The sequence below is a fragment of the Vanellus vanellus genome, assembly GCF_965231255.1.
Source record: "Vanellus vanellus genome assembly, chromosome: 2".
NCBI lineage: Eukaryota > Metazoa > Chordata > Aves > Charadriiformes > Charadriidae > Vanellus > Vanellus vanellus.
Window position 1 is genome coordinate 73,668,059 of NC_138906.1, and position 144,179 is coordinate 73,812,237.

The 144,179-nt window shown below is 43.0% G+C and overlaps 2 protein-coding genes across 2 annotated transcripts; one reads left to right on the forward strand and one right to left on the reverse strand.

Moving 5' to 3' along the window:
• The first annotated feature begins 49,827 nt into the window (after nt 1–49,827).
• On the forward strand, nt 49,828–89,332 carry NEDD9 (neural precursor cell expressed, developmentally down-regulated 9). The gene is made up of 7 exons (XM_082499653.1): nt 49,828–49,856; nt 67,500–67,940; nt 84,232–84,333; nt 85,503–85,604; nt 86,051–87,274; nt 87,618–87,707; nt 88,783–89,332. Exons 1-7 carry the CDS (start codon nt 49,845–49,847, stop codon nt 89,290–89,292), a joined length of 2,481 nt encoding a protein of 826 aa, XP_082355779.1. The 5' UTR covers nt 49,828–49,844; the 3' UTR covers nt 89,293–89,332.
• A 17,935-nt stretch (nt 89,333–107,267) lies between these two features.
• SMIM13 (small integral membrane protein 13) lies at nt 107,268–116,548 on the reverse strand. The gene is made up of 2 exons (XM_082479917.1): nt 116,427–116,548; nt 107,268–107,500 (listed from the first exon to the last, which is right to left on the reverse strand). Exons 1-2 carry the CDS (start codon nt 116,500–116,502, stop codon nt 107,307–107,309), a joined length of 270 nt encoding a protein of 89 aa, XP_082336043.1. The 5' UTR covers nt 116,503–116,548; the 3' UTR covers nt 107,268–107,306.
• Nucleotides 116,549–144,179: the final 27,631 nt, after the last annotated feature.

Consider the following 144,179-nt stretch of genomic DNA (forward strand, 5'->3'; position numbering starts at 1 on the left):
AAACAAAGTAGAATTTTGTTTTGTTACAAAAATGATCGGAAGAAAAACATTCCCAAACAACTTATCTCTAACACGGCTGTCAAATGCCTTGTGTTCGTGTCCCAGGGAAACTGTTTTGTAAACTGAAACTCGCTGCTATTGCAAAAGCAGGAAGAGACTCCTCTGACCTCCACAGCTCCGTGCTCAGAAAAGTGCCACCCAAAAAAATGACCTGTTGTAATACTCCTTTGACTGCACAATCTCCTCCTCTGTCATCTGTGCAATAAAAAATGCGTATGCGCAACTGTGAGTTCGTCACTGGTGGCAAACTGAAGCAGACATACTGCAACTGCTTTCTGATTGTCCCTGCACACATCTCGGACCACTTCAGAAGGTTACAGATCCCAACCTTACCCAGTGTTAATCACTTCGCACATTTGGAAAATGTGCCATCAGATGAACTGCAAATTCTTGCCCTCTCTCCCAAGGTTTGAATCCACTTCCAGGTTTGACAGAGCTGGCAAAAGCCATGGGATTCATTCCTCCTAAGGCAGGTAGTTCCTATAGAACCAGGGGACCAATTCAGGGAAATATTGGGAAGCAGCGTTTTAGGCCAGCTTCCCATTTGTTGCATATAAGAGCAATCACACATTTATACTGGTGCAGCCAGGGCAGCCGAGACAAGCCAGCAGCTTGCCACCTTTTCTTTTCATTTGCTACCAACATTTTTTCCTTTGAAACCAGCCTCAGCTGCAACTGAACACATGGTTTCCAGAGGCATATGTCTGGAGGAGGGAAACCACAACTCTCTGAGGTGCTCCGATAGGTGACTTTTTCCTCCACTGAACTATTTGCAACCAAGACATGACACCCTGTCCTACGTTCTGCCCAAATTAGCTCTCCGCAACTATACTGCAATGAACTGATCAGTTACCAGATTTACCTGTAGCCATGAACCGCGATGCATGAAATAACTCTTCCACACACAAATTACTGTTCAAATTGAGTCTGAATCACCCAGAGATCAGAGCAACAGATACAGCAGCTCTTATTCCTGCTCTTGAAATAACATGGCTGTGCGTCGTCCTAAACACACCAGGTGAAAGGGTCGGTCCTTCCCCACAAGAGAAGCAGAAGACATCCAGCTCCTGGGTCAGAGCGATGTGCCATACCACTGGACTGTGCCCTTAAGACCAGGTTCTGCCATGCATCAGCGTAAACGTGAAGCGGGCTTACTGACCTGGCAAGGGAAATAGCCTGGTTTGATTATCAGGCTGAGTGAACACAGGTTCACACTGCTGTGGGGGAGAGCAGTGCCGGCCTCACGCTGCACCGTGGCCATGGCTTTCATCAGCTGAATTCCCCTGGAGCAGGCCCAAGTCAAGGTCGGGTGTTAGTTCCTCATACCATCTCCTAGAGGTGGTACACTCTGCAGCGGAGCTGCTGGAGCATGAACGTCTCAAGAGTTGCTTTTGTACGTGAGAAAAACTGTGAATTACCAGGGTTATTTGCCCAGACCACTCAGCCTCCCCACACATCAGGTTTCCTTTCGGCACGGGCAGCCCCGCTTGCCTGCTGGTGGGCATTCAGCCCCCATCCCACCTCCCGCTCACCTCCCCATCTTCGCTGTGAGCTCAGCCGACCCCCGAGCCAACAAATTCCAGGCGAGCCTCCCGTAGAGCTGCACAGACCTCGCTACAAACAAGTGTTTTTCATTATTGGTGGAGTTTAAGGAAAATGGTTTCCAGAACTTGGGGAAAAAAAAAAAAAAAAGAACAAAACCAAAAACAACCAACCCCCTTTATATATATAAAAATTTATGTCAGAGGCTTGCTGAACTATGAGAAGCACTTGCTGCCAAGTGGTATGCCCTTCTTTTTGTCAGCACACCCAATGTACACATTTGGGCTTGGATGACCATCTAACTGGTATGCTAGTGAAATGTTTATCTAGGGATGTAACTCGCTGTGATTGGGGGAAGAAAAAACCCACAAAAACACAAAACAAAAATGAACGGCTTAAAATGTCACAAGTAGTGTTTTCATATTTATCCCAATGCTGAAAACAATTACCCCTTGGCAAATTTTCAAATTCTGGTTATTTGTGATAGTGCTGCAAGTAAGCCAGGGGAAAATAAGCATGAAAGGGAATGAACTGATATTCCTGAAACAGAACTGGATTAGCACTGAGAGTGGATTAGCACTGAGAGGAAAGCACATCCAAGATAACCTCCTGCACTTGGGTCACAACAACCCCATGCAGCGCTACAGGCTTGGGGAAGAGTGGCTGGAAAGGTGCCCAGCAGAAAAGGACCTGGGGGTGTTGGTGTACAGCCAGCTGAATATGAGCCAGCAGTGTGCCCAGGTGGCCAAAAAGGCCAACGGCATCCTGGCCTGTATCAGGAATAGTGTGGTGAGCAGGACTAGGGAAGCGATCATCCCCCTGTACTCGGCACTGGTGAGGCCACACCTCAAGTACTGTGTTCAGTTTTGGGCCCCTCACTACAAGAAGGACATTAAGGTGTTGGAGCATGCCCAGAGAAGGGCTACAAAGCTGGTGAGGGGTCTGGAGGACAAGTCTTATGAGGAACGACTGAGGGAACTGGGGTTGTTTAGTCTGGAGAAGAGGAGGCTGAGGAGAGACCTTATCACTCTCTACCACTACCTGAAAGGAGGTTGTAGAGAGGTGGGGGCTGACCTCTTCTCCCTGGTGACAAGTGATAGGATGAGAGGAAATGGGTTCAGGTTATGTCAGATGAGGTTTAGATTAGATATTAGGAAAAATTTTTTCACTGAAAGGGTTATTAAACATTGGAATGGGCTGCCCAGGGAGGTGGTGGATTCACCATCCCTGGAGGTGTTTAAAAAAAAAAGGGTACATGTGGTACTTGAGGACGTGGTTTAGAAGTGATTTTGTCAGGGCAGGTTAATGGTTGGACTTGATGATCTTAAAGGTCCCTTCCAACCTCAGCAATTCTACGATCCTATCATACGCACATCTCATAACACAAAAATGGATGAGGTACTATTTATAGGGCTTCAAATGAGTAGTTGACAACTGACACTTGACTATGCACATTTAAATATGTGTCTTTTTTAGGTAACTCCCACTTTTCCCATAAACACATTTTGTTTCAATAAAAAGGTACGTTTAGGATTTTTTATTTATTTTTTTTTAAACACATGAGAATCCAAACTAGTCCTTTTTTCTGCAATTACTATCCTGACAGCTCAACCCATTATTTACTTCAGTAGCAGTCATTCATCTCATGAGACATGTCACTACAACTCATCACCTTGGATGCAACCCCCTTCCACTAATATTATGGTTCTTTCAGTAGCCCAGGAAGTCACTTAACCTCATATGAAAAATCATTCACAGCAGCAGAGGGAACCAGAATACTTCTGCCAGCCAGTGGGTATAGGATCATACGGTCAACGGCAGCTACTCCACTGTAACATACAGTGGTTGGAAGATGGACTTTGCTGGCCAAGACCCCTGCCCACCTTGCATAACACTCTGTCACCATGGCAGGCATTTCTGTGCCAAGCAGGGGTGGCAAACATTATGGCCAACAAAGTTAGAGCTGAACAACCAGCTGGAGCTGGCTTGCTCAAGTTCAGATTTAGAGGGGATCCACAGACTAAGACTTCATTTGCCTACTTTGTCCAAGAGGCCCAGTTTAGTAAAGAACTAGAGCCATTACTCACAGGTTTGCATAAAACAAAACTGGAGGAGGTTGTGGTTCTCCTCGTACCCTATAGTGAAGCTGAGATGCAGGGAAACCAATGTTTAATTCTGTTCCTCTGCCTCACTTGATCACCCATGCCTCAACTCTTGTGAACACACTTAAACCACCTAGTTGTAAAGTCTTGCAGGAAAAGGAGGAGGAAGTACTCTTTTGGTCTGCTTTCAGCTCTTCAATATTAACTGGCTGTATGTCCAGCCTCTTGACCCAACACTGCCCTAGCGCTCAGGCCAGAGTCACACAACAAGTCATCACTGACACAGTGCAAAACCAGGAGCACCGTGCTGAGGTTCCCAGTTCACCTCACATGGTGAAGGGAACATTGACACCAAATCTAAAAACTGCCAATTAGCCAAGTGATAAGATTAATTATCCTGCCGTCTATGCCAGTTTCTACATCACTCTGTAATTCTGATTTCATGCTTCACCCCTAGAAAGCCCATATTAGACCAGACCACTACCCACCCCAACACCTTACAACCAAACTATTTAACTAGATTATTCATCCCCCCCCATCAAGTCCAAGTGACATTCACAACTGCTAATTCAATGAGCTGATGCATCACTGCTGAAAAAGAAATACAAGATGTAATGAGCTCTCAATAGCAATTGTAAAAATAGTTCTTGAAGCAATGCAATTGCTAATTACTCATCCAAAGCCACGATAAATTTTAAACTTGGATGCTCTGCTATGGTTTTGCTCATTTTTCTTATATGCTTTGTTTAGAGTATGAACTTAGGCAGCCAAGAAATAGGAGAAAACAAATCAAAACAGGAACTGGGAAGATGCAAAGTCATAATATGGGAAGTAAACTCCTGTGGACTTTCTGGTCCATTTAAGAATATAAAGCTTTTAAGGCAGGATGAGGGACTGTATCTCAGTGATACCCCCTAAGATATGACTTCTGAGCAGGGGTGACAAAGTGAGTACCTCAGAGCTGTGGAAGAGGTCCACATAGCAATTGTTTTATCTGCCATAATACAAAACTGGTGAGGTAAACCAGGCAAGGTCACAAGCAATTTGCAATCCCTATGGACTAAAAGCTTCTTCCCGACTTGCCAAGGGCTGGGTAAACTTCATCTACTACTGCCACAACAGAAATACTTGAAGCATGGCTCTCAGCCGCACACATCAGAGCACAGCATCCCCCCTCACACCAGCCCTGACCTCAGCTGGTACTTGTGTCTGAGGTTGCACACTGCCTTGGGGAGAGGGCAGCACGCTGCTTCTCTTGTCATCTCTTCCACAGTGGCAGCAGCTTCTGCTGGGCAAAAGGGGTCGGGCACACCAGAATGGGTGGTAAAATCATCAGCTGCTGTTGCCACTAGACCTAAGAGGAATCGCAAGCCATGTCTCAAACTTGGGAGGAGGGTGTGTGTAAACTTAAATGTTTGATGTTTGTTTTGCCTTACCTCAGAATGGCTTATTCATAATGGTTAACTCAAAGAGGGGAGGCGGGGGTGCGAAAAGTGACTTCTTTCTAGCATCAGCTTTGAAGCGAAGCAGAGCTACTGACCTGTAACCTTCTCTCTTGCCTTTGTGGTAGCATAGAGCAAGTGTGTGCTAGCGTAGGGTCAGGCGGAAGATCTGCAGTTCTGGGTTACGGTCACAGAGGCAATAGCAGTTTGTGAAAGGACTTCATAGAATCATGGAATGGTTTATATTGGAAGGAACCTTAAAGATCATCTAGTTCCAACACCCCCAACATGGACAGGGACACCTCCCACGAGACCAGGTTGCTCAAAGCCCCAACCAGCCTGGCTTTGAACACTTCCAGGGATGGGGCATCCACAGCTTCCCTGGGCAACCTGTTCCAGTGTCTCACTGTGCTCGGAGTAAAGAATTTCTTCCTCATACCTAATCTAAATCTACTGTCTTCCAGTTTAAAACCATTAACCCTCATCCTATCACATCACTCCCTGATAAAAAGTCCTTCCCCAGCTTTCCTGTAGGCCCCCTTTAGGTACAGGAAGGCTGCTATAAGGTCTCCCCAGAGCCTTCTCTTTTCCAGGCTGAACAACTCCAACTCTCAGCCTCTCCCCATAGGAGAGGTGCTCCAGCCCTCTGATCATCTTTGTGGCCCTCCTCTGGACTTGCTCCAGCAGGTCCTGCTTATGTTGGGGACTCCAGAGCTGGAGGCAATACTCCAGGTGAGGTCTCACAAGAGCGGAGTAGAGGGGCAGAATCACCTCCCTCAACCTGCTGGCCACGCTTCTTTTGATGCAGCCCAGGATATGGTTGGCCTTCTGGGCTGTGAGCACATATTGCCGGTTCATATTGAGCTTCTCATCAACCAACAGCCCCAAGTTCTTCTTCTCAATGTTCCTGTCCATATGCCACAGATGCCAGTCAGAGCGTTCCCATCCCCCTCAAATGCGTGGGCTCACACAGGGTAGAACACCATCCTCCTAACAGCTGCCCAGGCAGAAATCCGAGTGCCTGCAGCTCCTCTCTGCTGCCACATCAACCTTTATTGCTCAGGACCAAGCTGGTCCCTGAAAAATGGAGTTTGTGAGCCATAGACTGCAGAAGGATACAGGGTGATGTTTGTTTGCCCACCAGCGGACACCAGAGGGGCTCCTGGCGCACTCATGGGAAGAGCTGATCTCTGGAAGGCAGCGATGGGCATTGTTGCACCTTCCTGAGGATCTGCTGTGCTGCCTGTGATTAATTCTTCACTTAAATTAGAACATGGGGACTCCTGCTGATACACCCACTTCCAACAGGACAGCCAAAGCTCTATCTTCATTTAGCTTTTAACTACACTCCTTACTCTGCTTTTTCATGAACTCATGTCTGCTTCGGCTGTTGTTCATTAGGCTCTTTATTACCTTCTGTTTCCTATGACTTACCTCCTCCTACCCCCGTGCACAGTTAAAGCCTTGGTGGGTGGCAAACATGATGCTTACAGTGCTGTGGAGGGGGTAACGTGAGCCTGTAGACTTGCCCAGGAGCAAGTACACATATAAGTGCAATAATCTTCCCTCGAGGACGGGTTTGAAGCCTAGCGACGAGGCTTGCCTCCTGCTTGCCCACTACCAGGTTGTACCTCCCCAAAGCAATGTGCCCGAACAGAGAAAATGGCACGGCCCAATGCACACCGAGCACTTACTGGTGCAGTACTTGATCCCTCTCAATCTCTTTAACGTTGCTTGCTATTTGCAAATATTTTGGGGGGGAGGGCGAAGCAATCCAAAAGTTCAGGAAACAGTGAAGTACAGAAAGTGTACTTCAAGAGCTTTGCACCCATCTGTTGCAATGCCCGTGCTCAAACACCTACAGCTCTGTGACAGGAAGGAAACAAGCTGCCAAATTATCCCGAGACTTAGCCCAGCTGTGGTTTGTTTGTTTGTTTGTTTGTTTTGTTTCGGGTTTTTGTTTGTTTGTTTTCTCTTTTCTGAGCACAGAACTAGCATTACTTAACAACAGGTCTGGCACGGTTTGCTCAGGGAGCCGACAGCGCTCAGCCCGGGAGCCACAGGGCACGCTGTTTGCGGAGTGGGGGCAGCATCTGCTGTGCCACAGGGTGGACGGAGCCAGGCTGCAACGTCCACGGTCACCTGGCATGGAAACGCAAACAAATGTCACCCACCTCCAGGAGCAAAAGGCTAGAAAAATTAATCTTTGGGGTTATTTTCTTCCTCTTGCTCGCCTCAGGCAAGGCAGTTACCATCCTAAGTGCAACCTGTCACCAGAAATGAGTGCCTTGCATCGGCAGTCTACATGCTGCCTGCTGGGGATTTTTTTGTGAATTAATGAGGATAAATGACACAGGGAGAGACCAAAACTGCTGTTGTCCCTTGTCTGAGTAACAAAGGAAGTCCTATTGCTGCCACATGCTGCTGTCCAGAGGAGGGCCACAAAGACGACCAGAGGGCTGGAACACCGATGAGGACAGGCTTAGAGTTGGCGTTGTTCAGCCTGGAGAGGACTCCAGGGAGACCTTATAGTGGCCTCCCAGTACTTAAAGGGGGTCTACAGAAAAGCTGGGGAGGGACTCTTTATCAGGGAGTGTAGCGATAGGATGAGGGGTAATGGTTGTAAACTGGAAGAGGGTAGATTTAGATTAGCTATGAGGAAGAAATTCTTTACTGTCAGGGTGGTAAGGCACTGGAACAGGTTGCTCAGAGAAGCTGTGGATGCCCCATCCCTGGAGGTGTTGAAGGCCAGGCTGGATGGAGCTTTGAGCAGTCTGGTCTAGTGGGAGGTGTCCCTGCCTGTGGCAGGGGTTTGGAACTCAATGATCTTTAAGGTCCCTTCCAAGTCTAACCGTTCTATGATTCCATGATCATCTGTGCCACACACAGCCGGTACCTCCGAGAAAGACTGAGAAGGTCCAGGTCCCCGCCCCCTCTATTCTCTCCACATAGACAGAACACAGGCTGGAAGAACAATGGAGCATGGGTGTTTAGACCAATATATTATGTTTTAAATACACACACATATATATATATGCACACACATACTCCAAACTCCCCTGCCACATCTCAGTCCAGCTCTTCTACCATCAAAAATGATTACACATTAAAAGAATAGTATCACTACAAAGTCAAGTACTCTGGATCAAGACTGCACAAACAGCCCTTACACCTGTACTTTTTAGCTTTAATATTCACCCGTACGCATTTTATCACATACTATTTTTCCATAAATCCCCTGCCTCATTCACTGTCTATACTTTAAGTGTTAGTCAGGGGCTGTGCTCTAGTAAGTATCCTGTGTAGAAGGTTCCTGCTTTATTTACTGTAAAGTCATAATGTGCTGCTGAAGTAGTGAACACAGTTTGTTGAAAGAAAAGCCATGGTCTCCTGTACAAAAAAAAGTTTCCAAAGGCTCAGATTGCATCCATAACAGTTGCGCAGTCCCTACAAAATGCCTATTACCTTATTTAACCCCAGACTTTGAAAATAGATCCTTCGTATTCGGCTACTTCCAATTAATTACACTGAAACATTTTTGGCCTGCTTTGCTGGAATGGTAAGCATGCACAACAGCAACCAAAAGCAGAGGGCTATACTTAAATCAATCAAGTAGTATAAGAAAAATGTTATGTACAAGTAAGAAGGGCTTGGATTTTTTCCTCTCGATTTCACAGTTCGTTTTGACCTGAAAACAAATCTAGTTTTCAGTTAACTGGGCCTGTGAGCAAAGTTGGGTCAAAGTCAGAAAACAGTTGTCAGCAAGTATTATCAGAAATTCAAACATGCGGCTTTACTATGTTCCAAAACAAAACTGTTTAAGGACATGGGTATCTAAAGATTAATATAAAAAGCTTTTTTTAAATGGAAAAAAAAAGCAATAGTTTGGACCATGTATTTGCCCTGCCCCTCCAAATAATTATGAAAGAAGTAGACTTCAGCTGAAAAAATATTTTAGAAATGTCTTTCCCCGTCCATTGAGAAGAGGCTCAGATGAGATGCCTGATGGCAGGTACGGCACATCCTGCCCTGGATGATGCCGAATTAGCTTTCTGTGCTTCCCTGCTCTGTCCTGAACATCACCAGGCAGACAAAGACTGTATGGAGACCTCCAATAGCAGCACTACCTGACCCCTGAATGTAAAAATAACTATGTAGTTCAGGGCTGAGGAGGGCATACAGTATATACCAGATAACATGTGGGGCCATGCAGCATATAACAGAAACAAAAAGGGAGTCGCTACACTGAGTGATGAGAAGAGTTTTATGATTTAAGCAACTTAACCTCAAGTAAAGGTCATACAGGTGACCTTGACTTTGGTATTGATTCATTTTTTAAAGTACCATTAGTATAATCTAAAAAACCCAATCAAACAGCCTTAATTTAGGTAGATTTAGATTAGACGTTAGGAAGAAATTACTTCCTAACCTGGTCTAGTGGGAGGTGTCCCTGCCCATGGCAGGGGGGTTGGAACTAGATGATCTTTAAGGTCCCTTCCAACCTAAACCATTCCATGATTCTATGATAATCATATGCTTCTAACATCACTTTCCTAAAATTTTACATGAAATATACTTTTGAAATGGCTTTTGTGAGCAACATTTGCACTTCTTCATTAGACCTACTGCAATAATCTGCCATGATTCACTTTACGGTCCCCCTCCCAGAAGGCGAGACAGACAGCTACCAGCACATTTGCAGCCTCTTGGAGAGAAAGGAAATGCAGCCTAGACCTCTGCTCCACGGCCTGAAGGAGAATGACCTCTGGGCTAACGCCCTTCAACCATTTACCCTCCAGCTTGCTTAAGCAATTGAGAGGCATTTATGGTTTAAGTGTGGGGGTTAAAGTTGCAGTTGAGTAGCAGCCATCAGGTGAGGCCCATCCCATGCAGCCATGGCAGGAGCAGCTCATGGTTCAGGAACTGGGGCTGATTACAGGATCGGTGTCTGTGGTTTGACCCCAAAGCCACCAATCCCAAAGCCTGGCAGACACGCGAACACCTTCAGGCAGAATATTCCACTTGAGAAGCATCAGGCGATTCTCAATGCAGGTTGCTCAGGTACATTCCCTGTAGTTTAAATTAAAATGCACCTCTGCAATCTCTCAGCTCCTATGCACCTTCTGAACAGCAAAACCAAACACCCATTAATCAAGGTTTATGCCTCAGCCATCAATCCCTGCTTTTCGCCCAGCTCTCTTCAGCCCTACTTACTAACACTTTCCTCTCTGTTTCTGCATCTAGACAGAAGAACCCTTCTGACCAGTTCCCCCATGAGCAGAGCAGGTTAGATGGTTATTTCCAGCTACAATAGAGACTGCTTTCTGGGGTCCTGAAAATCCTACTATCCAGAGTTGTTGATGTTTCTGCATCACCTCCTGTGATGCAGGAAACGTGGACTCTGTTCCTCATGCCACCACGGATCTTCTGCCCGGCTCCGGTACAAGTCCCTTCCGGTCCTCATACCAGTCCTTTGCCCCCTCACTGTTACCTACTCAGGTTGCAAGGACTGCCTGCATAGCCTGTCCCTCAGGCCGTTCGCCTAAGTAGAAACTAATAACTTCCTGTAGCACTTCATTCAGCACAGAGAGGCATTTTTTCAGTTCTAGAAGAGCAGATAACTTTCAAAATACACTGGTGAAAATCATGTAGCAAATAAAAGGGGAATTCAGTGTCAGGCAATAAATAATCTGTTTGTGAAGCAAAGGCACAGAGCATTTGTTCATTATGGAGCAAGGCAGGAGGGAAAAACCTTATGGCAGATCTGGAAGGCATGTGGGTTGTACCTTATTTTCTTTCCTCAGTGCTATGAAAGGGTACAAAGTAAAATTATGCAGTACATAGAGCAGCAGTCAGCCCTTTCAGTACAATGTTGTCCTTCTTTAGAGGAGGGGGGGGCTTAAGATTTTATGTTTGCCTTTCTTCCTTAAACACAGCTGACAAGGATTTCTGTAGTGTTCTTATTTAAAAAAGGATTTTAATTGGATTTGTGTTTCCATTGTTTTTTAGTACTATGATTTACCCTGGTGAACCACATGGATCATAGAAGGGTAATTTTGCTCTTGGTACCATTTGGCAAAACAAATGTTTTCTGTATGCCTCAGACTGCACTACAGGAATGAATATATTAACTAAAATGTAAAGGTAATAATCGCAAAGCATTCATTTGAGAACCACGGTTTTACTCCTAGAGTGCTATTTGGTTGCCTAAGCCATGAAGTCGAGTGCTGGCTGAAAGCTCAAGTATCCTGCAGTCTTTGGTTCATGGGATTTAGCACGAGGTTATCGCTGCTGAACATGAAAGCAAGTAATTCAACCCCCTTCAAGATTCTCTTAAGTAAGCAAGAGGGATGAATGCTGTAGGCACTTCATAGGCAGGTTTCATGCCTCACTCTTGGGCAGTGGAGAAAAAAAAAAAAAAAAAAACATACCAAGAGATGAAATAACATGCCAGCAGACTTCAGACTCTTACTTGATGCCCTTCACAAAAGGCCATCCTGCTTTACTCTGCTGCATGGATCCCTCAGGTAGCAGCTCCCTCCATCTACATTGTCCTTCCTGGGCTGAGTACTCACCAGCAGGTCAGTAATGCATCTCGGTAAAGCAGGGGCATTGCTTGGATCAAATACCTTGCATGTCCTGATGTACTCAAGAGTTATCGCTTCAGAAATAGCTCAAACTGCCTGAACTACACTCTTGATCCACAAGCAAAGGAACTGACAGTGGCATTACAGCAATGGCATAACTGCACCCTACGGCTATGCCTGTACGATCCCCCACACCTAAACAAACCCAAACAGAGCATCAGCACACCTCCCAGGTCACAGGAGAGATGCATGTTCAGCAGCAACAAGAAATCCTGCACGAGCTGTTTGACCCCATTGTTCCTCTGACGGGAGACAAGGCAGGCACAGGCTGCCCCTCCTCAAGGTCACACCTTGCAGAAGAAAAGTTGGCCTGGTGGTAAGACAGAGAGGGAAATAACGTTCCTTCCCTCTGCTCTGAGAGGAAGGACCAGAAGCAGTGTGTGCGGCTCACACCACAGGGGCTGGAGAGGAGAAAGAGGAGACCAAAAGTGATTGCTAAAGCTTCTATAAAACAGAGTCCAGAGAAATGAACTAAGTAAGGCCAACACCAGTGGTCCTGCAGCGAGGCAGCACATACTGCTTTCATGAAGAGTCCCCCTGAAGTTGTCTCCCACCTGGCCAAACTCTTTGGCTCAACATCTGATCGCAGTTCCGGATGTATATTGAGCTGATATGCTGGGCTTTGTGCAACAGGTCGCCTCTGGCCCCTTCATCCCTCAGGACACTTCTGTATCTGACATATGGGGAAGTTTTTGATCCTTTTCTTTAAAGCCTGTGGAGGTCGGATGAGTGGTGAGAAATTGGGTTCAACATGTCGAACACATTTTAGAAGTCGGGGGGAATAAACAACAAAAACCACAACCAGCAGCTGGCTGTTATTTGCACACAAACGTATAATTTCTTTTTCTTCCCTGGGAAGCACTGCTTCTGTGCTTAAGACCCAGACAGACAGGAAAAGTCCTTGCCAGGACATCAGTTTTCCTCATTTGTTGGGAGCAGAGAAAGGAGACTGCTGCGCAACCTTTACCAGCAGTCTCGCTGTCAGCTGAAGGACCCTACAGCTTTCTCAGTGCCTTTGTTATAAATCTGTTTTGGTTGGGAGCAGGGGCAGGTGTTTGTGCCATGATGTGAGCATATTTTAAGGCAGCAGTCATTTCTGCCTCATTTTGTGCAGTTGTGTCCTTCATAACTTTTGGACGAGGCATTAGTGTCGCCTAGAAGAATTTGGGGGCAGGGTGGTAGCCACACCTCCTGGGCTCCCTGCATGCTAGCTAGGACAGTGAAAGCATTTTGAAGTTCAGGAACCACTGTCATCCCCCTGACAAGTCAAGAGAAACAAACTCATTTGTGACAACTACTTTTCTGGACTTGGAAGTACAAATAGTGAAAGTTACTGAGCTCTTCAAAAAAAAAAAAGCAAGTGTGCTCTGTTTCCAAGGTTTCCTTCAGATTGACTCTCCTGGCAAACGGAAGAGATCCCAAAGCCAAATAACTCCACTCAACCTCTAGCTCATCCTGCACGTTGCATGCTAGAAGGATTACGTTATGGCTCACTGCAGCCGTACCCTGAGCCCATCTAAAACTTCACACCCTCCATGCGTGGCATAAACTCTTTGCATATTCCTTTAACTCACAGTTTTCTCACAAGCTTGCTCAGCTATTTCCTGACAACTCCCATGGGTTGGTTTGGCTGTTTTGGGTTTTTTTTTTTTTTTCCCCATGCAGTTCAGGTCTTTGAAACATGAAGTGTCTCAGAAAATTCACACAGAGGAACTGGTTATCACCAGACAGTCATCTATATACCTGAATGCTCAGGAGGCAAATTCCATGCAGGATTGCAGTTTTTGTGTCCCATATCAGAATAAGGGCAGGGCCTCAGCAACATTATGTTTGGGTTACTCAAGACAACAAGCAGGTTTGAAAAACAAACCAAAATGACCTCTGAAAGCACGACTGGCCATTTTAAGGCTAGATTAATGATCTCCAGTATAGAGATCAACCCTTTCTTTTACGTTTGCATGATCCATATGGTGGTCTGGCTCTAGGCACTGTCCCAGCATGAAAAGCAACAAAAATATTTTTTAAAAGGCTAAGCTATTCAAACTCATAAAATATTATCTTTTCAATCCACAATTCTGGATTGGATGTGCTTTGGTTTACTGACTGCATTTCTCTCAAAGCTTGTCCAGTGAAGCCCACAAAGTAACTGATTTTACCCTGGATGAGGTCTGTTTGACCTTTTGGTTCTCCATCACAAAGCTGCAACATTAGGCTGCAGATTTGCAAGTGAAGGAACTGCTGGAATAAGCATTCCAGAGCTATAGAACAACTCTGGATATCAGCCTTCCTGATAAATGCACAGGGAGCAGTAAAGTAAGGCCATGCAGCATGTATCAGTTTACGACACCTGCCAAAATTCCTTAGCCCTTAACAGCGATATAAAAAAAGGTCATGCCGCTGATTAAAAAACATGTCGCTGACAGTGGCAATGTTATTTAATCATATTTTAGAGAGAATCGGAGTTTTTCCCTGAGGTTGGTCTTGTGCATCATCTGGAGAGGCGTGCAGGGAAAGCCTGCACAGCGCAGAACTGTTTGAATTGGCAGGACAGTAAGTAAATGGAAAGACATTTTCCTCCTCTGTTCATCTCTGTTTCATTGACCTTTTCTTGCAGAGGAGGGAAAAAAAAAAAGCACTTGGTCTATGAAGAAATATTTGGAACAAGGAAATCCTGCAAGTGAAGTCCTACAACTGGGAAAGGCAAAAAACCAGCCGGTGTAACCACAATGCTGGATTTCCTATGGAGATAACCATCGTTGATGCACAAAGCTCCTGTGTTACTTCGATTAACATACCACAGGTGGAAGCCCAAAACACTGGATAATGGTAAGTTTCACTTTCTACAAAGTCAAAAGACATTTTAATAGAAGCGTAACTGCCTTTCTTTTCATGAAGTTGAGCAAGAAAACATGCTCTTTCTCAGAGGCTGACCGAACACCCACATTATTCAGAGGTCAGGCAGAATGCTCCTTCTTAGGCTTGGTTGCAACCCGTCTTCATGCAAAAGCTAGCAAGAGCTGGTAACCTGGGTAGGGATAATGCTGCAAGTCTTGGTGGTAAATGCATCTTTGCTGACCACATCGCCAGGGGGATTTTCTCTGGTGAAGAAGGGTGAGGCTTGTCTCTAGTAAACGATGGCTCGGGAGAATTGTACAGCCCGTTGGGGTACAGCATTTAAGTATGAAGACATGAGCAACTTCATCCATCTGTCCATTAGAGGTGACCTTTGAAGACAGCGCTGATAGCTTCCCATATTTAAGGGAAATTTGTAGATGTCAAAAGGAAGAACTCAGCATCTCCTATGGACAGTTTAAGACATTTTAGGAGGACTTCTACCCCACCACTCTGAAGCCTTCACAAGTTTCTGACTTCACATTCCCCATTTGCTGGTCCACAGCACCATAGCAGCCAAGTTCCCGTGCAGAGGACAACAGCACAGGTAAGGCAAATAGGCTGAGACAGTGAAAGACAAGAAAATAAGAATGCTGCTGACCTACCTATTTATGAAGTATTATCTCCCTCAGCCTGACTAATACGCAAATATATAGGCATGTCCTTGCGTTACCACACACCTACTCTCCATCATTTGAAGTCTAGATGGCCCTTGAGGCAAGAGTCACGTCATGCAGAACAAAGCACATGTCAACACTAACTCCATGCCATAATAAACATTTTTTCAGTAATGAGACCAAATTGGAGCTCAACAACAAGCTTAGCTTTGCTCCTTAGCTTTCACCCCCTAAAGAACAGGCTTAGAAGCTACATCCTTACAAAGGTGATAGAAAAAGATAAGAAGCACGTTTATGATGTAATTAAGTAAATCATGCCAGCCTCCCAGTAATGAACCCATTTCTAATTATCCTGGAGTCTTCTTATCTTCCATGCGCTGCTTGAACACATGTTTAAGGTGCTGCCAGGATGCCTGTCATCAGTAGGACAGGGCTGCCAGTAGAAACCTGAAGACAGGCTTGCATACCTGTCTCTTGGTCGTTAGCACCATGTTCACCCTTGAGAAAACTATTAAAAAAAAAAAAAAAAAACCACACACAAACCACAGCACAATTTTGAAAGGGGTCTGGATGAAACAAATCAAACAATAACTTAGAACCTATGATTTCATAAGCAACATAAAAAAATATTTCTTCACTTGTTACTGCTTCGAGAAAATAAATTTTTTCCAGCTTTAAACATCAAACAGCCTCAACTTGAGGCTGTTTTCTGGCTTGCTTTATTAGGAGACAGGAGGAATCTCAAAGTTTTTCTTAGGACCCCTAAAGATACCAAACTCAACCTGCATCTCTTCATATTTTTCAGTGATTCTCTTAACAGGGGTCCTTTTCCAGAAGCCACACTATCTTAAGGTTTACTCCTTGTCCTTCATCACATTTATTTTCCTCACCCTTTACTGTTCCCACTGTAAATGAAAGTCATGGGTCTTTAGACCCCTTTTAAAGAAGATAAGTGCATAAATAACCACCAAAAATGTGCCTTGCGTAAGTCGTGTCAGTTATACAATTAAACATTTTTCTCCTTCTCATGATGTGTTTTATTGAGGTATAAATCAGGACTAAAAGGCAATTTAGCACAGACAGGAATTTAAGGGGGGGGTGCAGATCCCCTGGGCTCATCTGGAAAATGAGAAACATACTTGTAGATGATGCATCTCGCCGGGTGCAAGATTCACAGGAGCTAGAGAGCACTCCGTCTAGACTGAGATTTAACTTTCTCATTTAAATCAAGTGAAATAGGGCTGTGCTGGATGCAATTGCATAAAACTTTTCTGTGTTGGATTAAGGAGGTTTTTGCAAAGCCCAGTCACACTGAAGAAATTGTGTGGGCAGAATGGAGCGCTGCCAAATCACAGGGAGTAAGCAGGAGCTGAAAGATGGTAGCAAGTGACTCCCTACATTTAGCGAGGTTTTAGCTGCATTCACTTTCTCCCTCCCATTAAGCAGAAACTTTCCTTTCTTTCCTGTTATTAGGGCAAGTAAGTAGATGCTTGTGGCAGATTTCGCTTTCTTCCAGTCAGGACTCTCAGCTGCAGACTCTCCTCACAGAATCATAGAATTGTTGAGGTTGGAAGGGACCTTTAAGATCATCAAGTCCAACCATAAACCTACCCTGACAAAACCACTCCTAAACCATGTCCCCAAGTACTACATCTACCCTTCTTTTTAAACACCTCCAGGGATGGCAAATCCACCACCTCCCTGTGCAGCCTATTCCAATGTTTAATAACCTTTTCAGTGAAAAAATTTTTCCTAATATCCAGTCTAAACCTCAGCTGGCATAACTTGAGCCCATTTCCTCTCATCCTATCACTTGTCACCAGGGAGAAGAGGTCAGCCCCCACTTCTCTACAACCTCCTTTCAGGTACTTGTAGAGAGTGATAAGGTCTCACCTCAGCCTCCTTTTCTCCTCATTTCTCTCTAGGAGAGTATAAATTGGGGTCAAATAAGAAACCTATGCTTGTCTACAATTGGAGCGTGCCTGGGAAGAGATGGCAGGATTCAGATACAGCTTTTTTACCTCTCGGGAGCCAACCAAAATCCAAACACAAAACAACGTCCTGCACTTTGCCCAAACTGCCCAGCTAGAAGAGTGAAGGGCAGTCTCTGTCTTGAAGCACAGCCCAGCAGAGGTGAAGCACATGTCCCACAGCCCACCAAAGAGAGGAACAGGATCACTCCAGCCCCACTTAGTCAATGGAAAGAGGGTAATCACATTTGTCCTAGTGTCTGCCCACGCAGACATCCCCAACGCCATATTTGGGATTTCAAGAAGGAAGCAGAGGTCTTTGGCTATCTTGCTAACAACACAGTGTTTTATTTCTCCATCCAGTCCCGCACACAAAGACCTGGGGTGTTAGCATCCACCTCACCTAACAAAGACAACTAGCCTAGGTTGTTCTCCCCAGGGTCAATAGAAACTGGTATTAGACTGAATAGGGCCTGGAGACGCTGAGCTCTCAGTACCTCAGTTAGATAGGATAAATTTGAGCCTTCCTGCCCCGAGAAATATAATTAGTTAGTTAGCGTACCTAATACTAGCACCTTCCGAACAACAGCCAGCTAAGCTCTCCCCACACATCTTGATGCTTGCATGGTGATGGGGCGAGGGCAACATTTTGCCCTCTATACACAACCCAACCCATTTGGCAAAGCCATGCCCACACCTAGATTCAGGGACGCTGCATAACTAAATTAAATTGCCCTTTTCACTGCTCATTTGGAGGTAGATGGCAGAAACGAGGCACAGCAGTTAGTAACAAGCTGAAACAAGTCTGCAGGCTCAGGTGGCCCACAAGCAAGTTATATCTGAATCAAGTAGCTCCTTCTCAAGGTACACACAGCGTTAATATTTTGTCCTTATGAGCCTTCCACTGTCCAGCACTGCCAGCTCACAGTACATCTTCTGGGACATAAGGCTCAGAATACGTGCTGCTTTCTACAGTGCCCTGCCAGTTCCCAGATTTTGCAAGAATTCCAGCATTCCATTATTTTTTTTAACTCAGCCTTCAGTGCTTTATCTGCTTCTGCAGTTCAGGCAACAAAGCCGACCCACCTGGTTCGTGCAGGCAGCTGCAGCACGACATGCCCTTCCTGAGGACGTCCTCCGTCCTCTCCCGAGGTATCATCAGGGATTTTCACTGCATGTCCCCTGATGCGTTGCACTACGTTAAACTGAGCTGCTCGGTGACACTTGTCCAGCAAGTCATCCCCACCCCCTGACCTCCTGCACAAGACTGTTGGCTTCCAGCTACACATACACACCCTGCCTAATTGTCAGGGCTTCCAAACAATAGCTAATAGCAGGTTTGGCATCATCAACAGGTTCTGAATCAGGCTTCAGTAGTATTGCCTGACCAAAGCCTGGCAAGGGAAAGGCCCCTTGCCAAACGGGCAGGGAAACCGGGATTAATAACCGTTTTAAAACCCACAAAGAAAGACTGGGAGGGCTGGAAGACATCCACATAAAGAGGGTGAGAGCTGACAAGAGAGCACAGTACCTTTCAACCATCTGTTTTGTTTTGTACTTTAAAGGTGCAGTAAAATGTATTTATACCCGATTCCTTAGTTTACAAGGAAAGCAAGTTGCCTTATATGTTTTAAAAGTGGCCTCAGCTGAGCAGCAGTTATTCCAGCCTGGATTTTGGGGATTGCATCTCACTCCATGAATAATACTTTCATTCATGGAGTCATAGTTTTCCATCTATAACCTCTAGCTCCAGTTGACATTGATTGTTTATTTTCCTCTCCACTGAAATACAGGACAGTGAAGGCCTGAAGTAGCAACTGCCTGAAATACACCCAATTACAGACATGTTGTGCACAGAGCTTTAGGTCGTTAAAAATTACCATGGAGAAATTTGGGCTTAGTGTCCAGTGAAGCAGTAAGAAAAACAGAGTACCTCATAATGGATCTTGAAGAAAAACACCAAGTGCTTGGATTTTTATTTTTTTTAAGAAAAAAAAAAAAAAAAGCTTCAGACTGGATTAGAAGCAGAGGCAGAAAACATACAAACTTCTAATGTGGCTAGAGCATTTTGTATGCTTTCCATTTTTTCCCCCCATCTGCTATGCACGTAGTTCATCAACACACATCGGCCACTGTTTACCTAAAGGAATCCTTCAAGGAAGCCCGGCCTGGGGAGCAGCTCCTGCATTTAGGAGGAGGGCATATAGGAGGGCTGGGGAAGGACTTTTTACAAGGGAGTGTAGTGATGGGACAAGGGCAAATGGCTTCAAACTGGAAGAAGGTAGATTTCGATTAGATACGAGGAAGACATTTTTCACTTTGAGGGTGGTGAGGCATTGGAACAGGTTGCCCAGAGAAGCTGTGGCTGCCCCATCCCTGGAGGTGTTTAAGGCCAGACTGGATCAGGCTTTGAGCAACATGGTCTGGTGGGAGGTGTCCCTGCCCATGGCAGGGAGGTTGGATCTCCATGATCTTCAAGGTCCCCTCCAACCTAAACCATTCTATGATTTGCTGCTCTTAAATGCAGGAGTAAGGCCTCAGGTAAAACTCGTAAGTGGAAAGTCCATCCCCTGACAATCATCACACCAAGGACATGCTGGCAGACAAAACAAAGTGTGGAAAAAAGCCTAAGCGCCCTCTGTTTTACGCCTGCATCCAACCCAGTAACTCCTAGACTCCAGCCAGGTACAAGTTTAAAGCCAGCTTCATCTTCTCTCCTTTCCAAGTGTGACAAAGTTCAAGTGAGGTACATCTCAAGCTCTACCCTACTGGAGAGTAACAAGAACCAGAGATACAGCTGAAGAAGACAATGATCTGAAGTTTGGATTATGGATTAATGCATCCTCGAACACACAGAGAGGGTATCACTGAGTTACAAGGGTGACTGCAGAAGGGAGTGCCCAGGGACCCAGATGCCACATTCCTCAGCTGTTGAGTAACCAGGTGTTTAAAGGCTGAGCTGTTCCAGCTTCCTTGACTCCTCATGCAAGGGTTTAACATTACCTTGTCCAGTTAAAGACAGCCTCTAGCTGTAATGTTTCACTGTTGTGTAAGGTTACCACAGTGTGTATGAGGATCACTAGGATTCACCTAAGCAGCAGTTACATGTTAGAAGCAGCCAAAGTAAACACTCTTTATAGCTACACGTAGCCTTCTTTGGATGGCCATTTTACATAAACCACTACTGAAATGCATTATCGCTGTTACTATTCCGTTGGAGAAGGGGGGACCCAGAAGGGCAAGCTAAACACGGATCTATACAAAAAGGTTGAAAGAGATCAGTGCCAATATTTAATGCTCAGAACCAACTTTTTCGGTGCCAGCAGCAGTCAGACACTGGAAGGAATTCAGGGAGAAATCCCTTTTGCTTTTCCTTGATTTTAATCTGGCTGACGCCATTAGCACTGAATATCACAAAGGGAAAACCGGAACAGTTCCTCGAACCTAATCCGAGCCAGAAACACTCAGATTTTTCACCAGAAAAACCCATCTACAACACACCCAGCAAAGACAGAAGCTAAGCTGGGCGCAGCGAGGAGGGCCACCCTGAAAGCCGCCTGCGTGTGAGAGCAGGCCCATGCAGGTTAATAGGGCCAGCCACAACACCTGCAGGCTAGGCTCAGACTCAGGGGAAACATTCGCCTTTCAAAACAAAAACAAATGAAAGGCTTTGGGTTGCCCCAAATGAACATAAATATTTACCTCTAGGAATTCTGTTTTGGTTTTGTTTTATTTTTTTTTTTTTAAACTAACAAAGAGCAGGCTAGAAGTGAAGGGGCTCTCTGAAAATATCTTAAAGCTTTATTTGCTTTAATCCTAAAGCAATAGGATCTAGCATCTACTTCAGTCCAGTGAATACATGCATTTCTTACCAGCAGCATTAAAATGCCATTAAAGAACCTAGATTCACCAGTCTGCCTACAAATGATGATGTCTTTACTTGCTCATAATGTCTGCTTATTTCCCAGAATAATTTTAAGGAGCCTTATTTCATTTTATTCTTTTTCTCCCTTCTCTCATTCATGACATTTCCTTATGCTCATGATTATTTATTTGGCATGGCATTTTGTTGCATGAGAACAGCCAAGCCCTGTGTGCATACATAGCACAGAATTTCCACTTTAAGAAAACGGGGTTTTGTAATTTATAGATGGCATAAAAGAAAAACTAACTTAAAGAGTAAATAACCTTGAGCCTAGACGAGTTGAGAGATGTTGTCTGCGTACGACTTTTGGTCAGTCAAATCAAAATCATATCATCACCTTCAGCTTTTGACAGCTGTTGCACTGGACCCCGACCCCAACCCCAACATTATATCTTGAACCTCCGTTATTGAGCTTGAAAAAAACACCTTGGCTATATGCAGCTGACCCGCTTGAGGGGACTGCGATACCACCAGCAGCTGCACCCCAAGCCTGCTCAAGGCAGGATAGGAAACACATAAGGTGGTTGGTCTCAGGCTCTCTGCTTGAGAACTTAGAGCTAGCCCCAGCGCCGTAATTTTTCCCCAGACACTCAGAACTTCTCCCAGACCCTGGTTGACACCAAAGCCACTTGCAATTAGCAGAAAGACTTACTCTTCTCACTGGGTTGCAGATCTTGCCTCGCCATTAGGAGCACACCGTAGTCATCCAGGCCACACAGCAGAAGTGCTCTTCCCCTCCCTCACACAAGCAAAGGGTGATGGTAGCAACATGGGCCATTCCTGCCTGCCTATAGCTAGGCAAACCTGAGCTGCTTCCAGCACCTGGAAAAGGAACTGGTGGCTGCTCCCCTCCCAGTTAATGAAACATTTGAGCTACAGCCATTGTTTATTCAAGGACCTAATAAGAGCTATCTGTGGCTATTTTCTACTTAACATCATTAGCTAAACAGAAATTGATTGCAGATGGAGAACAGCCATTGTGGTTTATTACCAATTATTTGTTTCCTGGCCTTTAAGGGCAGATCCAGGTTAGCAAGTCTGTTCCCTCGGGCTGTAGGCCCGGCAAGGTGTGGCCACACTCTGTGTTTACAAGCTATTATCGCAGCTCATCCTTGGCTTTTTCAACTCCAGGCATGTCAGCAAGACTTAAGGCTCTGTTCGAGAGAACATGAGAGGAGTTTGGTTTGTCTGCTATCAGCCAAAGACTGCTGACATGCTTTAACTATCTCTTAATAGAAAAGCTATCCACCACAGGCAATCATTACTTGCTTTCAACAGAAGAGCTCAGCAGCCTTTAACAGAGATAAGCAAAAAGGAGCCTAAATGGCCTTCATACATTTTAAACCTTTCAAGTGAAACTCAAAAGACAGCCCCAACCCACAAAGTTTAATTCATCTGGGTCGACCTATGCTGTGCCAGACTAGGGCTGTGGAACTATGCCTGCAATAACCGGGATGCAAGCTCGAATCCAGTCAGGCCCATCTTTCTGCACTAATGCTGAAATGCATGCAAGATCCCACTCAAAAATTTCATCTGGTGCCTATTAAAAATGAGACCAAGCTAATTAAAACAAGCAGTGGGTGTTCTATCAAGCAAATATCTTCAGAAATCTTTACTGGCTCCCAGAACATAGTGGGAAACAGTGCAAAATACCACTGCTGAAAGTCTTCTCTGAAGCCTGTCTCGGATTTCTTTGCCATCAGATTTCCCTGTTCTCTGGCTTTTCTCCTTTGCTACTCGAATGACAGGTGCCCCGGGCTCCCATTCTTCAAGGCTCGGTGTTCCCTCTGCTTACAAGGACTTCAGTAAACGACGACACTGGTAGGGTCTTGTAGGACCCGATTCTCAGCATTTAACTATACGGTGTATATGCAGTTATTGCAAGAAGTTACTGGCAGATCTCTTTTCCAGTGTGCTTTCGCCATCTGACAGAGCTTCCTTACTCAGCCTGACAGCTGGAGTGAGTACACAGGAACCACCATATTTGATAAAAGCAATTGTCCATCTAATCAATGTGCTGATTTTGATGTAAAACCCGCTGCCTTGCTAAGCCACAAATAACCCAGCAGTTTCCCCAAAGGGGAAGCGTCTACCTAACCTGCATCAGTTACAGGTCAGGTCATACCTCAAGTCTGAAAATTTATAGCCCTTCCAGTGGCTTCTAACCCACGCCTACCAGAAAGCCACCAAACACCTGCTGGTCCCCAGGTTACCACTGGGACAGGCAAACTTGACTGTGGCAGACTGACAGATCCTCCTTCCAGACTCCCCATGGTTGACGTGACCAATGGCTACCCTGAACCTCCCCATCCTTGTTCTCCATGACCATCCATAAAGTCACACCTTCATAAAGCCCAGAGATGGCAAAAGTGCACTTATCTATTACCTTTTTTTCCTCAAACAGAAAGCTTCAGGGAAAATGTTTTCAGAGAGCTACTGAGTCCAGTTGCAAAAGGCTTCCCGTAGTGCCATATATAGCAGCTGATGTAGTTAATGCTTTGCTCATATTGTAATATTTTAAATACAAAGCTCAATGTTCTCCTGACCCTCCCTAATGTTATGTTACGTTTCAGTATACAGCTGATTCACGACCCAAATTCAGATGAAATTTGCAGCGGGTGATACACAGGACATGTTTTCCAGCAAATCTATTTAGCCCAAATAGATCCCCCAGACTTTTCTTTCAACGTGGCTATTTTCTATCCAGTACAATGGTGAATATCAAGTGCCACAATGGCAGCTTCTTCTCACGTGAACCATTTTGCATTATTTCTCAGTAATAAGCAGCATAAATAAATCCTTATTTCTCAAGACTAAAAAGTATATCTGATGTCACAATCTACACAATTTGGTACCATTAATGAATGTGCTAGCACTGCCTCCTGCGTGAGCTTGTACAACGGTATGCAATTTGTTAGCTTGTTCAATAGCATTATAATCAACTTGTAAATTCAGATTTCATGAGAGACAGTTTTTGTTCTTAAGCAGCAGGGCTGCTGGCAGCATTGTGTATGTTGTTATGTGCAATTGTGTGTGGTGTTTTGTGCAAATTCATCTGCAAGATTTTATTTTAGAACATCCCCCCTCCGCCCTCCCCAAAATGTGACTAGACTCTCTAAGGGTGAGAATGGATTTTACAGTAGATGATTGTGACCTAAAACTTCATGAGGCCTCAAAATAAAATTCCATCTGTACAGAAAGAACAAAGAATCAGCTGCAAATACAGTACAATTAATGTATTAATCATCTGCTGGCATGGCACACTCTGGGAAAGAGGCTAATTAAAAGGGATTTGGGGAAGGTCATCTAGGATTGTCTTCTACTAAGAGCAGTGGCAAGACATCTGGGTTAGCAGTAATTTTTGAAAGTTCTAATTAAGGTTCTAGAAAACAGAAATTGTACCAAGAAACTGAGTCCTCCAACTTCATCTACACTAGAAATATGCTCCTCCTGCAAGCATTTATGGCTTTAGGAAACTTGGAGGAGCAAAGACTGGGGTCCTATTCTCTCTGTAACCTAAATCCTCTTCCCATAAACTATTGGTGTAATGAATTCCATTTACATCAGTGACAGGTGGAACATGGCCTGATGAGGGAAGGTAGTAAAGTCCTGCTGATACTACTAGCTGAAGCATGTGTAGACAGGACTTGTTTCCCAGCAAATTAAACTATGAACGAAAATTCGTCCCTGCCCTTTTGATGGCAGCAGTTATGAATTTTGCCCAAAACACATGGTCTCAATTTTTTCAAAAGAAAACTAGAGAATGAGTCTGAGGGCACCTCCTTGTCCATCTCTTGTCCATTTGGAGCCACGGCTGTGCACTTCAGAAGCAGGTGGTTCATACGCCTGATTTTACCTGCTACCAAGAAAAGCGAGCTCTTTCCTTGCATGCAGGGAAGGAAAGAGTGCGCTTACAAAACATCTCTACACATGATCAAAATTGCATCTAACAACAACGAGAGACAGATGCCGATACACGTGTTTTCAAAAGTAGGTGTCCTTCAGAGTGCCATTTGTAAGAAGAGATACAGACTGGGTCACTGAGGGGGAAGCCTCCCGTGAAAAGAGCTCGGGTGCTGCCTCGAGCCAGTCTCAGTCAATCACAAGTGACAGCGTCCACGCAGGAAAGCTGTGTTCCCACACTTCGGACCATCACTGCACCTCCCGCCTTGGCTTCAGAGCAAAAGAAGCTGCATTGTCAGGGCCACCCCAGCCCACATTCCAGCTGAGGAGCTGTGAGTACAGAAGAGTAAATTCAGCAGCTAAGCCTTACAAATACCACCAACAGTCACGATAGAGCCTCCTGTTTGGAACTGGAAGTGTCTTACATCCCCGAGCCAGAAAGAGTAGAAAACCTTCCTTACAGGAGCAGCAAGAAACAAGACAAAGAACCCTTTTTCTTTGCTCAGTAACAGCCCGGAGGAGAGATGCTTCATGGTTTTGCAATGCCCGGAGAGAGCAAAAGTCGCTTCATGCACAGATGTGGTTTGGTGGGATGAATGATGATGTGTAGTTAATTTATATTTTTGATTACTGAAGGATGATGACTAGAGAGAGTCATAAGCCATGAAATTCAGATCCAGGTCTGAAACAGCTCCAAGCATTTCAGAGCACAGGGTCATGGGCATAGGGCTTGGGTTTTGCTTCAGGTCATTGGAGAGAAAAAGGTCAGCTGCACAATTTAGCTCTGGAATCATCCCTGAATTTGTCTAGATTCATGGCCTTGGCTTGGACCTATTAGTGGTAACAACTGTGAGAGAAAGCGCAAGGGAGGAAGAAAAGATAAAATAACAGCATAAATTCCAGTAGCTCCTGGAAAAAATACATTTGACCTTTATTATCTACTAGCTTCTAACTCTGACACTTAGCTCTGGTTTTTGCTTTTAAAATATTGTCCCTGGCAGAATGGAGTCCGAAGAGAAAACAGACTTTGGAAAAAGTGTAAGACTCTGGGGAGACAGTTATTTACTGGCAGTTTCACAACCACCCCTGCACTTCTAATGAAATTTCATTTGTCAAATTCAGTGCAACTTGGTGACAAGCCAAGCTTATTCTGCCTGCCTTTTAGCTTAGAAAAATCCTTTTGGTCTCCTGCTCCCAAGCAGTGCCTTTATTTCACTCGAGAAAAAGAAAGAGTTGCAGCTTGTAGTTAAAATGCCAGTCTCAAGCTCTCATGGACACAATTTCTTATTTTAATATGAAAAAAAGAGTTAAAATTTTGAACTGGTGTTAACACCATGTGTAATAAAACACGCTCCTCACCAACAGTACTTCAAAGGGAAATATATTCAGCTTTGGCAGAAAAAAAAACTCTCCACAAGTGGTTGTGATTTTATATGGATTCCCACTGTCTGGGATGAGGCCACCTAACAGGAGTCTGGACTCAGCATCCTTCCAATGTAGGATGAAATCCGTAGCTCCAAAAGGAGAGAATGGATCTTACTTCTTATTGATGTTTTTTAATATGCGAGGCCTGGTTTGTGTACATAGCTTGCATTACATTCCAGTGGTGGGTAAAACAGCTAAGCTATTTTGACTTCTCGTGGTTAAAATACTACTTTAAGCCCGTGGAAAGTTTTTGCATGTTTAGGTCTTAGGATAGAGTTGTCAGCACAAACGGTCACAGGTTTTGTTTGGTTTTATGGAAAAGGAGAGTTAAAAAAAAAAAAAAAGTGTTAGCACAAACAAACTGATCACACTTGGACCTATTGTTCAGGATTAAAAAAAAAAAAAAACCAAGAAAAAAAAGACAGTGATTTATTTTAGACAGCCTGAATAGCTGGAGACAGAGAGCTGAAATATGGCAAGGAAATTGCCACCCTAAACAAGTTCCTTTGAGCAACTTGATGATTTTTTTTTCTTTCTGCCTGAGTTATGAGTCCTTGGAATGCACATACCATTGATTCGCTTGGTAATTTGCACAAACAGCTCTCCCTGAGGTCCTACAGCCACTGTACATCCCAGAGTGGAAATATTAACACGATACAGAGAAACAGAGTCTGATTGCTTGCCAGAGTCAGGCTACCCAACCTTGCGTAGCCACCCTGCGACTAAAATACACGTGCTGTCACACACACAGCAAGGAACATGAGGATATATGCGCCCACCTGCCCTTTGCTGAAGCTTGAAACTTCTGTTCTACACTGCCCAAATTCTCATGGAAGCATCGTCGCTGTGGTATCGAACACCTCCTGGTGGCACAGCAGGTGGTGTGACCATCCTCTGTCACTTGGGGCCCCTTCTTCCTGACAGAAATGTTGTTTGTGCAGTGTGCTATCTTCTTTCGGTAAGGAAGTTTGTTTGCATTTCCCGCTAAAATATAAATATAAACAATATAAACAAACATAAATAGGCAAACACCACAGTTTGATGGGATGAGATTTGGGCGGGTGGTCTAGGTGCCTAATTGCCATGTTCTGCACAAAGCCTGTGGTTCGCACCCTGAGAACTCAGACCTCAGCCTGGAGACACTGAACTCCATCTTCTCTTTCATTCCGCTCCAAACTGCTTTGTGCCTAATGCATGTTAAATACTGGTCCTACAGCAGGCTTGTTCATGACAACCACCCAAAACCCATAGGAGGCTATGAGGACTACGCCCGTCTGTAATCAAGAGCCCCATTGGCTAAAAATGATTTCTGGGACACCAGAAGCAAGAGCTCAAACCTTTCTTTGCCTGACGTCAAACAGGTGCTTGACACTGGTTTCCCAAACTCAGGCTGCCTTAGCCACTATGTTACACATTATCCTGGAGTGGTCCTCCCACTGTCTCACTAGATCGACTTACTTCACTCTGCTCCCACATGTAATTTGGGATGGAGATAATGCAAAGCAGAAAGTGAAAGGGTAGATTGGTGACCCGGCAAGTTGGATGCTCACCTGGGATGTGGAAGCTGGGCACCAAGCTGCCTTCCAGCAAACATTCAATTACATCAGAGGTGCCCACCAAGTCCCAGCAGGGATTCAGAGGCCCAAACTTTAGGACCCCTCTTTTTTCAGCCAGTTCTTTGTCTTTCCTAGGAAGAGTGGGCAAACTCCCTTCAAACTCTTCCTCAGATACCTTGCCAGGGCAGTGACCCACTGTGGCTGCTGTTGCTCACAGCCTCCATCCTGGGGACGTACCACCAGTGTCCTCTCTTCTCCAGGTCTACCTCCTCCTACAGCAGCGCAGCTCTCAAACACTGGGTCTGCTCTTGACTTTTGGGGCACACGGTGGGCACCCTGATTTCTAGCAGTAGTGAATCAAGTTCAGTGACTCGCACAGCTCAGCCTCCTGTCTAACTGAATTTAATCTTAGAAAACTAGGGATGAAAGAGACCTCATGAGATCACCTAATACCATTTTTTTCCCAGAGGCAGGGTCAGCTATTCCTAGGCTAACCCCAGTACATGTTTACATAACACGGTCTGGAAAGCGTTCAAGAAAGGAGAGCCCATAACCTCATTCAGATACGTGCTTCAGTATTTTACACTTCCAGAATTTAACTTTCTTGTCTTATAGTCAACTAATTAATCTTTGCTCCAAATTTGCTTTCTTCCTCTTTCACCATGCATGAAAGAAAATATTAACTTTTCTAGAAATACTGAAATCGAATTTCAAAGTTAAATCTTCCCATTGAAACCAGTAGTTAGTAGACAATTTTGCAAAGCAAAATAAAAGGCAATTGCTAAAAAAAACCTCACTTTTTAATGCTGTGCCACTGTGTATGGGGCCTCCTTTTGGAGCTTTACTGTGGATGTGGCAGCTCTTTGTTTATTTTGAAGGGATAAGTTAGGCAGTCAATCAAGGATGGGTAGGAAAAGCCTGAGGCCGGAGATTACCATGTAGCCTTCTAATTAGGTTGGAATGAAAATAGGTCTAAATCCATTGAGTATACAAAATATGTTTACATACTTAGTAATTGATAATAATTATGGTTCCCTAAAACAAGGTAAATGCCTAGTTGCTATTTGGTAACCTAGGGCAAAGGAGTAGGGTATTTGTTTTACTTAAGCTGACAAAACTTGTAAAAGAGGCCACCACAATGACATTCCGGAGCACAGGAAGAGCTGTCATTTTATCCGCTGGCTGGTAAAAAAAAGTGTATGATTTCATAATGTTATCCTACTGAATAGTTGAGGAACTGCACATACCACTTGCTAGAAGGATCCAAGGAACTAAACATTAGCTGAACAGTCTAACTCAGTCCCACCTCAGCGCAGTATAGACAGTCACATACAACAGCAGCAACTGAAGAACGAGCTTATTCTTAAAAAAACGATGGAAAAGTCTGACCCTCGTTTCCTTACACAGAAGAAATCACATAAAAGCAATCAAGCTGAGGTTCAAAATACTTGAATACAGACACAAACTATACGATGAACACGCGTTACCCGTCAGCCAAAAAGTACCTAAAAATCCATCCTAGTTATCTAGGGAGGGAATAGGAAACAACATGTGGACACTTTATATAATGGATGATTGTTAAATGTTGACCTTTTTCATTGGGTTCCGATTTTAATGTTCAGAACTTGATTATGCAGGAAGAGGAGAGATTTTCAGCTACATGAATAGAAGTTATGCAAAAGTGCTACCAAACCCACAAGTCTGGTTAACGTGTAAAGAAGTAGAGATTTGCAATAACACATATGTTGAAAGCATGACAGCAACCACACGTATCCCCTTGTGTTTAGTTCCGAAAGTCAGCTACCAATACAGCCTATGTAAATGTGCAACAGGAGGAAATAGCGCTTCAGGGACCAGTACAGTTTTACAGTTTGGTAAATTCGTCAAACTGATTTTTAAATCGATGTACAAAATATCTACCTGTATGTGCATGCACCTGTGTGTGTGAGGGGTGTGTGTGCCTGGTTTCCTAAGGAAATGAAAGCTTAAGGGATAAGACTCTGTGCCTGTGCATGTAATGTATTTCTTAGAAAACTTCACCATGTACACGGGTTGATCATTTATCTGAACTTAAGAAACGCACGACTCTTGACTTCCAGGGAGCCAAGGCTGGTAGCTCATCCACAGTATCGCCCAGTGGGATGAAATTACAAATTACCTGTGAAGTCCTTGATGTACACAGAGCAATATCACCAAGAAAACCATCTCTTTGCAATGCAGAAATCCTCTTTGCAACAGTTATGCAGCTGCAAGTTGGTTTTGCGTATTGAAAATGTTGGGGATTTGTCGGGGACTTTGCAAAACGACATGATCTATCTGCACAGAGGAGCACCTCTGCACACTTTATGAGCCAGCTTCTCTCTGCAGTTTTTGTATTTGGGATTAAACTTTGGCAACAGATGTGGTTTGCAGGTCTGGGAGATATTTAATTTATGGGCATTCTCAAAGCGAACTGCTCAGATTTCCAAAGATTTGGAAGATTTGTATGTATTTAAAAACACTTTATTGCATTTCTGTGGATGAGTTCCAGGTATTATGGTGTCCTGCAAATGCTTCTAGCTACCTCCTTTATGGCAGCCTGGATTTTAGATGAGGTCTTATTCACAGCAGGCATAGGTCCTTCACAGCACTACCTGAGAGAGCGAGAACTGTTCTGGTAGGTAGTGGGACAGAGCCTTAATCTTGTTTTGCTAATGTGAATTAATAAACTGCTTCAGCTGTAAGCAAAGCTATGATGAGTAATAAACATGAAGTGTTTAGTCTTCTAGTGGATGGTGTTTATAGTGATGGACACTCAAAAAGATTGGCCTAGAGGAACGAGAGGTGCTAGCAGTCCAAGCGCTCCCTGGAAGAAGTAGAAGTAGATCAAGAGCTTACATTTCTTTACATGTTGTTTTTGGTTTTTTTTTTGGTTTTGTTTTTTAAAAAAAGAGGAAAAACCCCAGTTACTATAGAGGTTTTATTCTCTGTCATTTTATGTGTTTAAATCTTAGAAGACAAAGGGAATAAAACATTCGCACAACATCTGTACTCTTTTCACAACTGGAAATGGGGTACTTTCTCAGACTTAGAAACCCCACGGTTTCACCCTCCTTTTATGCATGAGAGAAAAATGAGAGGAATCAGGTAGAAATACCCGAAAACACAAGCATGTTGTTTGTCTTCCCTGAAACTAAATAATTACATTGAAATAAAGGTCATCTGGCTTTGTTTTAAAATCTCTGCCTGCAAAACTTAAACAATTTCATGTAGAAAAACATGGGCTTTTTTTTCAGTCTACCTCAGTATCATTACCTGCAGTATACAGATCATTTTGAATACACAGAGTGTACTTGCCATTGTGTCACTACCTTCAGGACACCACGTTCATTTGATTTCATATACCAAAAATCTGATTCACTGCAGTCACTAGCCAGGCTCTCATAAGGAGCTATGCGAATGCTATTTCCCACTCCATCTGCCTGCCTTTTCAATATAAGGGCACAACATTAGTAGGAAATACAATATTCATAGATATAGCATTGAGCAGAAGGAAAAAAGGAAATATCTTTCTCCATTGTCTTAAAGGCTTCCTTCACTAGTGAAGTAGGAAATAGGTAATTTCTATAAGGTTCATTTAGCTCATAGAAAAATATCTTAAGATACACAAGAGTAAACAATTTTGTGTCCTAAAGTAGCAACTATTTATAAATCTGCATAGAGGAACAACACAATATAGATATATTCCCAAAACTATGTAGAAGTTGTATATGAATGGCTCATATTCCAGGAGAAATGAAGGCTTGCCATTCTAAAAACATCTGGAGAGGCAAGGGGAAATTCCCAAGTTCCTTAAAACGCATTTTTTGCTGGGTGAATTGCAATTCTAAAACACTTTTTGAAGAGCATGAGAAGGTGGGGAACAATGAATTTCAGTAAAAAAATCCTTAGCTTTAAAGAAAACCTACAGAGGAAAATTGGCGACCATCTTGACGTTTCCACATCTTCCTTTGTTCTATCACCCAGAAGGGGATGAGGTTAAATTTCTCCACATCCATTTACTGCTTTTTAAATGCTGAACTAGAATGATGGAAAGATTCAACTTTTGGAAAAGGGGCAAGGGGGACAATTTTTTCTCAGGAGCCACCCAGAAGCCCATTCCATCAAGGGCTAGAGACAGCTTCCGACCAGAAACAGCTGTGTAAACTCCATCTGATTTTTGTCCTTTTGCAGAGGACTAGCAACAACTGCAGAGGTCAAGGACCTAAATGGAAGCAGAAGGGAAAAGAAAAAGACCTTTTTTGCTTGAATCTCTAAGTAGAGGCAATTGAAAGGGGGGAGTAGCATGTACTAGGGGTCTGGTATCTATTGCAATCTAGTAGAAAGTCACTGGACCTAAATCCAGTTCAAACAACCAGAAGAGTCAGTTATGGATGCTGTGGAAGTAGAGGCCATTTCACACGGCCATTTCTACAGCCAGATCCTTGGTTACTGAAGATATGTGTCTATTCATTCCAATCAGCGGAACTAAGATGATTTGCACTGAGCCAAAGGACAAGCCTCAAATTTTGATGCTCACCCTTCAGTCTGCACTTGACATGAAGTGGGGCTTTATTTATATTTTGTATAAATCAAGTTTTAGGACTTGTTGTTGAAAAAAAACCCAAGAATTTGTAGCCATTTTGTTTCCTTACTCAGGAGGATACCTTTCAAGTTGGAATCTCCAACTCAGTCTTTCAATAATCAATGTAATATGGTATAAAATAGGAATTAAATGGGTCAAATTTATTTCACATTCCTTTTTCTTTGAGACGCTTGCTGCAAAATTACATACCATATTAATCAACACAGGTGCTTGAGTCAGACTTGGTTACTCTTTCTCAACCAGAATATTTACTTCTCAGTTGGACTTATAAAAGAAGACAGATAATTTAAGATGAATGATGATTACCCAACATAAGCAAAGAAAGGAAATACCAGTGCTTTGAATGAAGCATGCAGTCAGCACTTACTGACCGTGTTGAGGTACATTTATTGTATTTAAAGAGCAAGGGGATGTTTTAGTGTATTAGTTGTAAACAAGATAAACTGTAAAATTAGTATCTTTACATGTGGATATACTTTGCACACATGCAGACATATTAATATTCATTATCAATTAGAAATTAAATTACCAAAAGCAGGAAACGTTTTTAGAAGGTACAGAATTCAATATTTCGTTACTCTGATTGAAAACACCTCACCTGATGAGTAGCATCACTGAAATCAGCTATGATACTTCACAAATAACGTAGAATCTCCCTCCAGAGAGAGTTTTAATAATCTGGCCTATGGACTTCCGCAAGACTTCTATCAGAGCTGTTGCACTCATCACCACTTAAATATTTACATGCCATGACTGGCATGTAAAGTACATGACCACCAGATATTTACATGACTGGTAGGAACAATTTAAAATGTAAAAAATATTCAGAAACAAGAATGACCTTGGAGCAGATCCTGGGAGTGCTGTTCAAGCAGAAGAGCATCCAGTTCCCCTGGCAGCCTTTGTTCCACATGAAATTAATCACGCTATTAGCAGAACAAAGCAACTAAACGAATGTAGAATCAGGTGGGCTTCAAACTGTTAGAACCACTCACTAGAGCACAAAGATGGAACAACGCTGCTGGCTTAGTGGAAAGGTCAGAGCCATTTTCATCTGTGTTTGGTATTATTTGAACTCAGAGAATGGTATTAGAGAGAAAAGAGATGCTTGCGTGCTAGCGCATCTAACTGCTTTGCTGTTAAACTGAGGACCTGGCACATTAACCACAAGACCCACCCATGACTGGGAGCCCCTTTGAAACTCTTTCACTGTTCCAGGAAGAAGCCGCACAGTTGCAGAATGGGGCTGCAAATATTAGATTAGATATAAACACTGCATACAGCCATGGGTAGTTTTGGAATATGCACTGTGAAAATTCAACAAATGCAAGATTTTAGATAGCGTCCATTGTTGAATGTTATGAATGATTCAGCATTGCTGAGGCTATATTTGAATAAAAAAAGGGTGGGAGAATCTATCTAGTTCCCATGGGTTAGTGCAAACACACCTTGAGCTAGCCCTTTGCTTCTGCAGTTGCCACACCACCATGTCTGTCTTGACTCAACTTGGATTTTTTTCAGTATGGGCTGAAATTTTGCAGTAGCATCTGTAGGTAAAATGTTACCATTTGTTAGAAGGGTGAGAAGATACCTGAGATCCACCAGCAACTCCTGTCTCCAAGTCACCACACTTGGTCTCCAGCCATATCAGGAAAACGATGAACTGTTTAGGTCAGAAGCCATTTTGACATCGTTGTGCATCTGATTAAAAGCCTAGATGAAATCAAGACCAAAAGCAAATTGTTGTGAAGCCCGTGTTTCACACTCGAATCATTTATGGGAAAAGGAACCCAATATATGTATGATAATTATGCTCTACACATTTTCATTTGAGAAAAAGAGAAGCCACTTCAGCATAAATGAGATGGTATGGAAGATTATTAAAATGTAATACATAGAAATGGTCTCATTATTTTACTATCAGCTTTTCCTTGAAATGAAATCATGATTTGTAGCCAGGTGGCGATTATAGAGAAAGGTCACCTTTTTTTCATTATGGAGTTGGAGACCAGGAATTATGCAATAATCTCAAGAACTTGTCCTTAACGATCAGTTTACTAATTGGTGGGCAAATATTTCCTTAAAACTTTTTTTTGGTAGCAGCTTCAAACAATGATTTTCAGGAATTTTAGATTATAAAGCTAATTTTTTGTTGTTGTTCTCTAAAGGAGAAGAAAGATTGGAGACGTGATTTCAGTGCTAGCGGTAAAGAACTCTGTGCTGAGTATGTTCAGCACTTCCAGTTCTGTCAAATGTGGTGCTGCTACAGATTTACCAAGGAGCATTAGCAGGCATTGGCCCTCTGGCCAACAGCAGCAGCGAGTATGGCAAAAGCGCCCAGGACGAGGGTGGATGTTTTAACTGCACAGCTGTGCACATCTCCTCGTCACATCAGGGCTGTCCTCGGTACCTCGCATAAGAGGTGTGAACTGCTCGCCAGTGAGTGGAAGAATGTCATTCATGTGCTGAGCCCCTTTTTCTTTTCCATTTATTAGCAAACCTATCAGGAAGGAGGACAGAGATCCTTTGGTCCTCATGCACAAAGACCCATGGACTGCTGGGCTCCCAGCAGACGACTGTATCCCTCCCTGAAGATATAAATGCATGATGACAAACCATGACTGCCAGCTGGCAAAAAGGAAAGATAATCTTTTCTGTGTTACAACATTTAGTAGGACTGGGTTCAGCAAATGAATAAAGCTTCTTGAGTGACACAGTTAATCCCTGCCCAGTGAGCCCTGTGTTCCTAGAAATATTCCTTCCTTCCCTTTTGGAAGAAGCTTCAGAGGAACCATTGCATCTGCTTTTCCCCATCATTCGGTTTAAGGAGCAGATGTCCCCACCTACATTTCTTCTACGCTCCTGTGAAGTCTGCTAAGCCTCTCATAACCGAATTGGTTGCAGAAACTAGCTCCCGTGAGCACAGTGAGGCCCTCTGCACACTTCAAAGCCAGAGGGCTCAGACCAGACCTCCGAAGCACTGACAAGTACTTAGTAGATGTTTGGCAAGCAAAAAAGGCGGCATATAAGGGATTCCTTGTATAGTGCAGCTTTGTGGGCATGGAGTCAAGCCAAGATGCAAAGTCTAGTTAGGCACCTGCCACGGAGGATTAGAGTTGAGATTTATTGCTGTGGCACCTTCAATATGAGCAGAAGTCAAAGCAAAAAGTAAGGGCCAGTTTTACTAAGCACTTGGGTGAGAATCATTGTGCTGCACGCCTCCATTTGTCTCTCTGTCCTTCTTGGTATTGCCCTGTTGTCCTACTGTGCCCAGAGTGCAAGTTAAACGTGAGTCTAGCCTTCCTAGCAGGCTAGCTGCAGATCAGAAGACTAAAACAGTGGGTTTCACTCTTTTGTGAAGAATAACGGTGAAGCATTTGTCACAGCTGGCACGACACAGCAACCTTTCTCAGAGTCCATTTTGGTGCAGCTCTTCATCAGAACCTACAGAACAGGAAAACCACATCCTTTCTGAATGTGAGCATATGACCTAGAAACTCCCAGTGTGAGGTGTGATTTCACTCTAAAAAAAAGAGAGACGCATTTTGTTGCTGCAGTTAAGCAGCTAAGTTAGATTGCCAGTGCAGAGAGTAGGATATTGATGCAGAGGTTACTCAATCAGTAATGAAATTTAGGCGTCTCTTGTTTTTAGGAACGGCACAAATTAGTAGAAACAGAAAACAACTGAAAAAAGCGGTTTCCTTCTACTGTATATTTGCCTTCTGTGTGCATTCCATCAAACGAACAGGCTTTTCAGAAATCCTGGGAAAAACTTACTGGCTGCTTTGAGCACCGAGATGCTTGACTGCGATGAATCATTTTCTGTTCCTTGCTGGACCAGGGAAGAGGCCACTTTGTATTTACAGGATGAACGTGGCAGAGGTCATGGTTGCCTAAGCAAGCAGGCTGTGACAATTTCACAATGGATGAATTTTCACTTGGCTGAACCTTAGGGACTGGAAACTGGCCCGGATTTTCCTACTACTATTACTCTGACTACCAAATCTCTCCTGCTTCCAAAATTCCTGGACCGAAATTTAACCTGGGAACAGCTCAAACATATTTTGAAGATGCGATGATTATTATTTTATGTGTTTTCTCCTCCGCATGTCTGGTTTCTGCCAGAAGAAATGCATTTGTGGATAGGGGAGATGTGGGTCTCAAAATCCAGCTCAGCTTTGCTGAGCCAGGGCGTTCGGGTATCCTGGCCACGATCCCAACAAACGCACAGGGGTTGGATTCAAAAGGCTCAGGCACCCAACTCTCAGCCATCCATGCAAGGGTGGGCATAATGCAATATGACCTATTGGATAACCCTGCCTTCCTGGAGGAGCAGCTATATGTCATCTGGGATACCCTAAGATACCTGTCCACAGACTCCATGCTCAGGCAATCCAGTGAGCCATGGTATGAGCAAAAAAGGCCCAAATTATTTTTAAAAGAAATCAGCCAACCTGAGAAATAGCACAAATTGCTTGTAAATAAGTAATGGAGAGAGAAGAAAGAAAAATTCATCCAGGTCATATTAGCCATCTGGCTCTGAACTTTGGAACTTAATACTGTTATAAAAAGACAGGTCTTTGATTAGAGAGGAGGTAGCGCTGAAGGCTGGATTCACTTTTAAGTTAAATCTTCCCGTACCCTGACAGATTTTTCAGTATCTAAGCACATCATTCATGGTGAGTATTTAGAATTCATCTGTATGAATTCATCTATATGTAGTAAGTCAGAGTTATTATCCTACACATACAAATGCAACTGTCACCTACTTCAACATAAGCTTTATCAGCTGGACTGGTCCCAAGAGGCAATAATGACTCATAAAACTGAGCAGCTTCAGTACAGCTTGCTGGTTCTCAAGACCACCAGGATCTTGCACGAATCAAAGACAGATGCAGTCTTCAGCATGTATGGTTAGTTTAATTAAGTCATTATATCATGTATAGCTATAAAAATAGCATGCCCAATACATTTTAAATAATCTGGCAACACCTGCTTACATACAATATATCCGAAGTCTAGAACCATGACTATATAAACATGTCACATGTGTGTTTGTTTTTGTTTTCTGAAATGCAGAACAAACTCTGCACGAGAAAACAACAAAGACAAACACTAAAGCAGAGCCGAAAGCTGTCCAGAGCTGCAGGTGGAAAAATTCCTCTTTGCATCAGGTGTTTTCCATTGTGTCACCGTGCAAAGAAAAGGCTGAAAGATACAGATGCAGTTTTTATTTACCCATATATTTGGGTGAAGTAGTGATAAATAGCAAGAAGGGATATAAATTCACAAGTATTTAGGAACTCTTTTATTTTCCTAAAGAATGACATAATGAAATAACCACTGTCAACCTCAAAGAAGAGAACTGAGGTCAGGGAACTGAGCAGCCTCAAAGCCTGCGGGAAGGGGGCAGGAGGAGCACTTGCTACTCACCATATGAATGGCAAGCAAAGAGAAAAGCAGACCTGACCTTTCAGGGAGACCTGGAAACGGCCCCAAGAGCACTGGTCATTAAAACAAAACAAAACACACAAAAAGGCATTAAGAAAACCTCACTCCAATGGGAAGAGGAAGTGGTTTAAGGGGATTAGCGCCCAAAAAACAAAGCTCCACTCTTCCTCAGACTGCTGAGGAGTCCCAGAAATATTCTGCTATAGCATTGATGGGGCTGTGAAAATGGACAAATGTTGGCAACCACTCAACAAATGATAGTAATGGGAGGTGACATCTCTGGACCTGAACCAGCTAGCACACAATTGTCTCATTTTCATGGTGTGTCAGATGAAATTTAGACTTCAGCACTTTGCTTGTCTTGTGCCGTTATCTCCTTTCCAGAGTAGAACACAGAAGAACATTTACAACTTTACACTGACTTTGACCTGCAAACACAAATGCCAGCCTGCAAAAACTAGTGCTGAATCATTTCTTTTCCCAGCTGTGACCTTTTTGCCCTCCTTCCCTTTCATGTCAGCCCATTTCTTCATGAGTGGCTCTCATGCATCTGTAGCACAGAAGCGTTTGAGAGGATTCGGTGGACTGGTACCTGATGAGCTGCAGGCAAATTTTTTCAGCTTTTGCTTCACAAAACTGAAATTGAAATGCCCTAAAATCTTGGGATGTTACAAGCAGACAGAGTGGCAGGGCATTCATGGATACAAAATAGACATCGATTTTGCCTTGGCACTGAGAGATCGGGATAGCTGACTAAGTCTTTTCTATCTTGAGACTAAACAGATGGTGCCTCAGAGCCACAGCCACACTTGAGTCAGCTTTGCTAGGATCGGGATTACACCCTCTCATTCTTTTACTGAAGTAACAGCCTCTTCAGCTGTGCCAGCCCAACTCATGTGGAACTACTGCAACTGAGACCAGACACTTTAAAAGCATCAATGCTTTTTGTGAAGCTGGCATTAAGAGTCGGACATGCTGCTGCATCAAAGCAAAAAATAACAATTCCTTGAGCTTCAAAATTACTCAGAGATTTGGGCTTTAAAATAGGAGAGGGTTTATGGACTTAAAACAGGGCTGAAGTTAAAGTCTCTGAAGTTCGTTAGTTGGTTGTGTGACTTCAGGAGACTCTGAATTTGAATTTAAGACTCAACAGAGACTAGTTGTAGAGATGGACAAGGTATCAAAATGAAAGCAGGCAATACAAGTTCCAGGTAACTGCATGGGGGCTTTTGGACAAGAGGTATTGGTATGACTGGTAGATTAGATCTGAATCAGTCTGAGTTTACCACAGAAGAAGAGGGGATGTCTAATACCAGCCACTTCTGCTCAAGCTGGAAATACCAGAAAAATTCCCTCTGCATGTGGTATTTTGGCACTTCCGTGTTCAGAAGATCAGTATACAGAGATGAATAAAAATTAGGGAAAGGCCTGAACCAGAGCTCCACCCAGTATCCATAAATTTGAGAACTCATTGCACCTGGTGCAAACTTTGCAGACGAGTTCAATGGGAGATGGATGCAGGAGGAAAAAAAGCTACCAGTAGAAGTCGTACCTGGGGACATGGTTTAGAAGTGGTTTTGTCAGGTTAGGTTAATGGTTGGACTTGATGATCTTAAAGGTCCCTTCCACCTCAACAATTCTATGATTCTATACCATGCCTTCTCAAAATCTTCAAAATCGTAACTCTTCTGGACCACAGTTTTGTTGCACAAGCGGACAAAGACTCATCAAGGATCCAGTTCAGCGAAGCACACACATATGAATGAATAAGGAGGGACTTGAGCACGTGCGTAAAGTTAAGCATCTGCTCAATCACTCCGCCGAACACAAGGCACAGGTTCTACTCCCTTGCAGTCATTTCCCACTTGGAAACCCTTGTCAGAGAGAGAAAGGGGAAGAAGGAAGGTTGTTTAGCATGATATTTTTAGATAGATTTTTAATGGAATGTTCGTTAAGATTTCTTCCACCCCGACTCCCCCCTGCCCACTGTCTGGGTTTTGTGTGTGTTTTTTTAATGGTTAGCAATGCATCACAGTACGGCTGCTGTTTAAATATTTGCCTGAAAAAAAATGTAGTCTGTGCTTAAGAAAAGTGGTTTGGCACAAACTGGACATTTTCAAACATCCATTTACCAGATGGATCACTTTGTCCAATTACAAAGGAAAAAAAAAAAAAGATGGTGAAGGAGTTGAAAATCGAGTGGAATGTTCCTAAGCACACAGCATTGTTTACTATCTGCGTGTCTCCTGGCATCCTGTGAGAAACTATCAATAAGCTCTTCAAAAATGTTCCTTTCCTTTAAAGAAGTCTGCATTTTTAACAATAATAAAAAGGCAGTAAATATACTCTACAATAGCCTGATGGAAAAATGTGCTAAAGTTTTTCTATAAATCAAATGTAGCAGTTTGGCATTAACTCTGAGACAGTAAATTTAGTAAATTAGGACCAGATGATTTTAAAATAGAATCTTACATAACTTTCTAGTGTGATATATATATTTTTTAATTTAACACAAGTTTGTCTGTCTTCATAAAGTTATCTTGGCTGCTACCAGAATGTGGTTCTGTCTTTAAGAACCATATTTTTTGTTATTTATCAAGTGCAGAATGTTTTAAATATCAAAGTAAGGAGGGGAACAGATTTCTCAAAAAACAGAAAAGGCTATTATAATCTGTACTGATCCACGTCAGGTGTGGGGTGCTTTGTATCCCTAATGCCCCTGACTATTTCTCTCTCATTATTTTGATTAATAATAGTCTATTTCTCTATCCATCTTCCTTTTCTTGCCCTCTTTCCCTTTTCCCACAGATTCAAAGAAATGTCTCCCTCCGCTCTTCCCCACAGTGGTTACAGCTCCTACAAATGCAACTTTGTCCGACAGACTTCTCTTTTTCCCACGTGCTTAGGTCAGGAGTCAGCATTTGGGACCTTGCATTTCTTATGCTTTCCCACTTTTGATCTCTGCATCAGAATATCCATCTCTAAGAAATAAGGAAAATGAAATGGCAACACCAGTCTAAGGTGCCTATTCCACCAGCTTTAGTCCAAACCTTTTGACCCTATCTACGCATATATACCTGAAACCTGCTCTCCTAGCACACCTTCTGAGCCAGCATCTACACCACTAGATAGTCATGTCAGACCACTGCTTATGTTCTGGGGAGAGGACAACAGTCTTCATGGTCGTCTTTTTGGGCAAACATTCATCCATACCATGGTCTTTCACTGGAAGCAACAACTTCTGGAATAGCTAGTGTGGGCCCATTCCATGTCAGCTGGTCTCACTACGGTGCGCTATGGTGCCTTACTTTTGAAAGCATGACTAAAGTCCTTTTACAGTGCCTATTTACTGTCTAGAGTGCCAGAGCCAACACACTCTATCTCAAAACTTTAAAGGAGAGCCTCTCCAGTACCCTGATGTTCCCAGGGCTTTTTAGCAATGGTTTCCAGATGTATATTCTCCAGGACCTTATGGGACAACAAATAAGCTGAGCCTCTCCTCAAAAGCCATGAGCACACGTGGAGACAGATCTTTACAGCTCCCAGACAGGTCTGAACTCTGAGGAGGTGAGAAGTCAAATCCTTGAGTCAACCCTTATGACTCAAGCCCTCCTCAGACTTCGGGGTCAAACATCATGAGTCAGTTGGGATGTGAGGGAAAGGGCAGACAGAGAAGAGAACGTAGGTGTTGAAGGAGAGACCAACAAACTGTTGTGTGCAGCCTTCCTTTTATGTGATCCCAAGACTGATGCTTCTATCAGCTGTGCAAGTGCAAGTATTCCGTCTGAAACAAGCAGAAGAATAACTGCGAAGGATACTCGTGAGAGCCAAGTTATCAGCAGCGCTGCCTCCTTCAGCACAGACAGTCTACTAAGAGGAGCCAATTAAGTCAAAGCCAAGGCTTGGGATGCTGTGTGGCGTGGGCCAAACCCTGGTCGCAGTGAAGTTGAGGGAAGCTTTGCCAATGGGAACGTGCTCTGTCCTTTTCACCCCGCCTTTGGCTACCCCGTTGCTGGAAGCATTCAGAGCTCGCAAATGATAGTAATGGAAAAGAGAGGGAACAGAGTTCCCACGTTCCTTCTCTTCTAGTATTGTTTCCTGACAGTCCTGCAACACACAGTAATGCAATGATCTTTTCTTTAAACGACATCGGACTGAATTGCTTGTTAAAAATAACAGAAGAGTGGGAGAGGTTTGGAAATCAGTCATTTTCCTTTAAAGAATGATTTGGGGAGAGCAGATCATAAACAGATTTAGATGGCAGCAGAGATAACCATTTTTGGCAGTTTTGTGGAGATGCAAATTTACACTGAGCATTAGATGCATTAGAGCAGAGCATTAGAGTTTAAACATCAACATCCAAAGAAGAGAAAAATAAGTCAGACAGTGTGAGACGTTTTACTTGCTGTTCTCTGTTGTTACGGATATCAACTGACCTCCACAGATCTAGCTGAGGCAAAAGAGAGAAAAGATGATCACTTTCCTATCACATATCCTCCCTCCAATCACCTCCAAAAGAAGCAAATTTCCCTGAAATTCCTCAAGCCTCAAAACACCTCCAGGGTGAAACTTCATGGAAATCTTGGTGGTAAAGGCAAAACAGGAGTTTCCCCTTTGGACAGATTTTTTTAAAAATCTCTAATTTGCATTTTGTTAAATTTTCATTTTTGCTTCCCCTCACCCCACTGGAAAGAAGTGGTTGGTAGCTACTGGACAACAACCGAGCTGTTGGCTCTACCTGGGAGATAGGCTTTTGGTGCTAAGAAAGAGTTGCTAGGAAGAGCTGGGGAGACAGAAAACATGAGGATATAAAATATAACAACAGCAGATTAGCTTTCCTAAAAGAAGTGTGGGAGATACTCAGCAAAAGGTTCCTAAAACCAGAGACAACAAAAATGGACACAGTTGGCTAGTCCAGTCACAGCATGATTCCTTGGATGACGTGTAAAACTGATGGACAATTTACAGTCAGGAGAAACTATTTTAGGGGCAGCTTTCTGAGGTTTTGCCAGGTTAAGGTACTGTGTATTTTGCAAATCATGGGGTAGAGGAGAACATTTATACAAGGGCTTCTTTGGTCCTGGTTCCATGAGATGAGTCTAAGATGCAGAAGTGCTCGGTGTAGAGGATTCATGGGATTTCAGGGATTCTAATGCACTTAATTGCCCACACTCCCATGCCTACTGTCATAAAGGACTCCTTTGCAGGTGGGTTATATGCTATTTGAGTCAGGGCTTCTTTCTCACCAACCTCGTATGCCTGATTCAAAAGTGTTTCCAAATGGGGATCATAGTGCTGTGGTGGGCGGGTTGGTCTCCACCAAAAAAAAAACCCCACAACCCAACCCAAAAACAAAAAGAAAAGAAAAACCTTACTCAATTCACTCCTGTTTTAACAACTTTAATACCTGGGGAATCATGTAATGTGATCTATGTGGATAAAATCTCCAGAGTTTCGTCCAAACTGGGGAAAGTTCAAATAGGAAGTTCAGGTAAAGATCCGAGCTTTCAGATGCCAGCACTATGACTTCTCATGACTGCATTAAAAGCTTAACATGCCTAAGCTTTGTGCCTAAGTTTCTCGTCTGAGGCAATTCCGGTTCCAGTTCTGGACTCCTTTCATCTTAACGAGCTGTGATGCCTAAACATACATTTCCTCTTGAGCAACCTCCCTGTATTATATTTATCATATTTTATCCACACAATCGTGAACCAGAGAGAATAGAAGCCTTTTGCAGACTCCATAGTTGCGCGCTATTTCTCAGCTTTTCTTAAGAAAAACAAAAAAAAACCCTCTTTTGGCACCAGTACGTTGAATGGCATGCACGCCACACGTCTGGAAGCAAGCCTGTATTTTTTAACCCATGTATTAAAAATATTCAGTGCTGGAGGGGAAAATAAAGGAGTGTATTCTGCAAGCATGACTGTTAGACTGGATTGTTTGTTTGGGAAATGAATAAGCCTTTGACAGTATCTCTGGAAGGAATAGGCCAGTGCATGCTCCCTCCTGACATTCTTTTCCCTCTTCAGTCTTGCCCGGATACCTTACATTCTTCTTGCTCTCCCAACACCACCAGTTCCCAGGCAGGCAAGCACTGGGGACACAGTTTGTCACAGTCCTGCACCCATCTTGAAGCCACCGGCTTCTGCCATCTCTCCTACCCAATGCACCGACGTTATCTGCACCAGTGCAAATATCAAGGTTCACAGAGCTCGTACTTGCCCCGGCTTTGCAAAGTGCGTGTGGCAGCTCAGCTACAATTGCCACCATCTTCCGCTAATTCCTGCCAATGCTGCTGAGAACATGAAGTCCCCCTGACCCACGCACTCTACACCAGCCGGACGGTGCTACACAGACCTGGAAGAACTATTCTTTTCTATCCTCATCTGCGGTTAGTGCACAGCGTTGGACCAGAGATGAGTTTGCTTCATTTTGATTCTACATTCTTTCCTTTCCACAGGGTGAGATGGGTCCCTCATGTTGTTTTAATAGTGATTCCATCGTTGCCCTTTCCCGTGTTCATTTTCCTCTGGGAAGGTGACCGCCTGCTTCTCATAACAAATCAAAATTGCAGTGGTATTTATTTTACTCCTTTTTTAAAAAAAAAACAAAACAAAACTGAACAGACTTTCAGGTTTTATTCACTGGGTCAGGCTGGTGGCTTAGCGATAGCCAGTGCCTGAATATCTAAACTCCAAGAGCCTTCTGTGATTTCTCAAGCTAACAAAGGCTGGATTCACTTTCAAAACCTTCTGGGTGGGAGGACACCAGTATGTTTCTTTCTGGCTGGCATTTGAAGCACAAGAGGGAGGACAGAGGGAGCTGCATTTATTCCCTTTATCTGAAGGAGGGTCACTAAACAGGGCCTTGATGGTTGACTTACAAAGTTAACTGATCGATTCCTGAAGAAACACTACACAAAATGCCCTACTTAAGAATGTGAACAGCTTTTGTGCTTCGTTGTGAAAGGAGGTGGGATGCCTGTAAGATCAGTTCATATATATTAAAGGAAATGTAGAATTTTAGAGCAAGGCAAGTGAACTAGCTCTGTGGTTAAAAGGTATCTCGGGTAGAATGGCAAAGGACAGCAAAATTTAAAGAGATACTTCTGTTAACATTTTTTATTCTCACAATTCGACCCTTATATTTAAACCTGAACACTACAGCGATCACTACTGCGATCACTACCCACCCCTCCATCTGCTAGGACAGACTACTGTTACTGTTAAATGGAATAGACCGCTTGCTTGAAAAGATTTCCATCACTGGTCAAAGAAAAACAGAGCAGACTTTGTTTTGGTTTGCTGAAATGCAAAATATTCCCTTCTTTGGGTGAGAATGAAATCTTTTTCTCATTATCTCCTAGTGAGGTGGGAAAGGGGTCCTTTCTGTGCAGACAGACACAGAAGCTTGCCCACGTCAGTGGTGAATTTTTGTTAATGTTCTTTTCAGGAAACAGCAGCGTTTCATTTTTTTCTAACAGATTTGTCCCAGCAAGCAAATTCCACCACTCTGAGTGTGTATAAAACCATTCTATACTGAAGAAATTCCATCCACTGCGTACCCGCTGAACCCCTCTGGGTAGCGTTATAGATGCGGCAGGACCAAGGCTAATTACCAGGGCTCTCCTTTGCTCATAAAGTGCAGTGGCACTATAACGAAATTAATTTTAATCCCAATGCCGTGGCCAAGTATCACAGCAAGAAGTGATGCAGATGCCGCACAACATTATCCAAAGGATAGTTAGGGCTTTGTGCAGGGAAAAAAAAAAAAAAGAAGAAATAGATAGTTCAGTGTTTCCCAAACACAGAGCTCACCAGACCCGTCCTGAAAAGACTCTCTCAACTGTGAGGGAGACACTCTGCCGTGTCTCTCCTTTCTCAGGTTGTGTCATGGGGAAACAGGAACAAGGGGTTTTTGTTTGAGCAACCTTTCAGAGCCGGATATCTGTCTCGTGTTCTTCTCTTATCAATTGTCACAGGGTGATAGCTGGCTGATTTGCTTCAATGGGTATTGCCTTCCCAGTACGGCTGACAGCTCCGTTTCACGTTGTGTGTGGAGGGTTGAGGTGGGTGAGCTGCAGAGCCTGGCTGAGCAGCAGTCCCTTTGGCTGCCCCACCATTTCACCTGCTGCGGTCCCTCAGATACCCCAGAACCCCAACTGGTGATCAGGAGGGAACCAGGAGGACACAGAACAGTGGTGTGGTGAAAAATAAAGTAAGCGCTAAGCTCTCCAGGATGGTGTACGAGAGTAGGAAACAAGCCGTAGTTTGCCCAAATGAGCAGAGAGTAGTATTAATTGCTCTCAGCAAAAGCAAAGAAGCAAACAAAAGCCATTGATGCAGGCACAAGACAAAGTCACAGAACCCATTTGCTACTCTGCTAGAATTGCAGCAGCATAAAATATGAGGCGGTGAATCAAGCCATTGCTGTGCTGTGAAGCAAAAAGACACATTACGTGAATTACCCTCCCGAGAACTTCAATAGGGCCCTGTAGTTATAAATCCTGGCAATACAGCTCAAATTGCCTCTACAACACAGACGTCAGGAACGCCAGGTCTTGGCTTCCTCCTCAGCATGTTCCACTGTATAATTGAGCTGATAATCCAAGGCGACCGACTTGAAACTTTCCTAGACCACGCCTGAAATACAATATTACGTAGTAAAGGCACGGCAGTGGACAAGGTTGTCCAGAAAAGCAAAGTGTTTGCACTAACCACCAATGCGTGCTTGCCACAATCCTGACTTTTTATAGTAATGTGTCAAGGTTAGAGGGTTGTATTTATGAATCCGTCTTTCAAGGTATATCTAATTCCCTATATTTGTGATACATCAGGGAGCTGCACCACGCTGCTTGCTCTGCTACAAGTGTTGCACTAAGCGGGAGTATTTCACGCTTTGGGAAATTAAAAACCCCCTCAAGGTGCAAAGAAAACCTAAGACCGTAAATAGAGTAGGTGAGAGAGGGGAAGGGAGGGTGCGTGAATAAAGGGAGCAGTGGGACTTCACTGAGGAGGTGGTGTGCGACAGCAATCTCTTTTTCTCCCTGTAAAATAACAATTCTTCTATCTGCTTCTTCAGAATTGTAAAGTATAGCTATCAACACCAACAGACTGTGTTTTCATGCCCAAAGTATGATTCCAGTGGCATCTCATTAAAGTTTTTAATATGAGTTATGAAGAGCGATAACAGCAAAACAATATACACAAGGGAACAACCACACTAAAATTTTACGTTAACATATCTCTTACCTCATATTAAGATCAGTCAGGGACATTTTACAGACATTAAAAGCAAAGCAAGCTAAAAGCAAAGCAGAAGGCACAGCTTCTCAAATGTGCTTAGGTTTCATAACGTGATTGTAAAGCATTCTCAAAAAGTAAAAAAACACCAATTACATGAAAAGTGTCACTGTTGGTGGGATAACTGGAAACCAGATGCACTCTGCATTTAAATATAGGTGAAGTCAGAAATATGATTCTGCTTTTCTTATTTTTGTCTCTGATATTTGTCTCGTTCTTATTAATGTGTCTTTGCAATCTTTAATGCATTTATCTTCATGACAATGGTGCCACATAAAGGCATCATACAGAGTTTATTCAGGGAACAGGATCTGGATGCTAGTCCAATACCATGCTCGCACCTTAGCCATTGCATCCTCTGTACTTAGAATTTTTCTCATCTCAGGAGAAATTTTTATCCTTTAGAGTATGAAGGGCAAAAACACGCAAAAAGAAAATCAAAGGTGAAACTCTACAGTTAAGAAACACTCCAAAGAGATTTGCACTCTCCTAATAGTAAGCTGGTTATGCATAATCACTAGAAGAATTATTTTCTTAAAGTGTCTAAGGACACAGCATAGAAATGAGCTTTATTCTCTTAAAACTACCCAATTTTTTTTTATATTACAATTAAAACAATGGTGCCCCAAACTCAGCTCATATAAAATATTATCTACTTCAAGTATCTTCTTGGAAAACCAGAAGAATCAAGACCAACAACAAAAATGGAAAGAAAAACCCAGAAAAAAACACACAAGGCCAAGCAGACAGTGAAGCTATAGCACTGCACAGGGAGCCCAGTCACAGTGGCACGCTCTGCACTTCAGAAACAGAAGCTCACTTTTCTCACTAATAACTGAGACATCTTTTGTACTGGCGGGGACTCATACCGACGAACTGTTAGGGCAAGTATAGTCAAGAAGAAGGCACTGAAAAAAGAATATTTTGGCATGCATTTAGTAGATCTGTATAGTACAATCACATATTTTATGCTGGAACTAGAGAACGAAGGAGATTACAGATAAAAGTATGACATTCTTTAGAAGCCATGAAGCCATTTTAGCAATAGGATCCCTCTCTAGAGGATTAGTCACATGGCAATTTAAGGATATTGCTGTACTATGGAATGAAGTTATGTTTGTAATCTGGTAGTACAAGCTTATTCTTTGCTGTTTTTCCTTAGGCCACTAGAAATAGTCTTGAGTCCATCTGTGACCTAGAAACGTTGGGTAAGATCCAACTGGGGCAAAAAGGACAGGATTTATTTCCTGTTCATCCAAACAAGCTGGAGTATGTCCCATACACAAAGATTCCTATTATGTGCACCATATTAATCATGCCTGATTAAGGGGTCTGACTTAAAAAGCACAGAGGATCACCACACATTTCTTCTCCCTGCTCTTTCCTGACCCCACGATACCAAAGTTAATTATTACTCTCTTCCAAATAATCCTTATTTGCCATGGTCACTCCTTATAATGAACATCACTAGATCATTAAAGCTGTCTTGGCCTCTGGTGTCTAATCGGTGCCTTAATAGCAGGCTTTCCCAGGCAAAGTGAATACTTGGTGTTTTGATTTGGGAGGTAGTAGCTAAGAGACCATCTTTTGGGGACAAACAACAAAAATTGATCGGGAAGATGGAACGGAGCAACATAAAGCGTTCAACCCCTCCAAAAGCTGCACAAGAAAAAGGCGATTACAGAAGGGGTAGACGGAAGGGGTATAGCAGCAGCAGGCGAGTTTGGTAGCACGCAGGTCCCTCTTGCGCAGCGCGGCTGGCGGGGCAGGCTCTGGCCCTGCAGGCCCCAGGCCAGGCCAGGCTTCGAGGGGCGCTTTTGGTGCCTCGCCACTTCTGAGCCACTCTTCCCGGGGCTGCCTTCACCGGTAGCCCGGGCGCTTTGAACCTCGACAGGCCCATAACTCCCCCAGCAGAGACGGCAGCCGCCGGGGCGGGGGCGGCGCACAGAAGGCCTCTTTGTCCCGAGCGTCCGTTTCATGCAGAGAACTCGAGATGAGCGCCTTTGAAACGGGACGGGCGGAGCCGCTGGGTCACAGGAAGGGGGGCCGTCAGCCCCTCGCTCTGTGCGGAGGAGTTTGCCTTCCCTCTCCGCGGAGGGACAGAGGGAGAAGGGGGAGCAGCTCACCCTGGAGACCCCCCTCACCCCAGCCCGCTCCCACTCCCCTCAGCGCCGCCGCGCTAACGGCCCCCGCGCGCGGCGGCGGTGGCCGCGGCAGCCGGGGGCGGGGCCGGCGAGGCCCCCACCTCCTCTCCGGAGCGTGGCCAATGGGAAGGGTGCTATGCAAATGAGCGGGGTAGCCTGGTGGCGGAGCGGGCGGCCCAGCGCGGAGAGCGGCGGCGATGTAGGTTGCCCGCGCGCCCCTTCAGCAGCGATCCTTCGCAGCCATGAAGTACAAGGTGAGCCGGGGCCGGGGCCGGGGCCGGGGGGAAAACGTTCAGTCTCACGGGCTTGTCAGCGGCTTCCCTGGCGGCAACCGGGCGGCCCTCGCTGACAGGAGCGGGGGCAGCGGCGGCGGCCGGCTCGGGGTTCCCCTCGGCACCTAGGGCAAGCGGGTACGGCCGTTGGGCCGGGGGCGCGGCCCGGCCTCCCCTCGCCTGCTGTGGTGCCTCCAGGCACAGAGCCTCAAGGGAGGTGCTCGGAGGGAAATGAGGGGGGAAGCGAAGGCGGGGGAAAGACGGAGGAGACACCCCCCCCCAGCCGTTCTGGGGTGGTCGCTGTGGGGGAAAAAGGGGCTACCTCCCCCCCCCCCCCCATCATTCCCGAAACGCTGAGGGTGCCCGGCCGGTGGCTCGGCTCCCCTAGCCGCTTGCGCCGGCTAACGGTACCGGGGGAAAAGTGGGTGGGTACGTGGTACCCGGCATCGGTTTGGTGACAGCTATCGCCGCTTCTCCCCGCGAGGGAATTCACCCGTTTTCCAGCCCTTTGCGAATGTCCCGTTATCGCAGTGCGGGTTTCCAGGGCGGGCTGTTTGGTGGGTCGCAAGCAAGAAAAAAAAAAATTAATAAAATACAACCATATATTTAAAAAAAAAAAATAGGTAGCCTATCCCCCTTTCCCCATACAAAAAAAAAAAGTGATTTATCTTAACCTTTTACCAGATTTTTTTTTTTCTGAAGACACAAATGTGGAGGCTTTCATCGTAACATTACTCTACTTAAAAACGTCTGGGCAAGGTACTGAACTGCCCACAAGGCATTAGATTACTGTACAGACATACCGTAATCTTATGTGATTGGAAAAAAAGGGGGAGGGAAGGAAAAACTTTCCTTCCTCTGCCAAAAATAACTTCAGCATCAATAAAAAGGTGATTTGGAAATGTCACACGTTATATACTTACTTGGAAACTAACTTGCTTTGGAAGTGAAGTCCATCTTCTTACTGAATTTAGGCAGTGTAGTGTAAAAGAGCCTTGATGCTATAACATTGTATAAAGTTTATAAACCTGGGCAGAATGAGATGTGTTAGTGATACCTAGGTAAATATACACATATTTTTCATGCTTTTCCATATATCTGAGCTCAGGCCAAGCTTTCAGGATCTCTTCTACCCAAAATTTGGGAAAGGTCAGAGTTAAGTTTTCAAAGCTGCTGCCGGCTTCTCCATCTCATGATGGTTAATAATAACCAGGAAACAGAAATCGTGTAAGATAGAGATAGGTAAAGATACTCCATGACTTTGAAAATTTTTATCAGGATCTGATAGCTTTAGTTTGTTTGTTTTGAATTCTATCTCAGACAACTGACAGACTTGAAATCTGAGGTCAAATTAATCTCCTGTCCCTTTCCACTCCCCTTCAAATCAGTTCAGGTAAACCTGAACCTGCTTAGAAAAATTGTGACTCTTACCACAAAGCATCAGGCGCTTGGGGGTGGAAGAGCAGTGTCACTGTTAGTCCAGAGCTCATGAACTGCTGTCCAACTGCCCATGGCTAAGTGACACTTGTATCCCAGTGGCAAAATAATGGTCCTGCATAGTTATACAATGTCCTGACTTCTAGTGTCACCATCCATCTGTACTCTGCTGCAAGAAGACCATGCTTCATATGTAGCCCAGTGGCACTGCAAGAGTAGGGACCCATAAGGTGGCTCAAAAGGGGGAAATCTTCCCTGCTCGGTAATGTTTCTTTTGCCCTGTCTGGTTAGAATGAGCATTTTGGTTTGGCTTTGTGATTACGTAATTGTAGATAAAGAAAGAACAAGCCATTAAAAAAAAAAAAAAAGACTGAGGGTTTTGGCCTCAAGAACCTTCTTGTCAGACTAGGGTGTTTACTTTCCCTGGGAAATGTGAAGCAGTTACTTACACTGTTTAACTAGGACACACATCGTTAGATCTATTTCTTATTGGTGGAGTAACATATGCTTGCTCAGTCTCTGTTATTGTCTTTCTTTTGGTATTTTCTTTCTTTCATTTTTGTATAGGAAAACAAAAGTCCTGTAGTTTTTATCATTTACGCAAAGTAAAGGAACAGAGCATGTTCACGGCCTGCATGGGGACATACCATCACTTCAGAGGTGGCTTAACTTCCAGGTGCAGGGTTGGGTCTATTTAACTGCTCCTGTTGTTATATTGGGGCCTGTCATGCTAACTTTCATTGTGATAGTCTGTAAGATAACACCTCATTTAATGAAATGATTGAGATGCTTGTTATAGTTTAATTAGAGTATTAACAGTTGGACAGAACAGGAACTGACTCACATGTGAGACCCTGAGTACGTGTCTCCATCACTCCTGGCTTCACTTTCAGTGTGACTAAACCGAAGGTTATTTCTGGTCTAGAAATCCTTTCTGCTACTCAGTCTGCCCTTTTTGTTTTTTATTCTCTCATAAAGGTTTTGAAAACTTGTTCCCTCTCTTCTTTCACCTAAATGTCTTTTATTGTCTATCCCACTCTTTAAACATTCTTCCAACACAGTACTCAAGTCCGAGTCCTCTGAAAGCTAGTGGGAAAATACCTGTGGATTTCAGCAAGTTCAGAATTTGATCTTTTATATGTCTCTACACTGCTGTCTTTTGCGCACTGCATGCAATTCAGTGAAGATGTGACTGTTTAAAGCAAAGACAAACTTGACCCCAGGTTAGGTCCTGTTCTACCATTCATGTACTAGCTAAATACTGGAGAACGCAAAAGTTACTCTACCTCAGCCATAGGAAGCATTAAGCATAACAAATACTTGTATGTTGGTTGTGAGCGTTTCTTAGTCCTACTGGTCTAAAAGCTACCTTCAGAAACTAATTCCTGTAGGGTGCGGTTGTTTTAAGGCAATATCCCAGTTCTTCACGTGATGACAACAGCAGCATCCTTTTGCACTAAATCTCCATGTACCACAAAACTGCATCCCATCAAGTTCTCACAGGATGCTATTCCAGTATTCTGTAATCTGGAAGGTAAGATCAACCCTTTCTGAAAGCAAACCCAGACTGTCATTCCCAGGATGAAGCAGTTACAGCTAAAATGTGGCTATGTAAAATTACAGCTATGTAGGAACAGAAATACCAGTGGTCTATCATGATCAGAGAAGAACATAGATGGGAGAGGATATATCTGACCAGCAATTCCAACACCCTTATCTCAGGTAATAGAAGTGTGACAGAAGCAAAAGGGAGAAGACATTATCATAACAAGGCTTTTGTAGCTTGGCTGTTCACAAGCAAGACAAAACTTCGGGGGAAGTAGAAAGGGGGACTTATCTGTTTACTAAAGATCCAAACTGTTGGTGAAAGAGGAGAAGAAAACTACATTCCTTACCTCATTTAAGCCAAAGGAATGACGTAGATGTAAAGTATGAGGTCTTGATTATCTATTTTTAGACAATTTGTTGGGCAAGGAAGAAACCTAAGTAAATAGGGTTTGAAATGCCTGCCATTTGTGCTAAGGCACAGTCCTGTAATATATAGACTTGATTACAATGCCTGCACGCCAAGACAAACAAAATAGTGTCACTAGGAAGAAATACTATATTCCTAACCAGAAATGCTTGTGAAAAGCTGCTTGTAACCCTGGCAATCAAAGACTAAGTGTCTGGCCATGTCAAGGGAAAAGAACTGCCTGTACTCTACTAACCAAATCCTCTCTGTTTCGGTTGTTTTTTGGTTTTTTTTTTTTTTTGGTATCTCAGCAATCACAGGGTGACAATCAAACTTAGAAGTAAATAGGACCTGTAAAACCTTAAAAAGGTAATACTAGAGGAACAAACCAACAGAGGAGAAAACTGTTTGAGTTTGTGCTGTCTCTGTTACCATTGTGAATGTGCACTGGAAGTTCTGTGATTTTTCTCTCCTCTGTGTGTATACAGAGAGAGGTGGCAGAAGTCTATCAGGGTCAGGCCTAAATCAGCAGCATCACTAATGAGATATAGCACTAGGACTGGCTACTTCCCAAAGCTTGGAGGGCCACTGTAATTTTTTGATTCCCATTCTTCCCCACTGTAGCCTCTGTGTGCTGCACCCCCCCTTCCCTGCAGACATATGTACTGCTTATAAGCCTCCAATTTTGGATCAAGTATGTATTTGTGTACTTAATAGAGGTAACTGCCTCAATACCTCAGGTCATTTGAGAAACTCCAACGACAGAATTTGTTTGCTTTCCCAAAGACTTGGTAGGATAGCAAGGGCTGTTAATTCTGCTTTACAGATGGAGGTGCTGAGACTTAGAGACGTTAACGGACTTATTTCAGAGGCAGAAGAGCCATCACAAAGCATTACAGCTAACAGCATGCAGGTTTTTTTTATGATTTCTAAAATTCTGTGGGTTTATGCTAACAGCTGCTTAAGAGTAATGTAGCTGTAAGTCTATTTCATCAAGAAGCTGGTAGTCTAATCTGTCTCTGTTCAGTAATTCCTAGTAAATGATGGGGAAGCAGAACTGCCTCATGAACAGTCTTCCTTATATAGTTATATATATATAGTTCCAATTCATGACCCTAGATAGTACAAGGGGCATTGGATACTAATTTGGGGGTTTTGCTTGTGCTTTTAAGATCCTGCTAGAGGTTGCAGTCACATTAAACTATTACTTTGCCTTAAGGTACCTTGACCCAACATTAGTTGTTCCAAACAGTGCCATGCTGTCAAAATACCCAATCAGTGGAGGTCCTACCAGATCAGAGTGCCGAACTACCTGGTAGTAAGACTTTATGGAAACATCTTCTGCAAAGGAGAAATCAAAGTATGTTTCAGGAGAGTGTAGTACACTTCTAAGCCAATAACCACCATTTTTGCAGAAGACAGGCTAGACTTTGGAGAAGTCTCACGAAGCATTATTGTGAACTTGTTAAGTGTTGGACCACAGTTAGTTAGACCACATAAGATTCCAAAGGTGAATGTATGATTCCACAGCAGCAAGCAGGGTTAGAAAAGATTGTATTTGCACTGATATCTTATCACTGAACGTTGAACTCTTAGGTGTGGTGGCACAGGAAAAGTTGATATGACTGAAATGCCTGGGCTCCATTACAAATATCAAAGTCATTGCAGCAAGACCAGGTGTGTTTAGTGACCTGAATAAAAGCCTGAATGAGGCAGTTCTCCTGAGTCACACACCTCCATGCAGCACTACTGGAATGTGTGTACCTACTGGCTACTTTGGCCACCTTTAGAAATGGTATGAGACAAGAAGCCTATTTGTCTTCTTGCAAAGAGCTTGCACTGATGTTAGTCCTCAGCCAAGCATGAGGTCCTGCTCTTGCACACAAGTGCAGGAGAAGTGGACGTGCTCTCAGTATCTGGAAAGAGCAAACAGCCTTGTGTCTCTGTGCATACAAAGAGTAGAAAAGCATGACTGGAGCTTAGGGCTTCCTGCTTGTCTTATTGCTGTTATCAAAGATGTTAGGGGCATGGGAATGACTTTTGTATACAGTAGATGGGCTTAGGTCACTTAGAGGCCTAGCTAAAGTCACTTTTGTTTTGTTTATTTTCTTTGGACCAGCTTAATCACAGACATTTAAGTACTTAAATCCCATTCATACTACCAGGAGTTAGGAACCTGCCTGCCTCCGAGATCTAGAGTTTAATTTCATTTTTAAAGTGACATAAGCACTTAAGAGGACCGTGCACAGGTGTGTGCCTGCAGCAATTGTGGAGAGCCCTTATCTTCTACTGTTCCCATTTCTGGCTGCCCTTGATGGAGACAAGTAGCTGAACTTCTTGAGACACTGAAGTCTGCACACGTCTGTAGGAGCCCATGTTCAGTAACATTTGGAATTGTAAATGCGCGAGTCACTTCTGAAGGTGCTTCTTTATGTAATAGGTGCTCTCTAAGCATCCCTGAAAGCAATGGACATTTACCTGTCTGACCCCTGAAAGATGCTTTATGCTGGGTCTTCAGTAGGATTGATCAGATGGTCCTCTGGGACTGTACTACTAAAGAATATTTATGGCATGTGTTCAGTAATATTTGTTAAGTCAGGCTACTGCTGAGTAAAGCTGCACTGAGAGGTACTCCTTGCTGCCTGTAAATGGCTGCAGCTCTTGGTATCAGTGAAGCTGGGTCACATTATAACAGCTAAGAGAACAGCCCTTGAATATTGCTGCCTGTCTGTCACAGGCTGCTCTTGGCGAGTGACCTTTTTCTTTTGCCTGTTGGTCTAGACATTACAGTAGTGGAAACTGTATTAATTTTAAGGAGTTCATTTTTCCACAGCAGATTTGGACGTAGTTTGCATTTGACAAGAAACAGGACCGCTAAAGCCATAGTTTGCAGTCCTAGAAACACAAGTGCATAGCATGACAAAAAATGTGTAATTTTTTTCTCTATAGGGATGAAGCCCATTCTTGCCTTTCTATTTTTGTGTTTGTTTTAAAAACACGTCATTCACAGTCAGAATGGATTAGCCTGCTTGGAAGAGTAATAAGAGTGGATTTACTCTACAGGAATGCAGTCAGTGCATCAGAAGCCCTTTCTCAAGCAGGCCTCATTCACAGCAAAGTTGAAAATTTTAGCAGGAGCAATCAATACTGTGAATCATTTAGTGACAACAAATCTTAGAAAATGCTGAAGGATCCTAGGAGTAGAACTCAATTGCTTTGATGATTCTCTTTCAAAGGAATTTTTTGATCCAAAGGATTAAGTACAAAACAACTGGAAGTGTGCACTCTCTGTTTAACATACAGCTTGTATTAGGTAGGGTCACGAATGCCCTTGTCCTGTGGACCTTACATCCAGTTAAAATGCTTAGGGTAATAAACCAATTTTTAATGTTACAGAAGGACCTAGTTTACAAGCAGATGTCTTTTCTTTTTTCTCTCTCCCTGCTTATGCTGCTTTATCTTGTTTACAGCCCAGAAACTGCACAAACCAATCTCTCACGTGATCAAGAATACAGTTATGGTTGTAGTTCAATCTGAGACTAAGCATAGTAACTATAACTGGTTAAAATGCACCCGCATATTCTCCCTCTCCCTTCTCCAGGGGTACATTTCCCTAGAAAATATCAGCTTAGCAAAATCGAGCTGGTTTTGGAGGCTTGTTGACTTTCGGCCAGTGCTCTCTGGTACAGAAAAGACCCTGACCAAACCTGGCAAGCCTTGTCTGCCAGCCAGGCCCTGCTCCCCTGGAAGTGTGATTCACAGGCAGCTTGCTGCTTGTCCCCCCCACTACTAGCCTGCCGAAGGCTGGCAGGAGCCTGGAAACCTGAGTTCTCAAGCTTGTTTTTTATCAGCAAGCTGGACTCTCAGGGCATTCCAAATTGTGGCTGCTGGGCAGTATCACAGATGGTGACACTTAAGTGACAGAAAAGGGTGGCTTTCCCTTCTATGGAGAATTTTTGGAAAGACTTGAGGGAAGAAGAGCATGTCCCAGTTCAGCTAAGGTCTAGATTAAAAAAAAAAAATATTTAAAAACCCACACTTTCCAAAGCTGAAGACATCATACAGAAATAAATCGGTGACAATACTGAGGTCCTATGTCTACAGAGCTGTGGTTTCTTAACAATTGAGTTGTGATTGTTTCCCCAGAGCTGCACAGAAAAGGGTTAAATTTGGGAGGAGTTGTGTGTTTTTTTTTTGTTTTTTTTTTTTTAAGGAAGCTTTGTCTGGGAGAAGACGGCTCGCAAATGCCAGAAAATGGAAAACTGAGAACTCAAAACACACGTTTCAGGATTCTTTCTTTCCATCCTTTTTTTTTTTTTTTCCCTTCTGCTCTGCTCCTTCAATTCTTAAGCATTGAACATCCGATCTCCTTTCATTAAGTTTTTAATTGCTTGCCTGAGGGAAAGAGGTTAGGTTTTCCATCTGCTTTTTGATTTTGATGTACTGCAGTTTAATCACAGTGAGATCATATTTACTCTAAGGCTATTGTTTGCATGCTTTATTTTTTCCCCCCTGTTGATGTCACAGAAGGCACGCAGCCCTCAGACAGATTTGAAAAGGCCTTTTAAAGTCATGGAACTAGATCACACCCTTCCTTGGGTGGGGGAAAGGAAACCAGTTACAAGGGTAAAACACATACAGAAAGCTTTGCGAGTTAGGTGTGGTGGAATTTCCCAAAATATTAATAGGTCTTGAAGGTAAATCAGGGGATGTGGTTTGTATTCCCAGAAGGAGCAAAGAAAATGGTATTTCAGCACTCCTGTAAAACCCCAGAAACTCAGAGGGCAGGGTAGCAAGATCAGAATATGTCATCAGTGGATCCCTGCTCTGCTTCACTGTAAATGTTATTGTCGCTAACTGTATCTGCCTTCTGTGATAGCTCCAAAACAGGGCGGGTGGTCTCACAACACAGAAGCAGTGTGCATTAATCTCAGGGGTGTTCCCCAGGGCTGAGCGAAAGAGCATTACCTCAGATATGCCCTTTTCTAGCATAGCTATGACCTGTTGCGTCTTACTGCACAGAAGGTTGCTTCCAAACAGAAGGTTGCTATGTAGTACAAGGGATTTGCCACTTCTGTTACACTCCCCCTACAAGCTCACCAAGCATACAGAGGTTTTGTGTGAGTTAAATGGTGTTTGTGATACAATACATCCATCTTTCACTGCATAAGAAACAGAATGGGTAAACCAACTCTTTATTTAACATCAGACCTCAAATTATATTTCTGTGATTACCTTTGTAATGCCCAGGAAATCGGAGTAGCACACCCATACCTCACATCCCCTCTAACTAAAATAAAACAAAAACAGCCAAGCCAAAAACTAAAACTTAAGAGACAAAAGAATATAATCCAAATGAACAAATTGAAGCCCAGCTTATTCTCCTTCTAGCCAACGTAGTTATCATTTTGTTGCTCTTAACAGATAAGAGAGCCAGAAAAGTTTCTTTTAACTCACTTGTCCAGTTTGAAGCATCAGGCACAACAATAAGCTGATGCACTCAGTGCAGAACAATTAAGTATTTTATTCACACAGGCCAAAGCTTCAGTTAGGATTTCTTGCTCTAACCTTCGTTTTTACATTTTTCCCTTTTTTTTTTTTTTTTTTTTTTTACTTCCCCACCACCTTTTCTACCTTCCTAATTTTTTTGGATTCATGCATTTGGATTCCTTCCCAAGTTGCAGGTTCAGCACCGTGCCTCAGTTTTGCAAAGTATTTTGTGGACTGCCTAGAAAAAACCCTGGATAAACATGTATCTTCTGTGTGCTTAAAATGGAACAGCCATGCTTAAACAAAAAGTGTTCTCAGACCAGGGAGCCTACAGTCTCTTATGTGTTTATGTTGCATTTGAATCCCAGTCTTGGGTAAACTGATGGACTACATGAGCATCTTGAGCCGGTGTGTGAAATACCTGAGTCCTAGTTAGTCTGCTCACTGCCTGCCGGCCACCCCTGCCAGGTAGAGCAGTGTGCTTGCAAAAACTGACAGCGAATATATCCAGAGCATGACAGCCCTAATGCCTACTTTGGTTTACCCAAGTGTGAACCAATAAGGAGGGGGCATTCCCATTTTTCATCCTTATTTTCTGCATAACTGTTCACACTACAAAAAAAAAACCAAAAAACCAAACATCCAGAACAAACTCTGAAATTCAGGCCTCTCAGGCCAGACAGAGGGGCTGGGACAGCTTGGTGGAATACTGAAATAAGACACTTGCCTTTCTCCCCTGCAGACCCAAGGTTTTCCACATCACAACCTCCAGGCAGCTTGGCGTGCTTTAGTATGACTGACAGCCTCTGTTCCAGAGATGCATGGGACTAGACCTCAAGGATACTAAGGGTGGATGAAGATACATCCTCCTTACGGCTCTGCTCAGGCTGTTAACCTCATAACTCATTCTCTCATTAGCTGTAAAATCAGCCTTCCAAATATGTATGTGGAAAACTGCCTTAATTTCCATGCAGCAGGACTTGTAATTATTTGTGCTAGCAACACTTGACCAAGAAATTATCTGCGCTAAAACAAAACTTGGGTTTTGGTGGAAGGAGTACCTAAAAAGTGGAATTGTGGGCTTTGGCTGTAAGAGTCAACTGAAACATTACTGTGCTGAGCTTTTGCAACCGAGCTCCCTCTTTTGTTGTTAGCTGTGAGCCAAGGAAGCTCACAGTTCCCAGAGTCAGCAGGCAAACCCACAGTCTGAACTAGATGCTGAGGGCCTTTCAGAGTCCTCTTGCTGAAGTTGTGATAACTGCAGTACGCTGGTAGTGCAGCAAGCTCTTTCATACATGTTGTGGTGGCACTTCCTGCCTCCTCTATGTAGCTATCAGCTTAAGATAAAAAGTAAGAACCTGTACACAGTTTGTTGCTGGAGATTAGCTGTTACAGGTCTGCACGCATGTGACGGCTGTTACAGCCAAGCAGCAAGGTGCCATTTTGCAGTCCATTCCCCATGTCAGTGCCCACAGGGATACGTCTGAGAACATGCCAGTGCAGCTTTGTGTGTGCTGAATACTGCCTTTGCTGTTCACGCTGCCTTCTTCCAGGCTTGAGGAGACCAGCAACAGACATTTTTCAAGGCTTAATGTCTTACTCAGTGACCTTTGTCAACTTGTATTAAATAGCCTTCATGAAAAGTTGGTTATTATAGATAGACCTGTTATCTACTGTGCCTCAGTAGTCTCTTTCCTTGCAAGCACAGCACGATAAATTCTTTATTTAGTTAATTATTTGTTTACTGAGAAACAGAAAAGGAGATAGGCGCTAAAAAGCACCAATATTAGACTGTCCAATGACTCTTGCACTGAAGCCCTTCCATCAGAAAGCACAATAGAGCCTGAACTTCCCTCTCTCTTACCAGTACTGCTTGTAGACAAACTATTTCTATCAAAATAAAACTAGAGTTTTTACTGGATTTTCAGGTCAGTTCTTCAGTCTCATAGGCAAATCATTACTATTAGGCCTATTACAACGTTGGGTATGTAAATGCTTAAGCTTACTTTGGAATGACAGTGATTCATTTTAAAGAAACCTAGAGCAGAAAAAAGGGTAATGAAAACCAAATAGAGAGAGGGGAATCTTTATGAAAAATATTGTGTGATGGATAATTAAAAGAAATCCAGCCAAAGTAAAGCTGCTGGTTTGTGCATAGACACTCCTTTGGGGTGTCTCCCCCCACCTTTCCTTCCTTTGTTCCTCTCTTCCTTCCTTCTCCTAAGCTAGCTAAAGATAGAAGAGAAGCCATTTTGCATTTTAAGAAACAGTTTATCCAGTAATAGAAAAAAGGGGTCCCACCCTTTTTCAGTTTAAGGGCAGAGGCGATTTCCCTGGTTCTATTTTCACATAAACTTTACACATAGGAAGCAATATTTAAAAACAAGTCAACTCAGAACAAAACAACACACCCCACCAGCCAAGCACAGAGCAGGGATCAGTATCCGCAAGCTTGCGTCATGCTCTGGAACATCATCATATTGCACCTCTAAGGGAAGCGACTGAAATTCTTCAAGCTTATGGTTGGTTGAACCGTTTCCTCGAGTGTTCATTCATTGCAGAGCTGGCTGAGGAGTCAAGTCAGCAGCGCTGCCCTAGGAGCTTGGCACTGAGACACTCAGTCCTTAAAGAGGCCATTGTATTTAATCTCATAGCGTGTCATTTATTATTGCTGTGTTTGCTTCCCTGGCTGTAGGCACCTCACACACTCTTGTTACCCACGTCACTGGATGTGTTTACTCTAACAGAAAGAGTAGATGTTTCCACCGCTCTCTTTAACTCTTGCCTCTTCCCTCTTCTGCCACTCAGCCTCATCAAACAGCCTTTTCATCCTCCAAGCCACAAATTACAGAATTCTGGTAGTTCCCTTAGCTATGTTAAAGGAAAAGCTGCTGCCTGAGTGTTCATGCACCATTCAAGGATTTGCACATACACTACTGCAGTCTTTGACTGCTATGACCAGGGTCCCTTCACATCCCTTCATAGTGGGTGACCCCAGTGGGCCGATGGGTGTCCCTTTCGAATCCGCACACACACGTACTGTCAGGTGCATTCCTTCCTTCTTCAGGTTCGATCCTAGGTCTCCCATAGCACAGTCTCAGGCATCAAATTTTGTAAAAATAAGTAACTTAACTGAAAGGTACAGTAGCAAGGTCAGCCTGGGCTGGATGCCTCTGGAAAGGGAGGGACCTCAAACAAAGAAATCCCTGGTCAATTATACCCTTGCAATCTATACACCCCTCCCTCATATGCTGTTCACGTGTCTTTTAGTCCAATGGGAATTTTTGGTCTGGGGTCTTCTAACACCTTATTGGATTCTTTTTCTGTGTCCAGGCAGGCCGGCTGGCCATTGACTGATCTTATCTTGTTGATTTGCAGTCCCCGCTGATGGTTAGCCTCCTTATCTTGTGTTTTATGCTTCTTGTGCACCTGCGTTCACAGGCAGAACATGGGGAACTGAAAAGTCCCAGACTTAGGGAAAACACTACCAAAACATCAGTGTATTATCAACATTTTCTTATAGTAAAAGACTAAACACAGCATTATACCAGCTGCTAGGAAAATTACCAAGAAAATTAAGTCTATTGCAGCCTAAAGGCTTCAGCAAATCTAGCTACTCATGCTAAGTAAAGCTAAGCAAACAGCATAAATCACACCATATTGTAACCCTAAGTAATTTATTCAAATTTAAACTTACTTATTTAAGCTAAACAACTAATATTTTTCAACAGCTGCAGGGAAGGTTGACCAAAACAGATCATATTTTTCAAAGTATTTTCATGCATCTTTATTCAGCTGCAGGCATGTTAACCATCATTTGCAGGTGATTAAGGAGAGAGGAGACACCTTTGCCTGTTCTGTCATAGACCTCATTTATGGATCTGAATCTGGCCTGTAATCCCTTTAGCATCTGAGAAGACAAATAGTTGAGTCTTATTTTTTTTACTTCAGGTTCTCCAAGTAGAACAGCTGACAGCTTTTGGAGCATCTTTTGCTCTTAATCATGTTTTATTAGGACATGCATCCTGGACACAAAAGAGAAAAATCTAAGGTGTGCAGAGAATATTAATTACGCCTTTCCAGGGTTTATCTAATGGACTTGCAGCTGGCATTAAAAGAATACTCAGATAGAATTTTCAAATCCCAGGTTCACTTTACCTAGAGAAAGCTTTACTTTTATCTCAACCAATGTAGAAAGTTAGGACCATGGGCACTGTAATCTGCATTTAATCTAGGGAGTATCCATTTCAGTTTCAGTTCTTTTAGACAGAGTTTCTGACACAAGGCATCAACAAAGTCTACTGAGCCTTTTCCTGCATCGAGTTCCAGCTGAAATCCACAGGCAGCAGTCATTAGGGTCAGGCTTCCTTTCTCTTTGACCTGCTGATGACTGGGGTAGCACTTTATTTAATAGAAGACTGAAATACTTCCTTTTTTTTTTTTTTTTTTTAAGGTGGTTTTGTAGAAGATGCTTTCTACTGCACTCAAGAGTCCAAGGTTAAGAGGAATTTAAGCTTCTTGAGAACAAATGTTTGGGTTTGGGTTTTTTTGTCGTTTTGCCTGTACAGAGTATTAACACAGTGGGGGCCTGACCCTGGCTTCAACTTCCAAACATCCTAGTGTTACTAGCAAGGCTTGAGGATACAAAAGCTGAACTGAATCTTTCCAGTCAACAATTAGTTGTAGAGAAGCACTCATTAAATGAAATATGGCTGCTGTAACACAGAGCGCTCAGGAGAATGGAGCTGTATATGGACCATGTGTACTTTCAGATTTTGAGACCACCGCTGCACCTGTCATGCAGCTCATTCAATTGGAGCAAAGGAGAGCAACAGAGACTTCCATCCTTAATCTTATTGAAAGAAGGTGGTAGCTACCAGGATGTTCATTTTATGAAGCACAGCTGGTTTCTATGGCAAACCCAAGTTCTTTTACCTATCTAGGATCAGATAATTTCTCCCTTGCTATTACAGAACTTGAATTTGTTCTGAATCTGTTGCCCTCCTTTTTTTTCCTCTTTGTACTGGAAATATAAGGGGACTTCTGTGCAACTTGCCAGTTGCCAAAACAAGCTCCAAGACAAGTTTTGCATCAGCTCTTTCTCTATTGCCAATTTGATTAGGAAATGGACATGGGTTTTTTAGCACTTGGTCATATAAAAATGTCACTGCTGTGCCTCAGCCTTCTCATATCACATGTTAGTGCTTCTTTGGTGCCTGTTTCACAGACAGATGAGTGGCAGATCCATGCCTCAAAGAGCAAGTCCAATTAATTCCAGGTAACACTCCCCAGCTGATGAGACCAATGAGAGGGAGTGTTGCAGGTTGTGAGCTATGATACCCAAGGTATCCGAAAGTTACTAGAATTTGTCAAATCAATCCAGATAAAGCCCACAAGTGTTGAGGGATGTCTTCGATCAGGACTTCTTTCTGTATGTGGAAACATAGAGACAACCATTTTGATCACCACAGCAGGTTAAAGGTACCTCTGTGGTTTTCAAAAGTTTTCCCGATGACCTTCTGACTCAGCTGACTAATAAAAGCAATGTGACACTGTTCCTGAAGCTCATATTAAGAAATCCTGTGAAGGAAGAATGAAGTCAGGGAAATACTCAAGACACAGAAGGTTTGCTTAGCAGGAACAGTGCCTATGTTGCTGTCAACAAGCAACAGGCTTAGTCTTTCTAGTCCCAATGCTTATTTGGAGGAATATTTTGCCTGCTTCACTGCTCCATGAGGGACTGATGCTGGTGGTATAGCTCTGGGCTATTTAGAAGGCCTTGGGGAAATTGCTGTGAAACAAGTGGCAACCAATTAGCATAATTCACATGCTGGTGCCTGAGTTAACACTGACAATGGGAATCTGAAGCTATTTGTGGCAAAGAAGTTCTTGAAACAAATCCAGAAAGTATTAACATGCTACATGCCAGGTGATGAGAAGGTCACTGGGACAGAGATAATGAGCAACTGAAAAAAAAAAAAAAAAAAAAAAATCACATGGGAACTTTTATCTGCTCTAATTCTACCACCACTCCAGCTTTGCTCTGAGAATTGCTTTGCTGTAGAAGCTAATCAGGCTTTTCAAATACCTTTAATCACCAAGTATAGAAGAATAAGCATTAATCATTGATTTAACCTGCTTGTTTTGTGCCCCCCTCCTTCCACCCCCCAATCCTCCCCCTTCTTTAAACAAAATCCTCTGCAAAAGTCTCCTTTAAATAGTTAGTTTCATAGGCTGAGCTACTGATGTTTGTAGATTTCACCTGTGAAAGATGCATTAGAAAGGAATGTAGAAAGATAAGAGATTAACTTGAATATTCAAACTAGACAGGAGCTTTTCTTTTCGGAGCTCCACTGAGCAGCCAGGTCAACACAGCAAGAGCATAGATGTAGTGTTCAAGAAGAGACCACTAGTTTTGATCATGCTACAGAATAGTTTTACAGTCCTGTCAAGACATGGACAAAATTTCTCCCTGCTTTATCTCTGTTCGCATTCCTTAGTGTTGCTGCCTGATGAGTTGAGGAGGCGTACATCAGAGAGAACAGTGGGCCCTAGTGCTGCTGTTTACATGGGAGTTCAAAATAGCAGTCCTGCTGTTCCAAGCCAAAGCTTAATTTATACTGACCTCAGTAGTGATGCCGCTGAAAGTCAAAACCAGTGTTTCTCATTAATTTGAAAGCTGATCCCTCATTCAGAGAAAACTGATCTCATACATGCTGTTTCAATGCCACATCTTGGGAAAAGCATATTCGTCTACCTGTTATGTGACATCTAAGCTTCCCTTTTCTCCATCCATCTACCAGTCAGCCCTTCATACAACCTCCTGGATGTGCGCCACACTTAAGAAAAGTTGAACTGAGCAAGGTCAAATAGAAGTCTGCTGTATTGATGAAGTACAGAGATGATGGGAAAACATCAGTGTGTGAATGAGAAAAAATATAACAAGTGGGGGATAAAAAAAAAGTTTTGGTATGTCCAAGAAGGAGGATAAATACAACAGATAAAACCACTAAACTGTACTTGGACACTGACCCTTTAACAGAAGGCAAGTAAACCTTCAAGGCAGCCGCATATTCTATTTTATGGTGGATTAGCACCATTGGAGTTTGTGTACTGCATCCAAATACTTTAGCTAGAACGCTCCAGATCCAGAGCTCCCTATATTTTTTCAAGTGCTTACAATTACTTTATAGCCATCTCTGCTGACTGCCTTCACCAAAAAGCAGGCAGGGATGGAGCAGTTGTTGCCAACACATTTGGAAACATCACCAGAGCCAAGAAATTAAGTGTTCGCAGCCTTTGTGAGGGGTCCAAGAATGTCAGTACAGACAGCCTGCCTACTTTCCATCGAATACCTAAGCTTGGCTGATTATTCAGAACTGGATGTGCCATTCAGGCCTGCAAAGAAAGAGGGAAGGGAACTGATTCTGTCTATGAGAGGAGATAGCACTTGTTAGTAACACATCTGTACCTCACAGACCACGATCTTACATCAACTCAGAGTTGGCTTAAAACTTCTTAGCAGAGGTACTGCTGGTAGCATAGCCACAACAAATGGAGGTCAGGGCAAGCTGAAAAGCCTGCCTAAAACACTAGGCAAATCCTCATGAGTAGTCCTGTGTGAAGTTCCTGGTACTAATTTTACTGCTCTGTTTGACATGATCAAGCAAAGTGCATATAAGAATGCTTAAACTATGTTGACAGGTCAAAGACACTCCTTGGCTGCCCTTAGACTCCTCCCAAGTTACACATAGACACATTCTATTATAAAGTTTGGTACCTAAAGTCTTATACTCTTTGACGTAAGGACAGGCCCACATACATTGGTACAGCTTCCCCAATGGCAAAGGCATGACTCCAGCTGAGGTCACCGGGCACATTATTTTTTAAATAATTTTCTCTTCAAGATCTTTCTACAGAGAGTGGGACACTGAGGAACCTTGTCATTTGAGGTTGGTTGTGGTGGTGGTGGTTTTGAGGCAACAGGGGGAGGAAGGTTTTTACCTATTAAGCTAGTGCTATGCTGTGCTGTGCCACCAAGGAAGTTTACAGAAAGAATGAGAAGGCACAGATATACACACCACTGTGAGTATCATAGTTCAAAAACTGTGACATTTTGTCAAGTTGTATTTTAGGCAGGTTTTTCTCACCAGGTGGTCTATAGATCCCTGCCTTTAAGGAGCCTGCAGTTGGCAGCTAAGAAAAGCCAGCCCACCATCTTTACACTAAAGGGATCTGCACCTCTCATGGAAAGTCTTTTGGGACACCGCAAGTGTAAAAATGTTTGGAAACAACTACTCTGGATTATGTCCCCAAGAGTCTTGTTCAAGTTCTATTTTAAATATCAGCTAGCTAGCTGTAGCAGTACACAGAGCACATTAATAGGGAAATCGATGTCAAGAGATGAAGGTACAAGCCCCCCAGTCACAGGAAGAGCATCTCAATGCCAAGAGTAGAACTCTCCTGACTTCTGTCCAGGTGAACAAACCGTATAAAGAGCTTCTATCTGACCTAGTATTACTAGAAAAGTTCTCACTAGCATTGTTGCTAATGCATAAGCCTCTCATTTCTCCAAACTGGGAGAGAGGAATCCTGTGCTGCGTTATTTTCTGTGTCATTTTGATTTCCTGCACACTTCTTTTTCAAATTCATTTCTTTCTTCTCTCCACCTAGAACATGCTTGAAGTTTTAGAAAAGTTCTAGTTTGTTTGTTCATTTGTTTTTCTTGACCATTTTCTCCACAGAATCTTATGGCAAGAGCCCTGTACGATAATGTCCCTGAATGCGCAGAAGAGTTGGCCTTCCGCAAAGGAGACATTTTGACGGTGATAGAACAGAACACCGAAGGTCTTGAAGGATGGTGGCTCTGCTCCTTGCATGGCCGGCAAGGCATCGTTCCAGGCAACCGTGTGAAACTCCTCATAGGTCCAGTGGTACAGGACAGTTCTTCTGGCCAAGATATGTCCAATTCAGGACTGACGCATCAATCCTTCAACCATCAAAAAATCTACCAAGTGCCAAGCTCACATGCCTCAGCACGGGACCCTGTCTACCAAGTGCCACCTTCCCATCTGAATCAGGGAATTTACCAAATACCCACTGGTCACGGTCTAGTCGGACAAGATATTTATCAGGTGCCACCCTCCATGCAGAGATGTATTGACGGTCAAGCTTTGCCTAACAAGGTGCGTGCATTTGCTGTTGCATCATAGGTCCAAAGCAGGTCACTTGTGCTGACCACCAATGAAGTAGTTAATGTCTGGCGGTAGCCTGTGGACTTTATATATACATATTTATACTTCCTGTATCTTAACTATATGAAGTTACAGCAGTAACTTCACTGCTGTGGGAGGAAAAGAAAGTCCCAGTTCTTAACAGTTTGCTTAATTCACAACTGAGACACAGAGTAGAGCATTTTGGAGCTGTACTACCACAGCTGCTAAAGGTGAGGGGAAGTATGTGATCTTGTGTCCTCACAGGCTCCCTAGGGAGGAGGAAGGACATCTGGCCTATGGCAGTCTTGCATTATATGTTCAAAAGAGAGCTGCTGTGGTAAAATTAACTCTCCCACAAATTAATGAACAGTTACATCATCTGCCTCAGTAATTTTTGTTTAATTAAAAATGATGTACTGCCTTGCGGCACAAGTCCCAATAGGTCTAAACTACAAAGAGAAAGTAATGATTGATGAGACAAGGGCCATACTTGGAAGAGTGAGGGAACAAGAAGATGAGGGTAATGAGGGTTGTTTTGATACCAAACCTAAAGTTTATAAGAGCGCACTTGATGCTTATCTACAGCTAAATTTCTTGATTGAAAATGGGAGCTGCAACAGCTCCATGGAGCAGCTATTGTTTCAGCAGCTGAGAGCTCCCAAAGCTCCAGGAGAGGCATTGCATTATGCTTATTCCTGCTGTCCCTCTCAGGCTCTCCGCATCTCCAGTCACTCCCTCATTTTACCTTCGCAGGGTACCTGGCAGGTACCCTGGTGGCACACCATGCCTTGGTGGCTGAAAAAGGTTAGGGAAGGTACCTGAGGGAGGAGGGAGATTCTCCTGGTCTCCCAGACCCTTTTATTGCCAGGCCAAAAAGAAGTTCCTATAGTCCCTCCATTCCCAGCTCAACAGCTCCAGCTATTAGCATCCTCCTTACCTTTAGAGCTTAAAGCATAGTATTTATATACAAGTTATGTGAGCAGATGATGTCTCTGTCAGGAAGTTCCTGACTGGCTTAACCTTTCATCTCCTAATTTAGATTGGCAAGACGGTCTGTTTTGGGCTTTTCTCCCACCTCACCCTCAGCTCAGCCTTTTTCATATCAAACCTTTGGAAGACATCTTCTAATGCTTTTATTTCCTTGTTATAATTTCATTTTTCTTGATAAGAATAAATGGATTTTTTTCCATCTGAGCAAGAGAAAAAGATCTGTGAAGTTATTCCAAGTCAAGTTATAAAGAGGTTGGTTTGCTCAGCTTTTCCACAATTATGCTTTGTAGGGTGTGCAGGAAGATAAAATGAGAAAATTGCACTTGCTGCACAGGTAGAGATAGGATCTTTGTTGGAGCAATTACGTGGGTTTTCTTGAGAAATCCCTCATCTTTTCTCTCCTTTTCTCCTTTCTTTATATACTACATATAGTGAAATTTTCAGGGGCAATACAGTTTACTTATCCACAGTAGCATTTAGATACCCCCAAGGTAGGTAGTGAACACCTGGTAAATAGCCTATTGATGTGACAGCACAGAAGAGATGACATTTTAGTGTATGTCTGCATGAAACATTACAGCGCTATGCAGAGATACCTCAGCTAGCCGGCTTAGGCCACAGGAGATGCACCATACTGCAGAGCTGCACTGAAGGCTGTTGGAAAGCCCAAGATATGATAGTAAGTGCTATGTACTTTAATTGTAGGACCTGACCTGCCTAAATGACCATTAGCATAGTTTACTTAGCATAATGCACGTGTGCATGTGCTCTGTGTGTAAGCCTGAAAGGAAAAAAAAAATCTCCAACTGCAAGCAAAGTCTCTTCTCCCTCCCCTCTCCAGCTCCACTGAAACTAATAGGACATTCTGCATAAACCTCATTGCTACAGGGACTGTGCTAAAACCCTAGTTACACTGAAAAAAATTAAAACAAAGATTTCAGTTAAGTGCAAACTTCTTGATAAGATGCAAAAATCAGAGGCACTAAAGCACCTGTTTTCTCCAAGTTTCTGCCTAGAAATTTTTCAGCAAGTTTGAGTATACATTTTTCTGAATTTGGGTCACCTTCTTTAGAAAATTAAGACCATGTTTTTTGGCTGACTTATAACTTGTTTCATTTAATTCCTTGCAACCTATGAAAGGTCAGCTATGTTGCATAAGAACAAATGGCTATGCTGCCAATTGTAGAACAAAATAAACATGCCCATTTATAAAGCATTTTACCCTCAGCAAAGTAGCTACCAACCAGCTGAGCACTAACCAATTCTTGTTACTTAGGACAGGATCACTTTAATCCTGACTCTCCCCGAGACTCAATATTCACTGTGTATTAGTGGCAGGCTTGCTGGATGGCAAACCTCATGGCAGTGTCCTGCTTTGATCACAGACAGACATGTCTCATCCCTTGGAATTGCTCAGTTCTACACTAAAAAGAGCCCATTGGGATTGAAAGGATGATGGACAAGAGAGTACTGTAGGTTTATTAGTAACAGAAGAGTCTGAGATAAAACATAGTCCATTCTTTATCATCGTAACCCTGCAAAAACTGATTCTTACTACTACAGCTGCAACTATCTGCTCATGCCTTGGTGAAAGAGAAGCCTAATGAAGGGGAAGCCCTTTAGCAGTTGCATCCTTTGTCTGAGGAAACAGTCTGTCCTCCAAATCATCCTCCTCTAGGGATTAGTGAAAACAATCTTTAGTATTAAGGAAAGCTGGAAATCTCAAAGATTTGATTTTGGGAAATTTTGCTTTGGCTTCCAAAATGATGAATCTCTTCTCAGACATGTGACACCTGCCCCAATGGCTTAAGTGAGCCACTCTGCCTTCTTGCATCAGCAGAAATGGCTGGTTAGTAAGCTGTGCGTTTTGGCAGTTTTAAGGATGTTAAATGGTTTTGCTATGCGGCCATCCTATAGGTAAGCCTTCTCCCTTCCCATGGCAGTACCTAGGGAAGACCGTGTCCTCTAGACACCATTCTAAACAGGACCATCAGCAGTTTCTATCCTATCCATTTCTGTGCACATTTGCCTGTTTTCTTTGTGCAAATGTGTGGTTTGGCTGCCATACAGGTTTTACAGGCAAAACTTAGGAACTGCTGTCAGGCAGGAATTGTCTAGCCTCAAGCAACAGTAAATCAACAGTGGGCATGTTATAAAGCTGTGCTGAGGTAACGCATCTCATTAGCCAGAAAAGCAAAGCAAGTCAAAAAGGAGTCCTGAGGCGAGTAATTATAATGATGAATTGATTCTGGCCAAACTAGTTGTTGACAATAGAGGTGTATCGGCTCCTTCTATCAAATAAAAATACCACCTTCTAAAACTCACCCTACAAATGACAGAGATAATGAAGGATAGTTTAAAATTAGCCTTGGTTAGCCCCAAGCTTTTACAGCTGTGCTGCAATTTTAGTCGCAAAACGGTTATACCCCTAAGTGTGAAGAATGTCCAAGGACCATAAAGATACAAAAGCTGCGTCTTAGAATTTATTCTTCCTCTCTGTGCTCTGCCTTCAAACTTACTGTCTTTTGCTGCAACCAGCAAAGAGAAGGAACCTTCAGACAAGTCTGACATTCAGAAAAACCTTTTTTATCCTGGGCTTTATCCTTGCCATGGACTTCTGCGTAGTCTTGAGTGGTTTTTTTGCACCTCAACAATCTCATCTGCAAAATATGTACAAAATCTGTACAGACTGCTTTGAGAACATCCTTTGGGAAAGGTGTTGTCAAAGCACAAAGTCTTTTTTGCATCTGTGATTAATCATTAGTTCACACATGAGCTTTAAACTAGGGAAAGCTACATGTAAAAAAGGTCACCACTCTAATTTAAAACACTTCTTCTGGTTCAGTGTTTCCCATAACTGGTCTGTTGTGCTGTCCCTGCCATCCTGAAAACAGCATTGATCAAAAAATTTAAGGAAAACATTTCTTTGTTGGAAAACAGTTCTGACAAATTCTGAAAGCTTTCTGTAGGAACCAGTAGCTTTCAGGAGAATTTTTGATTGAGGGAATTCAGCACAAAGCAGAATATGAGGCTGATGCACCGCAGCTGTTCAACCAGGGAAGAGGCTGCACTGCAGGGGTTACCAGCCCTGAACTATAGCTCCCACAAGGCATGGACCAACTCAGGCAAATAGAGATTAATGCCAACTTGGAACACATCAGCTTTTTTGTTTGCTGGTCTGTTTGAACTAGAACTTTACAGTTCAGGAAACACTCAGGTTTATCCACCTTTTAAAAGTGGATAAAGCAGAATAGGGAAGGAACTCGCATTTATACATGAACATCCCTGGCCTGTTTCCAAGTATAAACATGCCCTTGACAGATCAAGGGTTTCACACCCCAGCATCCTGTGACCTCCACATTTTTCAAGAGTTCACTGCCTTCAGCAGGAGGTTTGGGTAGACCACAGCTAAGGGAACAGACCTTGTTCCCTGGTCTTTATTTATGTTAGAGTCCTGTTGGTTGAATCGATGAGGAAGTGGAAACACCACCCCACAAGCAGCACCACCCTGACAGTTCTGGCAGACTTCAGCAGCAGAAACCAGTTAGCCACGTTATGATGTTTTTCCTTCAAATTAAACAAGTACTGTCCTAGCTAGGAGGAAACAAACGGCTGCATATAACACTTGTTCCAGAAATAAGCCTGCCTTTACATTATTATCTTTTTTCTTGCCTATTTTCACATCTATGAAGTAAGAAGAAACATACATTAAGCATAGTAGAGAGTTGTGTGGCAGATAACACTCTGCCATCAAAAATAACAGGAGCATATCTAGTAGTTTGTTGGCAAAATATATTTACATTCCAAGATAGAATAATGTCCCCATTTACCCTCAAGCCTGAAATACCACAGCTTCCTGCAATATGGTTTACTTAAAAGGCCCAAACAGTCATCTTATAGTCCCTCTTTTCTTCTGCTTTCACATTACAAATTCTACTTTAGGGATTTGTATCCCTCATAACAAAATACTGCTTCAATGTTAAAAGTGCTGAACACACAGCAAATTTGCTGAGTGCAGCAGGAATGGTAACACATACCTCAGCGCTCAGTGCACTGTTTCACAAAGTGTGCTCTAAAGGATGAAGTTCTCTCAAATTAAATGCAAACTCAACGGTAAAAACAGCACACAACGCTTTCCTTAGACTCAGGAGTTTCACATGTAACTTTCCATGTGACATTAACAGGAAAAAAGCCATTTTACTGCCTGTGCAGTTAATCTATCCTCAGTGTTCTCCATGAAAACCACTGAGTGAAGAAACCCTCATCCACAAGTCAGAGTAAGCAGTAGTTAGTCACTGATGCCATTTGAAGAGAAGTATTTTAAGAAAAAGACTGCATTTTATTAGGCTGAGCAAATGTATGAGCTCAACATTACTCCCCGTTTCTCCCTAAGCGCAGGGCTCTTTTTAATCAGTTCTATTTGTAGACCAGAAGCATGCATTTTTTTTTTTCCCCTGTAGTATCAGAAAAAAGGCCAGTCCTGCAGTCTCATCCAGCAACTGAGATCCCCTAGGACACAAATCTGCCTGCAGAGGCACAAGTGCAGGATCAAACCTTAGCTAACAATAGCATGATAATAAAAAGAAAAATAGAAGCTTATGGGCTCTTTCATGGTTGTTAGAAACCTAACTGGACCTTTGGTTAACATCTGGTAACACACTAACGAAACACTAAGTTTGGGTAATCTAGATTTCCCTGTAAGTACTAAAACTCAAGCACAGCAGTGGAGCATTTTACAAAAACATGAGTGGAAAAATGATTATTCAAAAAGTGAATCTCATCATAAGGAGGAAGTGTGGTTTCTGGAGATGGGAAATGGATAGGTGAAGATGGGTTGCTGACGGTCAGAAAATATAGTTCTATTGAATCTAAAGGCTTTGCAGGCATTCAGTAATTTTTGTAGATGTTTTGTTTTGGAGGAAGACTAATTAGTATCAGAATATCATCATTCCACATGTCTGGCATGAAACATTTCCATTTTTCTTTTGTAAATAGCAGTGGTAATATTGCATCAGTTTTTTAAAAAAATGAATCTAAATTAGCTTTCTCCCAAAACAGATCAATAGAATGGAATCAAAGTGAAATTAATGTAGTTAAGTTCTTAGGAGACAGAAGCCTTCTATAAGACAGTCCATCCCTAATCCTTAAAAGACACTTACATACTCCCATTGGGTCTTATCATAAAATCTTCTTTATATGCACAATCAGTCCTGACTGAGGTCTGGTATAATTATCATATAGATACAACAGATAATTAAGGATGGTGTTTATATCTGTTTAAAAGGTGCCTACACCTTCAATAAACTTGCCAAAGCAAGCTATGCTAATCTAAACACCAGTTATTAGGAGCACTTGTCTGTACAGCTGCCTTGAGAAACCCATACAGAAATGGAGCCAGAGTATAGCTTGAGCCAGAGAACCTCTACAAATCAAATTAAATCGTGCTTCTTCCTGAAGGAAGGTTTTCTTTGCCTGCTTATCTCAGAGCAACAGAGTTCCCAACCTAAATGATTTAGGGACACTTCCATTGTTTCTGCCCAAACGTACCTCTGAGAGGGCGCTCTAGAGGAATTGAAACCCTTGGGCAATGCTTCATCTCGGCCATTGTTTTTGCCCACTGTGAAATGCTAATTCACCAAAACTGAAACTGGTGACAGGGAAGGATCTGTTCTGAGAAATGTCTTAAAGGAAGGAATAACATATTTGAAGGGAAACCAGAAGTCATGGAAATACCCTACTTCAACAATTCCCAAATTAAGCTGCTTTCCTCCCCCTCCTTCTCCAACTTTCTGTCTAGAAATTCAATATAGGAGGGAAGAAAAAACAGAAATAAGATGAAGCTCCTCAGAAGAATTAAAACAAGTTTTTTGGGCTGAACCAAACTGGTTTATTGTTTGTGAGCCTTTAGGATTTCATGTCATTCATAACAGTAAGACTGCCCTGGGTGTCTCAGCACCTCATCTTCTCATAATTTTTCTTCATTTCCTTTCCTCCTCCAAACCTGCCCTAAATTTCAGCTTCTGTCTTAAAGACAAGACAGTCATAGTTTTACCAGCATAGAAAACAAGTGCATGTTTGCGAAATGGTTCTTGATGCAACAAACTTTTTAAATTGGGAAGACTAGACAAACTGGGATGGCCAAAGCAAGACGCTACTTTAACTTTTTGTCATAGGCAAGATACCAAACCACTGAGGTGCTGAGTTTTGCTTCTCATTAGTCAAAACTCCAGGTCAAATTTAATCACAGGTTGCCAGAAAATGCTTTATCAGATAAACTTATTTCTCCACTAGAAGAACTTAATCACACAATAATTTGGGGATTTTGTTTCTCTGTAAGATCCATCCACAGACATTTATTTAAGAGTGCATGCCTGTTCTATCACCAGTACTGTAACACATCAGCTCATTAGCCCCGTTGGCCAACACATGCAGAAATGGTGATATCACTGTCTTTCTAAAAATGACTAATTGTCATGGGGATGGCACTGGTAAAACTCTTAGCAAGAGTATTGGACAAGTATCCTCTTTCACACTTCTCTTAAAAATGCTGACAATTTGATCATTTAATAATAACAGGTATGTTTGGTTCGTTTCTCTTGTCCCATTTTTTGAGAGGAAGAGAACATCCTCAGAAGTGTCGGTTTGACTTTTTTTAAAATCACATTTTGTTAAGCAAGAATGACTCCACCAGTAGCTAGGAAATACCCCTTCCCAGTCAGCCTTGCAATTCAAGGCCAGCCAGCACCAAGCAGAAATGTTGCTCACAACACAACTGGCAGAAAGCCCTAGAGTTGACGTAAGAGAAAGATCGGGTCACGGAAGCATCATTAAAAAAAAAAAAAAAGCAGTAAAATCTTGTCAGTGACAAAATTGTTGAGCTTTTTTGTACTTTGTACTGCTCATTCAGTAAGTTCTGTAGTAAGTTCTTTAGAGATACAGACCTTTGTATCTGCATTTAGCTTGTGATCGTGAGCACCAGCAGCAAGCAAAAATTCAACACCATAATCCAAAGCTACAGCTGACACAAGTCAGCACCATTCCACTACACTTAATACAGCCCTGTCATTTTATGCTAAGTGCAGCTTAAATCATTTATGTAACTCCACAGACTATTTTTTTTTTTTTTTTAAAGTTGTTTGGAGAGACGATAAACCTGCACTTTAGATTTAGGAAAAATACACATCTGAAAAATAGCGTAATGAACCTGCGTTTGTGCGCTGGTTAATGCAAAGGGTCACACTAGAAGCTAAAAAGTCAGTATTAGGCTAGTTGCAAAGCAGCTGGCTATACCCATGTCACCAGCAGCTGAGGGTTTGAATCAAGGCCAGCTTGTGATTTCACATTTTTTATTTTAAATTAGTTTCACAACTTCTGTTCTACATCTTCAAGACTCAACCCAAAACTTGCATAAATCTGGTTGAAATAATACAACCTCAAAAGGAGAAAAGCATAACACCCATTTTCATTACTTGTTATTTGCATTATAATACCACAGGGGCATTTTTTAAGACTAAGCATCTACTGGTGACGCACTTCATAGACACATTTAAAAGTTTCTGTTTAAATCTCCAAACCTGCAAAGTTAAGCATTTTTAATTTAACACACCATGCATAAGGCAGTGACATCTGGACATGCTATAGCCCTGAGAGCACAGTTACAGTAGAAAATCAGATCTTCATAGGTATAGGTCTTGGACAACAAATGGACGTAAAGCATAGGAGAAAATAAGCAGGTATTTTGAAGATGGGGAAAAAAAACCATCAAGAACTATAAGTCAGTTCTGTATCAGGGTTGTATTTGTCATGTATTCTTATCTTCACACATCTTGAATCTTACTTCTCAGAAAATTCACTGGGGAACACCCAATCAAAGACAAGTGGCAATGTCACTATGTGTCTTGATACCGCTTTTCTTTCCACCACACAGTAAAGCTGATAACTCACTCAGCCCAGGAGAAAAAATAGTCATTTCTGTTAATTTCTTCTTGCCTTGCAGAAACATTTGGGCTCATAGCACTAGAAACCAATCATGGGTGCAGCTGCAAGCCTGGTGCATTAGAAGAAATATTTCTATAGGCTTCATCCCCTCTCTTTCAGCTTGTGAGCCTTGATCAAAAGGCTCTCCAACAGTTCAGTCTTGGCAGAAAATACTCTACTTGAGCATTTTATAGTGGCTCAATATTCATACATTATTTCTGCTAAAATAAAGTGTTATGATTTCATAATCTCAAGACCTATAGCAACTTCGAAAAACAAATGTTTATAGGAGCAAGTATCTTTAGCGCATGTGAGAATGGAACCCCAACCTTTACTCACTGACAGCTAGGAAACATGTTCTATGTCATCATATATAGCAAATAAGTAAGTCAAGGCTACTGCTTTGTATAAACATTTTTCCTCTTTTTTCACAGCAGACGATACTGAGTGATAAAATAATTATTACTGTCATGAAATTCATTATCAGTCACTGGAAATCTTGATGCAGCTTGCAAAAGACAGGAGAGGAAACACTATGTGCTTTCTGTAAAAAGGACAGAGTTTTAGCCAGCTGACCAGGTTCTTTCAAATACCCAGATTACCTTAACGACTCTTTTCTTTAGCACAACCTTCTTGCAGTTGAACTTAGCCATAGGACCTTTCCTGGGAAAAAAACATTTTAGGAGACACCCGTAGCTTCCTGAGTACATGCAGCACAACAGAAAGAAGAGCCGAGAGGTGGCTCATTGCCTGATCCAGCATTGTTCAATGGCTCCTGCCACTGACTTCCAAAAGACTAGAAGTCCAAGACAGTAGGAATTAGGTTCCCCCCCACTAATTCTCTCTGTCTCTCTTATAATTTCCCCATGTTTTCTTTGACTATTTCATTCTCCTTACAAGCCTGAGAGAGCCCAGGTAGCTATTATATATCCACCTAAGAAGCTTAGGAACAGAATTTCAAAAGCTAGAGTTTTGTATTAAATTAACAGAAGTACTTTACAACAGAAAACAAACATGGTCTTTTTCCTTTACTTACATTTTGATTCATTTTTCCCACGTCTAAGCTTTATAACACTCCCATTTTATGCACCACCACTCAGCCTCCTCCAGGGCAGGACTTTTCCCAGGGTAAGCAACAGCTGATTTTCATAGATACAGGACAGACAGCTGAGATTAGCAGCAGCTGAATGCAGTAGCTCATCAACTGCTGAGAGTTACCCATGGGATGAAGAAGAGAGCATCATGGGAGGAAATATATTTTAATACAATTCTTTATCCAGATATAAAATAAATATTTAAAATTTACCTCACACGCCTCTTCTTTTCCACCTCCAAAATGCACTGATCTATTTTAAAAGCGGTCAGCAGGCATCAGTAGGTTCTTGGGGTTAAGAGGCCATACCAGGAAATAGCAAGCAGTTTTTTTCAGCTCCCCTCTCTGCCTGTGGTTTGGGGCAAGGTGTTGCAGAGGTGCACCATCTCTCTGCTTCAGTTCTCTCACCTGTAAAATTCAGCAAAGCTTGTTTCCCATCATTCTGCACATCAGGCATTGCTTTTCAGGGGAACAGGCTGAATTCTGCCCTCCACAGTGCTGCTATAAATTCAGAGTAATTCTACTGGCTTCAGTAGGTTTATTCACTCTCTATCCTTGTTCAGAAAGGTAAACCACAGTGTTGTGTGTCAGCCGTAAGCATGATAACTGTCTTTTTGCTGCCTTAGGAATGTTCTCTATTGCAGCCTAACATCCATTTTAATCCTAGAAGAAATAAAATGGTGGTTTTTTCCTTATATTTAAGGAAGAGGGGTTTAAAGAACCACAGGATATTTTGCAAAGTACATGCTTATTCAGCTCTTTTTCTTGGTTAGGGACATGCCATTGGCATGGAAAAGACCAAAGTAATTGCTTTTGGAAGAGCATGGTCTTCACCAAGAACAGAACAAACTTTCTGCTCAATTGTCTTTGTTTTGCAGTACTGAAAGTTTGAAGTAGACTTATTACACATTTCACCAGAGCCAAACCTGGTCCCTGTTAGTTGTTCTGCATGGATTAAGTGGTTAACAATGTTTTGAGAATGTTGGGCTAGATAGTTTGTGGGTACACCATCTATTTCCTTTAACGCATAAACAAGGAAAATTACTGGTTTGAAATACAGGATTAATTAAACTTGGGTGACCACAGGCATTCTTAAAAGAGAAGAGGTAAAAGAAAAAAGAATCCTTATGAGGTCTGAAGTTCAGTGACATTTGTTAGGAAATAAATTCCTAAGTACCAGATGGGGTTGCTATCCCAGTTCCAGAAGTGGGAGAAGGGGAACTTTTCTTTTGCAGCCACTTCCTTCCTTCTGAAGTCCATCTTCAAAACTAAATTGCCATCAAACATTCAAAACCATAAAAAAATCATTCAACAATGCATCGAAATGGCTGAGCATCCCATTCAGAAGCAGCAAATTCATTTAATATATTTATGGGTGAATATCCAAAATCAAAAGTTACTTCTGAAAATACTGGGGTTTGTACATTTCTTACTTCACCTGCCCAGCTACCTGCCTCTTCCTCATACTAAAGCAGCAGTGCAACCACATGTCCTGGCCTCCCATGTAAGGTCTTGTCTTGGGGACATAAGAGTCAGAACAAAACCTCCACATTTTCATTTTGTCAAGTAGCATCGGTATTCTCTTAATTACTGTTACAAAATGTTCACTGAAGATTTGTTTTGGGATGAGCTGCTTCTGTTTTGAATTGACTAGGAACAAACAGTCCAGAGGCACATTTAACTGAATGAAAAGGAAAGAGGAGTGTAGGTAAAACAGGAAACATTCCTGTACTCAGTGCAGACCAGATCAGCATTTGTAGAGGATTTTGTGATGAAATCACTTGGAACATGTTGTTACTGGATAATAATCCTCCACGCAGAAAAATATACCTGAGTCACTGGGAGAAAAAAGGTTGTCTTTCATGTTATCAACAAACCTTGGGTGTTGCTGGGTGTTACTAGGTTTCTTAAAGTCTTATTTTCTGTCTTATGTATAACTTTTTCAGAAGCCTAAAAAGGAGCAGACATAAAAGCCTCTGATACATTTTTATTTGGAAAATAAATGCCACCTTAAGTAGAGTGCACTGCTAAACACAGCCCTGCAGACAGCTCAGGTCTTCTGTCCACAGGCACCCATGTAAGCAGACTGTACTCATGAATACCCAGAACACTTCGTGTTTTAACCTCTCATCTCCTTTAACAACAGCTGGAAGCACCCAGAGCAGGGGTTTGTTTCACCCAAATAAAGGAGTGACCCTGCTTGACCACTGCTTTGGGTTACTCACATCTGGAAAAGAGTGAAAGTGTCAAGATACATGGTAAAAAAAGTCATAGAATCATAGAATCGTTATGGCTGGAAAAGACCTTTAAGATCATCAAGCCCAACTGTTACCTAACTTACCAGGCCCTCTCTGGACCCTCTGCAGCACCTCAATGTCCTTCCTATACTGTGGCGCCCAAAATTGAATACAGTACTTAAGGTGTGGCCTCACCAGTGCTGAGTACAGTGGGACAATCACTTCTCTAGTCCTGCTGGCCACACTATTCCTGATACAGGCCAGGATGCTGTTGGCCTTCTTGGCCACCTGGGCACACTGCTGGCTCATATTCAGCTGGCTGTACACCAACACCCCCAGGTCCTTTTCAGCCAGGCACCTTTTCAGCCACTCCTGCCCAAGCCCGTAGCGCTGCATGGGGTTGTTGTGGCCAAAGTGCAGGACCCAGCACTTGGCCTTGTTGAAGCTCGTACTGTTGGCCTTGGCCCATCAATCCAGCCTATCCAGGTCCCTCTGGAGAACCCTCCTACCCTCAAGCAGATCAACACTCCCACCTAATTTGATGTTGTCTACAAACTTACTGAGGGTGCTCTCAATATCCTCGTTAAGATCATTAATAAAGATATTAAACAGGAGTGGCCCCAACACTGAGGCCTGTGGAACACCACTTGTGACCGGCTGCCAACTGGACTTAACTCCATTCACCACCACTTTCTGGGCCAGGCAGTCCTGCAGTGCTGGGTGAAACTGGCTTCCTGCATCTGGCCAGCCTAGCTTTAGTGTAGCTATTTAGGATTGTATCACAGCACAGTAAATAAAACAGCAGCCTTGTAGTACTTTAAACTTTTCATATAGCATCTGGTATGCCAGCCTTTTTTGAAAAATGGGAAAGGTCTCTAAGGATGAGCTACAAGAATAACCGCAGCTGCATGATACTCCTGTATGCAGAGTGAGGAAGGATCTCCCTGTAAATACTGGGCACGAGCACAGGTTCTCTTCTACTTATGTTCCAGGCTCCACAGTGTAAGGGTATCATCTAATTTGCCACCAGGGCTTCTTTTTACGAAAGCAAAATATCATGTTTACCTATAACAAGAGCAAATGGGTTTGATTGTGCATGCTTAGGGACATGGTTTCGTGGTGGACTTGGCAGCGTTAGGTTTACGGTTGGACTTAATAATCTTAAAGGTCTTTTCCAACCTTCCGTGATTCTATGCCTTATTACCTGTGCTGCTCAGATCAGCTCCCTTTTCCGTGTTAGAGGCCTGTGACTTTTCTTGGAGTTGGCTCAGGGAAATTAATTCTCTGAACAAGGAGAGAGTGGTGGTGTCTTGTATCCCGAATGAGGTTTGGCATGAGATGGGTAGGACAGTTGTTGCTAAGCCTGTGTAAATGTGTTCCTCTGAAGTGCTGTGCAAACCTTGGAGAACTGAGGTGTCATAAAGCTTCTGCAGAGGTGCTGTACATTGCTTCCATGGGCAGGACTGTAAGAAGCATCACACATCTGAGGCCTGGAAGAGATCTGGTCAGATTTTACTCCTGCTCTGGATCTAGGGTAGAGTTCAGCTTCCAGAGTAGACCATAACTGAGCAAGGGTTTATAAAAATTTCAGGCTGAGGGACCGATACCTGTCTTTTTGGAGCCTGATGCAGCCTGACTCCTGCCTTGTCTGTCTAGGCAACAATCAGCAGGTAAAGCAGAGCTGAACTGCAGCAGCGCACCGATCCTCCCCGTCTCCAGGGCTGGTTTGGGACCTCTGGCTGACCACCACAGACAGCTTGGGGTTTTTTCCCTGGCATGGTGAAGCAGTTTCCCGGCATATTAGCAAGCAGCTTAATGCCACAGTGTTCACAGTTGCAGAAGGGTTTGTGGAGATGGGCTACCCAGGAAACAGCCCTTTGTTTTTACTGTGCATTGTCTGTTCTCCCAGAGGATCATTTTTAAACACCCAGTGACTCATTATTGAAGCAATGCCATGGTTGTAGTTTTTGAGCCCCTGGAAGAAACCTCCAAGTAAACATTGCTTAAAACCAAATCCTTCTGTTCCTGACTTGGATGGAAAGCACTTGACTGGCAGCACCCAACTGAAAAAAAAAAAAAAAGGCAAAAAATGCATGGCAAACTATGCTAGTCTGATCACTAGCCCTTACTGGCAGAAAAAGCATGAGGAAGCAACGTTAATACAAGTTAGAAGTTTCCCAGGCAAACAAAATAATCCCAGTATTACATGTGAGTGGCCTGGGAGGGATAATGTCTGGAGTGATCCATTATGGGAAGCTTCCAGTAACTTAAGGGAGAACTTTCTTAAAAGTTTTGTCTGTAGATACCTTTTACAATGCAGTAGTTGACTCTGTGGGAGAAGAATGGTCTGTCATAAATTCTATACGGTTTTAGATTCTTTTTAAAAAACTCTTATGTGTGTAAACCCTATTAACTCCACACCCAATTGAGCAGGAGTTCTGCCACAGGCAGCAAACTGACACAGTGACACAGTGCTCTGGAGACCGTATTGCTTCCAGTTCCTGTCCTCTGATGCTAATTCAAGGAAAAGCAGCTGCAAAAACTGCTGCCTTCCGCTGCCTGCCAGGCTGGGATATTCCTCCCTCACCTAAGGCACATGCAGTCAGTGCAGTGGCTGGCACTACCAGGCGCCTTGGGCTACTCACACTGAACCAGACCCGTACTGTGTACTGCTATGGCAGTCACCTCAGGGGGAAAATCCAGTGATCATTTCATGGTACAAGGCCAAAGATTACACAGCAATATTTCGGCAGCAAGTAAAAAGAAGAAAAGCCGTCAAGCAAAACTCACTGTGAAATCTGGCCAGGATGCTAGGATTCCTTACAGCAAAAACTGTTATAGGATCTTTACTGAGCATTTGGGCAGAAACTCTGTTGTATGTCTTGTGTATATTTGAAAAGACAGTTAGGTAGCTCTGGTACGAAATTCTCCCTAGCTGAGTACAAAGCCACACCTTGTACAGTCCTGTGTGATTTGCCATTTTATGCTTTTGCATTACAGTATTTATATTTTTTTGTTAGAGCTCAATAGCACCAGCAGAGGTTAAGATGTCAGCATTTCCACTATAAACCCAGCTCTTTCTTGGGGTTAGGTAACATTTCTTTTATACCACACTATACTGAAATTCTGCCATGCAGATGCTGTCCAAGACGTAAGGCATTTATTTTTCACCAAATTTTATTTGAAGTCATTAGGGTAGTTAATGGTTTAGAAAACATAAAAAAATGTAAATTCTAAGCTTTTTTTTTTTTTTTCCCAGAGGCTGTTCTTGCATTATGTACTTCAAGAATGGCTTAACATTTCCTATCTCTTAGCCACTAATATAGACAAACCAAACGGAAACAGCAAAATTGAATATCCCACTTTGGAAGGTTTAAACATAGCCTTTCTATGTAAAGAATTTCCAAAGCCACAGCTCACACACTCAGTTATCCAGGATGTTGTGCTACGGAGTGCAGTAATGCAAGGCGTCCTGCCAGAGCAGGTGGGAAATACCTCCACAAGCAAAGGGGTGGATTCCCAGAGCCTGAACATCGTATTTTAAGCCTCTGTCAGTGAGTGGGGACACTCAACACCTCAGTAGGATCAGTGTGTGTGTAGCACGGATCTCAGTGAGCAGATGGTGTAACCATCACCTTGGGTGGTCTGTGCTAATAAGCAGTCAATAGGAAGGCGGGACCATGATTTCTTAGACCTGCTGGAGAATCTATGCTTGACAAAGAGAAGATACTGTAGTGCTAGCAAGCAGCCATGTCAGAACTGGTCTTGAAGGAAAAGACGGTGCATTTGTAGCTACTAACAGTCATTTTGCAGCATTCAGCTGTCAGAATTATATGTAGACTTGCATTACTAACATTGCCACATAAAGCGTGAATGTATCGGATTGTTTATACCCTGTGCAGTTAGAGAGAACATGCCAAGATCCTCGGAGACTTATGTTTCCTCTTTTTCTTCTATCCCACAGGTAATAACTCCAGTCAGGTCAGGACAAGGTTATGTTTATGAATTTCCTTCCAAATACCAGAAGGATACCTACGATATCCCCCCTGTTCGCCCTCTCCAAGGGGTAGGTACCAATAAAACTGCCAACAGCACTGACAGGGCACAAAAGGTAATGAATTTCTACCAGAAGTTTATGAGCAAAGCAAGTTCTCTCATTTCAGAGAGAAAATATGTTTTAATTAGATGCTGTGGCTTATTTACAGAGCACAGAAGTATTTCAAAGTTGTATTTGAAGTTGACTAAGATTTGGCAGCACACCAAACGCAAAAGTCCCATTTGTTTTCTGTGTTTTGATCAAAGAGTATATCTAAACAGAATAAGCTTGCTGCCTGGGAACAATTTTTTTCCTTTACTTTGTTGTTGCATAGTTGACAGTAATTCACTCAGTAAGGGTAAAATTACCACCTAGATGAACAGCTACTATGCAGGGAGTTGTTTTCACCACATATCTACTGCACCATGTCACTGAACTTGAAATATATCTTTGTTCTGGGGAACAGCCTTAGCATTCAATCCCCAAGACCACAGATATCTAGAGTGGATGCTTGCGGGACCTGTAATTCAACAACCTTGCATCTTTCCATGGCTCTTTGACAGAGCAGCTCCTTCAGGGAACAGCATCGGAGCCCAATAGTACATAACACAGATTGAACCGAGTGGAACTGTTGGGAAGTCTGGGTTAAGCAGAACCCACTGTAATGTAGGACATGCCACTAAGTGGGACACTTGAAACATTTGACAGCTGAGTTCTCTGCTAGTAAGACAACTCACACTGCACCTAATAAAGCAGATAGGTGATGCTGACAGGGGCAGCCTTAGTTTCAGAGAGTTTAGTGTGTACTGGTACAAGCTTACTCCTCAACCCCTGTAAACTCTGTCAGTAAGGGTGTGATCAGTTCTGATCACATGAATATACTGCTCCCCTGTTCACCCCATCAGGTATCTGTAATAGACTGGCCTTGATTTAACTCTCTGGATGAAAGTTAGCCCATGACTTCATCTCTCCAGCCTCCTGTCCGCACAGTTGCCTAGAGGGGACCTAGCAAAGTGCATTTCCTCCTAGCTGTCCAAAATACCAGGCAAATCTCAGCAGCTTTCCCATATGCAATAAAGTTGAAGAGCTCTGATTGTCTTCAGGCTGTTAGAGAGGAAACATGGAAACCAAGAAATCTCATCTGAGATAGAGCTTTCCTGAGGTGACTTGTTTCTGTAACCAATTTATTCTTTCTTTAGATATATGACATTCCGCCCACATCGGTTAAGGGGCCTGTGCTTCCAGTTCCTATGGGAGAAGCAAAAGCTTTAGGAGTCTATGACATACCACCTGCCAAAGGGGTAAGTATTATGCTATGTCCACAAGATCCTGTATTTTCATGTCTGACCAAGGACACGATTAAACAAGAGTTCATGTATGATCCTGAAGGAAAGGGAGATGCAGTACTTTAAAGATTTCCTTAGGTTTTTAAACTGTTAAAACCAGTAAAGTGATGCACTGCATCAAAATTATTAACGTTATGGAATGTGAATTGATAATTAAGCCTACATTATCTTTGTGGCAGCATGCTGCCTTTTTGGATTTGCTGCTTATGAGAATTTGCATCAAGATGAATGCTAAAAAGTGAGATATTAAAACTGACACTCGGTCAAACTCAGGCTAAGTAGCTGACTCCATGAAAGTCAATGGCAGATATTCCATCCCAGCATTTCATAGACCATCAAGAAGATGTAAAATATTTTACTATTCTAGCCAAAAGTTTCATGGTTTGCTTTCTGTGATTCAGGTCTATGCTACAGCTCCATCTGCATGCCGAGATGATACAGGCCTGAGGGAAAATTTGCAGGATTTTTCATTTCCAGCGGGCCACAGCATAAGACCAGAAGGAGTATATGATATTCCTCCTTCCATCACCAAAGCAACTGGGAAAGAACTTAATAAATTTTCTCCTGAGAGCCTTTTATTGCCGGACGGAGTGCCACAGAAACAGAATGTTTATGACATCCCTATGAATCACCAAAAACATTTTCTTGGACAGCAAATTGCACCTCAAAAAGACGTTTATGATACCCCAAGGGGAATTGCATTCCCAGGACAGCAGACAGGACTCAGTGAAAATCACATCCCAGAAGGAAGAGAAGGTGTATATGATGTGCCACCACCGGTCCTCCAAGACACTAAAGGCTTACAGGATGTGACTGATGGGATAAATAGATTGTCTTTCTCCAGCACAGGAAGCACAAGGAGTAATATGTCCACATCTTCAACAACTTCAAAAGACTCTTCTCTCTCAGCGTCAACTGCACAGGACAAAAGACTAATCCTTGATCCAGACACTGCTATAGAAAGGCTTTATCGCCTCCAGCAGATGGTGGAGACAGCTGTCAATAACCTCATGGCCTTCATTACAGCAGACTGGCGGTCTTATGGATACATGGAGAAACACATCAATGAAATTCACACTGCTGTGGATAAAGTAGAGCAGTCACTGGTGGAGTACCTCCAGTTTGCAAAAGGATCAGCAGCCAATGCTTCCTGCCTATCCGAGTTCAGCCTTCTTAACAAAATGAGGAGGGAGGTACAAAGGCTGGAGGACTCTCACCAGATCCTTACCCAAACCAGTCACGACTTGAGCAGCTATAACTGGTCTTTGAATGTTCTAGCTGTCAACAGGCTGCAGAACAAATGTGATGACCTAGATCGGTTTGTAATGGTAGCAAGGACAGTCCCAGATGACGCCAAGCAACTGACCACTACCATCAGCATCAATGCAGAGGTGCTCTTCAAACAGGCATTGAGCAGCTCCCGTTTCAAAAACATACCAGAGAATGTCATGAACACTCCTGACTATGTATATGACAATCCTCATATGCAGCGTCATGGAGAAAAAGCACAGAACCACTGCAGTTCCCTTCCTCCGCTCCTGAGTAAAGGTCAGCACCCTCACAATACCACCAGTGAGAGCTCAGAAAAGAGCTGGATGGATGACTACGATTATGTTCACCTGCAGGTAGGTAAACTCAACACTTTGTTCTGCACAAGGCCAAGTAAAAGTTGTCTATGTTTTTTGCAGAAGCTGTTTGCAGGAAAGCAGCAATCAGATTGTCACATTAATTGTCACATTCAAGAGTAATTTCTCTGGGGTGATTACTTCCTCTCAAATAGGACTGTTGCATACATAATAGCGATAGCCTTTTGTTCTGCCACACTATGTTTTTCTTCTCTGTGCTCTTAGTGGTGCACTACCAGTGAAAAAGCCAATAAAAAAAGCCGCCTGTTATTTGACCTACGAGTTGTCATTTCGCTCAGGAGCAGTTTTGATTTAACCCAGTGTCTTATGTTATGCAAAACAGGGGAAAGAAGAGTTTGAACGGCAACAGAAAGAGCTGCTGGAAAAGGAAAATATCATCAAGCAGAGCAAAACGGAGCTGGAGCACCATCAGGTATGTTCCCTCAGGTGCAATAATCACAATGAAATGCAGTGTTCCTTGCACATAAGGAGTAGTGGTCAAGTAAAGCAGGAGGGGCCCTTCCCTTAGGAGTGTAGAACTGCTAGCATCATGGCTGTGAGGTGTGCCTGACTGCCAGCACACACAGTTGGAAAGTCTCAGGTGCTATATGGTGCCACAGCTCTCAGTGTTTAGAACGGCATCTTTTGTGGCAGGAATAAGCCCGGGAAACAATTTCCAACTATCTCAATTTAAGATACTAATTTCATATTTTTTTTTATACAGTGCACCATTGTGGTGGGCCCAGTGCATACATATAATAAAAAGTAGTCTCTCCAGAAGTTTATCACAGAGTAGAAACAGGCTTCTGCAATGTCTCACAATTGGTCAGTCACAAAGACAGCTTGAGAACTTGGCTTTCCTGACCCGTAATCCAGTGCCTCAGTCCCTGGATCACACTGAATGCACTTGCCACCTGCACATCGCTTCAGTGAACATCAATATCATTAACTTAAATACTGTGCTTAACATCACTTTAAATGCTAAAAAAGTAGGTCGTATAAGATTGAGGGCTGACACTTTGCCCTCATATTAATTCTTCAATATGTTGTTGCCATATCATATAGCAGAAAATTGTACAAGCAATGTGGAGATGAGAGTTAAAGCTTTGTCATCTTGAAATCCCACGGAGATGACAACTTTTTAAAGATTGTGTAGGAGTCATTGCCACTTGGATCCATCTCTTACTTGTGATTTCAGAATATTCCAAATGAGCAACAGCCTGTAAATTCAGGAGTGGTGGGTTGTTGTTTTTCTAATGCAAATAAAGTATTTTAGATGTTTTTCCTCTTCTGAGCTTTGTGTATTTGGATTTATGGTAACCAAAGCACTTGATTACCCCTCACTCTCCAAAATAAAAGATCTCAGAAAACATATATACTACTTTTTATTTAGCATAAAGTCAATCTAGGATACCCGGGGGTGTCCGGAGGCATAAGGTGAAATTGTAATACATAACAACATCTTATGAGAATACTCTTTGAAGAGAGCCTTTTTATTTGCCTTTCAGATCAATCAGTTTCAACGTCTGGAGCAAGAGATCACAAAGCCTGTAGAGAATGACATCTCAAAGTGGAAGCCACCTCAAGCCCTCCAGACTGCAAATGGCACTGCCACCTCCCATGACAGCCAGCTGCTTTTATTCTACTCCGACCAATGTGAGACTCACTTCAAATTCCTCCTAAATGCCATCGACGCCTTTTTCAGTTGCGTCAGTGCTTCTCAGCCCCCCCGAATCTTCGTGGCTCACAGCAAATTTGTCATTTTGAGCGCTCACAAACTTGTGTTCATTGGGGACATGCTCACAAGGCAAGTGATGACTCAGGACATACGCAACAAAGTGATGAACTCCAGCAACCAGTTGTGTGAACTGCTGAAGAGCATTGTCCTGGCTACCAAGACGGCTGCCATGCATTACCCCAACACAGCAGCCCTACAGAAGATGGTGGACCGAGTAATGGAGCTGTCTCATCACGCACAGTTTTTCAAACTCTCACTGGTCCAAATGGCGTCCTTATGAAACCCAGTGGAATCCAATGCGTGAGCAGCAAAACAGAAAAGCAAACGAACTGGAGCTATTTCTATGTAAATGTTACCACTTTTTTTTTTTTATTATGAAATATTTTAAATACATTCTTATGCGTTAGAGAATCTAATGAAATCAGGGATTTGGGAATATATATGGTTCTGTGTTATGGTTCTAATACACATTTAGATTTGTATACACTGCATATATGTATATGTTGCTACATTCCCTAAAACATCAATTAAGCACCTTAAAAATTATGCATCGGGTAAGCAGCGCGTATCTTTTGTATATACTGCCTGTTTCCTCAGTATGTTTGTTAACTGGATGCTGCACTCCTCTTGTCTCATTCCATCTTGATTTTGGCATTCAGTTGTGAAACCTACTTGTAGCAATCCATGAAGCAAGTGTAATGGTTCTCATAGAACTCCATTCCCTTCTTAGAAATTACTTTCTATAGGTTAATTCCATGAAATTTAACTCTCTTATTCATGTTACTTTGTGATGTCCAGCATTCAGTCATTCTGACTAGCATATATGCACAACTGTAAAAAGCAACACATCAAGCAAGGCGTACAGCATTTGGGAGAAATGCATTTTTATAAGAAACAGAACCTTCTAAGGAGGGAGGCAGAATTGCATATATTTAGTATCTCATGGCATTCAAATTTTGCTATTTCTAATAACTATGCAACATGGGATTTCAAAACATGGATGGATTCCCAGCAGTGTAAATTCATACATGTTCACCTTGTATGTCCTTGCACGGGCAATTAAATTTACCAGTCAGGCTCAAAAGCCTTACTGTTCATGGACTCAGTTATCCTGAGAACATCCATTGGGCTCATCTTTGAAGCTGCAGATGAGCAGTGTCTCAAAATGCCAGTCCCCTCCAGAGGGATTAACATACAAATTGTAATTCGTATGGAGAAAACCGCTTAATTTGAAATAACAGATATTTAAACATCTGTATAGCACATACGCAATTTCATGAAGAAATAGCACTTATTTTTCTGGGACATATTCTTGGCAATCAATTGCATCCATTGCAATTCTGACTTCCACTCAACTACTGGGCTTTTTTCCAAATTCTGTTGCATAGGTGCTGGTCCTTCTGCACTACACTGTTGCCAAAAATGACCTCCTGTTTTAATGGGGCCATTCCATCGGTAAGCACACGCAGTCCCACCCAGTAATTTTCAGTTCAGACTCTTAAAAGTTGTTCACAGAGTGGTAGACTCCTTTAGAAACTTCATGTATGCTTGCTGCTTCAAAACACATACAAGCTTATTTGTCTTCATTGCCTTTTCTGAACCCCCTAAAAATTAAGTCACAGAACGCCATTTGCCTGTGGTCCTCAGACTAAAAGCCATGCTTCAAAGTGAGCAATAGTTCAGGTAAATTCCGGGTGATTCTGGCATTTTTAAAGCAGAAACACTACTGTCCTTGCCTAAGTCAAGGTAGTACCACATTGATGTGTTCTGACTTTTTGCATCAGCAAGCAGATTGCTGGTAAATACACGGTTGTGAGATGAATAGCACCTAGAAAACAGGCACATCTGCCTAACTTTCCGCTTTCCCAGTTTGTATCCGAACATGTGCCTTATTGAAATGGGATTTGTTGTCTTGCATAGCCAAACCACTTCAGCAGCATATGAAACCTTGCAGCCTTAATGTGTTGTCTCAGAGTGAAGACCGCATTAGCTACCGTAATGTCGCTTCCAGAGTCTGCAGAAGGTTCCTGGAAGGGCAGCGGGAGCCAGTGCAGCCTCAGCTGGCCCGGAATCGGCTCCAGGGCTTGGCTCTGGCGTAACATCCAGAAAAGGCAGTTATGCTATTGTAACCGATAGCCAGTTGTCAAAAAGCAGTCCACGTGAACCTGTTTTGTACTAGTGTTGTTTGGGATTCTTTTGGATTTCCTTGTCCATTTTTTTCACTGTATACTTTTAGAAAGTGAAAAGGTGTTTTTAAGCTTAGTGGTTATGTTGATAGTTTGTGCTTCTAAAAGGAGAACCTTTACTGCAAGCCTGTATTACAGTTCATTATCGTGTAGAGAGTCATTTCAAAATGATTAAATGACTAGCTTTTTTATATAAGAAAAAGCAATGCTTGGTCTTATTTTTGCTTCTTTTCAGAGTCCTTGAAGCATATTAAAAGCAAAAATTGCTGCTTGCTAATACTATCAAAGCCATTCTAAAATGAGGTGTTCGCTTCCCATCTTCTCACTGAAGTGAAGTGAGAACTTGAGGGTATAAGAGGAAGGGACAGACAGTTTCTCTGCCTGTCCAGAAGCAGGAGGTGAAGCATTTACCCAACTCAGCTACACAAGGCATCAAGTCCAAAATACAGCCATCAGGGTCTACAGCGCACCGGGCCATGCTCCCGCCCCATTCCTGGTATCTGTTCCTGCTGCGCGAGCTGCATCCCGAACCACCTCCTCACAGCACAGGCACTGGTTCTTGGGGTGAACGGGGCAGCTTCTCTCACCACAATCCCACAATAAGGTGGGGTGGCAGGACACAGATGTGACTGTCCACCCATTGTGGTCTCCTCCCCCTCCCCAGCCCTTACTGGTGAAGCCATGATCCACGCAGGAACTGGAATAGCAGCTTTGCTCGGTGTAGCCATCCTTCCCCCACAACTCAACAGTAAGAGCACCCCTCTTCTACTACATGCCAAGTTGAGCCTCATCTGGGTGTGGGTTCCATCTCAACCAACCACATGGCTTTAAGGATCATGGAGTCCTTCCCAAAAGTTACTTTCCTATTTCACTGTTGCCAAGGCACTGCCCTACCTCCTGTCAAACACCCTAGGTGTGCAAGGAGGAGTGGGAAAAAACCTGGGACTGGCTCTGTGGTTACACCAGTTCTCATCTGCCAACAAAAAACATTCCTACTGGGGAGTGTAAGTGCAGCAAAAGCCTTCAGAGCAACGTGCCTGGTCTGGCTCGGTGCGTCCTCACAAGGGGACAGCCAGTGATGCAGGGTTGCCTCCCAAGGGTGCTCCATTTTGTTCCTCTGCTAAATTTAAAACGGTCAACTTACAACAAAGGAGGAATTGGACAACCAAAATGGTTCAGAAAAGAAACCAGAGCCTCTTTGCTCTCCTCCCTGAGCCACAGTGTCCCCACCCAGCTGCCAAGAAACTGCTGCTGTTTGGCAACCATGTTGATGCCCAGTGTGAAATGACTGCCTGATGTCCGGTGTGGGAAAAAAGTCTGCTTCACACTAGCAGCAAGTGTGGAACACACTTGGCTCCTTACTCCAGGCATTAAGTAAATACTAATTCGTACCAATTAGAAAAATGCTTCCTTTCACTTCCAGGATGACAAGCAAGGGAGAAAGAGGAGAGACAAAAGCCACCCTTGAAACGGGCAGGTTTTAGAGAAGTTATCAATTCATACTGATCATATATGACACATGACACGCTTCATAGCACCCCATACTGCACAACCCCCTGCTGCTACCTCTGCCCTTTCTTGCAAGCCAGGGCTGCACAGATGCTTTGGTGTCATTAGCTGCGCGCTGCTGCAACCTCGGCAAACCCACTGTTGGCCCTTCCAGCAAAGGCAACGTGGGTGAAGGAAACCACATTCCCACACCGTCACCTGATGCTAGATTACACCCCAGCATCGTCACACCCCCCCATAACTTCTGGACTCTGTAGAGTTTTTGGCACTCTCCGACACATACATCTGGGCTACGTTTCAGAAATGTCCCTCCCACATCCGCTCTTCAGAGTATTTCTGCGTCGGTAACACCTTCCCTCTGCCCAGGAGCCGAGCGTCTGTAGCTCTTCTGCTCCCAATCCAGCTTTTCCCTCTTGAACCCCACTTCCAGGCTGCCTTCTCCACCTTAACATGCCTCAGTCTCAATCAAAAGGCTTCAGAAACTCGTAGCATTTACCCCAAAGGTAGTTCTTAACCCTCCCTCGCCCCTTTCTCCTCTCACAATGTTCACAGCATTAGTCCACGTTTAGACAGGAACATTTCCAGGGCAAAGTCGGGGGCTCGCCAGTCTCAGAGGATGACACGGAGCGTTCCTCCCAACTCTGAAACACAACTATTCATTTCATCTTAACCTGTTATGCTGCCAGTTTCAAAAGCAATGCATACACATCACTCTTAAATCAAGGGACCCCCTTTTCATCTCAGAGATGGACTGTCCAGATAATATGGATATTTTGGGGGGTGATTTTTTTTTTTTTTTTTTTTTGCTATTTGCACCTAAATTCCACCTAAGACAGTAGCTTTGTCTGAGGAGCCCTGGATATAGCTGTGTGGCTTTTCAACATCAGAGTTAATCTACAGTCATACCTAGTGCTGCAAAGTCCTCCCAGAAGTTCTTCCGACTCAAAGAAAACGTTGAAACCAGGCTTGAGAGTACCCAGATCAAGGGAATGGCAGCAGGAGAAACATCTAATCCAGCCTTAGCATAAACCTGCTGACTTCAGAGGGAGCAGGAGTGATGGGAAGCTTAACCTCTGGGGAGGTAGCCTGGGGGCTAGCACAGACTCTTAGAAATTCGTACCACCTCCAATGAACCGCCCAGCGGCCATTTCACTTTGATTGGATTAGAGCTAAATTTCGAGTGCAGCCCACATCATTAGCAAGGCCTGATCATGCCGGACACGCTGCCGGCCATTGGAATCACGAGTACGTCGTTCTCCATTCGAAACCCAAACATTGGTTTGGTGCTCATGAGTTACAGAGGGCATGAAATAGCTGGTCAGCAGCCAAACGTCAGAGCAGATGCCTTCCCAGGGCATTGCCTTGTGCCCCTGGGGAGCTGGTGGGTTCAGAGCAAGGTGCTCTTCACCCCACCACCTTCCCGGTCAGTGGCTACGCCCACTTTGGGATGGCCTCGCACAGCGAAGCGGTGGCAAAGAGTTTCAGGTCAAAATGTCAGGGCACGGCTGGGCATGCACACTGCTGCAGAGCCCTTTTCTTCTCCTCAGCCTCGCAGGGCAGCAGAAAATCAGGAGTTGGCAGGAGTTGGTAAGAAGCAAGGAGACAAAAGCTCCTCACGCCTCCTGACAGGCCCATGTCTCTACAGCGAGATGGTCTTGGCTCGCAGTTGCTGTGGATTTCTGAGCAGGCGAAGATTAAATGCTCTGAGGGAGAGGCAATGCTGAGCAGAACATAACCTTCCCACCTCTCCTGGGGTTTGATTTGCAATAGTGACCTCCTCACAGGAGTCTACGCTTCAATTCCATCTTTTCAGCAGACAGTCCCGGGCTAGGCTCAACCCAGAATGGAGCTGCAGTTTGCTTTCTTTTTCCTGCATCTCTCTGTTTACCTTCTGGCCCCGCACCCCTACAAGCAAAGTCCATCAAGTCAACGTTCCTCACAGGAGTCCGCCTCGTTGCTATTGACCTCTCCATCTCCATGAACCCTCCAAGTCCCCGCCGAGGGTGAAGCCCAGCGCCTGGGAAACCTGCGCCCAAGGAGCACTGCTGCAGCTGCGGTGGGCTCAGCATATGTCCCACCTTCCTGACAGGGGTTTCTTTCTCTCTACTGAACGCGAAGAGACACGATATCTTGTTTCTGTACCAGCAGCAACTCGATACAGCAAAAAACGGAACGGGGGAGTGCAAAGCATCGGGTCTGCAGGAGATGATACATAAAGCTCATCTCATCTGCAACGCGCTGCCTCAGCTTTGCGGCACCACCAGCAGCTGCCGCCTCCGCAGGCAGCGGGCTCCCACAAGGTCACACATACCATAAGCCCAAACAAAACAAAACAAAAAAAATCACAATTCCCTGGTTCCCCGCACACTCACACCCACGGGGTATCAGCTTCTGTCAGCCAAGGGAGGGATGTAAAAATCTTGCTGCTGGATTAGGGGGGGGTCATCCCCTGATATCAGGGGGATTATTTTTTTTTCCCCTTAGTCGCAGGAAAAATGATCAGAGCTCTTTCCTTGATGCAAAGCTGCAGGAAACCAAATCCAAGAGGCCCTTCGTAGCTTCATCTTGCTCAGCACTGCAGCCAGGGCTACCCAAACCATCGCCAACCAGGAAGGCACAATAACAACGTCCCAGAAGCATCTGCTATTTACATGAAGGCAGACTTAAGCGTGGTTAAATGAAGGTTACAGTGAAGGACAAGCAGAAAAATCTGAAAGAGGATAGCAAAGAAGAAAGGAAAAAAAAAAAAAAAAAACAAAACAAAACAGGAAAAAAAAAAAAAGCCTGCTCTGGCTTTAGATTGTCTTGCAGAAAGGAATCAAAGTGTATCTTAAAACTTTTTGTGCAGGTAGAAGGCTCCAGGGCATTTCCCAGCACAGTGATTCAAGTCTGACTTTAATCCCAGTTAAGCTCAAAGAGAAAAAACCACGAGGGTGAGTGGCCATGAACATGAAAAGGAAAAAAATGGACTTTTACTGTTTTTTTTTTTTTTTTTTTTTCACCCTGTGCTTTGTTTTTATGAAGGATGGTAGGAGCAGCCCACCCAAAAGCCTTTTATCTCATGAGCTGATTTGAGCTGGAAACAGGTACCTGTAATTAACTTGCATTCCAGAAGGGGAGGTTAACTTACTTGGCTTTTCTTCATGCCGCATTTCAAAGAGAAATTAATTTTTGACAAATGAGAATGAGCACGTGCATTTGGCAGTGCTTGACCTGCGGTTATTTTCAAGCCTCACTGCTCAAGATGCGGCTTTTGGTTGTCCACTCACAGATTTACTGAAGGAACGAGCACAGCCATGCTGGCATCTTGCGCCACTTTCGTAAGAATTGCTACGATGACCAAAAGGACGTTCCCAGAGCAGGGCTGCCCCGCACATGGCACCTCATTCCCCTGTGTACCTACTCGGCAGGTGGATGCGGGATCCACCACTGCCATCCTGCAGCAGCAGGAGGTGGAACTGCCTCCGCACACCGAGAATTTAAGGTGGAAACCCACATGTCCCGCGAATGCAGGCAATGATACACAGAACCACCAGCTCCAGCTGAGGAGTAAAGCTGCTGAAGGCACCGAAATACACAAGTAAGAAAGCCTCTTTCTTGCTCCCTCCTTTCTCCATGGGGATGGTGATGCTCGGAAGTGCCCCAATTTGGATTAGCCCATCTCTGCTCCCTGTGTGAGACGCCCCAGACGCAATTCATCTCGCTTACCTGAAAACATCGGTGTGTGAGATATCATCAGGGTCCCCTTTAAACCAAATAGAGACCAGGCCATATGATTAAATCTACTTTAGGATGAGATAAACCCCCTCCAGGCTCCAATGATTAGGTCTCCTTTGGTGTTCAAGGGCAGCTGAGACAAGTAGCTCAGCTGAAAATGACAGTATTATTGGCTCCTAAATTTTGAGGATGATGAATCCTACCCACAGACCCTACACCTGCCTCCTGAAATTTGGTGTGGCCACATACACAGTTCAAGTCACAACCTGAACACAAAACCACCTTGGAAACTCATGGACTCCCCCCGGCCCATCAAGCCTGAAGCTGGTATTGGTACCATCAAAGCGTTGGTCCCAAGGGTTCAGCAAGTCAGAGCAGTCCTGGAGGCTGAGCCTGCCAACGCCGCAACCCACAGCTGAGCTGAATCCCCCCAGTCCTGCCACCTCCCCCTGCGCTCAGGCAGCCTCCAGGCTTTGGGGTCAGACCTGACTCTAAAGTCCCATTGACCAAAACATGCTCTGTGCCAGATGGGGGGAAAAGCCGGGCACGCAGGTAGCTCCCACCTCTGTGCCTCCCCTCTGCCAGCAGTTTTCCTGCCAGCTGTGGGCTCACAGCAGCGCAGAGTCCAGGTAGTTAGAGAAGGTTTGCTTAGGAGCTCACAGCCCCCAGCCTGAAGGCATTCCTGCGTTGGGTTGCTCTCTCATACCAGAGTGGAGAAGAGGAATATGGGGGACTGGACAGAAAAACCAGGCAGATGTTCGTAAGGTTCACAGAGAGTGCGTGTAGGCGATGCTTAGCTCCCCTTCGGTAAGCAATCCTGCATACATCCCTGCCCGGCTGGAAAAGCACAATATGCCATTTCAGACACTCATTTCCCGGGGAAGCGTGTGCCAGCTGCAGAGCTAAGTAGCCACACATCTGGAGTGGGCGTCCTTTGGCACGGGGAGGGCTGAATCACCAAGGAAGGCTTAAAGGAGCTTCACGCACTTGAACAGCATCTAATTTTGAAGCGTGGGTGTGAAAATTGCTTTCTGATAAAGAGAGTTTGCTTTCTTTTACTAGTTAGAAACATCTTGGGAAAGTTCTTTTTCATTTACTCTGACTGCTCCTCCACTAGCAGCACACATGCCTCATCCCATTTTTGCCTGATTTCTTTTTTTTTTCCCTCATATGGAGATGAGGATGAGACAACTGCAAACAGTATGTACCTTACGTGGTGAGTACGTACATCCAGCTGAATGAGGTTCCACTTCTACAGTGTTTGCGCATTTTTGTTTTTCTCTTCACGATATTTAGGAACAAACTCTCCGAAAGCTTATTCTCAAGGCTTTACCTAACAACACAAGGAGCAAGGAGCTGCCCGGGCAATAAACGGCAGGGGCAACCGGCAGCACAGGGATAAAGAGCCAGGTATTTGGGCACTGTGCTCGTTAGCAGTGAACCAGGCAAGGAAGCGTCAAAATACTCACAAAGCAGCTCCTGTACCACAAACCAGCAATACTACTATCGGAGGACACGAAAGCACCCGCTCGGAGGGCAGGACAAGATACCAGACCATCCCCACGCAACCCAGGTTCCTGCAGCGGACTGGTTTTCCGGCAGATGAATCTGCCCCGGGCTGTGCCAGCACGGAGGGCAATCCGCCAACTCACTTATTTCATGTGGAGCCATCGTAGCTCATCAGAGGAGCTCTGCTACACTCCGCTATGACTTTTTGTGCTCAGAGTCCCATAATAGCACAGGAGCCCATGGCATCTCTTCCCCAGCAAGCCAAAATCTTTGGAGCAACCCATCCCACCCACTTCACAAGGAATAACTTCAGTGGAAAACACCAACCTCTGCTTCCAGGCAAGACAACAGAGAACAAAACCTCTGTGCCCCGTGAACATTGCTGTTCCCCATTCTTTTTTTAAAAAAAGCAATCAAGTAGAAAAGTGAAATACGGTGTTTTCTACCGGAATACGCCCGTGGCTTCCCTGGAGGAAATTGTATGATGAGCAGCCAGAAGAGCACTTCAGCAAACTCCCCTTTCTATTCCTCAGCAATGCTTCTCTTCCACAGACACGAAGATGAAGGCACGAACCTTATGCACAGAAAAGCCACAGCTGTGGGCCCATCACCAGCTGAGGTGCATCTATTTTTAAAGCTGGTTCCATGCACACAGCAGCGAGTCCTCCAGGCCTGATTTGTCTCCAGCCCTTGCACATTAGGTAAAGAACACAAAATTAAAATAAATAAATAAATAAATAAATAAGGCTTTCTAAACCCTACCTTTTGACAAGTAGGAACTAATTAGCTTTTCACAGCTTCCTTACACAGGTGAAAACAAGTACAAGGAGGGTGGGACAGTCTCACACCTGCAGACTGCAGCACAAAGCCCAAGAGCGGAGCCCAGCTCTGAGCTCTGCTGGCCCTGGTCAGCGTGCAGAGCGTCCCCAGCCGTGGGCACAGGTAGGCAGCGAAGGCTGCCATCTCCTACCTTGTGCTGCACTGGACGGTGCTCTCCTGCTGATCGTTCACAGCAGTAAATGTGATGGCTATTTGTAAAACAAAGGATTTGGGTTTTTTTCCCCCATTCTGGACTTTGGAGACTTTTTAGTTGAGGGGATGTGTGTGTGCGCACAGTATTCCATTGCTTCTGTTCTCTGAACATCTCTAGCTACCAGCCTGCCAGTGTTTGAGAAGGTAAGAACCTCCTGTTGGGTCAGGCCGTGGTGCACGCAGCCCCGTGTTCTGTTTCTAACAGGGGCAGACGGGTACGCGCAGGGTACGCTCACGTACCTGACTCTCCCCAGTGCTCACAATCATCGGACCAGGGATGTCAGGAAACACAGCCCTGCCTGTGCCTCTCATTATCCTATGAACTCGGGATTTGCCCACAGAAATCTCCATTAGCCTGTATCTGCAGGTTCACAAACATATCTTCGTGATATCCTGTGGCAGCAGGTTGGAGGCTTTCGTTACCTACTGTAGGAAGTGCATTTGTCTACACATGGGACATCTCAAGAAACCTGTTGCTGTAGCCACCACTGAAGTACTTGGTGTTCTTAGAAAAAACACAGCTTTTGTCACGTACCTGCACCTTGAAACAGTGTCCTCGGTCTGTCATGTCCCTTCCCAGAGCAGAAAGCGCACACCAAACCCCGCCAACCCCATGCTCTCCTCCCCTCAGCACACTTTCTTCCTTTCCCTAGGACAGGCTCACCCCACTGTCCCTCACAATTACTTTTGAAGCATCCCCCAGTCCTGGTTACAGTGTGGATGATGAGCACATCTCACCTAACATAAACTGAGAGGAAGGGTAGTGGAGAGGGGAGAAAATCCGGCGTGATTGTTGTGTTCCCTGATGTGATGTGATGGATGGATGGATCCCGGCTAGTCAGCCTCGGGCTGGAGTACGCACAGGAAAAAAACAGCAGCACTGTCTGGTTTAAACAACACAGGCTCGGGAGGTTGACCTCAGCCATTCCTTCTGCTGGCCGAGGCTTCTTCCTCCTGCCCAAGCCCCCGCAGGGCAGGCAAGTGGCCACAGCTGCAGTCGTGCTGCACATGGGCAAGCAAGTCCTTTCCAGTGGTGGTCCCATGCTGCCAGCAGCAGCTCCTGCTCCCTGTGGAGCTGCCCACCACCAGGCAGAGCTGCAGTGTAACAGCCAGTGTCAGCCCCAGTCCTGCTGGGTGATTACAGACAGCCCAATTTTTAATCCTAAAACTCTCAGGTTTGAGTTAGCCTCGCCAAGTGCTGGGGATCGTTAACACAAGCGCAGGAGCCCTCCAGACCCAAAGAGCAGACGAAGGACTCTTCACGCACGCACCCGCACAGCTGGAATAAGCCTTGTTTTCCTGGCAAGCCACACTGACTGAAAAAAAAGAATCAACTTGTCTTTTTTTAAATGCCAGCAGCTCTCTATGTGTAAATGTTAGATCTGCTAATGGGGACTTGTTGCTACTCCAACATAATAAATGAGAGGCTCAGTAAAGGGAAAATAGGTTTGTCCAAAGCCTTGTGCAACAAAGTGCTCCCTCCGCCTCCCTTAGCCCAAATACGGAGCTGCATCAGCAGGATAACTCACAAGGCTCCCACTCCATCTTTCTCTCGTTGCTCTTCTCCAGGATTTCTGTCTTTGCTGCAAAGAAAATGTGACATAGGATTTCTGTCCCCAAGTCTAATATTAATAACGGGGGGAACGTTTTAGAGCCTTTGTTTTACCTGCTTGGTAAACCAGCAGGATTTAAACCAGCTCAGGTGGGGTGGCATTTCACCTCATCTCTGCAGCAAAACCATGAGGAGCACGAGGAGCTGCAGTTGTGAACTAGTTTTGAAGAGATCTGGAGGGCAGGTAGCTTGCCCGTGCGATTAGACCAGGGAACAAACCCATAAACCCAAACCATTTCTTTAAGCTGCTCTTTACAACATTACGGTATATTTGTACCCCTGAGATGTGAAGAAATGCTGCTGTAGTGTGTTTTGGTTTGGGTGTTTTTTTCTTAAATAAGGTGACAGGTATGCAAACCAGCTCTGTCATGGCACTTTTGAGACCTCCCTTCTTGCGGCAGATAATTTTTGAGGTCACTTTCCTTTACAAAGCAAAATCCAGTGTTCCTCCCGCGTCGCAGAGCGATGCGCAAGCCCTCCTCGACACGGGACTCCACACGTCCCGCAGTTTTTTTTGCATGAAGCATACAGCCAAACAAGAAGCAGGCTCAGCTCTGCAAGGAGCTGCCCTTGTACTTCCCAGCCCCGCTGAACCCCAACAGAATTACTAAAAACCGCGACAGGAAACGCAAAGGAGCTCAACTGCATTGGCCCTGATGGATACTCAACGTTTCTGCTGCTCGGTGGACGTCTACCCGCAAAGCTTGAAGGCCCGTGCCATCTAGTGGTGAAAAGCCAGCCCCAAAGCTCCCTCTCTACACATCTTGGATACTAAAATCCTCCAGGATTTCAGACTGGATCTGCACTGCGAGCAATTCACCTGTTTAAGCAGCCAGTCCAGGCATAAGCACTTTCCCTTATCCATGCTGTCACTCCAGGATTCAGGAGGAACGTGAGGACATCTTGGAAATCAGGTCAGGGAAAAGCAAAATCAAGTCTGCCCTCAGTACCTGAATCCTTCAGAAAGTGCAAAAACGAAGACTGCAATAAGCCTCACTGGTAGTACTTAAACCTTGCAATTGTTAAATAAACCTCATGATTTTGGAAAATAAGGAGGCTAAGACAGAAAGTCAGTAGAAGACCTCCAAATCAGAGCCACAAAGTGAAATTCCCAACTCCCTGCCTTCTGCCTTGGTGCGCCCCCCCTCACCCTCTCTGCTGCCGTGGAGGAAGGATAAGCATTTTCCCGCACGGCAGTAGTACCTGTGCCTATTGTTTGCAAACATGCCCCCACCCCACTGGCACCAGAAATTCATCAGACCAGTTCTGTTCCTGGAGAGACAAAAGGTCAAGCTGTGCCAGAATCGGAAGTTTACAACAGATGCAGTGCCATCCAGCCACAAAACCAAGAGGGCCTTAGGGGTTTATCAGCACCAGGGAATAAAATTGATGCTACAGACCTGGCGTGCCTGAGCTCCAGCTGCATGTTCGTTGCAGCCGCCAGCGCCCTCTCACAACCACTCAGATCCCAAGTAGTGTCTCCTAGGACATTCTCAAAGAACTTGAGGGTAGCAACTCTTTACGTTCTCAAAAGCCAAAATCACTCATTTTGGAAAAACGGCTGCTCAAGAGACTTATTTTCATGCATTTTACCATGGCAAGGATGCTGCCTGACACTTTTAAACACGGAAAAGGCTAACAGCTGATGAGCTGGCATTGAAGGGCTGATTTGAAACACAGGAACTGCAATTAACTCAAAATAAGCAAGAAGTTCTCAGAAAGACAGAAGACTCCTGATTAGATCCTTAAATAAGGAGGAGCAGGGCACTGTGCTAGGAAGTTCAAGACCAACTGTAATAAAATTTTAGTGTTAATGTAGCCCCAGTGGTTCAGCCTAGCACACAGTAGTAGCAAAACTTGCTTCAAGCCAGAGCTAGTGTTATTTGTGAACAAACGCATTTGCTGATAGGAGGCTTTCAACTCCTCACACGGGATGTTAAAAAATTCTAGCACAGAGAAGAGGAAATTGATAGGACGTACAGCAAGCTATCCGCCCCACAGCAGTTCCGAGGAGGACACAGGGTACCCATACCTTCTCATTTCAAAACTGCCGTCATCTGCGAAGAAGGCTGGAAGTTTTAATGGGGTGGAAGTCAGCTGCGTGACTTGCACAGCACAAAGACCCTGGCATGAGGGATTCAGAGACAGGTCCCTGATACAGAATACACATCATCTTACCCTTCTGAATCCAAGTACGCTGCCTGCATTCAGGATGAGTCCCTGTGGCAGTACAGACACAGCAGGCTAGCAGAGGGAGGTACACCACAAACAGTGTGCGTGCAATACTTTGACAATGACCCCAAAGTGACAACATTATGGCCCCATCCCATCCTCCTCTAGCTATTAGGGCCTCTTTGCTACCAAAGCTAAAGGAACATTTGTATTATCCATTTCCCATTGTGGAAGCTGAGAAGTCCTGTGAATAGAAATGCAGGAAAAGTCCAAGATGTAGTATTTCACCTCAGTGTCCCCATTTGTAAAAAGAGAGGATGTTAAGTCTTGGCTTGAATTCCACTGATGAATGAGGTCTCCTGCCATTAAGAGACTTCTCCCCCAGATTTCCATAGCAGTACCTCCTCCAAAGGTGTCTATGCCCTAAAAGGCTCTCAGACATTAGCACTGGTTAGTTCTTCTGTTCACCCATGGTGCTGCTCTGCTCACCCACAGGTCCACCTTGCCATTCCTTTTGCCTGAAGCCAAGTCTAACATTGCTACACGTCAACATAAGCACTAGACCAGATGCAAACCCTTCTCAGGCAGTCTACAAAGCAGTGTGAAAAAGCCTCCATTCTATCCAGCTTTCAGAGATAATGCTTTGTATACTTAACAGAGGCAATTAGGGATGAAGCATGTTCTCATTTCCTTCTCCGTCTTCATTTCCAAAAGAAAAACTTACTACTTTATCAACTTACTTTTAGAAAAACTAAGTAGTCTAAAACCAAATCTTAAAAGTATCAAGAACAAAGGAGGGAGGAGGTGGTTTGATTTTTGTTGGGTTTCTTGTTTGTTTGGGATTTTTAGTTGCTAAAGTGAAATGACAACTTTCAAGGATCAGGCAGAAAAAAAAACCACCTTTAGTAACTACTGCTCTGAAAGATATACCCTAACCTGCCCTTTAAAATGAAGTGATCTGTAGGTATTACACCAGCTAGAATGTGACTTTTGACAAGTCATCTTTTGTAGTGTTGCACTCTCAAACAAGAAGTCTTATTCCACAAGCAAAATCCCTTTCAAAAAAAAAAAAGTCAGAACACCATTCGGGTCAAATATTCCTATCAAGTCTGGTTACTTTATTTTTGTCTGTGCAGTCAGTTAAAAGAACAGTTAACGATGAAAACAGACAACCACAGAAGCTTTAGGTACAGTATCGTAACACTGAAGAAGCAAGTGACCACACTGAACACATTCTTTGTGCTGGTCATTTCCAAACAAAAACAGAAATACATATACGGGTATAGTTCAGTGTAAAACCTGATATTAAGCAGCAAGTTGCTCACAAATTGCAGCACAGTATATGGCATTGACTGCAAATAGCTACAGCAGCAGTGCTTAGTGGATAAACTGCATAGAATTAGCCTCACAGGCAAACATTAAATCACCACAACAACAACCTTAGTGGCTCCTTAACAGGTCTGAATTATGCAATTCAGCACAACAGAGTTGTTTACACCACTCAAGTTTCAGCAATAGCTTTTGTATTTTTCTCCACCAGTTTACACTGTGTTTGTTCCAGCCTTCATTGCAGTAACTGTTTTCAATTAACTGTCACATACAACATAGGTAATTACAGCTTATTCAAAGTTACACAGCCCCTGCAACAAAGGTGATATGACTACATTTTAAAATAAGAACCCAAGATACATTCAAGAGAATGGCTGCAACAATAAGGCAATAAACAGTTTTAAAAATAGAACCTACTAAACAAGACAAACCAACTGTGTAACCTGTAGCCTTCATAAGCTTTCAGACCCAAATGGGTCAATTCAAAGTTAAGTGCTTACCCACCAGTAACGTTTCAGAAGTACATTGATAAAAATATTCAAAGACATGAGTATATTGGACTGCCAGCAATCACAACCCAGGTCTTATCACAAGTACACTTTCACACATATAGCTTCTCTTTTACAGGTTTGCATGAAGTATCCTGTACAAAGACTTTTACTACAGACTCCTTCAGGAAAAAAATATGCATTGACAGAAGACATCAGCATTCCAAAATTCATCCAAACCACGTAATATAAACCTTTGGCCTGCTACTAATAGGATCATTAGAGTTATGCACTAGGCAGACAGCATTATTGGCAGCTATGTCACAGCAACATTAAAAAAATAGCATCAGCTGTTTAAAAAAAAAAGACTGAAAATAACTTTGAGGAGTGAAATGTACACCTACATACAGCAAGGAAGGGAGGAGGAGGTTGTTTGGCTAGAGCAGATGAGCTACCCAGAGGTTCCACATCCATCTTATTGCATATGTGATCAGTGTCAGCATTCAAACCCACATGGATTTTTCCTTCATTAACTTGCTCCAGAGTCTTGATTCTTGCACCTTTAGAGCTACCCTGACTGGCTATGTATATTGCTGTAACTTCACATTTCTTCACAGCTACTAGAAGCAGAGACTGAGCTAACTGTTACTTTTCTCAGCCAGGGATACTACAAGCGTCAGCCTTTTGCCATCTTCTATGCACTAAAGTCTAGGTAAAGTGAAGTGCAGTGGAGTGTCAATATCCTATGTCAGTACCAAAAAAAAAAAAAAAAAAAAAAAAATCTTTATTTGTAAGCCTATATTAGCAAAGCTCAAGAGAAAGATGCTAAAGATATTTCTTAAGAAAAATATACCAGTACTTGGTTAGCCCTGATAAACTGAAAGTCTCATCATGTGAAAAGACAATGTCACAATATTCTTCTAAGTTGTGCAAGGCAAACTACTGAAAGCAGCAGGAAATAGAATCTGATTGCTTTTGCTCAGTTTGAATAAATGTGAGTTTTACTAATTAAAAAAACATCATTATGCATTCCATTGCAAGCAGACAAGATAGAGGAAGGAGACTATCAATATTTCTACATGTACTTAAAGGATATGTGCATAGCACGGCCTAAACCTGGTTGGAAATGTAACCCTGTAATACAAAGATTGCTTATATATACGTGCTATTAAACGAAACAGACTTTTAGACTCCAAAGGAAGGTCAGGGCTGATCGTATATATTTTAATACTGAAATATCCAAATAATTTTATGAAGTGAATGCTCTCATTAGCTTTTGAACAGTACTCACAAATGACAAAACTTAAAGGCACTAAAAGAGTGCTCTTTTCCTAAATGTAGTCCTAGTTGACGAAAAGCTAAATTTTGCTGCTTTTAGCCATATAAATAAACCAAACCACAAGTTCGGGAGCCATAGGTTTAAACTTCTTAATAGCTGAAAGTACAAGACCAATTTTGTAGTCCCGTTTAAAAGTTTTTATACAGGGAACGATGATCCAAACACCACCACATATCCAAGCTTTGAGAGAAAAATGAAGCTGTTCGTGGCAAGACATGTTGGTAGTTCCCTCTCACACACACATCAGAGGTGGTACATGCATGTTCCTCCTCTTCCCAAAGATCTCATGCATCAATCTTCATAGTTTCATAGACAAACAGAAGTAGAACTCTTCATTCTGAAGTGCAATGTCAAAATAGCTCTATAACTCAAAGAAAACAGGAGCAACTGCTTATTACTGGTAAAAATCAGTAAGTCCTCCAGCAAACACGAGGTACCAAATTCATTGCTATAACACTATCAAAGTGTTACAGTGACATCTACCAAATTGGTGAGAATGCCTTAACTGGTTCCAGGAAAAGTTCTGTCAGGTACCATATACCTGATGTAAAGGTGTACAAAGTGAACAAGAGAATTGCTTAGTATCCAAAAATCAAAGATACACTTCAGAATACTAAACGGTGAGTACATAACCTAGGCACCTTACCCCTCTCCAACACAAGTTGGACTTTGAGTAAAAGGTTCAGGAAAAACCTACAGAAACCTAGCAGGACTGTTTAATCTGTAACCCTTCTTATGCCAAACCCAAGAAAACAGGTCTTACCACCTGATTCCTTTTCTTGTCTTTTTTTTTTTAAAAAAGGAGATAATAAAAACCTCCAAATCGTGTGCATCTAATATTGATTTTTCATATTTCATTTATACTTTATATATATAAGAACATAACTAAAATTTCACTTTAGAATACTTTCTAAAGCAGGATATTCTTTCAAACATTTTAAGTTCACAAGCCTTCTCACGGTTGAAGAAAAAAAAAATATACTCATATATAGCTAAGGAAATAAAACTCAATTTCACTATATGCAGTTACAGTGCTGTAAAGAAAAAATAATTTAGAAACCATTTCAAATCTGAAATGTTTACTATCTTCAGACTAATGCAAAGGCTAAGCCTATGGTCCAGGACCTGTTTTAAATCTGTGTGCAGAGACAGGAGCTACAGCAGCTCAGCATTTTTCTGATGAAGCTTTCTCTCCACCCCTCCTTTCTTTCAGTATTCTATGACTTGCTGCTGAAGCCCTCCCTGAACCTCTACCGAAGTAGCATACATTGGCAGTTCAGAAGGTCCACAGGTATTAATATTACCTCTTAAGTCAGTTTTTCAATAAGATCAAGCCACTGAACAACAGTGCAGAGGTGCTTAACCATTCATAGTTCATAGTCAGAAGTTCAACAGAGTACTTTAAGTTGTGTCTTCTGTAGGTGCCCTTCGCTGTCGAGCGAATTTCTGTCTACCTCTCTGAGGCGAGGGTGGAGTCTCCTGTTCAGCTTCAGTCTCTGAAGGCTCGTTGTCTCCCTGTTGGGACCCCGTATCACCTATCAATTCTCTCAGGAATTTGAATTTAGACAAAAACAATTGCCAGACCACGTACCAGCCTGCAGGAGAAAGAAAAAAGGTACTGCTTAGTTACTTCATACAAATTGATAGTCAGGCAAAGTACACCAGGTAAGGTAAGTGAGAAAAAAATTTCATCAGCTCCCATTCCCTAATTGCCAACTCTCAACCCCAACACCCCTCTGCAACACATCCACTCTTTTCTACAGTCCTATAAATACCAATTCGACTTGATAAAGTTTGTCCTCATCCGGAAACAAACATTTAAGCTCCAGGCAAGGACCTAAGCATTCCAATTTGTACTGCCACAGCAAGCAGCAGGTGGGTGATCACCATTGCACAGATAAAGGTTTTAACTGTCAGGAGAAAAGGAATTTCTGTGGTTATATGTAAAAACAAGAGCTCAGGATTCGTTACACAGGCACTGTAAAAAGGTAGCACTAGGGTTTCTACCCTCATTCGGCAAACACATAATTCTGAAAACCTCCTTTTAAAAGCTGCATTACATAATCACTATTAAGCACACTTGTGGAGATCTTGAAATTAATACCATGTTTTATAATAAATCCTGTTCTGAAATGCAGAAGGTCTTCCTTATTATGTTCACTAATAGACCACATCCCCCAAATACAAGGTGTTCCTTCACCATGCCGAAACCCCATTAAAGTGAAATTAACATTCTCTGGTAAATTTGTTGTTTGCTCCACTGCAAAAATATTCTGGGTCCCAAAACTATGCAAATAAAGAGTTGAGATGGTCACATTTCTAGAGTATCTCTTGAAAAAAATATTGAAGATCCAGCTCCTCTTCTCTGTTGTATTTCTGTATAACAGGTAGCCAAGGATTTTAAAAAAGCAGATCTAAATCTATCTCAACTGAAACCAGAATCTTTCTTTTAAAAGACCTTCCTTATCTAAGCATTTAGGTCAAGAGAGACTGGAGTTTACCCAACTGAGAACGAGCGATATCCCTTTTCCTCTAGGTAACTAGTCAAGTTTCACCATACATAGAACAGGAACGTAACTTCTCTGTGAAATACACAGTTAAGCAGCATAAAATTTAAACAGCTATTTGAAAATATATGCTACATAAGCATCACTTGCAACACCAAAAACCATCTGTCTTGTGTAAAGCTATAAATTAATATTCCCATTCTCTGTTCAGAAGGTCTTGCTATCCAAGCCTAAACTGCTGACCTGTGCAAACATTAAGAGCACAGTTTCACAGAGCGAGGGAAACCTATCCCCTCAATTACAAAGCTGTCAGCAAACAGAATTCTGAGCACGGACAACAGGGGCGTATTGGGCAGGGAAAGAAACACTAACAAGTAGGAATTGTGTAACCACAGCACCACTATTTTTCTTCCTCTTCTGTAATCAGAGTCATGCCAACGCTAGTAGGCCATTGCTTAGGATGAAACAAGATCCCACCCTTCACTCTCTCGTGGAATACTTTTCACATCCTGCAGACTTTTAATTGCCATAACTTCTCTGCTGCTGAGGAGATTTGGAGGAAAGCTTTTATATGACAGTCTTTTATGATCTAAATTAATTCCTAAAGCCTACACCAAGCATTTCCTTTTCCATGAATACCTAAACCTTTAAGTGACTTGTGATTAAATTGAATCTGACATCCCACAAATCATTAAATCCCCCTGCACCTAGAAAAAAAAAAAAAAAAACCACACACACAACTCAATGGTAGATGTCTAGTTTTGGTGTCTTTTTTCTTTCATATCTACAGGTAAAAACTGAAGTAGCTACTTTTTGAAAGTTTTGTCCACTGAGGAGTATTTCAGGTCTCTGGGACCAACAATGCTTTGTGTCTTCTGAAGATGGTAAATCAATCCATTCTTCTCATGGGTTTAAGCCTCATTAAAGAGTAATCAAATTTCTAAAACCCATGCTCATTTCTAGTCCACACGGGAAAGAAAATGCATGAAATATTGCAAGTGAATATAAGAGACTTGCAATAACTGAGACCTATGCAGAATATTACAAGCCTTTTTTAAAATGTCTTCTACTCCACAATTTGTTGGCAGAGACAAAATTGGGGACACTAGACTTAGAAGTGCATGAAAAGCACGCGGTGTATGGTCTGCTTAAGCATATGTGTGTGGGGAAGAAATCTCAGCTACAGATTGTTTTGTTGGGTTTTTTGTTTAAGTTTGGTTTTTGTGTGGTTAGTTGGTTGTTTGGGTTTTTTTGTTTAAAATCCTACCTAAAACACCTGCAAATTGAATTACCGTGAAACAGACATTTCTTCCAGAGAACACTCAGGGGAGGGGGTGTGTGCAGAAATATTCATGGCCATCCCAAAAGAGAGTTACAGGGCATTTTACAGAAGCATAACTTGAATATATTTGGTACAATATTCCATTAAGTGAGGTATTTCAACTTGGGCTAGATAAAGCAGACCACATGCTTCCTCTATCGCTGCAAAAAGAATCTATCACTTAACACACAGAATTAATATTTTTGGCAAGGAGAAATAAATACTAAAGAACATTCACAGTTCATTTGCAGACACTCTCAAAAAAAGCAACATTTATTTTCTTCTATATTTGGATTGAGTTAGAGCACAATAATCTGAGTATCCAAAATACTGACCACCATAAACAGACTTTAGTACTCTCTAGCTCAAGAGGACAAAGATGTCTTGTTGGTTGATTATTTACAGTCTGGTTATAGTCAACAAACAACCAGACCAATGATAATAGACAGATGAAACAAACCACAATACAGTGCACTGAAAAGAAAATTACAACAGGCTTACCCAATGATAACAGTGGGAGGATACCCAGGCTTGAAAACTAGTTTCAAAACCTCCTAAGATCTCCGAGCCTGTGCCAGCGACATTTAGGTATAAGGTAATCAAAGTAGAAAGATTTCTTTCTTTCACTTGCTCTAGTGCAGAGCCAGCGTGGATGGGAAGTTAAAAAAAATAATTCCCAAAACAAACACACTTGTCTGAATCAAGTTAAGATTACCTCTTCAGATGATACTCCCTGTCACCTCACTGTTACTAAACACTTAAATAAGAATTTCCTTGGAAACAACCAGACTATTAAAGAATAAGTTATTTTGGGTAAGAGAAACTCTCTCCAGCAACAATATCAACAAAACACAGCATTAAACGAAACCACAAGCAGACAAAGCCTGGAGGCAGAGTCACAATACTGAGTTCCTTCTGAATCAGAAGACAATGCATTTTCTATTCATTTTGCAGCCTCTTAAGAACATTGCAAAATGGTAACACCTGACATCATACCATTCTGAAGAACTGTAAGTTACATAATAGCGTATTTTTAAAAATAAAGTAACTGTAAAGTAAAATACACAAAAGAGGAAAATGGGCATTTCTGTGTATTCTTGTCTTTATGCAGCTCAGTTTAGCTTTGCAAAGATTTTGATGTAGAGCTCTTCCTGGACAGGTAACTGACACCACCAGTTTGCTTCTTAAACGCTTCCAGTTTGTTCAGGCAAGCCACTCTCAAAGAAATCCTACTGGTTTAACTTCACCACACACAAAATATTTGATTTGAATCAGTCTTTCAGTGCTTACTTTATTTTCTTTAGCCATTTGATTTACCTTCTCAAATCATTCTTAGCTCAATTGAACCTGTGGAAGTCAAACAGTATACTCACAATAAATCCTCATAAACAAGCAGTGATGATATGCAGACTATAATATATATGACATTTCTACATTACTGAGTGAAAGAAGTTGCCTCTCAAAGAAGCAAGCCAGATCCAACAGTACATCATCATAATGCAAAGCAGGGGCTCCAGCTCTTGGCATAGCAGATTCCTGACTTTCTCTGGATTCAGGTAATCCTGTCTACCACCAACAGACAGTATTCCACACTTAGGTAAAATAGCAGCTCCCACCCTTGCAGAGTTTAGTACTCACTAAAAGCTGGGAGCTGCTGTCTCATTTAAAATGCCACAGCCAGGTGCCATCCAAAGACATTTGGCATTGTGCCATCAATATATCAACCACTCTTATAAAACATGAAGCAATGTGTTTGTGAAGGTGGGACCATGAGTCAAAGCCTCTTTTACTGACTCATACATAGATGTATGTAACATCTATGCAATATCAGGATGTTAAACAGATATTATGATTAGGCTATGTTTCATCAAAAGCTACATTTTCTGTTACTTCCCATACTAGCTCTTAGCTCTTTGTAAAGAGGAAAGAAACAAAGTGATCTGACTAAAACATCATTCCCCCTCAAGAAGTGAGGGGTACAAGTCTCAGGTCCATGTATTTCATTCACCTTATACTGGCCTGTACGCAAAAGCTAACAGAGGGAGGGTTTTCTTTGTTGGAGCACATTTCCCTCTTCTACTTGAATCACGAAGAGCAAACAAATAAAAAAAAACCCACAGGGCTAATACGGAGTACTGGGGTAAAGCAACCTGAATTTTCTTACATGAAATACAAATGAAACCAAGAAAGGAAGGCAGGTGATGCAGTAATGGTGCAAGACAGAGTCTGAAGACCTGGCATCTATTTCTGACCCTTCTGTGGACTTTTGTGCAGTCTTGCAAGATCATTTTACCTCTGTGTCCCTACTGATTTCAAAATAGGATGTTCCTACTGCAGCACATGAAGACTAATTTAGAACTGGGTTATTACGAAGGTGAATGTTGCCTGTATTTCTGTGATGGGCACTTCAGCATTTGAAATCCCAAGCAGCTATAGCTGGGGGGGGGGGGGGGGGGGGGGGGGGAGGAGGAGGAGAGTACAGGGCTCTAAATATGAACCTGAGATTTTGGAGAACAGGGTTCTACTGAGCTCTGTGTCAGTTTCATTCCATGACCACAGACAAGTCACTTTAATGCTGTGCCGTTTCAGATGTAGATAACGGACTGTGGGTAGCTTTGCTATGGAGAAGATCAGACTGAAAGAAGCATGCACTACTCTGATAATGGAATAACAGAAGGCATCAGGTGACACAGTGCTTGGTTCTGCACAGCTCCATAAACCCAGTCCCACTTACCACAACACTGTACCAAGCATGCTGCTTGCTGACTGATCACAAGGAAACTCTCTTTCTTCCACTCTCCCATTTATAACAGTTTCAAAACTCAACCTCAAATTTAAGGGTATGTTCTCTTTATTGATGGTCTAATCAGCATGACTTCCCTCACCTTTTGAGGTATTCTACAAGACCCACTCATTTAAGATAGTCACAGAGCTGTTTCAACAAAGCATTAAAGAGCAGTTATTCAGGTAGAATTTAAGGCTCAAATATTTTCCCACCTGCAACTGAATTCCAACTTGTGAAGCAAACCACACTTGTTTAAGCACGTTGAGTTATACCATTTTTGGTTTAAGGTCACATCTCTCAAACCACATCTCATTAGCCTCTCTTGCAAATGAGATGAATGCTTCCATCTGTTCCACTGAAGGCACTTCTGCAATTTCACATGGCTCCATGCATTGGGAAAATAAAACTAATATACAGCAGTAAGCAGTACTAGAGTTCACCTTGGCTGGTATTTTATCTCATTCTAAATCCTTGACGATGCATGAATTCCTCCCATCTACAGGGGAACATGGAATACACAAAAGCAGCAAAAAGACCACCAGACAGAAACCAGAGAAAGGAAATCAGAAAAGGGATTGAGGGGGAAGTGGAAGCAAGTTACCTTAGTCCCACTTTTAAAAGAGCAACTGAAAAATTGCTATGATTACAGTCCCTCAATGGTTTCTATGTCAGATGTGACCAGTTTACAAATAGAGATGTTGCTAGCTGCAACCCTTCTCTGCTTCCTAACAAATTCAATTTCAACAAATTCGTTGAAAGTAGCAGTTGCAGGCTTCCAGAAACATTTAAAAGAAAAAGAAATCAGGTCATTCATTCGAAGTACTTTTATAGACATAAATGCCTAATTCCGGCATAAACATTTGCTTTTCACATGGCTGAAGAACTGGTCCAAATAACTTTCGATAGTTTGTGCTTTGAATTTTGTCTATTCACTTTAGAGAAAAGATAAAACTACATTCCTACCCCCCCATTGTTTAATTTTTGATAGCACTTATCACATAATATTTGTGATAAGCAGCAGAAATCCATGTGATCCTAGGATGTCTCCTGGATAATTAAGTCTATCCTCTGCCAGCTTTCATACCATGAGTCCTTTTATAAGCCACTCAAAATCCAAGTTACAGCTCTTTAGGCTCTTGACCCTGTAAGTCCTTTTCATAAGGCTGTTTCAGTATCTCTCATCAGATGGCTGTAAAACACTCTTATCATCAGATTAATTTTACTCAAGATTATATCCAGCTATTCTTGTGTCAGGTTTGTCCATTAATTTGTATGTCTCACTTGCTGGCATTCATTCATATAGTGTCATCATAGCACTCAGTCTCCCCGGGGAGTCTAACAGGCTGTAAAGACTAGAGATCTGTAGGTAAGAAGATGGGTAAGAAACTGCCTATCATGGGCACAGATAATTAAATTGGAAGTAGCTTGTACTCTTTTTTTTTTTTTTTCAAGTAGTGGTCTTGACACTGTTTTGCTTAAATATTTTCCATTACTAATCATTGCACAAGAACTAGAAGTGTACCATTGTTAATTAATAAATGCTGTATGATTGAAAAAAGTCAATACAAATACTGTAAATCATTATCAAGTCCTATTGAGTCACATCTAACAGGGTAACAGTTCAAATCCCGCCCCCCCCAAAAAACAGCAAGTGTGTCAGCTTCCTGCATTCAGTACTTTTGAAACCTAGGTGACTTTTAGCAATCATTTTATAAGCTTTGATACTGTTCAAAGTAAAATACAATGAAGGATTCGAAGCAAAGTATTCATTGAATCCAAGCTGAATGTACAATACAGAACTCCAAACTGCTAAGTATTGATAAGCCACTTAAAAATAGTCATTTATTAAATACTTTTACTCTCCTTAAGCAAGAAAGCACTAGAGAGATGTTTAAGTTCGCAGGCAAAGTTAAAGAGGATCCTTAGCATTTCAATTCCGCTTGTCGCATACAGACAAAAGCTGAAAGGCCTGGAGAACATGATCCTCGTTTCTGATTTTGAACAGCACATTGCAAAATCATTTTAATCTTTCAGCAAGAAAGTAAGCAAATATCTTCTACACATACTCTGAAAACATCAAAAACCTAGCAAGTATCATGTTTCACGTTCTAAAAGATGAAAAGCTGGCCAGACAACACCTAATGAGCATATAGGAACTTGAAGAAAAAAAACACTCTAAATATCCACTAAGGTCACTGTTCAGTCTGTAACAATGGACAGCACAGAACACACAGGAAAAAAGCACAAGACCAGCAAAAGTATACAAGGTGCACCCTCACGTACTCTTACAGTCCCAGTTACCTGTATTTCAGAAATTTCCTTACCTGAGTATTAGTACTATGGCTTAAAGATGTTGACCTTTCTTCTATGAATTTTAAATGACAAGTTTCAGCATCCAAAATATTCTTTGTTAATGTTAAAGAACTTACAATGTATTTCCCCACTGTGTAAAAGAAAATTTTTTGTTTTAAGCCTGTTGCTTAATCATTTACCTTTAGGTACTCCAGTTCCTCTATAACAATGAAGTTTCACAACCGTTCCCAGTTCACTTTTTTCATTCTGCTCAGTTTTATAACCATAACCCTCCCTCTAGCTACCTGTTTTCCAGGCTAGACAGATCTAACCTATTTAGAATTTCTTCATACAGAAATCATTACATAGCTCTCGCCATCCTATCTTTTTAAAAAGAAACCAGGACTATTTTTTTTAATAGCACTTTAATAAGAAAATACACTGTTTGAGACACAGGCACATGGTAGATTCCTGTAGCAACGTACCATTTTCTATTTTACTTTAAACTTCTAATGTTTGATTTGCCTATTTGCTTGCTACAAAGCATTAAAAAGATATTTTGAATAAGTGTTTGCAATTACTGCAGCTAATCAGTTCTTTGGGATAATAAAAGCTCAGTTTGAAGCCATTTTCTCGACATAAATTATGCATGCATAATTTCCACACTTTTTATGTGCATTACTCCATAACTGTTAATACTGGATTTCACCTCCCATTTTATTATCCAGTCCCTTGATATTGCAAAAGTCTTTTCACAATGCTCTGCCATTTTGACCACACTTAATTTTTTTTTTAAGTGTTAAATGTCAGCTAACTCTTCACTTTGCTTCTTTGGTTTTCAAAAGTCAGTTATAAATCCACCAGGCATTTGCTTTCTATTTTGCAAGACTTTCACCACAGGCTATGGCATAGTTCGAGGTTGGTGGTGGTGGTTTTTCAGGTCTGTGGTGTTTTTTTTTTTTTTTTTTTTTTCCTTTTTTTTTTTTTTTTTTTTTTTTTTTTAAGAGCTCGAAGTTGATCACAACACCCACAGGCACTACACAGCTGACTCCTTCCAAGAACTCCAACAGACCTGCAAGTCCTGCCTCCCATTGAAATAACCGTTCTCTCTACATAAAAACAAATGCAAGTCTTGGATCCACAGAAGGGGACAAAAAAAAAAAAAAAACCCATCCAAGAGCTGCTCTCAAGTCTATTCTAGCAAACAGATGTCAAAAGCTCAGGGGCACCAGTAGGAAGTTTACTTCCGTTCACTGGTGCTTCAGACCCATGCAGAGGTGCAGAAAGTGACTGCTCAGTAGTCCATTCACTACAAAGGCTGTCAGCTACAGATTAGTCACCGAATTAAACTCTGGAAGCATTTCAAGGCTCAAAATTATTTGGAAACAAAGAGAAGGGGGCGCTGTGAACCACACACGCTCCCCTACGCCCCGGGGCACGATGCCCTTTCGTTTCCTTCAGTCAATCTGAGCAAAGAGGAACCACCAGAGATTGAGAAAGCGGGGGGGTAAGGGCGGGGGGACGGGGAACGGGGACACGGGCACTGCACACCGAAGCCGGGCCAGCCCTTCCGCACCTCCTCGCCCCCACCGGCGAGGGGAGCGGGCGGGACTCACCGCACAGCATGAAGAGCAGCACGCAGGCCAGGGTGGCCACGATCACCAGCAAGGTCAGCCCGATGCTCTGCCACATGGCGCCGGCCGCTTCCCCCCCGCCGCCGGCAACAGCAGCAGAGGGGGCCCCTCCTCGAAGACGCCTCCTCGCCGCTCGGCCGGGCTGGGCCGAGCTCCACCGGCGACCGTCAGGGCCCGCTCAGCCCGGCGGGAGGGGCGCCAGGCGCGGTCGGGGCCCGGCCGACCCCTCGGCGGGTCACCCCGCAGCGGGCCCCCCCCTCAGGCGCCGCGGGGGCTGAGGTGAGGGCAAAGGCCCGCCGGCAGCTACAGGGAAGAGGAGGCCGCGCTTCGCATCGCTGCCCGCTGATCCCCGGGGAAGGGAAGGGGCAGCTCCGCGGCCCAGCCGGGAGGGCGAGGTGAGCCGGGAGAACGCGGGCTGAGCCGCCGGCAGCGGCGCCCACCCCGTCCCCTCCCGCCGCTTAACAGCCCGGCGTGAAGAACGGCGGCTGAGAGGCGGGGGTGGACCTTCAAGCGCGTCGCGGTGACGCAGGGCGCCGCGCCGCGCATGCTGGGAGCTGTAGTTCGCCTCCCGCCGGAGCGGGCGGGCGCCCACCCCCCACCAGGGGACAACAAGTCCCAGCGTGCCCCGCGCCGCCCCCTGGCGGCGCCAAACGGCGCCCGGGTCAGCTGTTGCCCCTCGCGCTGGGCCTCCCGCCCCCGTCCCAGAGGGAGGCTGAGGGGTTGGGGGCTGTGGCTCCTCCGGAGCGGGCCCGGCCGCCCGGGGAACGGCTGACCGTCGCAGTAGCGTCGTTCCCGGGGCAGGACAGGCAGCGCTGAGTGAAGGCGGGCTGGGATGGGCTGGGCAGGGGGCCGGCCGGGGGCCGCGGCCTGTAACGGCTGCGTGAGGCAGAGGGGGAGAGAGGGGGTCAGCCGGTGTGGTAGAATACTGGGACGACCGTGGCTGAAGCCCTGAGCAGAAGAGCAGCACTGTAGGACGGGTGGCTCCTTCCGCAGTGCTGTAGGTCACTCGTAAGGATGGGGCAACCCGATCTCTGGTTCCTCTTTGTTCCTCTTGTCCTTGCTCCCCCACTGCTTGATCAATAAGGGGACAGCAGGGCTACCAGGCCTTAGCCGGGGCAGCGTTTCTACATCTGTGCCAACCCCAATGTGGTTCAAATTCTGCGTGACCTTGGCTCTTGCCCACTGTTGACGTTGTAGCCATACATCAAAGCAGGTCTTTTCCTCTTAAGAGAAATCTGAGGAAATAATACTTCTGGGAATCGTGAGATAAGTGTGAGATAATCTTGATTCTGATACGGACTTTGCCTTTAGCACTACAATAAGGTTATACATTTCCGTTGAACAGTAAGAAATGCTGGTTAATATTTCTAAAACTACTGAAAATGTGTATGTTTAAATCCACTACTACAGAAGTCCGATTTCCCATGAGGGTGTCACCATTCCAGTGAGATATCAGAAAAAGCTAATCCGGTTCTTTGTGTTTCTTTCACGGATTGTTTAGCTTCACTTAGAAGGGGAGAGATTTTAAAAAAAAATTCTGTTCGTTGAGCATGCCACATGCCTCCTTTCAAGACACCTGTAAACTGAAGTTACCTGCACATGCAGTCCCCCATTCACATCCTTAAATTTGCTGTGACTTCACCAAATTGAACCAGAGTTCTCTCGTTCCATTCCTAGCCTTCGCTCCCAACATTCCCGGCCCTGTTTAATACTCTGCTTAACCTACTCAGCAGGTCATTTGCAAGTATCATTTAACTTGAAACATATTTTCTGTTATTTCTCAATAACTTTGTACTTTGACACATCTCCCGATCTTTGAATTTCACTCTAATTCTAGCCTGAGCAGTTGTTACACACACTTAAGCAAGGTTTCTTCTGTGTTGCAAACAAACAGCAAACCAGTAACAGTTACTACCACATTAACTTCTGAAAAATATTTAAGCTCCCTTCTAGCTACATGGTTCTGCATCTTTGATTTTTTACTTATCATCTATAGTTAGAGTAAGTTATTTGGATATGGGACCACCAGTTTCTCTTTGCTGTAAAATAGCTGTCATATTTTAGGGCTATTAAAATATTTCATATGCATCATCCTGTGGTTCCAAGCTGTTTTACTAATAGTAGTGAATTAATTCATATTATATGCCCAAGCATAGCAGAACCACCCAGCATCTGTAACTGAATAAATATACATGACCCATATACCTGGATTATATACACGTGATCAAATACATATGATACCATCCAAGGCAATATACTAGGAAATAAAGATGAATACAGGTAGCAATTAGATTTCTCTTATTACAATACACAAGTAGAGGGCCTTTTAATCAACTTATGTTCAGCTTGGAAAACCTTAATTTTATTTATTGAAGTGTCCCTTTCTCCAGAATATAGAGAAAGCATCCCTTTCTCTAGCTCATCCACCAAGCCGGTCAACTTATCATAGAAGATCATCACATTGATAAGGCATGGTTTCCCATTCATAAATCTATGTTGACTACTCACAATGACCTTCTTATCCTTCATCTGTTCGGATATGATTTCCAGGAGGATTTTCTCCATCACCAGGACTGAGGTGAGACTGACTGGCCTATAGTTCTCTGTATTTTCCTTCTTGCCCTTCTTGAAGAAAGGAGTGATGCTTGCTCTCCTCCAGTCTTCAGGAACCTCTCCCAGTCACCACTGTGTTTCAAAGACAATTGAGAGTGGCCTTGCAATGACATCTCAGCTCACTCAGCACCCATGTATGCAACCTCTCAGACCCTGTGGACTCACAGATTTCCAGTTTGGTTAAGCGCTCCCTAACCTGGTCCTCTTCCATCAAGGGTAAATCTTCCATGCTCCAGACTTTCCCTCTGGCCTTGGTGTTCTGAGACTGCTTAAGGCCAGTACGGATGAACTACTGAAATTGTCCTCAGGACAGACAACGAGCAAGTTAAAAAGGCTTTCTAGCATAATGGCTGAAGCACTTAACATGAAGCAGAAGTTCAAACCCCACCAGTATAGGCAAGGGGTAACTGTGTGTGCTACACTGTAACCAAGCTGTGACATAAAAAGACAAACTCTTCTTCCTCCAACCATTTGGTGAATGTAGTCGTTGTTATCCTATTTTTCCTAATACGTGAAATAAAGCCCCTTTTTTTGGAACACTTGAAATCTATTGTGTCAAATGAAACATAAATACATATATCCATCTGAATTAAAAAGATGGAATTTAAGACTTTTCTTCAGACCAAAGTTAAATGACATGAACATCTGTCCCACTACTTATCATTTCATGTGCTAATATGCCAGAAATATGTACCAATACCAATGATGATGATGCATTTGGGATAAGTGAGGTACAACATGGGTATTGTTGTTTTTCAAAAGCCTGTGAAAACACATAAAAGAGAAAATATAAACAGACTAGTATTGGACAGATGAGGTTTTTTAATCACTGATATTCAGAAATAAGGGTTATACAAATCTAAACTTGTTCTACCCAGTTCCTTATGTATATGTGTGCAGTATGGAGTCACAGAATTGGATGAAGGTCATCTGCTCCCTGAAGAGGCTGGAAAAAATCACTGATGATGTCATTATGGTCTTTTATCCATTATCTTGCAACACTTGCTCACTGCATACTATCAATATTCTACATTTAATACTCTTTCCTCAAACCAGGACAGATGCTCAACACTCATCAAACTTTTCATACCTTCTTTCTCACTGTGTACGACCACATGTGCATTGAGATATGTTTGGGGGATGGAGAAGAGGGGATGGAGAAGAGAGGATGGTCAGGTCATCAAGCAACAAAGGGACTGCAGCACAGGACTGGTGAGCAAGCATTTAGAGGGCCTCTGCCAAACAGTGCACCAGACCATTTGACAGGTTTCTGCAGAGCAGCAAGGCCCGGCAATGCTGCAAATCGGAGAGCTAAAGACTGGTGACAAGAAGAGAGATACAGATGCTGAGGGCACAAGCCTTATTTTCAGGGTGTGAGAGCCGATGCAGCTGGACTAACCAGTTGTTTCGCAGCAGTCAGTTAACTAGTGTTTGTGTTTGCATAGCAAGACAAGGTGAGGGATGTTATTATCCCTCCTTCTCTGGGGAGAGGACTGGGCCTGAAATATACATTTGAAGTATCAATTTGTTATGGTTTGAATAACCCGCAACAATTCATTGTCGTTTAGGCAATCATTCTATCACCAAATGACCTCTCCCCACCCAGGAAAGGGAATCGGAAAAAACAAGGAAACCCGGGAGCTGAAGTATAAACAGATTTAATAGAGTAAGATTAGATGGTTGACTTTAATAACAATAAAGAACCAATATTGATCTCGATACCAATACAGAATATGCAAAGATTATACTCAGCCAGTTCTATCAGTGGGAAGCTGTGCACTCCCAGCAGTGGACAGCAAATGTCGGGCACTGCAAGCGCTACAGCTTTGGGAGGAAGGGAAGGGCTCAGGAGTCCGGCACCAGGGCATAAAGTTCTCAGGAGGGCAGCCATCAAGGGAGAGAGAGAACTTCTCAGCAAACTTTCTAATTTATACTGAATGTGACATTCATGGTATGAAATAACCCTGTTGGCCAGCTTGCGTCAAGTGCTCGGGTCTCGCTCCTCCTCGTCCCTGCACCTGGCGAGCTTGAAAACACTGAGACCTTGAAACCCACACACCATAGCTGGCTACAGAGTAAATATTTTCACAAATTCAGAGGCTAGAGTCTTCTAAAAGTGCAGTCTTCCCAAGCATTAGAAAAGAAATTAGTCCTGTGTTGTTCAAACCAGGACACAACTGATTTTTTATGTGTCCCTTATGTCCTCCTTTTCAGCTGGTATATGGGGAAAACCTCATGTTTCCCTTGCATTTAATCTATTTGCAGCACAGCTTTCGCTGATGTCAGGTGCAGCTGTAAGTGCTCAGCACTTTGACAAATCTACATTCAGGTACCTTGAGGCGGACAGCCGAAGGATAAATAAAAGCATTGACTAGCTGTAGAAAAAAGATATCTAAATGATCTCCCATAACCACGTAGAAATATGTTACATGAGGAGTGTATTCTAGTCCTGAAAAGGTTATCTTTTCTCCTTTCCCAAATCCTTGCATCATTCATGGTCTCCTGTGTGTTCATTATCATCTGTGCTGTGCATTGATGAAACTGGAGTCTTGCCAAAGGCTGTTGTTGTAAATAAGGCTTATTAAAATGAATACACACAAGACGAGCAAGTTAAAGTAATCCAGGCAGTTTTTGTTCCGCGGTGTCCTAATTTTTTAATCCTTCTCTTGGTACATACATTATCTTTGAAGGTAACTGGCAACCATACCAACTACTGGAGACAAAACAATGTACAGGAGCTTGAGTGCCCATCACTTGTACCCCAGAAGCTGGCCAGGTAGCAATAATTCATGTGGAAGGTGCAAAGTGTGGCCCTTTCTTCTATTCAGAACACAATTGGTGACCTCCCTCCCACTTCCTGTCTTTTGGCATTAATACATTACTATTTCTGTTGTAGTAAAATTGACATAAACTAGGAAAAAGAAATGTAAAATATAATTGAAGCAAACAAGGAAACCTGCTACTGCTCAAGTCCTCTGTACTGCCCCAATCCTATTTATTTATTTACCTAATATTAAAATAGAGAAGTAGCAACTAGACGATTTATCTACGATTCAGTTAAGGAACTAACCACCAGACAATGTAGTATTGTTGATAAGCAGGGTATTCCTGTCAAGAGAGTGATGAACTGCAGGTCTGGTCCACAAACCAAGAAAACCACTTGGAACTGCCAAGATCAGAGGAGAAGTAGGTAAAAGGTAATTCCGGCATGGGGAGAGCATGGCCACTGACTCATTGACCACCTACCCAAATGATACCACTTACTCAAAAGAGAACAATGGAAGAAGACAGAGGCTGTGTGCTAATTTACATGGGAAGCGAAGAAATCTTAACCAATCATTAAAGAGAATAAGAATGAACATGTATTAACTGTTTGAATATGTAATAATCCATGTATAAAAGTGGAGATTTTTGGAACTAAGGTGTGCTCCCGTTTTGGGATGAGCACCCCATTCCTGCGCATTAACGGAATAATCTTAGAAATACCTCTGCTCTGTGTCTTATTGGCTTGCACACTGGGTAAAGAATCCAGATTTGGGACAACATTTCCCGGGGCAGGAGTACAGAGAACAGCTTCTTTTCACCTCTTTCCCTCTGTGTTACACCTTTATGCATCACACTGTGAGCGCTTTGGGGACAGACTCTGGTGTAGGTCTCAACATAACAGGACCATGATCCCAGACTGGGACCTCCGTGTGCTACCTGAACACTAAATACTAGCAGGTATGAGAGAGATCAGTCAGGTTCATCTACAATTCGCAGAAGTTGACGCCACCAGACTCCTCAGAGGACATGTGCAGACAATGTGGAATGGCGCATCTAAATACGGTCTTTTGTAACAACTCAGCTTCAGTTTTTGGTTGGGAGCCATCATTTTTTTCCCAGTTCTTGGCTGACTTAAATGAACAATATGGACTATTTATATAAAGGTGATAAGCATAAGAGGGATGAGAAAATTCTATTTATGTAAATTAGAAAATACCAAACTACACAACTAAACTGTATCTGTGACTGCACTGCAGCCAAGGACTTTTCTGGGACACGTTGCAATTGTTTTCCAGCTTTAGCAAAGCCTTTAAGAGTAAATACCGGCAGTATTACTTCGTTCCGAAAGAGGGTGCTAAACCATAAACTTTATTACAAAAACTGAAAGCTGTGCAATTGTTCAACTCGATACTTCCTCCAGCATAAATTTATTGTGGCTTAGTTTTTATTTTATGTCCTCACAGCCGGCAATTTAACACAAGTTTTAGCTTTAGCTGTACAGACGTATTACACCAGTTATAGTTTCAAAACCAAAAAGCATAGAAAAAAATTACATTATAGAAAGAACTAACCATACCAGAGAAAAACAAGAGGAAAAACTTTCAAATCTGTTTTGATAAATTACAAAGTCATTTCCCTTTAGCCTGATAACTCGGATTTGAGTCAACGCAGTTTTATTACTAACAATTCTTAAGCACTTACTGAGAGTTAACAAAAATTCTGTCATATTAATCTCATAACTCCCCGTGATGTCACTAGCAGAACTGTGATTATGTTGTATGTACTTATGTATTATGTACTTCAGGTACAGAACCATTGTTCTATGCCAATAAAATTAGAAAAATGAATGGATAACAGCAGAAAGATAATCTCTTTCATCTGAGCTAGTTGCTCAGGGAAAGAGGAGACGTTTTGCCAGTGAGTTGGACAGATGCTACTGACGTGACAGTTTAGTGAAACAGGCAGGTCCGGAGTTTAAATTCCAAGTTTTGGATGAAATTGTGATTGAGAGCAGTGATTGGTAATGGGAGACACGGCTGATTTCACTTTTCTTTCCCAAACTAAAACTTTATCCTGATTGAAACTTGGCAGTAGCTGAGAGTTGCCGAAAGTTGGATGATCAGTGGTACCTTGTCCAGCCTTTTTCCTCATGAGCTGCAAACTCAGTGGGACCCGGCAGCTCCAAGGTCATTGCAACTCAAAGGTGCTTTTCCCAAGATGGAGAGATATTCAAAACCTGATGACACAGCCATGGGCAACCAGCTGTAGGTGGCCCTGCTTGAGCAGGTGGGTTGGCCCAGATGACATCCAGAGGTCCCTTCCAACCTCAACCAGTCTGTGATTCTTTAAGTTAAGTAGCTTGTGATAAGGTCCAGCATACAACAACCCCTGCACCAGCAGGACTCAAGCTAACTCCCTGCATTATTTCACCATGAAGAGTAGTTGTTGTGTAACAGCATCACCCCAGAATGAAGCCCTCTCTTCATTGCCTCCATTTACTCTCCTTCTTTCCAGGGAATTTCAGATGGAACTAAACAATTTCATTTTTCCACATGTTGACTTACTTTTCTGCCTTTCTTCTCAGCAGAACGTACTGTTCAGCAACTGCTCAAAGATAACATGCATGACAGAGGTCTGCTGTACTCGGTGCCCAGGATCCAACTAAATACGCGGCATCACTCTCCATATAAAACAGGTGAATCCAAATCCGGCCACAACCCTTAAATCTCCAAATTCAGGTCATTAGATGGGTGTTAAAAATATCGGTAATTCTATTACAGCTTCTTTTAGATGCCACCAGAATCCTATTTGATTCCTATGTGTGTTTTCGTTGAAGACGTTTTGATAAAAAATAAAATGCCTACTATAGAAGGAAATTACATTAGTTAGGATTAATATAATGTATCAGGTACAAGGAACTCAATAACTTATAAATGTTACATCTTTACCGAACTTGAACATATGTTTCCTCTTTGGTTTAGACAAAGAAAAGCAAGAACAAAGCAAAAAATGTTTTGTCTTACCATGTTCTTAGGTCTGGATTTGGCTTGACACGCTAACTCTAGCCACTTTGGACTGAAAAGAAATTGGAATAAAAATTGTGAGGCTAAAGCATTCCGGTGCACTGAGTCACTACCATGTTTCTCTGTCAGTCAGCTTCTAAACTGCTCCTTGCTCTATAGCACCTAACGAGTAATCTCTTGGACAAAGAGGACAATTTTTTCCTTAGAGAACAACTTCTCTGGGGACAGAATGGATATCAAAAAGAATTTCTCTTCAATATTTCAAGATGGACTGTAGTAACACAGAAAGAATTAAGTGAATAACCTACCAAAAAGAAGAATTAGAGGAAAGGCTGGCAGGTCAACCTCAGGAATTGTGGCAGTTCAGTGTAGACTAGCACGCCGGAATTTGGAAGCTCAAGCAAACAAGTCTGCATCTATAAAAGTGGGCTAGAAGTTACATGAGGACACGCTTTCACGTGAAGCTTCTGGCAGTATCATTTCTGGGCAGGCCAGCAGCCCTGGGACGATAGCCATTCTCACGGCCTTTGGAGTACCTCTGCATCTAGATCCCAGAGAAAGCAAGAGGTGAAGCAGTACATAGACAAAGAGCCTACCAGGAAGGAAGTCTTGAGGTGTAGAACATCAGCGCTACATTTTGGACAAACATAGCCTATCTATACATCAAGTATGCTTTAGGCTGTGAAGATGTTACCTGTCCTGCACCACACGTGGTCCCCTTAGCTTATTTCCACTGCTTGTGCCACTGAAACTGGGAAAGGCTGTTCTGTGAGCTTTGGTCAACAAAACTCTGAAGAGACAGAAATGAGAGGGCAACAACAGGAGCGCATGATGAACATGTAATTTTTGACAAGATTTCATTTATAAAACAAAACAAAAATGAAGAATTATAATATTTTAAGAAAGATTATTTTGACTGTGCATGCCAAAGACTGCTGTATTAAAAACAGGGGAAATTAAGCAGGACATTTTCAAAAAGCTTTGACAGTTTAAATAAATGTTTCATAGGAGATATAAGGCTTTGTTAGCATTTAGAAGAAAAATCAGTTTTGAAGGCATAAAATTTTGTGCTTGTTCCACCAAGAACAGTCTTTCCTCTTCCGCAATGTTTTTCTGTTTTATATCAGTGGCAGAGTTGTGATGGGATCAGTAGCTCCTGGTCTGTGTGATTTTTGCCTCTTCCCTGGCCAACCTAAACATTTGCGTATCAATTCCTTCCTAATAGACAGATCTCCAGGGAGATGCCACAGTTTGGTGGTAGGGCAACATTGGCACAGTGTGCGGAAGACTGAGGGCTTCAGGTCAGAGAACATCAATTGCAAACACGAGTGCTGGCCTATTGACCGAACCCTCTGCTAAATGCAACAGGGACACGTCAGGATCACAGTAGCCAACCGGTGCCCCTGCCCACTCCCAAACTGGCCTGTCAATGGAGACCCCTCAGAATTGAATCTTGCCAACATTTTTTTCACTACTCACAGTGACGCCTAGCGTGGTGCTGGAACAGCATCTTTAACCTCTTCTCCTGCTCAGCTACTGCAGCCCTGAGGAGAAGGACTTGGAGGTGTTGGTTGATAAGAAGCTCAACATGAGCCAGCAATGTGTGCAAACAGCCCAGAAGGCCAACCGTATCCTGGGCTGCATCAAAAGTGTGTCTAACAGGTCAAGGGAGGTGATTCTGCCCCTCTACTCTGCTCTCGTGAGATCCCATCTGGAGTACTGCCTCCAGCTCTGGAGCCCCCAGTGTAAGAAGGATGTGGACCTGTTGGAGCAAGTCCAGAGGAGGGCCACGAAGATGATCAGAGGGCTGGAGCACTTCTTCTATGAAGACAGGCTGAGGGAGTTGGGGGTGTTCAGCCTGGAGAAGAGAAGACTCCGGGCAGAGCTTATAGCAGCTTCCCAGTACCTAAAGGGGGCCTACAGGAAAGATGGGGAGGGATTCTTTATCATGGAGTGTAGTGATAAGATAAGGGGTAACGGTTTTAAACTGAAAGCAGGTAGATTTAGATTAGATATTAGGAAGAAATTTTTCACTCCGAGGGTGGTGAGGCACTGGAACAGTTTGTCCAGGGAAGCTGTGGATGCCTCATCCCTGGAAGTGTTGAAGGCCAGTTTGGATGGGGCTTTGGGTAACCTGGTCTAGTGGAAGATGTCCCTAGATGATCTTTAAGGTCCTTTCCAATTCTAACCACTCTATGATTCCATGATTCCCACCTCCCTCCCGCTGCTCACCACCACCTCCCGATCCCCTTTGCATTCCTTCCCCCCTCTCCCCCCCGCGCTGCGCGGCGGGGACCCGCCGGACCACAGCTCCACCGGGCGCGATGCCGCCGGCAGCCGGTAGCCGGCCCCCTTGCCCCGCGGCCGCCGGCGAGGGCGGGCGCGGCGGAGCCGGGGCGGAGGCGGCGCCTTATAGCGCGGGCGCGGCGGCGGCGGCGGCAGAGCCGATCCGGGCCGGCCGATACCCTGGACAGCGCCTCGCCGCCGCTGCCGCCGCCGCCGCCATGGTGAGTGTCGCCCGGCCGCGCCGCCACCGGCGTCCCCCTCCCCTCCCCCTCCCCACCGGGCTGATGGAAGCCCTTCATCCCCCCGCTTCCTCCGGGGCTGGCTGCAAACGAGCCGCCGCTGCTCTGCTCGCCTCCCTGCCCCCTTCCCTCCTCCTCCTCCTCAGCGCTGCTCTCTCCTCTCCCACGGGTCAGAATTGGTGCGGGTTTTGGTTTTTCTTGTTGGTTTTTTTTTTTTTTGGGGGGGGAGGGGGGGAAGATATGCCCTCAGCTGCTCACACACACACACACACGGCGGAGGGACGGGAGGGAGCCGAGAGGCACACGGGGACAGGCAGATGGAGGAACGGGGTGGTGGGTAGGTGGTGGGAAGGAGCCAGTGATGCACAGCCCCCGTGGATGCAGCTCCCCAGGCGGCATGTGGGAGCCTGCAGAGCCCCCACAGCCCCCGGGCCCTTCCCTGCTCCAAGCAGGTGCCGCCTTCTCTATTTCGAGGTGTGCTTGAGCGTGTTACATAAAACAGATTATTCCCAGCGGTATGTTAATAGAAGCTTTTGTGTTAGTCATGCAATCTGTAGTGGAACTTTTTTTTTTTCCATGTAATGAATGGACAATAGGGTGTTAGATTCCAGTTTAGCATTTAAGAGAGTTGAAGTGGAACAATGAAGTCACCTGTGAGCAGGTAGGACCATTTCCCCATAGCACATTCTGTCTTTGCAGTCATAGTAACTTCCCCAAAGGAGCTCATCCTGTTTATAGACAGTAACGCATTAAGTGTAACGCTGACCTTACAAAGTGGGACAGTATCGTACGAGTATTTTGCAGCCTTAAAGTCTGAGGCACCGTGGGGCTGAATAACTTGTCCAAGCTTGTCATATAAAAAGCTTGGGACATGATTAACGACAGAACCTAGTTTTTCTTCATATGATTTAACAACCATTTTTTTCTTTCAAATGTCTTTGCATCCTATATAGTAAATTCTGCCTTCCTCGCATAAATATCTGTTTGGATTCCCCTGCCCACCCGCTCCCCTTTCAGGCATAGAATCATGGAATTTCCTAGGTTGGAAGGAACCTTTAAGATCATCGAATCCAACCATAAACCTAACGCTGCCAAAACCACCATGAATAATATTCAAATAGTCTTTACATGAATTAACTTGAGTCTTCTTCCTAACCACCGTGTATCCATCTGCGGTCAGTTTGAATCTATTTCTCCTATTTAATGTGTTTGCAATCAACTCAGACTTGGGATGATACATAGGAAAAGACTCTATTGAAAAGGACCAGACATGGTGCAGTACTTTATGCTGTCTAGGACCCCCAGAATGACTTTCCACTACACTGTTGAATTTCTATTTCTTATCACGTAGAGTGGGACATAAATACAAAGTATGTGACTAAATTACCGTAACTGCACAAAGCCTAAGTTAATACCAGCCGTTGCTAACGTATTCCTTGTCATATAGTGAAAGCAGTTTACAAAGACACCTGGTGTTGCAGAAGGTGATGTGCATTATTTATCAGTAACTGGTACAACTAACATCCATGTGCTCAGAAGTGCTGAGCCAACTGGAAAGAAAGTTAAAATTGCTGGAACCAATAAAAATATTTCATTTTGACTCCTTCCAGGACTGGTATGAAGTCATTTATACCGGTGCAAATCAAGGAATAAATCATTGGTAACATAGGCGTTGGCAACTCTGTATTTGTACTAATGAAAATGATAGCTGAGACCATCATAAACCTATTATTTCTGGTTCTTAGAGCTGTTTAATTAGCCTGAAATTATTCTTGAAACAGCTGGCAGCAATATCCAGAAATCACCATTCAGAGCTACGCATGGGTTTCTATTAGCAAGTTTTGCTCTTCTATCTCTCCAATAACCTCAGTGTTGAAAAGTTGCTGAGATTTCACAAGCATTGTTACTCACACATACAGGCGTTCTGTGGGGATAATGGACGATTTTGGAAAATCCTTGAAGTGGCATAAAGGCTGAAGTTTGCTTTGGCTCTAAAAGTTTTAAAGAATGTCCTTGGAGCATTAGTTACCAAAAATAAAATTGAACTTTTGATGAAAACTGCTGCAATGACACTAATGTAGGGTTAAAAGTTATGGTACTTCAATGTCTAAGTGGACCTGGAGCTTAGGGACACATGGACACGGGAGGATATTACTAAAGGTATCAGAAGCAAATGAATGACAGACACAGATTTTTAGGCCAAATAGTGGGAACAGTATTTTAGCGCTCCCTTCTAGTGGCATAAAAATAAGCAGGTGTCTGTTGCTAGTGTCCCTTCAACTCAACTGAGAGTGCTTCCTCAGCATCCTGGGTGTTAAACTACTATTATTTGTAGAAAGTAGTGTAAGGAAACAAGTTTTTTGAAATTTCATTTTGCTGAAGTAGAAAACCATAGCTTTCATCAGGCTTTTAATGTTTCCTTGCCATCCTCACCATATGAGGGCAACCACAGTGGGACAGTTCTTCTGCTTATGTAGTTCATTGCAGGTCTACTTACTTCAGCGAATCTAGGTCAAATTACACTGGCTCAGGATTTGGCTGCACCCTTGAACTTTAAACCGATTATAAATTTTGATTTGTCAGTGTATTTTCCATGGGGTCAAATCCCACTTTTACGGAGTAAGAGAGTGTATAACCTTGCACGGTACACGGCAACTAATGCTTACAAAGAGGCTAGGTAACGCTAAGGTAAGCATAAACACGAGGATGGTATGAAGTTGTATTTAACAGGTTCAAGTATCTGTACATCTACAATAATTTGGTTGCAGAGGGGTTATATAGACAGGAGCTAGAATATTTTTTTAAATTCCCTAAGAGAATCGGTGTAATCTGAAATCAACGAATAAAAACACTTAAGTCTTCTAAGCATCCATAAGCATTGTGGCCACCATATCAGGGTATGATGCTTGATGTGGGCGTACATCGATTGCAGAACATACAGAAAGGGCCTTAGACAGCAACAAATCTCTCTTCTTTGTTGGCACTAACCAAAAAAAAACCAACAAACCCTTGCCTCATTGTTCATTAGTACTTGTTAATTGCCCTGAGCACCTCCTGGAAAAAAAAATTATTGCAAAGCCAATGTTCCAGCCCCTGAACATTGACATACGAACTGGAAGAGAAGATTTTTTGTAGACAGACATCAATGCAGCACAAATCCATGACTGACACAGGAGCCAGTGCTTCAGTACCCACTGTCACAACAAGATCTCTCTAGCTCCATCAGAGCGAAAAGGTAACAGACTTCAGCAGCCCTGCCAATCCAGAACCGTGACAGCAAGCCAGGGCTGTGCCAGCTGATACAGAATTAATAAGCTATGAGAAAACGTGCTTAGAAACTGCCTATAGAACAGACAAAGGAACATAAGTACTTGCACAGAAACTCAAGAAGATGCGCTGAAGCTATTTGCACGAGACACAGTGACAAGGGATTTGTTAGAAAAAATCTCTAAGACCTGAAGTAAGAGTCCAGTGTTTCATTAGCACAGTTACTTATAGATACCTGCTTATAAAAACTGGCATGCTGGCCTTGGTGTAGATTCCTTTCATCTCTAGAAAGACCCTTCGATTCTTCAAGACTGATCATTGTATCTTCATTACAAGCACTCAGACCTGTGAAAAGAAAGAGACTCCTGTTTTTCATCAGGCACTTGATTTTATGATCATTTGGTTTAATAGCATCTCTTGATTTTATTAAAGAAAAAAGTTAATCAGATGCAAACACTTTAAAATTGAACCTCTGACTCTAAAGTTGGGAAAAACCCTGCAGTAATATTTTCTTTACGTATTAGTAAACTCCAAGTTAATGTCAATGTAAAGGGCTGGTTTATTCCCTGATCTCAGCCAGCTTCACATATAAATCAACAGAATCATACCAGGTAGGAATTTTTCCCAAAGCTTTCATGCCGCGCTATGAGAGTTTTGCGAATTGCTGCCTGTAAAATTGATTTAGAAGCTGAGGCATTGATAGGCCTCATACAAATTGAGCCTGAAGTCCATATTCAATGACAAAGTAACACGTCACAAGCGCAGCCTGACTTGCGATTAAAGAAGGTAAAGGAGAAGGGAGGGAAATTAGGAGGATGAAACTAAGCATACCGCTGGTTGTTCAGAGCCGGAAAGCTTCTGGGACGGGTCTGCCTTGTGAGGCGATGGCGGCAGGGCAGGAGAAGATTGCCCAGCTGCAACAGAGAAGAAACAGCTGGCGAGACTGGGGCCTGCAGCTCTGCCGCGTTATAAATGCCACGCTTCAGGCTTCAAGCACATGAAATTTATCAGCCAATTTGTAAGCACCTGGCAACAGCTGAGCTTATAAATCCATTATCTGCATACACCCCCCTATGGCTTGCCTTATCATATGCTAAATACGTGGGCCGCTGTAGCTGAGTGACTGCGTCTTTACCCACAGGACCGCTGCACAGCTGACAAGTCAAGTTCAATAGGAAATAAAGTGAATATTTATGTCTTCTGTGGGGCTTCTTATCTGCCTAAGTAACAGCAAAAACCACTTTAGCTTTTGAGGGCTAGTTATGCTCAGATCTAGGAGGGTAAGATGGAACACTTTACATCCCACATCTTCAAGAATACGATAATTAACTTTATATTGGCGTTAATACTGAAAGTACTCCGATTAGAGGTCAATCTGACAAGAACTGAATGATTTTTTAAAAAATGTTAAGTTCTTCCAGCTAATGACTTTAAACTGTATTGCATTTCCTCTTCCTCAGTCAAAACTGACCATAATAAAATGGTAAAGGTCAGATGTCCCAAACTGAAGGAAATGAAGCTCCATGCGGCAAAAATTGCTGTATGAAGATGTGTAATTAGAGAATAAAAAAATAAGATTGATTTCTTCACTGTAGAGAGGCATTTTGCTTTTGTTCCCCTTAAAAGGAGAGATATGGGAATGAAACAAGAAGTACTTTGTATTCTGTGTCTTTACTTGAAAGCCAAACACAGCAAGAAATGGAAGTTGGAAGCAGGGTGGCCAAGTTTTAAATAAATATCCTAAAACCGAACATAAGGAAGAACAACAAAATCATTTTTTGCCCAGTTCTTAAAGGGCCCCTAAAGTATGCTAGTCAGCAGCTGCCATTCACGGCACTTTGCAGCTAGCCAAGACAGCGCAGTACAGCAACATAACAGGGGGAGTAACTTACACACATGGAGAAAAGTCTACAGTTGTTTTTACTTCCCCTATGTGACAGTAACTGATGCAGTATGCAGACATTCCGTGTCATTAGGGTCTTACCGTGCAGCATAGTCATTAGCATTTTTATTTTGTTTTGAGAGAAGCATGAGTCTGGGTGTTTCCATGGTATAATGGGTTTAAGAGTCCTGGGCTTTCAAATTCCAGTTATGTGTGGATTAAACTCTAGGATACCTACTGTTGGTGTTAACAGAGGACGGGAGCTAATTAGTTTGTGCACCCTCTTATCCTGTGCCAGCAGACTGCAATCTATTATTGGGGTTCCATACACTTTTAAGAAGAGGTGCCCTTGGAGTTCATTAGCCTGATTTTAGGTTTTAAGAGAGATAAATATAGAACTGTTTTGGAGGAGGAGACATAAGAGAACTTCCATGCTCTCTTTTTGTTTTCCTTATTAAACTTGAAAAGCAAGTGTCACTTCCTTTCCTCTCCTCACCCAGTCTTCTTTAATCATGATTGAAGCCCAAAACATGAATTAGCATTTGAAATCCAGGTTTTTGCCCTCAAGGATTTAAGGGACAAATGGAAGAAAAAACATTAAGGACCTGTTAACAGAACAAGAAGATATTTTCCTCTTCAAATGTTGGTTTGTGTTCTCAAGTGACGCTTTGGAAAACACACATCAGATTCTGTTTCTTCATTTCCCTATATTACACGTGCATTTTTCACAGCCAGATTGAAGTGAAAAAATACTTTGTTTCTTGCATTTTTCTGTGAGCATGGATAAAACCATTCCAAAAAGCAAAGTGCCTTCAAACTGGCAGGGAATGAATGGTTGGCAAAGTTGCCGAGGGTGATTTCCATATCAGGGAGTTGGCACATCTTTTGGTAAGGCAGTTCCGAATGATACCATCCACACCCGCCAAGTTACTTCTATTGCAGTTTAAAAGATCAGATGTGAGGTCGTGTGAGTTCTGCATCTGCTGAAAGTTGGTATTTGTGGCAGAACAGTGTTTTATTATGTACACAGTTTAATTTTTTCAGTGTTTGTCAACAGTCAAATGCAATTCCAGGGGGAAAAAACATGAAGTCTATTTTCATATTTACATGCTTGTCAATCTATTCTTCAAATCCCTTTATGTACTAAGTAGCTTAATCCATTTGCACTACTGACTGGCTACTCAAAATCATCCTCCTCCTGAAATTCAGAACCTTTTCTAGTATGAAAAATATCCCATGCAATTCTTATAGGAACAGCTGCATCTCTCCTCCCAGCTGCTAGTATTATGTGGCTTCCTAGAGTAGTGTTACACCAGAGACTGTGGCTTAAAATCAGCCCTTCTTACCTAGGAGTACCTTCTTACTTTGACTAGACTTCTCTCTGAGACACATCGTTTAATATTGACGGAAAGCTATGCACGAAGCCAGACAAAAACTTCACCTTTTCAAGTTTTTGGAAGAAAAAGAAAAATCAGGCATCAGAAAACAAGCATATCAAAAACCGGTTCAGATTTGAAAAGTGTTTATAGGTTCCATTCTTCTTCCCACCTTATATTGCTGCTTACAGCAGAAATGAGAGATGTCTTCCAACCTGCCAGTATGCAGGTGGCTTCCATTTCAGCAGTTATCATCACTCCCCAAATAGTAGACAACTTATTTTGAGTTACTTAAGAAACCCAAATCTCCTCCCAAAAATCAGGTCCTTCTACTGAAAAAAGTGTTAGGAGACTCTGGATCCACCTTCAAAAGCACCCTTCAAAATTTTGCCTCTTCAAATACTGGAGCTACTGGCTGTATCTGGAAGCTTGATGACTAAGAGCCATGAGAAGGTAGCACTGAATCAGTCCATCCCCCAAACCAGACAAATCAAAGTATATGACATCTCTAGTTTTATGGCGTTCTCTTCAATTTCCGGAGTTCTCTTTTCTGGCAGAAGGTTAGTTACATATCCTCTCTAAGATTATTTTTTTAATTTATTTTCCTGATACGTGTCCAAAGCGTCACAGGATGTTCATTTGAAAGCTGAGATACGGCTTGTGATTTCTTGGTGCTGAAACACATTTGAAGTTTGGCTCAAAACCAGGCAATTTGTGCAAGGAAATAGAAAAGGTTGCATTTAGTTTTATTCCTCTGCAAAAGACCAGTAGCTCTGCATTTCAGTGAAAAGAAATATTAAGAACCTTTTGGTTTTAATGCAGTTATTTCTTCCTTACTAGTGGAGACTTTGTAAGCCTGCATTTTAATAGTGTCTGAAAAAAACCCCTAAAAGATAAAAGACTAGATGGGAGTTATTTCACTTACAATAACTAAAAGAAAATCTCAAAAACATCCCACATAGCCTGCCCTGGAGGGAAAAGCACCATTTTTTTCCTCTTTTACATTTACTAAGTTACCAGCATAATATAATTTCTAATCCGGTATCACTGAAATATTCCCTCAGGACTACATTTAATGCAAATTCTTTCACAAAATAATTTATTTTCATCAAGCAGGAAGTTATTTCCTTCTGTTTGCCAGACACCTTTGGGAGAGGGCAGAATTCAGATCAGAAAGTGTTTTGATGGAAAGGGGCAAAGCGGAAAGCCAAGCCAGAGAACAATGTCATGAGGACTGGTGTAGAAGGGAAAAACAACACAGCACTATCCCATTTTTCCTCCAGGTGTGTTTTCATGAGTTTAAAGGAGTGTAAGTAAACCTTAGGTCTTGCTGAAACTCAGTATGCGTGCTGCAAGCCCTCAAAAATACTCAACAACTCCTGAGCACTCAGTAGGATAAGGAACATCCTGATCAGCTGGAAACAAGAAACCCATACCAGTCCCCTCTAGTCTTCAGCAAATCTGGGGGTTCGCTCGCTCTTGCTTCTTTAACAAAGGCACATCCCCACCCCTCAGTGCTCCTCCTCCTAATATGAACAGCACTGATAAGAAACCGACGCTGATGTGATCCTCAGCAGTTCTCATTGGATGCAATAAGGCGGCTATTTAAGTGAAGTGGATACAATACTGTTGAAATAGTGATATCACGCAAATTAACAATACAGAGCTAAATAAGAAAGTACTCACTGCAACATGGGCATCTGTGTTGCAGAAAGGGAAATGAGATCATTAAACACTTATGATGCTTCATTCATCAATCCAGAATTAGAAGAGGTTTGAGAATTTGTTACCTGAAGCCATCTTGCACTTGACTCAATAAACCAGCTTGGGATATATTTTGATCAACATTCAGTTAATCAGATCTTCAGGTTAATACTGCACGTAACTGAGTCTAAATTACGAAGGAAAAATGCGCATAGTCAGAAAGAAGGAAGCGTTCAAGTCAATTAGAGTCCTCAAATAACAGTGCTTACATGTAGCTGGGGAAAGTACCAAAGGACATCTTAAGACATCACCTCCTGGTTTCTTTCTTAGCACCTTCCTAAAAGAAATAATTTCAGATAGATGGATTTTCTTTAAAACCAGTAATAATTGCAATTTTTATTTTACTTGCTTACTTAACTCCCAGGGCTACCACACATTTGCTCCCTCACCACATTTACAGATTGCACAGACTTAGAGAGAGGTATATTTCTTGCTACAGTCCCTTTTCCAGGGGAAAGTCTCTTGTTGCTGCTTTTTTTTCATAATGCCTTAATTCTCTGTGATATTCAATAACTAGATTTGCCATCATTACCTTTGCACTTGTCAGACAACATATTTTGCTGTTTATTCTGTGTTTGCTAGTTAGTTTTTCTCCCTCCTCCCCCCTTTTTTTTTCTTTTTTGAGGATAGAAGCTTCCTATTTTATCTGTCTTTAAGGATACCTGCAGTGATAAGTAAACAGGCTGCACGCATCATCAACGCTACTTCTAACTTGTTCTGTAAAACAAATGTATTTACTAGATTTACTTGTAAGAAATTGTCATCTCTTCAAATAGTTATTCCCAACAACACACATTTAATGCAAAGGAAGAAGTGATGCTTCTCCTTCTTTGAAACAGTAGTAAAACTAAAGAGACTTGGAGTATCTGCTTCACTTGTTGGAAACTTGAGGTCATGAGGATATTCGTTTTCTGGAAAGAGGTACCTGATCGGTGCCTGTGATGTATATCAGGTCTCAGGCAGTTCAAGCTGACCTTGCCAGCAACTCTGTTTTCCTCCTGCCCTCTGTCTGTCCACTACAGGGCAGCGCTGAACCTCGTCGGTACTTAACCATCGAGGGAACCAGTACTTTTCCACATGATCTCTATCTTTAGAACGGCTGTTTGCTCTAAGAATTAATTAATTAATAATTAAATTAGCCCAGAAGGGTGTGGCAGTCACTGTAGCGCAGCGTTCTCATGTAGATGTTTGGTCACCTGGAAATTCCCAACTTCGATGACACTTGATTTTACAGGTCAGCTTAGGCTGATCCTATCAGATGATCTCTCTGAATGATGAAGAAAGCTGTGTGAAAAGCCTCTACCAAGAAAGCCGATCTTCTAATACTGGTCATAATCACAAAGACACAAAATGTATTGCAAAACCAGCATACCCACTGAAGCACTGAATATTCTCTAGTACAGTTTTCTTTCGATAATGTTAGATACTGTGACATAGGCATTTTGGTTTTATTTTTTTTCTTTAAATCAGCAGTTACTTGTAAATGATATGTAGCATCAAAAGATAAATTAGAAGATAAATGTCTGTTAAAACTCATAAGCTTGAAATCTGTTCGATTTTAAATTTAATGTACAGATTTAAGATCTTATAAGAGATATTTTGACCTAAAACCTATGTTGGTTCTTAGAGTGAATTATATTCATAACTACCTAATTGAAAAAGCTTCCTGTACTGAGTTTTGTCCCTGCATTCCTCACACAGCAGTTAGACTGTTTTGTACACGGGTAATGACCTCGAAGTGAAATTGAAAGGCTTTGCAAGTGTTGGAAGATTAAGGCTGAAACCTTAGAAGCTGGGATCTGGACTCTCTAATCCACAGCAGCACGCTACAAACACCTCCTCCTCTTCCACGCTCTTCCTTCCCCTTTTTCCACTTACATCCCTATAAATAGTTCAGGACAGGGCAGCAACTAGGCAAGAAATGGTGTAGCAAGTGACCGCAAAACAACAGCAACCCATATCTCAGGCAAATAAACACAAGCGTACGTCCTTCACCCAGACTACACGAACAAGAACGAATCTATAAATTGAGCATCGTTACTCTTAAGGATGTGGCTAAAGCGGGCTACAACGTGACCTGTCTTAGTGGTCTCTGAACGGAGAGCAACGGGAAGAAAACACGCATACACGTTAACCTGCAGCACTAAGCTACTTTGCCAGAATCTTTTGTTCCAGGTTTTGAAGAGAAATTAAAATATCAAGGCTCCACTCCTGGCAGTGGGTCTGGTGAGAGAGTGGACCGTGGCGCCCGTGTGGAGCTCTGCTGGTCTGTTCAGCAGCCAGCACAGCCTTTACCTGTATGCGTTGGGTTGTAATTATGCAATGAACACACCCCCTCGTAAATCTGCTCCTTCCAGGTCTGTTCCTATGTGGCAAGGGAATGAGAGTATGTCCCGGTTTATACTGCCTATCATTCAATAACTTGAGAAGATTACACAGGATATATATCGGGGTAGATTTGGATGCGTTGTGCCTTTGGGAAGGTAGTTCGCCCTGTTCGACTATATATTCACGGGTACAATTTTCCAGAAAGGAAGTACAGCTGGGCAGAATTCATCGCAGTCGCTTTACATGAGGATTAGCTAAGACATTTAGTAGAGGATTTGGGAAACACAGCATACTCATAGGTATTATTGTAGATACATTTTGGGGGGTTATAATCCCACTTTGTTGGATTTTCTGACTTTACAGAAGTCAATAATAATCTTAACTTACAGGTATTCTTTTTAAATATAATTATAGATTTACTGTGGCAGTGAAAGCATGACTTCAACTTCTAGAGCATGTAAATTCATGAAAACAAGAACTTAGTGTTTTAACTGAGTCAAAATGCAGGACAGAGGGAGTTTGGTTTGGGTAATCTAAAGAAGTTACTACAAAAGCCAGCCAAGGATGTGAACATCCGTCTGCTGCTGTTCCAGCTGTGCCAGTAGACGAGATTATCACTCTTAGTCACACAGCACCATCCCTTTGCTGCAGGTCACTGTCCTGCACAGCTCTTCACATTGCGTAACTTATTTTAAGAGCTCCTGTTTGGATAGTTTCAATTAACCGAGGTCACTTTAATGGAAATATGGAGCAGTCGTACAACCAGCGCAGCCAAGAGGTCTGTGGTGGTGTTCCCAGCCCAAAGAAAGCACAGCACAGAAGCTGATGCACAGGAACTCGACTCTCCAGCCAGCACAGCCAACTCTCTTGGTGCCTAAAACACAACAGCTCTCTAGCTCTGATTTGGGTTTTATTTATGTTTAATAAGGAGTTCAATGCAGTGTAATAACTGCATCAAGCGGAGATGGTTTTGCTTATGAGGATGAAAGTATTTTCAGGACCATTATTTTTATTCTGAAAAACTAAGTTATTCTATGCTGTAATTGTCTATTTGCTCCCAGAATATTTAATACTTAAAATATTCTTCTCCACCCATTCAGTAGCTACAGCAATTTTAAAATACGTTAGGCGCACAAAATTAATAGTGGTGAACTTCAGAAATTCATAATACGTTGACTATAAATACAGTTAAGCAATGCAAACAAAATATGCTGCATTTCATTCATTTCCATATGTACAGTGCCTTTAGCATTACATATATTAGAAGCTCCTTTTACTTCATATGTCCTGACTAGGTGAATTTGGATTTGGTTTGAAACAGGTATTCATTACATATATGCATATAGCTGTCAGTTTTTCGAACAGCTCTCAGAGTGTTTTCTCTTTTGTTATGTGCTTCACAGGCTGTATTCAATCTTCTACCACTGTTGTCCTCGGCAGAAGTGTGAGAATTAGCATTGCAGGAAAAAGTCTTAATTAAGCAATCCATTAGTTAATATTTTACAAGTTGAGTTTCTGACTTACAGTTTTCTGAAGGACTGCTGACAATTGTCTGTCAAAGAATACAAGGTATAAAGAAAAATCCCAAAGGCTTTATTTTCTTTTTTATGTGTTTATATTTTATTTTAATTTAATTTATTGTATTGTAAAGAACCCCACAGCCCTGCTTTTACGTCTGCCTAGAGGAACTAGAAATGCTACCCACGCAGGTTTTCAAATAGTCCTGTCTTATCCCTCTACTGGGAGGCGGGCGAGTGCCCCGCAGCACTAGTACGAGCTTTTTAAGAAGCGCAGGCAAAACCGTTCAGTCCGGCAGAGCCCCGGTCAGGGAACACATTTTAGAAAATCCTTTTTGATCCTCCCTGCCTGCAACAGTAGGGGCAGGCAGTCCCTTGCACATTAATCCCCGGCGTGGGGACATAGTGTTACATTGCAGACATCTGGGACAGCAACCAAGAAACCTACTTCTGCGGCATAGAGTGCCCTTTGTCTTATTGCACTGCCAGGATTGTGGGAAAACCAGAGCTCTTGCTTTTGGGTTGGGGTTTTTTTGGGGGGGGGTGTTGGTGTGGTTTTTTTTTTTTTTTTCTTTTTTTTAAGTTTCATTGTCCAACAAGCCATGAGATCCTGTGCAGCAGCTTAGGATCTTCCATTCATCTTAGACCTTGAAGTTTGTTACAGTAGAAAACTAAGAGATTTTTCACAGTACTAGAAAGGATTTCTTGGCTGTTTGTCTCTATTGCTTTCTCCAGAAAAATGGTCAAACGTACACCAAGTACAAAATAAAGCCTTGCATGCATTATGCTAACTTACAAAATCAGCTTCTCAGCAGCAACAAAGTCTGTTTGCAAATAGTGGGATAAACAAAATTATCGTGATATGGCATACTGAGAAAACTGAGCTGCATTGTAAACTTGTTGCTGTAATTCTTCCCTACCATTTCATTCACTCCCTGTCCCCATCTTTTTATTCATGGTATGGGTCTAAATTTAGGATGCAAGCTTTTTGCTGCAAAAGCTGTGCAGCTGCATACATGGCACATGTTGGGCAGACACTGTATACCCAGGCACATCTTTGGGGAATATTCCATTCCCAAACCAAATCATCTGGTAAATCCAAAGCCTTAAAACAGTAATTACCCTCCCTCGCTCTGATAGAATTATTTTCCCGTGCTTCTCAAAGTGCAGCTGCCTGTCTTGTCCTTATATAATGAGAAGTGATACACTGCTGCTTCATTACGTAGTTTGTTTAGGTATCCTTTACCAGGTCTCATCGTTCGGAAGCAGGTATGTTAAGCTGTGCAGGCTTTCGTATTGCTGATGTAAAATTAATTCTGATACTGATCTGTCTTCCCAACCCCTTGTAAAGTCAACAAGAGCTGAACAGACCATTAAGGAAGCCACTGTAACAGAATTAACCTCTCTGTAAAAAACATATTGAGGTTCTTTGATTGCAACCTAAAGACCTTCCTGCTCCAAAGGAAACTTTCTCTTATTCAGGCCACGACCAGTTCCCGGGGACTGTTGCTTTGCCTGAGAAAGTGATTTATTCACTCAGGCTAATAGGAGGCAGCAGGATTTTTATCTAGCCTTTCATTTTTGACTCAATTCCTTTTTGTTTATTCCCTCGCAGTCATACGGTCTTGTCACACTGTCACTGACAGGAATTATGCTCCATCTCAGGTCATACTGTCATTTTAAATCTGATTGTTAGAGCAAAGGAAAAACGAGGTCAATAATTGCTACCATTTTGTTGAGAACTGACAGGCTACATCTAAGGTCTCCCTAGAGAAATCTTCTTTAATTACAAGTTAAGCTGATGTTCCCCTGTGGAGTAGGTAGAATTGAGCAGGATTACTTTTAAAAGGATTGCACCGATCTGCTTTGGTGACAGTTTCATTTTGAAATTCTGATAACAAGCAAGAGGATGGATTATAAAGATACGGTTCTCGTGAGTGTACACGACTGACACATACTGCAAATTGGGCCACGGCAGCCACCTTTCCTTTCCATTCTTCTTTTAAGGCCAGATGAGTTCTATTTTGAATGCTGCAATTGCCGTGTATGATTTTAGCAATTACTTAATATGATTCTAAAGAACAGAGCAAAAAGAGTTTGGAAATTATAGAAGGGAAATCCTGCAAGCAGTCATTCCAGAAAGGGAATTTTTAATCCTGGAGACAATGTGACACAGCCTTTTACAAGATAAAACAGTGAAGAATGTGTAATAGGCTGAATGCTTTCAAGCACTTAAATTATGAATAGATTTTGGGAAACCAAGTAAATATTAATGGGTTCTTAAATCACATTCATTCTAACCCATGCAACTGTAGTGCAGAAACCTTCCAAATTCCTTTCCCTCATACTTAAAAAAACCCAAACAGCTGATTAATCTTGCAAAAGCAGTTTCCCTCACAATGATATATGATCTGACAGTAGCGTGGCTGGTAAAATAAGACTTACCTTATTTTATGTGAGAAAATATCTTCTATGACTACTAGCAGGTTGCATATCCCAGAAACAAAGACTGATGTCTGAAATAGCTCACATAATTACAGTGTTTTCATGAAAATTGTTCTGCCTCTTAGGGCTTACTCACCTTTGGGGTTGATGGTGCTTCAACCTGGTTTGAGTCCTGACAGAAGCCATAAAGCAGATATGGGAATAAGAACCTCAGTGGAGGAATGTGTGGGACGAGCGTGTGTAGCACTGAGCAGGACTACAAAACCAAGTGAAAAGAGACCTCCTGTTAAGCAAAACTAAGAATCCCAAAGCAGAAGGAGCCTAAATATTAGTGCCATACCTCCAGAAGTGAAAAGCTTGGAGTATGTTTGGTCCTCAGCTGAAAACAGCTCAAACTCCCATTTCCTACAGGAGCACACCAACAACTGATAAAGCTTAGGAGAAGAGTGTTTCTCCAGAGTCTCTGGGCTGTAAAGGCCTCTCCTGCAGAACTGAGGTGCTCACAAAGTGCCCGCTTCTGACGTCGACCCCCGAAGCCAGGCAATCCCGTTTCAGGAGTTTTACACCAAGTAAAAAGCTGCATAACTCACTCTGCAAATATAACCGTGCTAAAGCAATACATGCTGGGTTTTGGTTTTTTCTTCATGTATTATTATCAATTTAGAAGTACACAGCAGAACTTTCTGTTCTACTTCAGTACAGCTAGAACCTAGTATTTTCAGAGAGACAAAAGAACTGTGATAGTTTGCGAAGCCTTATAGTATTGAGAGCTAAACCTCAGTATTTTGGAGGGGAAAAAAAAAAAAAGAAGCAGGGTATTTTTTGTTAGTTAGGAAGAGAGAATATAAACACACACACAAAGCTTTTACAGTTTGATCTTCATTTTATATGATAATCTTTTTAAAAGGTGAATGTTAGGAAAGCCCCAAAGTAAATTTCTTTTTTTTTCCCTGTCATTGCATTGCGCTATCATCTATTGCATTTCCCAAAACCACCTAATGTGCAAGAAAGAGAAGCTTTGCAGCAGCAAGCGTTGCCTATAGATTCACATCTGTAAAAAAAAAAAACAAGAAAAAATTCGTCATTGAGGGTAGATATTGCAGCTATAGATAAAGATGAGATGGGTTACAGCTGACGTGGGGCGTACGTCTGCACTGTGGTCACAGGATGTGGTCAGCAGGACGGAGTGTGGATGTGCTATGCAAAAGACCAAGCATAGCGGGTCTCCTTGATTCGACCTCCCATCCTGAGGTGACCAGCTGAAGCCTAGCCTGGAGCTCAGAAACCTGAAGCACGTGTGTGCCCTGTTCCACTCCAGGACCACAAGCACGGAAGCAGAGACCAAGAGGTGTTCCTGCTCCATCAGAGGCGATTCCCAGAAAGGGCAGGTTCACTGGGAAACATCAGTAACAACAGGTCTTGGCGCAGAAATCAAAGGTGTTGAACCCATGGAAGAAATATGCGCTCAACTTGGTTTTGCTATGTCCTGCTAGCTTTCTCTCAGCATTCAGCACATTGACCCAGAGCTTGTGGTCGCTGCTGGATTTCAAACTCCCCCATCAGAGGGAACGCTGTGGCTGCACAGCTCTGCGTGTGTATTTTTCCACTATGACCAACTAAAGTGTGGCTGGAAACTGGGCCAAGATGCAGAAGGGAGATGGGGAAACACATTGCTTCTCCCATCACTAAGATCTCTTCTGCTCATAGCCCCCTCGTCCGCTCCTGACGGACGGTGCCATTTGCAATTACACTCAGTGATGAAGGTGTGTCGCTACCAACAGCAGATTGCATCAGGAGCCCAATTTCAGTCCACACGAAGAAAGGGAGCCCCTTGAACAGTGCATGCTGTTTTGGGGCGGGGACAATGAGCAAGCTCACCAAAGGGCTCTGCTTCCTCAGCGTGCGGCGCTACGAGTGCCACGTGGGCGGCACGGCAAAGGCTCTGCCGTTAGTAGGCCACCTTTTCCCTTAATGCTCTCTGTGAATAATACCCTGAGAGCCATAAGATTCCTAAGCAGGGGGTTGTTAAGGGACCTGTGTCCCCTGAATCTTATCTAGGCCACCCAAACTCACACTCCACAGAGGAGGACGGGGAAGTTTCTCAACTTTCAAGCCACAAAGTCATCTGCTTCGCTTTGCTGTCTCAACAGTACAGAGTCTCATCTGAAAGAAAACACTTTTATTTAAAACACTGAGGATAATACTAAAGATAGCACAGGAACAGATACC

Coding starts and splice junctions, on each gene's coding strand:
- NEDD9 (XM_082499653.1), top strand. Junction 85,605..86,050: donor ACATACCACCTGCCAAAGGG/GTAAGTATTATG, acceptor TCTGTGATTCAG/GTCTATGCTACAGCTCCATC. Junction 87,275..87,617: donor ACGATTATGTTCACCTGCAG/GTAGGTAAACTC, acceptor TATGCAAAACAG/GGGAAAGAAGAGTTTGAACG.
- SMIM13 (XM_082479917.1), bottom strand. CDS start 116,502: ATGTGGCAGAGCATCGGGCTGACCTTGCTGGTGATCGTGGCCACCCTG. Junction 107,501..116,426: donor GCTGCTCTTCATGCTGTGCG/GTGAGTCCCGCC, acceptor TTTCTCCTGCAG/GCTGGTACGTGGTCTGGCAA.